Here is a 130,628-nt window from a genome sequence, read left to right on the forward strand (position 1 = left end):
AGTGAAGCACCGATAAAATTACATAAATTAGTGTATGTTAAATATTAATCATATATTCAAGATATATATTTAATTTTTGTTTGTATATATAATTAAAATATTGATTTGAATGTTTTTAATTCATGTCAAATGAGTGAGTGTAAAATAATTTTTTTTATCAGAAGTCATTGCGTTTCAGTCGTTATAGAATTATGGATCTTGATTTTAATCTTTGTAAAATATTTTTCTTTAGTTTTCATTCTTTTAAAATTATAAATTACATACTTGTGTTGCTAATATCCATTGTAGGATAGATAATTAGCATGTATTTTACAAATATTTTAAAAGAAAAATAAAAAAAAATACTTGTTGCAGTGTCACAACACTAATAGATAGGAGTTGAAATGGTAGTCTGATTTAATAAATTTACATAATATTAGCCATATAAAATAATAATTTTAATATATTTTTTTTGTGATTATGAATATCTTTATATCTTAATGGTGGCAGGAAGAACAAAAGTTAAGGGTGGAAGAGAGAGAAAAAGGTGGTAAGTAGTTAATGATGAGAAAAATAGAGAAGAGAAAGAAAAAAAGTGCACTTAAGCCTGAATTTAATGCCGTTTCTATCAACTTAACTGATAGAGTACTAAATTGATACAAATTTGAAAACATAGGGACCAAATGTCTACATTTTTAAAACTGGATACTAAACAGAAATTCACTCCGATAATGAACTAAACATTTAAGCCTAATAATAATGAAGAATTTTCCTTTTAGTTTTAAAAACAGTGAAAAATTTTCTTTTAGTGCTGAAATAATTTTTATCTAATTTTAAAAATAATGAAAACACTCATTTTAAAATTTAAAATTTGTATTGAATTAAATAAAATTAACAAAATTTAAGATTAAATTAACAAAATTAATGAAATTTGGAACTAAGTTGAACAAAAGTAACAAAATTTGGAACTAAATTGAATAAAATTAAAAAAAATTGAAACTAAATTCAATATAAAATATAACTTAACACGTAACATTGACACTGACATGTGATATTGACATTGACTTGATATATGATATTTACATTATCATGTAACACCTTGATTTAACTCGTAAACAACTTTTTTTAAATTAAAAATAAAAGATCACAAAATAAAATAGTTAAAAAAATAAACGTCATTGTAAAAAAGATCAAATTAGTTAAAATTAAAGCCTTATTAAATACTTGAAAAAAATAAGGATCAAATTAAATAAAATAGACAAAAATAAAAATAAAAATTATATTTAAAATAATATAAGAACATCAAAAAAGAAAAGTTTCCTAAAAGTTACTGTATCATATGAAATATTGACCGAACGGTAACTGAAAAGGGTCGATCGGTCTATCCGCTATTGGTCAGCATGGTCAAATGGTTTGGGCCGTAATTGGGCCTATAGTGCTAATAAGCTGCTTCAAATAGTAATTGGGTCAACTTAAGTTGTTACTGGACCAATGATCAAGTAAATAATAAAATAATATCTCGTTAAAGATATATGATAAACCAAATCCAGAAGTATTTGGTTGAAGATATTGATAAACAGGATTTTCAAGTAATCTGCTTATATCTTATTTTGTTTATATTTTATTGGGCTTTTATCAGTTTAGGATCGTAAATTATAAATACAAAGCCAGAGCCACAAGTCAGAGGTACGTTTTTCACTTACGCATTATATACTCTCATCTACTTTCCAAATATTCAAACAGTGTCAACCAAGCACTGATTGTTTCATTAAGAGTAAACACTCTTCAACCACACGCCTAACTTGAGCGTCTCCCTCGTCAAGAAGGAAACCGATCGGTTTGCGTCAGTACCGATCGGTTTGCGTCAGTACCGATCGGCCAACAGTAGAAGTTTGGAAGTGAGCGAGCGGTCCACCACGTCAGCAGATCAGTCTCTCGGTCCCGGAAATATTTACATAAACCGTTACTAAATTCTATAATTATGTTATGGATCATAAGATTAATTGTAGCACGTGTGAAAACATTAGAATTGTATTCTAATAATTTAGAATGATAAAAGGGGATTATTGAATCTGTAGATGCACCTGCCTTCCACGTAACACATTTGTGTTTGGAATAAAATTATGTATGTTATGGTTCACACATGTAATATATTTGTTTAGAATTAAATATATGGTAATTTTGTTACACGTCCCAAAAAGAAAAAAACACTCAAAGAAAAATCTCCTATAAAAAAAACATAAATCTTTCTTTAGTATATACGAAAATTATTACTTTAAAAATATCTTACTTTTATTTTTAATATTATATAATTGATTGAATACAATTAGGCGTCTCTCCACTATTGCCTTTCAACCCACGTTAGTCAAGTCTAATTGACTGATTTCACTGATAAAAAAAAATAGGAAGCATAGGTGGAACAATGACTTTCCCGCTACAAACAAAGACTAATAAAGACTATCTATGTGGTAAAGACTTTCTACGAGTGAAACTCATCATAAATAAAATGTATTTTAGGTAAAAATACGTATTTATTTATTTATTATAATTTTATTTTTAATTTATACGAAATTTTTTTACATTTTCTCATATCAATGATATTATACATTTATGATGAGAAGAATCTAATAGCAGATGACATGATATATCCAAATCTAAATTATAATAGACTTTGATATCATACAGAAAGATTCATATAACTTAATTTTATTAAATCAGTTCAATATCTTAATATTTATTAAAAAGTTTAATGAGGTTGAATTAGACCTAAGTTTTATTATATTAATATGGTATCATAATCATAAAAGTCTAGTTTATATAGTTAAGATTTGAATTATTGTTCCATGTGCGATTGACATTTTTTATTTCCATGTTTGATATTTTTGATGTATAACTAAGGAAGAGGGTGCTCTTCGAAAAAGATTTAAATTTGTTTAACAATGTTTTATTGGGAAAATAATGGAAGCGAGTCTTAGAAAAGGAGACTAGATGGTTATGGAAAGATATTTTAGATTCAAAGTATAGATTCTAGAGAGTCTTAGACGAGAGAAATGATTCAAATTATGAGTCTTGGTAGTAAAGATATATTAGAACTATTTGTGGAGTGGACAAAAACATGATATGTTAGTAATTTGAAATGGAATATAAACGAATTTAATAAAATAAATTTTTAGAAAGATATGTGGATCAGTGGTATGTCATTAAAGGAAAGGTATTTAATGTTATATTTCAAAGGAAGACATATTAGGTGAGTTTGGTTTTTGGAATGAAGATAGTGGTACCTTGGACAAGAGAACGGTTTGATTGAAATCAATGATGATAGAATCGTTTGAAGAATTTGATAGGATTAATTTACACAGAAAAAAGAAAGATGAGTAGATTTGGAGGGATATACACTCGCAAGAATATAATGTCAAATCAACTTATAGAAAACTAAAATTTGATAAAGTGTTAAGGAAAGGTTTAGAAATGATGTATTGTGAAGAACCAAATCAAAATCATCAACTCAATTTTTAGCATGCACAGTGCTAATTAATAAAGTGACCAATATATTTTGAATGAAACTATAAGTCATCTCTTTTTTAAGTTTAAGGTAACAACACACATTTGACAAATTTTTCATTCTTAAATAAAAAAAAATATTTTGATTATCATAGTGCATAAATACATTTTATACAGTTTAAACTAATAGGGTATAATATCAAAGGCTATCATTTCATATATTTAGCCTCATAGAAATAGTTAGAAATTCAATAATAGACATGGAAGAGGGTTTTTTGTTGGTACATATTAATTTTAGAATTTGCTTACATAATATATTTATCTAATTCAACTTTTAGGTTAAGGATAAAAGGCTTCGTAACTAATTTAAAACACCCATCCTATCTACGAGAGACTTCCACATGTAAAATGTGAATTCTAAGTGGAAACATATTTTGTAAAATCTAAAAAAAAAAAACAATTTAGCCTTTTTATCATGTGCTGACTTAGGGGTTCAGGAAACAAAAGATTGAAACTTCACATAGAGAGTAAAACTATACCAGAGATAAAATGAAAAGTAGTGTTATTTGGTTAAAGAAATGCGAACAAAGATACACAAAAAATGCATGAAAAAATAGTGATATCAACTACGCATGAGAGATGGTGGGTTAGGAACTTCAACGACGCCTTCGAGCATTTGCATGACAATCCCCATTGTCGGTCTCATCTGAGGTTCCTCATGAATGCACCATATTGCAATTTTCACCCATTTTTGTAGCCTCACATAGTCAGATAAGGCCTCTTCATCGTTCTCCACAAGAACATCTATTCTTCCTTCCACAAAGCAATCACAAGCCCAATCTGAAAGCACTGCTTTCTCTTCTTCCCCAGGCTCCATCATTAACACACTTCTTCTGCTGCAAATTATTTCCAACAGCATTACCCCAAAGCTGTAAACATCCACTTTAACCGTCACAGCAACATTCTTAAACCATTCAGGAGCCACGTATCCTCGTGTTCCTCGGATCATTGTCGTCGTTCTACTTTGCTCAGACAGCAACAACTTGGCCAACCCAAAGTCTGATATCTTTGGATTGAAATACTCGTCTATCAGTATATTTTGAGGTTTTATATCACAATGAATAATGGGAGCCTCACACTCTTCGTGCAAGTATACCAACCCTCTTGCAATCCCCAAAGCAAATCCAACTCTTACATTCCATCTGGGTTTGGATTTCCCAAACAGGATGTCTGCAAGACTGCCGTTGCTCATGAACTCGTACACCAGTATTCTATTGATTCCCTCGTCACAAAATCCGATTAACCTGACCAGATTTTTGTGGCAGGTTCTACCGATGGAACTCAATTCAGTCCTAAATTCTTTCTCTCGTTCGTCTACCAATCTGTCCAATCTCTTCACAGCAATCACATGACAAGAACCTGCTTCTAGTTGTCCTTTGTAAACAATGCCATAAGAACCTCTGCCTATTTCCTCCTGAAAATTCTCTGTGGCCTTTTTCAAATTTTCATAAGTAAACGAATGCAAATTCGTTTCCAAAGGACTACGGGCGGCTTTGGAAATCTTATTAGCTTTCTGCTTCTTGAGAATAAACAACGCAACTGTAGCAAAGAGAATACTGTTTAGGACAAGAGAACCAATTAGCGGTCCCAAAAGAAACAGCTTAGCTTTATGTTCTATCTTTAAATCCGGAGGAGGAGAAGGTTCCCCGTTTGCACCTGTATAAAAGTCGCGAATAACTCTTGTTTTAATATAGACAACATGATTATCTGTGACGGCTACTTGTCTACCGTTACCAAGGGGAAATCTCTTCAGCCAACATGTATCGCCTCCTAAAATGGCCATAGCACACGTGCAATCCTGCAGGCAAAATTGCTGGCATTCCTGCCTAGAATAAGGTTGTATCCTTTCATAATCCCCCTGAGGAAAATTAAAATCTTGAGATGCATGCATTTCATATAGTTCTTCTGGCGGTGTTTGAACATCAGCTCCACAAGCAAGGGTGAAATTGGGTTGGCATCCACCAAATTGATTACCTGGATCCAGCAGCGAATACCCATAAGGGCATTTGCAGGTAGGCCTCTGATTTTCCATGGAGCAGTAGCTATTGTAGCCACAGGAACCGCTACCATACTGATAACCTATTGCATTGCAAACGTTGTCAGGAACATACCTCATGATTCTCCACCCTGACTGAGCAGTGTTGTTCCGTGGATGATAATACTGGGTGAAAACTCCAGTGAAGTCAAGCGTTGCTCTGTAGTAATTCACCTCAGGATCGAGATCCGAGATATTCCATTGGGAACCTTGAGGTTGGATTATAGTCCCATTTGTGGTGTTTACGTAGATATTCCCCGACTCATTGAACAGTAATGTTGAAGCAGCACCAGAGGCATCCAACATATAGTAAGGGTCGTAAGGCAGTAGAGAAGGCCATGCAAGAGGACTCAGTAAGACATTACCATCCTTAAAATAAAGTTGAAACCTTCCAGTCGTGTAATTAGTGTCTGTTAATCGAGATATTAGCGTGCCTTCAGGTTGGAGAGATTGAGTAGGCAACAAAGTGTCGGTGGGGTGCTCAAAACTTTGCCACACCTTTTCAGAGCTCTCGGTCAGTAGAATAAAGTTGCCAGTATCAAGCATAGAACCTACGGAGACAACACTTGACAGGTTTAATGTCCACATGGAATCTCCTTTGGGACCGGTCAGTGTTAGCCCCGCCGAAGTAATCCCAAACTGTGATCCCGCTGGTGCTGTTGCAAGTTTGTTGTCTGTTTTTAAACTCCAAACAACGGTCTTGTCGGGTATCATGTCGTACCAGATGGCAACCATGAACAGCTTTGTATTGGGATCCGTGTTATTATTCAATGGGCGAAACCCAAATGCAAAATGACCAGAAGGTGAACGCCACACTCCATTGTTGTCGGTGGAAATCGTGGAACCGACATCAACTTCTGCAAAAGCGAATGAAAGAAAATGAAATTGAAGACAGATAAGTGTTGGTATAAGGAGGGTTAAGGAAGCCATGGTTTGAATTACAACAAAGCTAGAACAATAGAGATGTTGATGAGTAGTTATTTTGTGATGTCTTATAAAAACCCATGCTTGACAAAGTCTTCGTTCTGGAAAATACTTGGAAAATGAGGAGAAGGTGACAGTTGAGCTTCATTAATATTGAAATCAATGAAATCCTCTTCTAATATTCAAAATTATTTAGAACCAATTCAACTGCCTGTAGGAAATTGCTCTGACATTTCTATGAAAAACACATTCAACAACTCTCTTTAATTATATTAATGGCAACACATACAATTAAAAAATAAATATAAATAAATTTATATTTTTTGTAAGTAAATTTTATTTATTTTACATATTTTTTTTATAGATAGTTATTTCAGTTTAAAAAGTATTTAAATTTTAAATATTGTATCAATTAAAGAGTAAAATAGTATAATAATTAATTTAATTTTAAAAAATTATTATATAAAGATAAAATTGAAAACAACAAAAAGAAAGAATCCCTCGGGATAGAAGTATAGTATAATATATATTAAAATTTAAATTAAAAACAGGTTAAATCAATCTCGAAATTCGTATTTTTTCGAAGTTTTAAATTAGTTCTTTTATATTTGTTTTTAATTGAATCTCTATTTGTCAAAAATTGATATAATTGGATTTTTGCAGTTAAATTGAGTTGATGTTACGTTGATATGAAATTTTAAATGATATGACACAAGTGACTGGAATTTCATATGTTTAAAAAAAGAAAATTAAGAAAGAACATTTGAAAACGATGTCATTATGGTTCATCTTCTTCTACTACTACCTTCCTTCAACCAAGTCTTGGATATGGTAAACATTAATTTCTTCCTTCTTCAAATTTTTTAGAGATATGGTGAACATTAATATATTTGGCCTCATAGAAATAGTTAGAAATTCAATAATAGACATGCAAGAGGTTTGTTTGTTGGCACATATTAAAACATAAACATAAAATTACAAATAAGTATCTAAAAACAACTTTTCTTGTATTTATGTCCCATTTCATGTTTATTTTCCGTTTAAATCTTTCAAAACACAATTTTCATTGCTGAATCAATTTTAAATTGTCTTTACAGCCATGAACGAGGCCCTTACCATTTTTCTCTGTGCTTCGACTAACTCTCAACTAATGTTACAAAACAACACCTCTATGAGGCTACTTGCTGTGGGTTATTGGTGAAGGTGGAGTAACCTATGATGATGATGATATTATAAAATTTTATAACATATATTAAAATATACATTTCTAGTTGTTAACCTATCTTTTTAATATGATACATTTCATATACTAAAATAACATTATAAAACTTTATAACATATATTATTTGTTAAAGGACACAATGTTAACCAATATCAGTATCGTAATTTAAATATACATCTTTGTAATTTTACCTTTTTTATTGCAAATAATAATAATAATTGAGTATCTTCTTCTTTTTTATTAAGGTGAGCATCTCTTGAAGTTGACATCGAACAACTTTCCACAATAATACTAACAACAACTATTACGGACTTTAAACAAAACTTATGAAATTTAAAATATAATCCTTAAATTGAAGTACAAAAAGAAGAACAATGCTAACAAAAAGAAGAACAAAAATGTTGAATAAAATAGATTAAAGAAAATTAAAATGAAATTGATAAATTAAATATCAACTAAAAAAAATACTTTTATCATGTTACAGATTATATCTTTTTGATAACTGAAGAAAAAAATTAAGCATAAGGGATTGATCATAGATTTCATGTATTCATTTCTCGTTCAAATAAAAACAAAATATATCCCATGTTTCCAACTAATTTTATCTGATTTAGTATACATTTGGGGCTAAATTTATGAAAGCCAAAAATACTTTTATTTTATAAGAATTAACCTTTTATTTCTTCATTTAGTGCATGAGCATTTGTTATACTATATTAAATTCATAAAAATATATTCTAATTAGTTTCTTTAACTATGCTTTTGTTAAATAAAAGAAAGACAGAGAGAGAGAAGGGAGTGAAAATGATTTGATAAAAGAATTTGACTAAAAGTGTTAACAAAACAGGTGAGACTCAGTCTTCTAACACAAATTTTATTATGGACAGAGCAATCAAAGAAGATTAATTTTCAGCACCCCCAGAGCCTAAACTGATAAAAAAGATTACTTTTCATGTCAATTTAAAGAATTTTACATTATCAACTAATAAATAATCATACAAGATAAAACTTCCAAACTATATTATTAAACTCAACAAATTTTATCGTATATCACAACCTGTGCTTTCCTAATGTTATATAGAATAAACATTATAAATAAATTGTAATAGATAGGTTATGCGGACTAAACAAACTTTCAACTCCCTTATTAATAATTCTATGAAATAACATTAACATTCATCGATAAAATAAATAAATTAAAGAAGATATACTACTATGCGTATTTTATATAAAGATGACAACGTGTCGTTATTCATCTAAAATAACACTAGTAAGTATTTTAAATCTGTCATATTCACAAATACTCAAAAATATATATTTTATAAATTTTTTAAATAAAATTACAAAAAAATATATAATATAATATAAAACAAATTAAATATCAATTTAAAATAAATTGATCCTAATAAAATACAAATTATATTTTAATTTTAATTTTAATTTTTTTAGCGATAATAAATACTCACAAATTTAAATAAAATAAAGTCAGGTCAGCGGGGATCATCTTGGCTTAACGTGGTCTTGTTGCAGAACAGGCTTCAAACATTTGAGAGGCCAACATACTCTTAAAATTAGCATATAATTGAATACAATCATTACATTTGGAATCAGACTCAATTTGCTAAAATGATTTCCATTCCAGGCCTCCACAGGCAGAGGTTCTTGTGCACTCGTAGGTTGCTTGCTATAAGTCGGGGCGTGCGTTACATTTTACGCTCAATTTTTTTTATGTAATTACGAATAGTAATCTCGCTAGCTTGGCAATATGTGATGTATCTCTTTTCAATTTGTTCACCAAACAGTTTATATTTATGACTTCTGCATAATGATGTTCCTTTACTAAAAAAATTTAAACTCTAAAATCCAAACCCGACTTTATGATTCCTATGTTTGATTCGATTCTCAACTTTATGTTGTCTAATTTAGAAGCATATTTACTTAGCAGAACAAATGTTAAAAAACTCGCAGTTCTATTGTATGTCATACAGATTCACAGAACAATCAAATGCACTAGAAGTAATTTGGTTCTATGGACTACCATGACATCCCTAGGACCTTGTAGCGATCTTTATAGAAGCAATCCAGAAATGAGTATTGCTTCTAATGATGGATTGCTTTTTAAAATTTTATTTACATTGGTTCACTTTCAAAAAAAACTCGCTTTCTATTGATCTGGAGTGTAAGGTAAAATCTGAACATACTCACTAACGCCACCTAAATCAATAGCCTTAAAATATCTACCTGGATTTCTTATATAAGGCGATGACATTGAAGTTGAGGGACTCCGGATTTTTCTGGATCATGCTCTGTATCACCTTAGCTGCATCCTGTCGTAATTTCAATATATTAGCAGAAAGATGAGATGGCCTTAAAAACAACAAAGTACTCGGTGAACAAGGTCAGCAAATCAACGTGGGTTTACCCAAGGATTTACGATTTGAAAATGGAAAGATGTTATTTACCCTCAACAAAGTACTCGGTGAACATGGACCATGAGATATTGGCCACGATTTTCTTCCATCAAGCTCATAAAGTTCATCTGCATGTGAATTATTACAGCATCATGCAAAATTCAATCCCTGATAAAATACAAAACTAAATGCACAAGAAAGGAGAATGTAGAGGGGAAAAAAACGACTGTGATACACACAATCAATTTTATAGAAAATTTACCATCAACACAGACAAAGCATATGAAATGTGCATCAGCATTGTCAGATGCCTGCATTACAAATATTTGAAACAAAGAAATCAGTGGTAAGATGAGAAGCTGAATAAGATATATCCTAGCAATTATTGAGTCATATTAAATATATTAATCCCTTCTTCCCATTTCCAAAGGAACTTCTTCCACCCTATTTTCCCAGTAAATCCTCGTGAACATTGCATGCAAGTCATACATAAATTGGAGCAAGAAATAGGGTTTGACTTAAATATGTTGAAATATACTCTCAAATTAATATTCCTGTGAAGTTGAGTTGAGAGGCCATCAGAATGCTTTATGTTTGCAAAACATTTATCATTGCATAAAACAAATACACGGTTATATAATGACAACAATAACGACACGATTTAAGATAAACGTTATCTAAAGCCACTAAGAATGTATCATGTATCACACCCAAAGATTAAAGATGCTAACAAGAGGAAAACTAATCCAAATTGATAGGATTAGCTTTACAATACATGATGACTGAACCATGGTACCATACCAGTTCCACGAATATATCACATGATTCCCAATGCATTGTTGCAGCAATCAATAAATTACCTCTGTATCACCAGCAGTCGCAGCCACTGAATGAGCAACTTCCATTTCTCTGTCATTCTCCAGAAATTTAGCACGCTGTATGAGACAAGTTACAAAATGTAAGATGGGTATTCCTTATAAGTTTTAGCTGATCAACAGTGTCTAGTGCGAACACAATAAGAGGGCAAAAAGGTAAGGTAAGAAGGAATAACCTGCAGTGGATCCATACTTGCAGTGGATTTAAAGAAGTTATTAAAGAAAGACCCCTCAACTGGCAAAAGCAACACTGATTGGTAAATATGATCCAGTACATTAAAAACCTCAACGGAGAGAATTAACCTGTGGCAAGTAAGCAACTCACCCAACTTGACTTCTGAAGTCAAGTTGCCAAGAGCATGAAGCAGTCCAATTGTTCCACAGGCATTACCCACAGTTTGCTTCATAAAATACACTCTACTGCTATATTCCTGCACCAGAACACAACGGTAAGCAGTTCATTGACTAATGTTCAATGGCATTATGACATATGCTAGCGAAAATAAAACTTTACTATGGTATTGTTCACTGAGTAATGAGACCTAAAAACACATGTTGTCCAAGAAAACAGGCAATTCAGAGAAGCGGGAAAATGCAGAAAAGATTGTAACAGTATAAAATCAACTCACCTTTTTTTCCTTTTCTTGCTGCAACCTTTCTTCTTCACTCTAATGATTTGACAAAATCCGTAGAAAATAAGAAGTGACCCAGACATGGAAAATGACGAGTTGAAATAGAAGAAAAAGGATAAAAACCTGGGTGGTTATGGGATAAAGAAAAAGCACAGCAAGAACGGGGTTTGGAACCATTTGCAGAAGCTCTTCATCTAAGCCATAAACGTCACAGCATTCTGCCTCGTCCTCTCCAAGCCCAAGTCCCCAAAGGAACTGCAAATCACCCATATAATTATACGCTAAACTATGAATATCATTAATTCGAAGAAGAGTGAGAAGACAAAAGTATTCAACTTCAAAATCTGAAGAAGATTCTCGATTAAAATTAAAAGTTGTTACTATTCAAATCGCATTAAAGAAAAACAAAGAAGAACAATGGCACAAATAATAATACGCAAGGGAGTATCCACGGAGAGAACCTGATTCATGACTTCAGGGTTTGCTTCGAGCGGAAGCCACCTTTTAGCAGAAGAAGCCATTGTTTTCTCTCCTTCTTCTCCCTGCTCCGCCTACGCTACCTTCACATCCGTGATTGCTCTGCCTTTATACGCCTCTTATGGGCCCACAATGCCCACCTCTTTCTCAAAATAATCTAAGCCCATTCTTTAGCATGTCCTATTTATGGATTGGATTATTGTACAAATTGATCAGGGGCAGCTATATAGTAATTATTAGAAAACGTTCAGTAACAATTTATCATGCTATGAAAAAGTTCTTTTTTTATTTTAAGGAAAAAATATTATTGACGCCCATGTTATAGCGTATACAACACGTTAATTGTGAGTGAACTTTGATTCCTTATTCTTAAATATACATTCTTCCTATCCTATTGTTTCACATACAATACTTTCTTTCATACCGAACACAAGTGATGGGATTTTTCTTATAAAGGTTTATGGGGAGGATATTATATATATCATAAGTTTCACTTAAGAAATTGCTATTATTCTTAACTCAAAAATTTAAAGTAATAGATTTACGATTTATTTTTCTCTTATACGATATTTAATTTTATTAATTTTACTCTGAGACTTTCAGTCACACTTAAATATTAAGTATAATAATAACAGAATGGAAATCATACATAATGCAATCAAATCAAATGTTTTTATCTGGTATTTGATCGATCTACCTTCGAACACTAACCATGAAAAAGTTGTTTCATGGAATAATGTTTCTCTCAGGTCTCATAATCTACGAACCCAGCGCTCGAGCCTAAGTTGTTTCATAGCTGGCCCAACATCAGGTTTACGTTTCTGTGGGCATTGCCATTTCCCTGTTATCCCTATGTCATCATATAGTTGAACATTTGTTGATTCTGTTAATGCCTTTCTCTTTGTAACACCACATTGCAATGGAATTTTTACTGTACTTACTGACCGCTCTAACAATATCTTTTCAGGTTTCTTCCCACAATTTTCATCGTTTCCTCCTGTGAAAATTTTCTTCCTTGTTGTCACAAAGCCGTCATTTTCTTTATTGTTTGTACAGGCTGCAGTTCTTGTTGAGAAGGTTTTAGTTGCAGTTACACTCAAGTCAAGCCTGTTATCAGGTTGGATATCAGTTGTGTTTGATATTTGGGAATCGTTCTTATGCAGCAGCTTTGGAGGTTTCGTAGCACTTTTATCGGTATCCAGTGACATTGGATGTCCTTCTCGATCGTAATGAGGCCTTGTGTGATTCAGATCTAACGTCTCCTTGTAATTAGTTGGACCATGTTTATGCTGCAGCGTTGTTCTAACTTGCCTGCATGGCTGCAAAATCTTTTTCTGATAAGTGTCAACTGTAGTTGAATTTTTCTTCACTTCAGCACAATCATCACCCTATGATTTCAACCGCAAAGAAAACCAGTGAGGACAGATGACTTGGAGGATAATACAGTACAATTCATGTATTCAGTGCAATATATTAACCAAACTTCCTTTCACTACCAAAATATATCCATATATTTACAGTCGTAGTTAAAAGTCTACTAATTAATATAGACTTCGTCCATAAGAGTGGAATGATTAGTATTAAGATTTATAAGTTATGATGCTTCGTAACATGTATACCATTGATGAAATTATATAAGTTAAATATTCACATTATCAGCAGACTGATAGATTTATGTTTCTATCTCCACTTTTTATATTACAGTACCAAAAAAAGATAAAATGATATAAAAATTGAGAATACTAAAACATTAACTAAGGCTTGGAGCCTTTACACATTAGTATAGATATTTTCATAATGTATATACTGTAAACCAACAGTCCAATTTTCAAGTATATTCAGTTCACATTGGCAAGCTACTATACTCTAAACTTGGGGGCATACAGTGACTCCGATTGGGTATTGTGTCTAGTAATGTCTGGCAACTAAGTTATCCATTATTAGATACCTTGAAGCTAGGTCCAGTTCCTATCTCATGGAAACTGAAACAAATAGAGAATGTATATATGCCCAGATGTATGGCTTGTGATGTGATAGTGCAGATAGAAATTCACTTTCTAATTTCAGGTTTTCATCTGCGATTTTGTTAGTATAATATTGAAAACATACCTCACATATTATGCTAATGGCTAAATTTTCGTTGCACAGTCCATTTCCATAGGCACGAGGTAAAAATCTACATATTAGAATGTATTTTTCTGAATTGCTTAAACTGCCTCTAAACAAACAGTATCTATTCATTGAAAGACCGTAAGTCTAATTGAGCATAAATATTTATTAGCTTACTTTCACTCAGTCTCATCAGAAACCACAACCATATGTAATTTCATTGAGTAAATATGTGACATTTAAAGAGGTAATTAGAAAAAGGAAAGGTTTGGATAGAATAAAAAAAGAGTACTGAGCACCCTATTAAGGCTGCTTTTTTGCTTTTACCTTTGTTTTATTATTAGAGGAGTCATTGTGCTCAACACACCCTTTCAAGTAGCCATTGGCAGGCTTGCTTCCGTCTGCTTTCACGACTTCAAAATCAAACTTCTCACAGTGGTTCTCTTCAGAAACTTCATCTCTTAAAATACTACATGTATCAAACTCAGGTGACTCGTAAACATAGCTGGAAAACCAGTTTCTGATGTCAGGAGGCTCTGAATCAGAAAAAGGAAAACGGCGCACACAAAAAAGCTGAGATAATTGATTATGCAGGACTGAAAACACAACCATAGCTCAATTTTGAAAAAGAAATCCTACAAGAAGCAAGACAAAGTACAAACCAGAAAGGAGTGAACATGAACTGAAAGGTCCAAGATTCTGCAAGAAAAAAAAACAGATAAAGTTCTAAAATCTCCATCTTAACATATGAGTGTCTAACTTCAAAAGCCATAAATTAAAACTCAACCCATAAATACAAATAAGGGAGATTCAAAAATAAATAAATAATGAGAAGAAGATTCACCTTGTTCATGCCCTGTTCTTCGTTATGATTATCCTCTTCTTCATGACCTACATTGTCCCTATCAGGCCGTAGACCTCGAATCCTAACCTTTTCTTCTACAACTTCTTCACCATCTCCCTGAGATTCGTTTTCCGTGAAAGCAGAATCTTTAACTCTAAAATTCGAATCCGGGTCGGGAGACTGATACTCATAGCTAGAGAACCAATTCCCAACATCAGGGGGCTCTAACATGCATACCCACAAGACACGGAAATCAAAAGGAGATAACTTTCAACATTAACAGGAAATTGATAAGTTTTGAGAAGTAATTGATTCGAACCAGAAGGGAATGAAAAAGAAGACCGCAAATTGGGAACCTGAAAAGAAAAAAGAAAATGAAGAAACAGTTGGTGATGGAGGAAAATGGGAAAATTAGTTGATACCTGAGAATTCAGGCCTTCAAAGCTTGGGATCGAATCCATCAAAATGCGTTCATCAAGCTACGATCTTCCACGACAAGAAAGTAAAGCTGGTAATGCCAATTTTTCGTTCCAAAATTTTTACAGTATTTATTACCATTTTTAAATTTTGGCGCCGAGTATTGGCGCCACTTTTCCTAAGGCGTTTGAAAACAATAAAGTTTTCTCACGACCGACTAATTGAATTTAAGTATATTTTTTTATTTGAAAGTAAAAGGTTGTTTTAAAATTCTTATCAACTTCCAAACTTTTATTTTTACACATTTAACTTACTTGTATATAACTTAAAATTAGTTCAAGTCAAAAATATCGATAAAAGAAATGTTAAATTCATCATCAATTTTTTTCATTAATTTATAGGAAATTTAAAAGTGTTAAAATAAATTTAAAAACTATAAAACTAAATATGGTTTTTTGAGACCCTTGATAATTAGCAATGATAATTTCTGTCACATCACCATTAATGCACGCCACTTCAATGCTCAGCCATTAAAACCCATTCCCTAATTTGAAACTCCACTGCCAAGTGTCACAAATAGGGGAATTCTGAAAATGCTAGTGGAAGGCAGGTGTCCGTGTATCAGAGGACGTCCGCTTGACTTGGGAAGAAAACCAATTTCTGAAAAATCTTCTTCCCACTCTCTGCATGCACGAACGCCACCTGTCACGTTAGAAGTTTCTGAAATCAGAAGTGGGAGTGCAGGTGTCAGCTTGGGAGACGCTCGTCCGTTTTGACGTGGAATCAACAAAACTGAGTTTTGAAAAACTCTCTCTCACCTGCACGCACATTTCATCTCCCTCTGAACCTAACCCTTCATTTTCTCCACCTTCTCTCTAAAACTCCCAACTTCTCTCTACTGTAAATCTCACGCCTCTCCTCCGATCACATTTCAGAACCGTAGGAACATTCTCGGAGACGCGGACGTTATTTTGGACCGAACAGAATTAGGATCTAAGCTGGTAAGTCCTCTCCTCCAGTCGTTGTCCATTAGGTTTCATGCGAAACCATGTTTTGGGTTCATGCATGGGTGAAATCTGAGTTATGTTTGATTCTGGTGTATAGATTAAGTGAAAGTTAGTAAGTGGACCTTGGAGTAGAACGCTGTTAAAGGACGCACCATACCCCTGCTTTAGGACATTTCACATATTGATCCGGGTAAGGGAAGCTTATATGTTTAATTTATACTTGTATGTTGTATGATCTGGTTTGCATGTATGAAAAGTATGATGAGTGAGCTGTTATGAACGATCACTGTTATGGAATATGATTTTGATTTGGTAGAACTGCATGTTGTTTTGATACGTATGAAAAATGGATTATTACTGTAATGAATGAGTTATTAATGTGATGAATTCCATAAAGTTTGTAAAGTAATATTGGATGTGAAGTTATAAAGTATGAATCATATGAAAAATGTTAAAGTTAAGATAGTTGAAAAATCTGGATATGATAATTCTCCCTATGATAAATTACGCTCGTCACCGTACGGTCTTATACCGTTCGTGTTTCCTGGAAATAACTTAGAATGAAATTCTTTCATTTGGAAAGAATTCTATTCGAGAACGAGCGTCCCCATTTTAAATGTCTGAGCGTTCGGTTCAGCTCAGCTGTATATAAATACCTTAACTTTAAAATACGTAACGTTTGGTCTTATACCGAACGTTCGTTCTAAATAGCGCTCGGTTTTAAACCAAGCGTTCGTCTTAAATAGCGCTCGGTCTTATACCAAGCGTTCGTCCTAAAGAGCGCTCAGTCTTATACTAAGCGTTCGTCATGATTGGTTTTCGGTTATTTACCTAGCGTTCGCTTTAATGTAGTGTTCGGTCTTAAACCGAACGCTCGTCCTTATCTTTGATTCCTTAACGCAAGTAAATAGCGTTCGTCCAAAATACTTAGTAAATGAATATTGGCGCGTTCGGTCATTGACTGGCAGTCGACCCCTTTTAAACAAAAGGTTCTCAATGTAGTTAAGTATTTTTCTTGAGGTATCTTCGTCCAAGTTGAGTCAACCTGACCTCTTGGTACTTAAATTATTATGAAAATGGTCTTATTACTCTGGAGTCTTCCTGATTGTTATTGAGTTCTTCTAAATCTGGCTTTTTACGTTCGTCCTCTTCCTTCAGAAAGTTGAACGTTCGTCCTTTTAAGAAAGTGGAACATAGAATGAAAATGTTATGAATATGAAATATTAAGACGTGTGAACACTATATTACATGATTATACGATTATGGAATTTGAACGAGCGTTCCAGGGAAGAACGTCTCATATATGTTGGATATTAAATTGGTAAAGTATGACTGTGGCTATTGCTAATGCTGGCTTGGTCCATCCTGATATTCCGTGATACTCATATTCAAGTAGAGGAGAGTAGTCATGTGTGGGAATGGCAGGAGGTTCTATTCCTTAGGGGTACTTTGGATAGAGCTAACCTCGAGTGGCAGCTGTTGAGTGTATCCCAGTTACTACATCACTCGGGTGCAAGGACGCCTGTAGCTACACGGTTCATACAGTTCGGACGGTCGTCATATATATATATATATATATATATATATATATATATATATATATATATATATATATAGATGCTACATGATGTTATATGTTAAACTATGTGTTTGTGTGGAATGAAATGTTTTATTGTATGTGTTGATGTATAACTTAAACTATATAAGCTTACCCTTTCGTTTTCCTTGTGTTGTCCTGCTGTCTATGTACGTTCGTCCTGTCTTGCAATGATCATCCGTGTGGATGTGAGCAGAAGGCGAGGCCACCCTAGAGGATGGATCGAAGAAGAAAACTTGGTTGAAGTGGAAGTGAAAGCGGAGCACTAGGACGTCCGTCTTTCGTTTTGATTAGAGCGCTCGTAGATGTTGGGTTGTAAATGTTAGCTTATTTGGACGTTCGGTTAATTCTTTTGTAAAACCGTTCTTTCTAGTTTACTTTCCTGATTCTGTGTTACGCTCGTTATTTTTGTATCCAAGTCGTTCGGCTTTTGAACCTTGAAATCTGTAAATTGTAAAGACTGCATATTTTACTGGTAATGGTAATTAATTCTGATCTATGGTAATTACTATATTTTGAGATGTTACAGTTTTCATTCGAAATCTATTATCAAAAACTATATTCCATCTCTAAACTAAACTTCACTTGTCATTTGTTGAAAAAATATTTTGTATAAGTTTAATAAAATTTAAAGATAGAATGTCTATAATTTAATTTAAAAATAAGATATAAATTTTTATAATAGTTTATGATGAAAAACAGATTTTGGGTTAATAAAATAAATAATCACCAAAAGATAATTAATAAATAAATAAATAATGAGGATAATGGGTTAATAAAAAACCTTACTGATAATCTTATGACTTTACTTATTGCATTCTCATAATTTCTTAGTTCATTATTTTAAATTTTCAAAATGATCATTTTTTTTTCGGAAAAGTAATTTTCAGATTATATATTTTTCAAACTTTTGGGCTTTCTAAAATTTTCAAAACAAAATTTCTAAAACAATTTTTGGAATGAAATTTCTTAAATGTGATTTTTGGAATAGAATTTTCAATACATATGAAATGTATTTTGGAAAATGAATTTTGGGTTGGATTTCTAGAATAAACTTTTCGGAATCCTAATAATGTCTTTTAAAATAGTTTTTCTAAAACACTTCTACACCAAATGTATTCTTAAAATAACATAACTTTTTCGGAACATCTGAAATACTTTCGAAATGGTTCTTTTTATACATTGTCGCTCTCCTCACGGGTATCAAGAAGGGATAATAAGTTTCATTATTTAATTTAAGTAAAAGTTTGAAACCATTTCTATCTACATATTCAATGAATATAATTTATTTTTTCTCATTTCATCCTCACTTTGTACATGTTCCCATATTTACTTTATTATTATTTTAATATTAGTTAATTAATTTTTATAAAATTAATACAAATTAGAAAAAATATATAATATTATTAAATATTTATGGTCAAATAAACGTAAATAATGCCAAATATTTAAAAATAAATAATAATTTTATGAATTTCAAATTAAAATAACAAATAATAATTAGATAAAAGTAGAATAATTATACAAAAACTTACACAATTACACCTAAATAAAATTTCATAGTAACGAAAAACATTCGTTATTTTTGAAAATGTTAATGAAATAAAAAAATTTAAGTTAAAAAATATTCTTAAAAATTATAAAAAGCAAGCAAATATTTAAATTTATAAACATTTTAAATGTTTCTTTACTTTCTTTCTCTAAATTATAATAAAATTTATTTTCTTTTATACATTAATAAAAATTATAATATACTACTCAAATGAAATCACATACAAACAAATGTTTAAACTATTAATAATTTGAATTTAAACATAAATATTTTATCTTTTGAAATTTTTAACAATAATATTAAATTATTATATTATAACAAATAAATTTGTTTATAAAACACATGTTGTTAAAAGTACATAATGAAAATGAATTAAAAAATAAAAGTAATTATATAAAAAGTTATTAAAATAATATTTTACATGATATAAAGTAATAAATAAAAATATTAAAGTAAAAAAAAATTAAATGTGTGCCTACAAAATATAATAAGTTAAAAATACATTGAAGATTTAAAAAGACATTCTGAAAAATGAACTAGTAGAACTGTTGAAAGAATAACTTTTTAACTTTTTATGTTTATGTAATGAAATAAAAATTAAGAATCAAAAGAATAATAATAAAGATAATTTTTTTCGTATTACGGTAATAAATTACGAATTTATGTTATTGAATATTTAAAATTAAAAATCATACATTTTCATGTTAGAAAAATAAACCACAAAAAGAAATATTAAAATACATAAATATAATCAAACAGAAGACTTAAAAACTATTTAATTCACAAAAAGATAGATAATACATCATTTGAAGAAAAAAAAAACGGGTAATGACAAGATAATATAAAATAAGCCAACCAATTAGATGAAAGAAGAAAATGTGTAAAGAAAAAAAAATTATAAAAATTAATATATATATATATATATATATATATATATATATATATATATATATATATATATATATATATATATATATATATATATATATATATATATATACACACACACACACACATAAGTTGTAAAATAAACTGAGCATTTTATTAATTACAATAAACATAGAAACAGGACAAGACAAATATAACATAGTCATCCTCCATCCCTATACTCCAATTAAAAAATAAAATGTTATCCATAACCACACCCATTTAATGCAGAGACTAACCAATCTTTATTAGTTTAGTCAAATAAATTCCATTCCATACCTCTAACGAAATAAATCATTAATATTTTTGTCACTCCCTTGACTCTCCTATGAATCTTTGGAGTTGTCTTGATTGCAGCTATCATTTTATCTTAGAGTTTATAATTTGTAGAAAAGGAGAAGATTTAATCTAGCATTCAAATTACAAAAGTCAATTTTCATGCATTTTGTATGAATATGAAAGCAATTAAAGACTTGTTTTTGTCTCTTTTGAAGTAGTCTAAGACCAATGTGTTTAATTTAAGCCACCACACGCATTGGATATTGTAAAATTTTTCATAAACTGTCATTGATTAGGCGTCTTGTGAAGAGTTGTTTGGTTCTATTTTAACTGGCAATGAACCCCAGAAAAAAAAAGAGGATCATATCCTTATCAAACAAATGGGTCATTTTAACTTGAACCCTAACTGCTCAAACAGATTGACACAACATAATCCTCCGATTTCACAGGCAACTAGTTGTATCGACCTGTGCAGCGTGGCACGAATATTAAGTACGTACGCTCGCCATTTTTAACAACAGTGTGTATCATGATACTTTCTATTACTTTGATATTTTGTAATTGCTAAAATTGATTAAAAGTGTTATTTACATATTTCCTGCAAGGGGGAACTTCTCTTGGCAATTCAAGAAAAAAAGGAAAAAAATAAAAAGAACCTGTGAAGTTATCAACTTTTCATCTTGTAGGCAGTGAAAATGGGTTAAGAACAATTTGTTTTTCTAATAACCAACATATCCAGAAAAATCAGCTAATGGTCGGAGTGGGAGCCATTCAGCATTTTAAAATATTAAATGCCATTAAAGTTAATATGGTGGCAAAGAAAAAAATTAAATACCCAGCAAAAATTTAACATGGAAGTAATAAAACTTTGGTACTTTATACATTGTTATGATTATAATAAAATTTATATTTCTAGGACAAGATACGATTCAGAAATGTAATTTCTGTGAGAATAAACTAAATTTCATTTCAATCTCAATACAATGGGAATATTGATACGATGTACAGGCCAAAACTAGCCAAAAAAAATCATAATAAATTATGCAAATACGAAAATGGGAACCTGCTGTCAAGCAAAATATAAGGCAGGGAAGACTGTATATTCTTTATAGTTGAGTCAGTTTCCTTTCGTTCTTTTCGTTCTTTATTTGCTAGTACCCAATCCCTCGTTTCTGTAACTATCTAATGTTCTGTTACAGTTGTTCATTGTGCAGGCATCAAGAAGACCATGATTCCAAAGTTTAATCATGAACAACCTCCAACACCTGCTGCATCAAAGCATATTTTCTAAAAACAGAACTCAAAAATAAACAAAATAAGTTGAAGTTTGAAGAAAAAATTTATAAATCAAAGTATGGTTGATCTGATGTCCCTAAAGTACTACTAGAAGTAATGAATTCAGTCAAAAACTCGTCATTCCATGCTATGAGGGACGTTAATCATTCAGCATTATTCCTTTTAGTTGGAAAACTCCATGAAATTAGAGAAATATTAATGGAAGATAGGAGTACCAGAATAAAGTTGGAGATGTGACCAGCTTTTTTCCATGAAGCTTGGAAAATGCCTCACAGGCCCACGGCACATGACCATCCGCCAGCACCCTGCAACGGTAAAAACATGAGTAACCAACAAGAATCATAAACACAATACAGAATGATGGTTTTTTTCTCATGCAAAAACCTAACAAGCAAACTAGTGTTATTAATGAGGGGGAAAGAAAACTAAAGAAAGTTTAATATATAGCTGTCATCATTAAATACCTTTGCTTCCTCATAAAGGAGTTCCAGAGATGCATGAGTTGTTTTTCATCTTTGGAAACATCCACAAAATCATCAAGCATCTGCAACATTGCAATTCAACAATAAATTATCATGATTAATATCAGTTTGTTGCCCCGTAAATATTCAATGGGAAATGCACAAAGATTTAGAGAAGCAACTAGGGTAGGGAGGACCAAACTGAACAAGGAATTCTTTACAACATGAAAAGAGCATAATTTCAGTCAAATTTGACACGGCAATTAGGCTCTATACTAAATTTAATAATGTTCCTGTGTTTACAAAAGGCCCAGAAATAATAAATTCAAATGCACCATTTGGACATAGACAAAAGTGGGAAAAATTAGAGACATAATAAATTGAAAGGTTTCAAGATTACCCTTCTATCTTCAAGATCTGCAATGTCATCGTCAACTTCATCTTCACTATCACGGTCTGACAACACTTGTTCTGGTGCCATAGGCTTCATTTAACGCACACAAAAGTTAGGCAGTGCTTACGAAAATCAAATATTGATAAGCATTAAAAAAAATCCACAACCAAGGTAAATTTCATTTATTATAATATAATGTTACACTTTATTAAGCTAGATGAAGGGTTCAAATATAGAGAGAAAGAGTCAGGGCACCCAAGCCAGAGAACTAGCTAACCCTAGGTTCCAACAATTCATAACAAACAAGTCTCATACCCTCTTTCCTTCTCTTCTCTACGCATAACTACCACCACCTTCAATAAGCAACCGTATAAAAAATCCCTCAAACAACTCCTGCTTCGCAGTTATAAAAAATGAATTAATTCATGAATATCCAGTTTTATTGTATATTATGATCTTTTACGAGTATTTTCCATATTTTATCACTTATTTCTCAATAATAAGGGCAGATACTATATATTTAGGATACATCAAAACATCAATTTCTGATTATTCACTAGCCTGTTTTCCTTTCCTCCTTCCCTACCTAAAAATCTCCACAATTTCAAGAACAGAAGATTCCATCATTTCTAGAATATGAGAAAATGAGCTCTCATAATTAGGAGATTAGGAAATACAATATTAATAAATATTGATCCCCATATACTCGGGTTTATTCAAAATCAAATTTACAACATCAAGCAATAAATAAAATGAAGATTAGAAGACTAGTAGTAAAGTTATGCATGAAAGCGAAAGCTGTTTAAATAAAAACAAAAGGTTTCTACAGTTAAAAAATCACATAAGCCTGTAATTCACTTCTAGCAATTAAGTTATACATAAAAATTCCATGCATCAAAGAGATTATTCAGCACATGCAAATAATAAATTTGAGAGATCAAAGATAACTAATCACCTGGACTCTGTGTGAGTGAAAGAACACTCTCTTCTGCAGAAGCATTCGGCTGGATAAACAATTTTGAATTAAAAAACAGAATTTAAATGCCCAAATCAGGATATTCATGACAAATATAGGGAAAAAAGGCTATGGGTATCACAATCCTCTCAATTAATCAAATATCAAGGCTATGCAAAGTTTTAAAAAAAAAATTACTAAACAATAAAGCCATATCACAGATGCCAATGGTATTAGTAATGATGTGTCTGCATACGCTAAAGAATTTGAATCATGGGTAACAGAAATACAATACAAATATTCTACAGCTTAAACATCTACGAATGTAGTTGACTTTGCATTGTTTTAAATCAATCAATTAAATTGTTCTTAGACTTCAAAAAATACAACTAAAGGTTTAAAAAAATACCACTTTACCAGAAACTACAATTATGATACCAGACTTGACATAATAAACTGTTTATTAATAGCGACAACATCTAAGAAAGAACAATAGAAATAACTACAAAACAATAAGAATGAAATAAAAAATAGTGAAGCCTTCATTTACAACTGAATCTTGTATTCTTAAAATTAAAAAAATAGAAAAAGAGAAAGGCTTTATTTACATACTTTCTCGAGTCTGATCGATCCATGCTTAGTTTCTTTGATTTAGCAGGCAGAGCAGGATCACTTTTACATATTGATTTACTACATTCAGGGTCTCCAGAAGATTGAGGCATGGCAATCGAAACACCAGAAATGTTGAAACTGGATTCAACATGCTCAAGGTCGTCCATGGTGCCAGGATGATCAGGACCAAATTTCCCTCCATCATTTCTTCCACTAAGCAGTATCTTCTCATTACGAGATGTTCTAGACACATTCTCCCCTTTGCAGCGTAGGATATCTACAACTTTAGAATTTCAGTCCATCCCACAGAATTGTATAGACATTACTTGTAAGTATCAAATATTTCATATATACTGCAGTAAAAGTAATCCAACAAACTGCAATCTTTTATTTTGAAAGGGAGATCTAAGGAGTTTTTCATTGTTTTGAAGCACTTTGTGCGTCGAAAATAAATGTTATAAGGCAACAACTTAGTCATCCCTTCCAAGAGTGTTTGTGGTGTGTGTCTTCGACAAATGAGAACATAGCAAAAGAGCAGAAACAAACACAAGAATGAAGAGTCATCCTAACACCTCCCCTAAAACCTTTTTAATTTTTCTCTTACACATTTGTTTTCTTTGGTAAAATTCCACCAACAGTGCACGATACCTCTCTATTTTACAGTTTAGCACCAGTATTTATTGCATCCTCCAATTTTCTTTTCGTTTTACAATATACCAATAGTGCAGGATACCTCTCTGTTTTACAGTTTAGCACCAATATTTATTGCATCCTCCAATTTTCTTTTCGTTTTACAATTTTTCAGAGAAAATAAGAAGTTTACTCTTCTAGCATGTTTTAAGGAAAAATCTCAAGGCATCTTAGTCGTTTTTGCGCTCTGTACACATACAAAAAATAAATCCTACCATGCATATAAAAAATATTGTTTCTAAATATAGACACATCAGGTATCAAAGTACATTTCCTACCATCATCCTTTAGTATAAATCCGTTCTGTATGTCTTCAGGTGAATCCAACTCCATGAATTTTACATTGCTGCGCTTTTCATTTTGAACAGAGTCCTTTCTTCTACGCTTTCGAGGCCTTGAACTGTACAATTTTTTTTCATTGAATAATTTAAATTTCGTAATCTTGCTGAAATTATATGAATTGATTAATAAATATCCACAACCAACCAGAAGAAGAAGGTTTGCAATTGTGGAATTATTCCATCAGCAACATTCTGCATGCAGATACATATATGTTAAGAAACTAAATAATACATTTCAAATGAAGGGAATTCAATCAAATATTAAAAAATTCATCTCATTCTAATTAAACTAATGACACCCAAGGAAAATGTTCTATTGAATATGACCCGGCAATCAGATTATTGCTAGCCCACTTGGTCACTGAGCAATTGGCACCATTTGCAAAGGGAAAAAAGTTAACAAGACAGACATGATCGGCATTTGATCCAAGCATAAGATGTAGATCCTTAATTAATGTCAGATTATTAGTCACTTCAATATGGCAGCACAAAAGCATACTGCGCATAAATGTTACTCAAATACTTAACCAATTTTACATACACCACAAGTAGTACAGAATATGACAAAGATAATCTCCACAGCTGCAAAATGAAGCTAAGCAATCCAAAAATCACTTTTCTGGGCTATCACCAGAGAGACCGCATTCAATAAGACAATCATTTTATGAAGACATCAGTCAAGTTTACTCCACTTAAGACACTACTGTATCATTGGGCTAGATCAACGAGCATTTTTTTTGTTGCTAACAGTACCATGAGACGCTTTTGATAATTAAAACCGCAAAATATTTAGTGAACAATTGACAATCACTAAGAAAAAATAAACCATTTACTACAAATCAAATTTGAACAAGGTTCTGACCTCTGATCTCGATATATCCACTTTTACTGACACGTTCACTGCTTGGTAATCTTCAGTAACCTACAATATTATAAAAAGAATAAACTCGAAGCCATTAAGAAGAATCAGTGTGTTAAAGATAACTTTTAGTTACAACTGCTAACCCAGAACTCAAAGTTGAATAGATCATGTGATGAACATAGATGAAGTCGCAAACCCTGCACAGATAAAATGAGATTGATAAAATTGCCAAGGAGAATACTATTAATAAATACTGAGCAATAACTAAGAAAATGGAAAATTATATTAGCTATGAATATATATATATATATATATATATATATATATATATATATAAACTTTTCAACAGCAAGTTCATGTGATTCCATAGTAAAACTTTGCACATGATATATAGCCAAAAGAAGGGTGGAAAACAACGCATCATTAAGTAGCCATCTAAGCTTACAACTCAAATTGGAAAAATATCTTCCAGAAAAAATAGCACATTGAGATATGCAAGACATATTAAAGACCCCAAGTATATATAATCAATATTTACCACCTCAAAGCAATATTACATTTAGCATTCGAAAGAAGAGAATCATTATATCAAATAAATTCAATATATTTTTCAAGAATGAAGGTTTTCAGAGTTTTCACCTACTTTTAAAACAGTGAAGAGGGATAATAATTCTCCTAATTATTAAATTATAAATGGGAAAAGCACAATAAAAGTACAACTCACGGTTCATACCTTAAAGCCTCCACACTGCATCAAGCAAAACGGGCAAGAAAAGTCTTCAGTCACTGTATTCATAAAGAGATCAGAAATGCCTCATTGGTGTCTTTTAAGAAAAAAATATATTATCAAAGAAAGGAGGATGACAAAAATAAAGAAAAATGAAAAAAAAAACAGCCATCTTAGCATTGTCAAAAATTCTTATTCATCCAAATAGTAAATATATGCAAGTCTGCAGTCAAAAGCTTTCAACCATAAACAAATGATAACACGTTGACAGCTAGTTTGATTGCTCTTCTTAAACCATGCAAGCATATGACAGCAAGAGTAATATGCAATGTTGAACCTAGTGTTGTATAATATGTTGTACCTTCTGTCTTTCGAAGCATGTTGTAGTGATCCCTATAATTGAAAATCACTATTCCTGCTCTCAACCTATAAAACATAAAGCACATCAAGTATTTTAGTTACACCCAATGCAACAGAACTAAGAAATAAAGATTAATTTATATGAACTCCTTATTACAATAATTGTTATTCAGTAAGATTTCTACAATTAACTAGTTGTTAAATGTAAATTTAACAAAGATCCAACTGTATATTGCTAAAATTAAACTAGAAACCAATCCACCAGCCAGAAACAATGAAAACACAGCCACTACCTTTAGAAGTTTAGATCCCTACACTTTTGAAGTTGGCTTATACAGAAAAGAAAAAAAAATCTAATACAATTAAAAGGCTAACTTTTGTCAGAAATAGAGTAATGATCATTTACTGGTCAAGGTGCTGACCCTTCAAGGAAGTGCTTACCCTTAGAGTACCACATTCTCGTTTACTTCAGGCATTGCATTCCTTTAGTGTAGGTTAATAATTGTAAATTTTCCAAAAAAAAATAATCAAGCTTTCTAACTGTGATTAAGATGGTGCAAAATAGTCAGAATGTTGAAAACAAATTGCTGGTAGGATTACATTTGGGACTTGGGACAATACGCAGAAAGTAGCTCTGGATTTTGTAAATTGACCTGCTTAATATTTTATTGTAACCATGGATGTAATGCTAGCCTAGGTAATTTATATAGAAACATAGCGCAAAATAGTCAAATACTTTATTCTATCCCTTTCTTGACCTTCAAGCCTCTGTTCAGTGATGTATATGTTTCTCAGCACTTATCACCTCAAGACGTAAGCAGCTTCCTTAGGTGAGTAATGAAGACAAATTTTAACTTTTCTCCCTTAAATATATATATATATATATATATATATATATATATATTGCAGGAGAAATTCAGATTCTCCAAAATTTAGATTTCTTTTATTGAATATTATCACTTAATTATCCTTTTACAAAATAGGAAAAACATAGATGTGAAATGATGTATTAAATTAATCAGTCAATAATTATAATCCAGCTGCACAAGAAAATAGTATGAACAGTAGTGTAAATGGAGTCATGAAACTAAGTACTCCTGCGATTCTTAATTGATGTTCTTTTATAAGGCATTTTATAGTTTCTATGAAGCATTATTGATTTTCCTTCTTTGCACGTATTAAATATTACAAATATGTGTTTTTATTAATAAATAATGAGAAAATAATTTTAAAAGTCACTAATAATGATGATAAATTTGTCTCATTTGTAGTTCCACAAAATCAACTGAATTAGTCACTTTTGTCCCTGTGATTATGTTTAAAGTGACTTGTACTAAGGACTGGTGCCAGTATTAATGAAAAGGTATTATCTTTTTGGCTCCCAAACTTTGGTTTTAGTTACTACACCATTTTTTAGTGTTTTTGGTTCGTATACTTTTCTCTAGTAAGAGTGCTAGTCTCCTGTCATCAATTAATAGAGTTAGCAGATGATGTGATCAACTGGTTTGTATACCATTTTTTTCTTCTGCCCCATCCTCATTGGGAGGCACTACACACACACACATATGCCTAAGCCTTGGCGATCATATTGGAGAAAGGTACTGAGTGCTCCAGATAGTTCATAATTGGCGAGGACTAAGGGATCCTCCTAATAAATTGTGAACTCAAAGAAGCCAAATTTAGGTGTAATTTGGTATGGTTATTAATGATTGGTTTGTGGTCGTTCAGGTCCGATTTTGGCCAATCCAAACCCAGAGGTGACATGGCCAAGAGCCTCAAACTCAGCGAGTGATAGGCTAAGAAAACTATTCCAACTAAGATAATACACGGTCTCGGAACCTAAGTCAGAGAGAAATGAGGCTCATAAGGTCAATCCAACCTGGAGAAAATACAGCCCCAGAGCCTCAAGCTTGAAAAGCAATGAGGTTCAGAAGGACCGATCCATCCCAGAGGGTACGCAGCCCTGAAGCCTCAAGCTTGAGGGGGATGCGGCTTGGTTTTGCCAAATGGCTCACATTCAGTTGTAATAGCTACTTTACAGCATTTCATACAGCGTTGTCAACATGGTCTTCGCCCAAATTGTTCCATCTAGTTTGACGTTGTCAACTAATTTGGACGTGTAAAGATTAAAAAAAAAACACAATTACGGAAAAAAATAGAGATGGCTATCTCATCAGACTCTTTAAAGATGTGACAAGTCACTACACTGCCATCATAGTTGTTAAGTCACTTGACAGTGGTAACTAAAACTATTAACAGATGAAAAGTATAGGGACCAAACTAAAAAATTAGTTTAAGTACTGAAAAAATTCCGAAAAGTTTAGTAGCCGAAAATATGTTAAACCCTTAATAAAATAATACATATATACAGTGTTTGGAAGGAATAATTACCTCCTTTTCTGCCTTGCTGTAATTTTATAGCGCAAACATCTGCTAAGAAAGGAAGGCTGCAAGAGAAATCACATATGAAGACTCAATCAATCAAACTTTGAATTTTTATTTTTTTTTCTGAAAACAAATGTTGGAACCTAAGTTAATCCAACAACAAATATAAGACCCATTATGTACTGAAGTTTCATACAAATTGTACATCGGTTTCTCCTTAGGATATTCAATTGGATTCGAGCCATATCAGCTCATAACATTTTTTAAAAACTTCTAACCAGAGGCTGAAAAATGCAGTTTCCAACGAACCAGAAATAAAAGAAGAAAACATAGACACACAAGCATTCACAAGGTAGTAAACGGCGTTAGTCTCAATGGACCATTCTAATAAGGAAACAGCGAAGAGCAAATTAAAGATTGGCAAAATCAAAACACGGCACAAATTCAATACAGCAAGACAAATGCATTCATTGTTTTACATTTTGAAGACCACGGCGGTAGAGAATATTGTACAGTTCAACAGGCTTGCAATAAACCAAAAGGCTCTCGTCAGCCGCAATTTCTTCTTCACCAGAATGGTGCGCCAGAGAATTCTGCCGGCACATGTTGACCGTCCTTATCAAGCTTCAACCTGCACAACGGGAGATCCACTTTATTCGTACATTAGTTATACATAAAACCCATTGCAATCTCAAACACATAGGTCAAACGAACCAATACACCAAAACTCATAACAAATGTTACTGCAACTATAGTTCAAAAGTGAAATGAAGAGAGAGAGAGATAGGGAGAGATTACGAGAATGAGAGACGGAGACAGAATGCTGAGGAGAAGTTCAGCGGCGGAGATGCTGAGATCTGGCGGAGGAGCTTATCACGGTCTACTCGGTCCACGGCGTAAGGTGATAGTAGGGAGGATAGACATCTTCCTAAGACAGGAAAAAACGGCCCATCCGAATTCCTAGCCCAACTTGCTGTATACAGTAAAAAAAAATCCAGGGTATTTCACCCTACACCTCTAAGGATTTCATTTGCACCTCCAAGTTTCAGATTTGCCCGTTAATGAAGTTTGGTGAAAACTAAATGAAGTAGTTGACCAAATTGTTTATTGGTAAGTATATTTAAAATTAATATAAAATATTTAAAATATTTTTTAGATACTCTTAATTATTATTATTTTGGTATTTTTTAAGTATATTAAATTATTTATAAATATTTAATTTATTGTATTAGTTTATGGTTTTATAACTTATTTATAAATAATTTATTTATTTTATTAGTTTTTTTATTTTTTAATTTTTTTATAAAATAAATTGTATGATGTTTTTTAATTTATTTAAAATAAATTGGTATATAAAATTGATATGAAAAAAAAGGTTAAATAAAATTTTAGTAATTTCAAATTTATTAAAAAGTTATAAAAAATTAAACTATAAAACAAAAGATTTATAAACTAAGCATCGGATGTCATAATCCGATGCTTCTCTTTCGGATATCCGATATTTTTTACACCGTTTCTTTTTTTATTTTTTTATAAAATAAATTATATGACATATTTTAATTTATTAAGAATAAATAATTTAAAATTGATGTGAAAAAATTAGATAATATTTTAAGTAGTTTTAAATTCATTAAAAAAATATAAAAAATTAAATTATAAAACAAAATATTTACAAACTAAGCATCGGATTACGATGCTTTTTTTTTTCATATAGATATCTGATACATGTTTTTTACAGTTTTTTTTAATTTTTAATTATATTATTCATAAATATTTATTTGATTATTTTAAAATATTTTATTATATTATTTCTAAATGTTTATTTAAATTATCTATATGAATTTATTTAATTTATTAAAAATTGATAAATTTATTTAAAATTGATATAAAAAATGTAAAATATTTTTTAGTTAGTCTTAAGTATTATTATTTTGGTGTTTTTTTTAACTATATTTGATTATTTATAAATGTTTAATTTATTGTATATGTTTATGATTTTATAATTTAATTATCAATTATTAAATTATTCTATTACTTTTTAATTTTTAATTTTTTTTAAAAAAATTATAAAATAAATTGTATGACGTTTTTTAATTTATTAAAAATAAATTGACATTTAAAATCGATATGAAAAATTTAAATAATATTTTAGGTAGTTTTAAGTTTATTAAAAAACTATAAAACAAGAAGCTGATTTATGAATTTATCTGGAAAAAGATGGACAAAGTGAAAAAGAGAAGAGAAAATGGAAAAAAACAAAAAGAGGTTTCCAAACTTGAAATCCAAAACGGAAAGAGAAATGCAATAAATATTTTCGAAAAAGGAAAAAACTGGATCAAAGAATCTGGATAAAAAATTAATGACATCTTAACTAGAGACATTATGGGTATTTAAAAAAGGGAAATGATACTTCGACAACCAATTTTGACAACATTTTGACACGGGCCACGTGTCAAAATGCCATTGGTTCAGGTGGAAAATGATTTCAGAATTTTATTTGACGTGGAAATGCAGTCAAGTGGCAGAGAGGTTTGAAATTGGAGGGTTTCATTTTCAGTTTTGGCAATTTGAATTTGGGGCATTGGGAGAGAGAGAAGAGAAGGTTGAGAGAGAGCGGGAACCCTAGAGCGAGAGTGTCGTCGGAGTCCGTCTTCCTCGGACCAGTTCCTCCGACCACCCACGAGTTCCGCCGGAGTCCGTCTTCCTCGGACCATCTAGGTGTGCCACCGGAGTCCGTCATCGTCCGACCAGGCACGAGTTCCGCCGGAGTCCGTGTTGGGGCATTGTGAGAGAGAGAAGAGAAGGTTGAGAGAGAGCGGGAACCCTAGAGCGAGAGTGCCGTCGGAGTCCGTCTTCCTCCGACCAGTTCCTCCGCCACCCACGAGTTCCGCCGGAGTCCGTCTTCGTCCGACCTATAGCGTTCCCATTGAGGGTCGCCGCAGCTCCGTCTTCGTCTTCCGTTCGACCCAGCCACGACTGCCGTCGGAGCTCGTCTTCTTCGACGTATACCGTTCCGATTGAGGGTCGCCGCAGCTCCGTCTTCGTCTTCCGTTCGACCCAGCCAACCAAGCGCGCGTTTTTAGCGTCCGTTCCTCCCACCCTCTTCGTTCGACCTATAGCGTTCCCATTGAGGGTCGCCGCACCTCCTTCCGTTCGACCCAGCCAACCAAGCGCCCGTTTTCAGCGTCCGTTCCTCCCACCCGCTTCGTTCGACCTATACCGTTCCCATTGACGATCGCCGCACCTCCTTCCGTTCGACCCAGCCAACCAAGCTCCCGTTTTCAGCGTCTGTTCCTCTCACCCTCTTCGTTACCTGTGTCGGACCCACTGGCAATCGTGTTCATTAAAGGTTGGTTTATTTGTATTGAGTGGAATGAATTTGTAATAGATGTATGATGTTGTTTATGTACGATGTTGCTTATGTATGATATGGTGTTTGTAAGGTGTACAAATATGACATGTTGGATGGCGGTGGAATGTGATTTATGTATGATGTTGGTGGTTTGTTAATACCCTTTGTTGAATAAATAAATTGTGTGGTGATTGATACTATGGACATGAGAACATAAACATTATTGGTACGACGATACTGAAAATGTTTGTCCCAAGTGCCAAAATTTATGGAATAGAGGACCTCCAAAAATAATGTAATGTACTTTTTTTGCCTTTGTTGTAATATAGATATTTGATAAGTTAATAGATGAAAGAAATCTGGTTGGATGACTTTGATTTATTAGAAGGTCCTTTGATATAAATAATGATATTGTGTGGTTGTCCATTTCTTGTTAATCCTTTCCAATTTCACGTATAATTGAACTGTATTGCATTTTGTAGTGTTATTGTTTTTGTATAGATGTTGTTTGGTTATTCTTACATTGTTTTTGTAATTTTGTTGGATTGGTAGTCATGGATTGCACAAAAGAAGAAGGTTACAAGAATGTAAGTAGATTTAATATTATTAACACTTATAACTTTGTTTGAAAAGAGGTTATGATGGTTTTATTGTTTGAAAATGAATTGTAGTTGCGGTTGCGGGCATGGAGTGACACAAAACCAATAGTGGACATTAATTGTATACTACGCTAAAGTGATAGGAAACCGATCTTCACTAGCAGAGCAATTAGCATGTCTGACGTGTGAAAATGCTATATTGGTATATCATTTCTTCTTTATTTTTAGTGAATCACTTTTGTAGCTTTGTCACCAGTTACATACTCTCTACTGCTCTTTAGTGATCAATTGTTCATGTAGGAACCATTACATGCTTCCCTAGTTGTATCAATAATTATAATTGGAGAGAATCATTGACAGGGCCTTTATCGAAAAGTGATGGATATTGAAACCAAACTTTTTTTTGTGTAAGTGCTACCCTATTTATAGATAGAAGTGATATAATTGCTCTTATAACGAGACTTGGTACTTAATATTTGTTTATTCCCTTCTCTTATATTTGTCTCCCATCACTTTATTATTAACTTGGAGAGTTTGAAACAGTAATGCCACCTTGGTGACTGAGTTTTTCTTCATTGATGCAATTTTCCAGCAAACACCATGTGCTTTTGATTGGAACTCCTCTCTAGGTATATTTAAATTCATGCCATTGTGCCTACAATGATTTACTTATGATGTCTTGAACTGTTTTAACAACATGGGTTCATTTGAAATTGTTTGGTTTGTTTTTTTGCTTCTTACTGGGGTTTTGTTTAATGTCTAGAAAGCATGTGAGTCTTGTGATAAGAGTGAAGAATTTTATTTTCTTAAAGTCATTCATGCCGTAGTGGATGGAATACACAACATATTTATTATAAAGATATTAAAATATTTTGTTTCTAATAATGTTTTATTTACAACTTTAAATTATTAACCAGTTTCATTGATGTGATTTTTTAGCCTTTGGGTATAAGGAAGATAAGGTGCATCATGTTAAATTTTAAAGAAGATTTCTTAGGCATAGAAAAATGACTTACGAAGACTTAGTTATAACACTATACATTTGCCTCTCCCCTCCCCTCTTTGAAATAGTAAGCAAATGTTTATAAAATGTAATGTAGAGTGTCTTATAACCTCACATCTCTTAAGACTATTGCAACCATATGCACAAAAATAAAAAATTGTACTAGTTTTTTAAGACACCGTAGGATGTTATGAATAATGTATGCATTGGTCTGATCAATATTTATATGTGCAGGATTACGACACAATAGTAGTGGAAAGAAAGATTGAACTATCTAGAGGGCAGAAACAATGGGTGGAAATTGCACGAGAATAGTGAAGAATACAAAAAATATTACTACTATATGAGGCCATTAGTGCATTTGATGCATCTGAAAAAGTGGTTCAAGATGCACTAGAGCGTGTTATGGTGAATCGAACCATAATAGTAGTGGCTCACAGGTTATCCACTACAAAGGATGTTGGTTTAATTGTAGTAGTAAAAAGTTGTGTGATAGCATAGAAGGGAACACATGAAGCATTAGTGAGCAATGATTATGCTTCCTTAGTAGCATTGCACGCAAGTGTTTCTACATTCTAGTTTGCTTTCACCTTTTGATTTTATCCGAGAAATACCGCTCTGAAATATTTTCATACCAATAATTTTGCAACTTTAAATGTCACTCTTTGTCTTCATTCTGCATGGATGTTCACACACACACTATATATATATATATATATATATATATATATATATATATATATATATATATATATATATATATATATATATATATATTTCATTTTTGTTAACATATATCATTAATGATTTTATTAAATTTTTTGTTATTCCATTGACTATCCAAAATTTATATAAATGTCTCAATTTGTAGTTTGAAGCACGATAGCGTTAACTTGATAATAATATAAAATTCTTTTCTAGACTTTTTCACATTTTTAATATCACGTCATTTTATTTTCTACACTAGAATTTTATTTTACTGTAATGCACTTTAATTATTTTTTTATTGATAAATAAATAAATTTTTATTTGTAAAAAATATAAAACACCACTTAAAATCATTAAAAATTATATTTAAAACATAGAAAATTAAAAATATAACAAAATGTCAAATTTTTAATTGAAATTTATAAGAGTTTTAAAATAGAAAGTAAAAAATTAAAAAAATAGTAAAAATATAGAATTTTTAATTGAAATTCATAAAATTTTAAAAATAAAAAATATATATACAAATTTATTTAAGAAGAACTATAAAAATAGAAATTTAAAAATATAACCATTTAAGATATTTGAAATAAATTTCACTATTTTTATTTTATTAATTATCCACTTCAAAATCAATGTCATTTTCATAGTTGGCTTTTCTGTGCAAAACTTTTGCCTCAAGTATCCACTTATTTTGTCTTTGCTACCACTACTGTTTCTACACCATGAGTTTTACTAAATATGGTTCCTTGGTCATGAACTTCTATATAAATACATAATAATTGGTTTCACATGACTTTTAAATTGAAGAAATGATGAGAAATAAATTAGACAGTCCAAAATGAGTGTAATCTTCGTCGTTGACCTGCCTATGCAAAACTTTTGCCTAAAGTATCCACTTATTTTGCCTTTACTACCACTGTTGTTTCTGCACCATGAGTTTTACTAAATATGGTTCCTTTGCCATGGAATTCTATATAAATGACATAATAATTGATTTCACATCACTTATAAGTTTAAAAAATGATGAGAAATAAATTAGGTAGTCCAAAATGAGTGTCATCTTCGTCGTTGACCTGCCTGTGCAAGACCTTTGCCTTAAGTACCCGCTTATTTTGCTTTTGGTACCAATGTTGTTTGTGCAACATGAGTTTTACTAAATATGGTTCCTTGGCCATGAACTTCTATATAAATGGCATACTATGTGGTTTCACATCACTTTTAAGTTGAAGAAATGATGAGAAATAAATTAGGTAGTCCAAAATGAGTGTCATCTTCGTCGTTGACCTACATGTGCAAGACTTTTGCCTTAAGTACCCGCTTATTTTGCTTTTGGTACCAGTGTTGTTTGTGCAACATGAGTTTTACTAAATATGGTTCCTTGGTCATGAACTTCTATATAAATGGCATACTATGTGGTTTCACATCACTTTTAAGTTGAAGAAATGATGAGAAATAAATTAGGCAGTCCAAAATGAGTGTCATCTTCGTAGTTGACCTGTCTATACAAAACTTTTTCCTGAAGTACCCAGTTATTCAAATTAAAGGTGTTTGGACATGATACTCAATATTTAAAGTTGGAAACATTTATGTTCAAGTCAGTGTTGATACTCAATATTTAACGTAACTCTCCACTTATTTGAACTATGCTCCCACACCTATATTGAAGGTATATTTCTTTATTTTTAACATCATTTGGTTACTTAGGCAGTATGTTTTGATCATGATGGGGTGTCCTTGTTCAAACTAAAGGTGTTTGTACATGATACTCAATATTTGAAGTTGGAAACATTTATGTTGAAGTGAGTCTACCCTGGTGTGCATAACTACTAACGTAACTCTCCACTTATTTGAACTATGCTCCCATAACTTCATAATCTCGATTTTCTATTTCTTTTAACTCTATCTAAGCATATCAAAATCGCTAATATGTGATGGTATTATTAAAAAATAAAACTTAAACAAACAGTCCTATTATTAAACAAATTAATAAAAAAATTCACAATTTCGTCACATTTTCATTATGCTTAATTTGAAAGTCATCATCATAATGATTGAACAGTTTAGGCAATTTGGATATTAAATTTTCTCTATAAAAAAGTCATTCATTACAAAAAGGAATGCTTAGGGAACAAAGTCGTCACATGGCTAGCTAGCTACTTGTAGAATACTCGACTTAGGTGACTTTTCTAGCCTTTTTAATTTCTACACACACGTGAAGAAAAAAATACTTCCATAATCTAAGGTCTGAAGAATGATTTTGAAATCATATTACAAACAGAAAATACATCAGAAATAATTTTGTAATTTCATTGTAGTTGAATGTAGATATTCTAACCATATCTCGATTATTTTATTTCTTTTTCCAATTTTAATAACAACATATAACTCACCCTTTATAATCAGAAAAAATTATCAAATCAAACACATTAACTTACTGTTTGATAAACTGGAGGTATAATCCTTAAACATATGTATATATATACACCTACGAAAGAACAATGTTTGAAAAAGGTTTTGTTCTATGTACAAATCTAAAAGAAAATCCAAGGGAATGGGTAATTTTTCAAAAAGGTACACAATTGGCACCCATTCCCATGTTCTGTCGTAAGCTTTAAATTCACTCGACCTCCTCATCTATGATGATGCTGTGGATTTCAGAATTAGGTGATAGTTTGAACTTGAGAATCTTGTGAAGCTGACAAAAAGGTTTCACTTGCTTTGTTGAAGTTTGACTTGAATCAACTAGTCTTGTTATAGAGAAAAGGTTCACTTCAAATGATCCTGTCTCTTCATGAACCATAAGGGCATCTGCATGTTATCAAATAACTTAATTTAAAGGGGGAAGTAAATCAAATTAAAACTTAGTTCCATAAAATCATGTCTTCCATAAAACATGAGCATCTTAACAATTTGAAAGGCATCGTTACTGAGTGAATAAAGGATTATTATTATTCTGAAAACATATATAATTCAACAATTGATTGACAGATAGAAATCAATTAGAATAAATATAGAAATAAAGATATTCTTCATTGCTAAATCTTCTACAAGTTCATTTTAAAGTTTACTCGAGACTATAGCTGCACCATAGGTGGAGAAGCAATAATACCAACTTCCAAATATAGATTACATATACATGATCTATTACTGCTATATAAAATAGTACATAGGATAACATGATGGATGGGGAGTTAATTAACGGATGCTACTAAACATGTCGACAGATAGAGCAACTGAGAGAAATTTGGGAAAAAATATAAATAACAACATTGTAGGAAAATGCCCATGATTTTCAATCTCAATGAAGACAGGAACTAAGACATTATAAATCTTTTACTTACACAGGAAATGCGGAAGAATCAGATTAGCAACCTAGACAACACAAAACTATAAAAACAAAACATTGATGGGAATATCTTTCAAGGGAGGAACTACAGACTTTTAGGTGCTTATAGAACTATACAATAGAACCATACAACAAAACATAGATGGAAGGGGACATATTCTCCCATCTTAGAGTTCCAACATTATCAATCCCTTACATTACCCAACATATTCTCACAAGAATAACAACCAAAATTAACATGGGAAGATCTTTTGAAGACTAGAGATTTTCTAATTACTATATAACCATAAAACAAAAATGTGAACGAGCAATATGGTATTCTGCTAGAAAGTTCAACTGACCTCGCTCGGTAGCGTGAGACCCTTGACAAGATGAATCCAGCCAATAGCCACATAGACCAGGGTTTCCAATGAAACTGCAAATAAAATGTGACGTCAAAAAAAGCCAATAGCCACAACTCCATAAATCTCAAAACAATAACTCCACAATCATACTTACATCAAACAAAGTCCAAAATACAAATAATGTTATTTAACATATCAATGAAACAATAATTTTTTTGCAGAAATAAGCATTAAAAACTTACAAGTTTGGTTGGCTTGGAGTGTGCAAGTGTTGTACCTGCAACGTAGTTGACTTGGTTGTGCAAAACATTTGCCTGCAGTCCTCACTTATTTTGTCTTTGCTACCACTGCAGTTTCTGCACCATGAGTTTTACAAAAAAATGGTTCATTGGACATGGAATTGTATATAAATGGCATAATGATTGTGTCAAAAGAACTAAACCAGTAAATGGTCAAAAAAATTAGAAAAAAACTTCATACTTTCCACCCAAAAACGCCATCAACCACTAAATCTTCTACACAACTTCAACCCACACTTAACCATACCTTGAAAGGGTCCGGCGGCACTCCGGCGATGCTCCGGCAGCCACCGCAAGGGTCCTCTATTCCATAAATTTTGGCACTTGGGACAAACATTTTCAGTATCATCAAACCAATAATGTTTATGTTCTCATGTCCATAGTATTAATCACCACACAATTTATTTATTCAACAAAGGGTATTAACAAACCACCAACATCATACATAAATCACATTCCACCGCCATCCAACATGTCATATTTGTACACCTTACAAACACCATATCATACATAAGCAACATCGTACATAAACAACATCATACATCTATTACAAATTCATTCCACTCAATACAAATAAACCAACCTTTAATGAACATGATTGCCAGTGTGTCCGACACAGGGAACGAAGAGGGTGGGAGGAACGGACGCTGAAAACGGGCGCTTGGTTGGCTGGGTCGAACGGAAGGAGGTGCGGCGACCGTCAATGGGAACGGTATAGGTCGAACGAAGCGGGTGGGAGGAACGGACGCTGAAAACGGGCGCTTGGTTGGCTGGGTCGAACGGAAGGAGGTGCGACGACCCTCAATGGGAACGCTATAGGTCGAACGAAGAGGGTTGGAGGAATGGACGCTGAAAACGCGCGCTTGGTTGGCTGGGTCGAACGGAAGACGAAGACGGAGCTGCGGCGACCCTCAATCGGAACGGTATACGTCGAAGAAGACGAGCTCCGACGGCAGTCGTGGCTGGGTCGAACGGAAGACGAAGACGGAGCTGCGGCAACCCTCAATGAGAACGCTATAGGTTGGACGAAGACGGACTCCGGCGGAACTCGTGGGTGGTCGGAGGAACTGGTCGGAGGAAGACGGACTCCGACGGCACTCTCGCTCTAGGGTTCCCGCTCTCTCTCAACCTTCTCTTCTCTCTCTCCCAATGCCCCAACACGGACTCCAGCGGAACTCGTGCCTGGTCGGACGATGACGGACTCCGGCGGCACACCTGGATGGTCCGAGGAAGACGGACTCCGGCAGAACTCGTGGGTGGTCGGAGGAACTGGTCCGAGGAAGACGGACTCCGACGACACTCTCGCTCTAGGGTTCCCGCTCTCTCTCAACCTTATCTTCTCTTCTCTCTCTCCCAATGCCCCAAATTCAAATTGCCAAAACTGAAAATGAAACCCTCCAATTTCAAACCTCTCTGCCACTTGAGTGCATTTCCACGTCATATAAAATTCTGAAATCATTTTCCACCTGGACCAATGGCATTTTGACACGTGGCCCGTGTCAAAATGTTGTCAAAACTGGTTGTCGAAGTATCATTTCCCTTTAAAAAAATTTTGGAGATGCAGATGAAATCCTTGGAAGTGTAGATGAAACACTCAAAAATCCATTCATCAAACCCTCTAATTAAGCCCAAAACGACAAATTTATATATTTTTTTAAAATATAAGAAGCTTATTTTGAGGTCCAACACATTCATGACTCAATCTTTGCAAAAGAATTTCCATGAATAAAACACATATATTAAGATTTGATAAATGATTCATGCAGTTAGACAAATTATAATTATACCATTTTAGTACTATTTTCATGTTTGGGAATTTGGATGTTGATTATCATTTTTTTTGGAGTTTAAATACAAAACAATAGAAATTTTTTAAATGTTATTTACTAAACAAAAAAATAAATATATATATATATATATATATATATATATATATATAGGTATTATACACTTGTAATTGATAATTATTTGATACACAAAAAAATTAATAATAAAATAATTTTGATGTTATTATATCATTTCACATTCTTTTTAATAATTTATATTTCCTTTTAATCTTGCTAAACATTAAAATATAATTAAACATAAAAAAATTAAATTAAAAAAGACAAAAAAAGATATTTTAAAAAACGTTATTGTTTTTGTGTTTAAAAAAGGATTGTAGATATAAAAGAAAAAAATAATGTTTTTGTCTTTAGAAAATTTATCATACAAATTTATATTATTTTACTTAATAAAATTAATTATTCTATATTTATATATATAATGAAATCAATTTTAATTAATAAAATTAATTATTTATATTTTAATGTAAATGTAGTGAAATCAATAATAAAAGAGTACCCTAAATAAGTAGTTAGCATTATCAAACTTTATACATCCTCATTATCATATTGTCTTTAACAATAGAATGATGGTGTTATTTAATACACGCAGGTTAAATTGTCTTTTGTTAAACCAAAAATATGAGCTTGTTAATTTTGAAATAAATTATTTTGAAGTTCTTTATATTTTTTGTCTAAAGTAATTATATTTTGTCTTTAAACAATAGTTATAAATTGTTTCAGTAATAGTTTTACGACTATAAATAAAATTAAATGCAATTTATAATAAATATAACTATAATTAATTTTAAATATCTCATATATCACTCTATTACTATTTTTAACAAAAAAAAAATGGATATATCAAACTAATCTTTTTGTCTAAAATTCTTCTTCACACAATAAGTTATAATTAGAAGGCATATAAATACTACATCAAATTAATCTCGTATCTAAAATAATTTCTCTTATATGTTATCATTCACTTGTTTATTCACTTTAGCATGCTCACTTTAGTTACACACAGTACTTACCACTAATGTTTCCTTTATTTATAAAGTAATCTTTGTGTGTATTTATGTTTTTATCTTCCAACTATGCATCATTATTAGAGATTTGATTTTTCATGTGAAATAAACTTTATGTCATTCTTGTCTTTTTTATAAGGCACTCATGTTTTGTTTAAAGGATAATGATACTTTTAAAACATTTTTTAGATAACATTTTAATATCATTTACGTGTTATTGTGTGATTGGTCCAAAATTACTCTACAATCAATAATAATAATCATAAACACTAACATGGACATTCACAGAATGACACATAGATGATGTTAAAATGTTACAAAAAAAATGTTATCAAAGTATCATTATCCTTGTTTAAAAAGTGAACTTTATAACATTCTTTTCTCGCTCTTATTATAACAATGTTGAATAGTCCTTGTCTTAATAGACTTTTTTGATCAATATTTACTTTATATGATCACTTTTAATATTTTATACATGACATGTAATCAAATTATAAAAATTATAAATCATTATTTATATTACTAGTTTCGTAACTTTAAGTTTTAAACTATAAAATAATTTTTGTAGATAAATATTACACAATATATATATATATATATATATATATATATATATATATATATATATATATATATATATATATATATATATATATATATATATATATATTAACATTTTGATCATTAACGAGGTGATCAATGTTTCCATCTCATTTAACAAATAATACAACAATATCAAAATTAGTGATATTCATATAATCATAATAAAATCACCATCTTCGTAAGCAAATTGTATTTCTTTTAAAATGCTTTGATGTATTACAAGTATGACTCCAATGAACTTTGCTACCATAATAATAACATATATTTTCATATTATTTGTCATTATTTTCACTTTTTTTTTCTTTTTCAAATTATTGTTCCACTTCTAACAATAAAATGTCTCTTTGGAATTTCTTTATGACTATGTTATAATCATGATCATTAGCATGACCATGTCCAAGGCCATAACCATGTAGTATGAAAAAATGAGTCAGAATTGTTGCATTAAGTTTTGGGAATTGAGCATAGATAGTTGGACGATTTCATAATTTTTCATCAAAACTCACTGCTTTGTTCAACCATGAGAAGATATGAAATAAATTCAAAATATTTGTAAAATCATTTTTCATGATATTATTGTTGTAAAAGTAAATTAGTTCCTATACGCTTTATTTATTTCTTTAATGACATCACTAAAACTAATTGCCTTGTATTTCAACATCTAACCCTTGATGTAAGACATTCTTTATTAGAATATTAAGGACCACAAATTTAAAATTTTCAAAGTTTAACATTTTTAAAACTAACACATAAAATATTACTAATAATAATATTTGGTTAAAACATATTGTTGATAAGATGTTATGAATTAAAGTTGATAATAAACATTGATAATAAACATAAGAAGAGAGAGAAAGAAAAAGTATAAAAGAGAATGAGACTAATTTAATAGGAAAAGTTTTATTTAAACAAAATTTAACCATAAAAACATACAAATCAAATATAAAATCTGATCAAGAAGAATCGACGGACAACCAATAAGACAGATAAGTATATCAAATCAATAAACAACCAATAATTTATAACATATTTACAAATATAATATATTTAAATTTAATAAGAAACATGAAGTGATTTCAAGATTGTATTTGAATATTTAACTTTTACGTTTGTTTATGGAGATGGATTTAAATTAAACAATGTTATCTATAAAAAATTATAACATATTAAAAATGGAATTGAAGCTCGCTTTAGTAATTTAGCATGGCCGTATTCTTTATGTAAAATACTTAAATACAAATGTCACTGATTTATTTTAAAATTCACAAAAGGAAAATAATTTATTCTCTTAATTAACTAATACAAAAACGAGCATTTTATTCATTATTTTAATATAAAAAAAATCTATTTAACTTTTTAAAATTTTGCTTTAATTTATTTATGAAAGTAAAAAATCCTCCTTGAACCACTGGTCTTCATGAGTGTGAGTGACAATGAAGGGTCTTAAACAGTCTTTGAATAGATCATATAATATGTTGTGACCTTAATTTAGTTAGTGTGGTCCACTGTTTGTATGTTTGCACTGGTACTGTGGGACCCGATTATGGGTGCCAAAATGGGGCAGAGAAGCACAACATTAAAAGTTTCGACAAAAGAAAAAAAAGAGTCATGGGACCTTAGCTTTTCAGACATATGAAAATTGTTTTTCAAAAAGAAAAACTGATTTACTTTAAGAATACTTTTGTAAAAGCCTGTTTTTCTTTTTTAAAATAACATATCTACTTTACCAGCTATTTTCGTAGAAGACTATTCACGCTGCAGTCTTTTTTTTTACCAATAACACATGCAGTGTCATAGATCGGATAATCCAAACAAAATTTGGTTTATGTAAACAGTGTCATCAATAAAAATCCGATCGAAGATCAGGAAGCAGGAGAAAGGAGTGGTTGTACTTTTTGAGAAGATTCACGTCAACACAACTATAGAACAGAATGAGCAAAACCTTTCGGAAGTTTTCGGTACGATTAGGTCAAATTGGGGTCTGAATCTCACTTGAATGGTAGCAAAACAATTATGGACTCGGCCATCGATATAGAAAACCAAGCAAGGATTTTCTCTTCCAGTGAAATTGAGAAAAATCGACACCACATGATGTCATTTGTAATGTACAATGTCATTTGATTCATCAAGATTTTGATGTATTTGTTATATATATATATATATATATTGAACACTTACATTTTCTAGTTATTTGACAAATGGATCTCTATATGATCTATGTGACGAACGACAACAAATTAGCCGTGTTACAGATTGTAGTTTTTGTTCACCATAAAACTACTTACCTGGACTGTTTGGTCTGGTGTATCCCGGGGTTGCTTAATTGGTTCTTGAAGAGTTGGGATGGATGACACAAGATCTTTATCACCCTTCTCTTCCTGAATAATCTGATAATGTTTTTATCTCATCTCATACTTCCTCTGCATTCATCCATTTGTCTCTGCATTTTTCTTAACATCTCCATCAGATCCAACCAATCATTGATAGTTTCCTAATGCTTGGTTGTTTATCATATTTCTTGTGCTCACCAGTAGGCTTTAGAAGTTTTTGCTTGGTCTCACGATAGGCTCCGAAATGTTTTGGGTGACGTCGAATTTTCATTTAAAACATTTTTCTTACCACTTACTTTTTAGTTGTCTCCTCCTATTTGGATAGTTGTTCTCCAATCGAGTATACATTATGAAGATATTCCAATACTTAAGTCAATTCAAATTTGATCAATTAAACAATAAAAATTATAATGAATATGTCATAAAACTCTCAATAATTATTCCTTTTACCTGAATTTATAGTTTTATTCATGAAATTCTGATTATAGTTAATTTAATCACGACTCAATTTTGTTTAAATCTAATTATACTAACTAGTTTATATTAGCTAAATTATTAATTATTTTCCATTGTAATCTATCTAATCGGTCATGATATTTTGCTCTATATGTAACAATAATCGGCACAGTACAAATCCTTTACCAATATATTCACATATTTATTAAACGTATTTATTAAACGTTGAGTGTGAATATTTGTAAAGAAAAATGAAATATTGCTTTCCATAAAAACTAATCATGAAGATATGAAGATATTGGGAACTTTTTTATTCAAAACTTTATTAACAAAACTTTTTCATTATGTTTTACTTTATGTTATAGTGCACTTTGCATATTGAGAGGACAACATTACTCCGAATGCAACTACACTTTATTCACTAAAATTTGGTGAGTGGGTTACATAGTTATCAACTTTCAACCGTTAGATGGTGCATTGAAGACATGCATGTGAAAGAATAAGATAAGAGTTGTTTGCATTAACAATTTTTTTTTTTTTAGAGTTTTCATCTTATTATTTAGTAATTTAGGGTGCCACATTGTGATAACATCAATTTAACATCATACATTCATTTAAAAGTGTTCGGGTTTTTGACATTTGCACATGGAGGCAAAGAATGAGGGTAAAATCTACGTGCAATAATGACGTTACATATCTTCATCTTAGAAGTAAATATATGATTACTAAGATGCAATTAAATGGTAATATTAATGGGAGGTATGAATTTCCATCATATTTTTAATTATAAAATTGATTACTTTGTCATTAAACTTATTTACGTGACAATTCCATTTTCTCAACATCATATTTATTTAGACTATTTATACTATACAGATAACATTTGAGAATCTTTTCACATTAAAAATATTTATATATAACTAAACATATGTGTATCAACTAATTATAGACAATTGAATTTTAAAAATAATTATAAAATAAAAATATTATAGTAATAATAACAAAGTTAGTAAGAAAATGTAAGAAGACATGATTTGACAGTTATAAAACCAATCTTCGTAATAGGTATATATGTATTTCATGGAAGTTGCTATATGTTGTAACATTCTTATTAGACAAAATTTAGACCATTTCTCTATATTATACTATTCTGGTCAATGTATAATGTCCCTTCAATATATTCATTAACGATAACGAGTAAACAATATAATACATTTCAAACAAACACTATAATACATTTCAAACCAAAAGAGAAAACAAAAATATCAATTTATAAAGTAAAATATTACCAAACTATTTATTACAGCAAAAAAATTCTTCTTTTAAATTGTAAAAAAAAAAACTTTCCCTTTCAAAAATCCTCACCGAAGAAGATATGTCAAAAAGGAAATAACATGGTTAGTAAGATGTTAAATTAGCGAAATCGAAGTAGTATTTTTTTTTAAATAATAATGATGATACGTTAACACAAATTTTTTACAATATTTTGATATTGAAGATATATTATTTTTTTATTAAATTTAAAATATCAATATAATAATAAATAATAAATTAATAAAAAAATAATATATATACTGTATCCAAATATTGCTAAGAAATATGTGTTAAAACATTTTCTTTTTCAAAATTTTCAAATATAATATATTCTGTCTCTGTGTGTTGTGCGCACATGTAGGAATGTCAAAAAAATATAATATAACATTGATCAATTCAACCACTCTCTCCAAAGTACAGCCATAAACACATTTACTTTGCTGACATTTTAATTTGATTCTCTAATCAACTCTCATAATCAATCGTTTTTTCATTTGTCTTTCTCACTACTCCAGTTAAACCATAATTAAATAAAACCAAGTGTCATAAACACACGAACTGTTGCTACTATTATATAGTTTATCTTCTTGTGTGAACATTTTAGTACTCAACCGAAAATGGAATACACGGTGTTTGACATCAACTATAATATTCTCTTCCGTGGAATATCTATCACATTGGACCACAAAACTATGATAACTTGTGTCATGCTTATATTAAATTCTGATTAACATTAGCTTTTTTATACTTAAGCAAGATCACGTGCATATAAACAACTTGCTTCGGGTTTTATATATTATATCATCTATGCAAATTCTTAAACAAATTTTTTACTATTATTTTAGTTAATATTTCGGGGTATAGGGTGAAAAATCATAATCAAAACATTTATTTATCTTTCTTTTTCAATCCTGTAATGTTGTTTTAGGTATTTGTTATAAAGTTATCCTTAATTCTCAATATTAAAATTCTAAACCATACATGTAGGTATTTACTAAAGACATTTTAATGTTCATAGTAAGATTTTAAATTTATAATAAATGTTATCAGATATCTTCTTATTTTATATTTATATTTATAAGTATTAAAATAAATTTTTAATTATGATTAACTTAATTACAATTCAAAAATTCAAAAGTTGATAAATACTTTTTATATGTAAATATGTTCGATTTATGGTGTAAGTGCCTAATAAATATACGACTGACTGATTTGTTGAATAATAGTCCAATTTGTAAAATTTTAATATTAAAATTGACCATTATACAATGTTCTTCTAAAAACGTGAATTAATGAGAGATGGGTAAATTATACAGTACAGTGAAAATTCTGTCATTACCCATTTGCTTCTTAAATGAAATAAAAGTAATAATTTGAATTTTTACTGTATACATAAAAGATCACCCATTTTCTCCGAGATGGTGTTAAGGTAAATGATTAATCAAAAGCAATAAAGTTCCACTAAAATTAAAGGATAATGATATTTTGATATTTTTTTTTATTTTTATAATATTTTAACATCATTTACGTATCATTTTGTAATTGGTCTATATTAATGTTTATGATTATTATTATTGATTGTAAAGTAATTTTGGACTAATTATATAATGATACGTAAATAATGTTAAAATGTTGTAAAAAAAAATGTCGCCAATCTAAAATTAAATTGTATATGCCAACAAAAATAATGTATTACACGTTTAAAAGGTTTGAAAAGAAGGATATGATGTAAAGTGAGTTTTGCTTTCACTCTTCTGCCTTTGTATATGTGGTACACAACCCAGCCACTGCATCAAACAACAATTATGTAACAATTTTACTCTAATGTTTTTTGTTTTATTTTTTAATAATACATAAAATGTCACCTTAAAAATGCCAATATATAAAAGTCATGCATGTGATGGGACAGAGATTAGGGACAGTGTGCCCGAAAAAGGGCGAATAAAAACAGAACCTAAAATGATATAAAGACAGCAACTAAAGTGATGAAAACTTATCAGTTCGACAAATCGTGTCAAATAAAATCCACTTTTCAATAAATAAATATTTATTATATTGATTCCATTCTAAAATTATTAGGTGTCTGTGAATATTATATTGGCTCGTTTTTTCTCACCAAATTATAAAAGTGTCTGTAAGAGTTGCATAAAACCATGAAGAATGTTATTTGTTTTTTCTAAACTTAAACAATATCGATCACATGCATATTCATCTTGCATGTGTTTGTGGATCTACTATTATCGATGCGTAAAAAATACTTTTTTAACTAAATTATAAAAAAAATTAATCAATAACTTCATTTATAAACAAACCAAGCATTTTTTGAACTTTACAAGAGTATGAAGATTTATTTTCACATTTAAAATAGCATAATGTATTAAATTATTTAAAAATAACATTCATAATGATACTACAAAGGTTTTCGAATCAAACATATACCCCAGGAGGGATTACGTTGATAATATTATATAGAAAATGAAAAAAACCGTGAATTTTCTAGTAGGGATAAAAAAAATAAGATTCTTTAATAATTTAAATTTTTTGTAAACTTCGTATATAAACAACTTACAGATAATGTGTGTGGTACTTATATGTACTTAAGATTAAGATAGGTGATAAAGATTAAAACTTCCACGTACAAAATTATAAAAAGATGAAGAAAGCATTCTATCTATTATCTTCCCTGTGGTAAGCCGGAAAATGACTAGTAAAAAGCAACAAAAACATGAAATGAAAAATATTAACACAAGAATAAAATAATATAATTATCATATATTTTAAGTGTTTGACAATATTTCCATATGTCAATAATTTGAATATATTATTATAAAAATGATTACCATAGCTTTTTGCAGTATGATTATAGTGGAGCTTTTTGAGTGGTTCCTCCACTTCCTATAAAAGTGATGGAGGGTGGGGTATACATATATTTTCAAACACACATGTTATTGAAGAAAAATCTGTTGCTGCTTTATACTTTCATATTTTTCTGTCGTAAGGTTTTTATTTGCAGAGTAGTGTTTTGTGTGTCATGATTATCTTCATTGTGCAGTGCCATGCCTCAGTGTGAAAAGAAAAAAAAAAGAGAAAAAGACAGTATGTGTTACGTGAATAAATCACGTGTATAGCTTTTTCAAAACTTCATTTATACGGATTGAATTATATTTAAATTTCACTATTATAATTTACTAAGAAACATTATAAATTTTTACAATTTTTTATTCACGTGTTTTAAAAATAAATAAATTAAAAATATTAGTATTTTATATTTTAGTTATGCCAAGTTGATATATTTAAATTTGAAATAAGTGTATAAATTATGTTAAGAAAATTGAAGGAATATTATTTCGACCAAAATTGAATCTTCATTTTAATAAAATCATATTTTGGTCATGTAATAGTTTTATACTAATACAAATTAGATCGATTATGAAACACATATTATTGATCTAATATACATCGATGTAATTAGATTGTTTATTGAACAACACACTCTAATTATATAAAAAAAAAGCATTTTTAAAGTAATGGTAATTATCAATCTTGGTTTTCAAATCTTCATCGTTTTCGTCTTTGATTTTGGATCTCAAACACACCTTAGAATCCTCAAAATAAAAAATGTGTAAAAAAATAATAATGGCATAGTTGGGAAGAAAACTTTATAGATCTAATAAAAGAGAAAAATGAAAACAAAACAAACTCACGTATAGAAAGTGAAAGAGATCAAACAATTTTTTATTATGATTGTATAAAAGAGTGAAGTGAAAGAAGAAGAGATGAAAACAGTAATAAAATGCAACGATGCCAATTAAAAGATTTATATCCAAAACTCCAATGACAACCGGTGACAACAATGATAAAAACCATGATTTATAAGAAAAAAGAAAGAAGAAGACAGGACAATGCGATAAGAGAAAAAAAAAACATTAAAGGATGCAAAGAAAAAAGAACACAAAATAAAAAGGTTTTTACATAATAATATTAAATCATTACTTAATTAATTAATTTTATATTTATATGTTAAATTAGTTTTTTTTATTATCGATCTTTGTTAGTATTATATTGATTCCCTATAATTAATCTAATATATATATATATATATATATATATATAATTATTTTTATATTAGGTTAATTAATACTCTATTCTAATATATTTTACACTACTATTATCAACTTACTTTATTTATAATGGACGTAGCATCTTCAACAATAGTTTTAATATTTTTAACTCATACGTATGCAGTAGGATACATGCATATGGTGGTATAAGGGCAATTAATATGTTTGCATGAGGATGGAGATAATTGAAAAATAAGGCTAAAGTAAGAAAGGAGAATAAATTTGGTAAAAGAAAGAATAAAAGCAAGGTGTCTGACATAAGACCATGAATTCAACCCAGCATCCGGCGGCATTTTCATAAGGTCCAAGCATTGCTCACGGGACACTTAAATGCTGCTACCTTTGGTATGCCGAACAATTCACTAATTTACTACGCTAACATTAGACTCTGTTCTCAGAATTGAACTGGTAAAGACAGACACCTATGCGTATCCAAAGCCAACGAGGTTTTCTATGTTCTGTTCCCAGTTCGTCTTTTTGAAACAAGTTTTTGACTTGACCTGACTCGTTCTCTTCTGTTGCTTATTCAATGTTCAAACTCCTTTAGTGCCAGATTGCGGGATCAGAATGCCTTCCCAAACCTCCAACATTGGAATATCTATGTCTCTAACGTATATGTTTTGCATGTTTCCACTTTTCAAAATACGTTACTGCATCAAACAGTGCTGAGCCAAAATCCAAATTGCATTAATGACTTGTTCTTCTTAGTCCCACCAAAGTAACATTTTTTGACTATTGGCAGACATCAGAAAGGTTTTTCAATATTTTAGGTATGTCAGATTGCTTATCAAATAAATGAAACTGACCATATGTTGGTCACGCACATGACAACATTAACATTTTATATACTTAATTGTTGTTTGGAGACGTTCTTCAAATTTTATAATTTACTAATAATTATTTGATTTTTTTTTCCAAATCTTATTCGTTATTATAAGTTTTTTTAACCAAAAGGAAAAAAAAAGTTGTCTCCCACTAAATTATATTTGAACTATCATTACGTATGTCACACGAAGAGTTATATTAAAACGAGATGAAATAATAATAATAATAATAATAATAATAATAATAATAATAATAATAATAATAATAGTAAATAAATGAATGAATAAATAATAGTTTTGACCTTGGCTAGTTGACAAGATTTACATTTCTTAATAATAGTAGGATGGATGTTTTTACGAGTCAAACAGGCTATAATTCCATGATGAGATAATGCTATTATAATAATTATATTTTGATATCCAGGGACAAATGGGTCATTTCAAGACAAAGCGAGTGACACCGTTACGCCGTGCCCCGCAGACTTTTATGGAATGTGACTAAACTACTGCGTTCTCAGCTTCCCTTGCCAAAATATTGAATGCAGTATTCACACTCAAATTCACCCCGTACGCGCTTCGTTATAAACCTTTAACAACCTTTTTTTTTTTTTTTCTCTCCGCGTATTTATTAGTAAGAAATAATGGAATACAGATAATTTATTTTATTGAAAATTGCAACTTTGTATATCTGATAGCTTATGTTTCGGTATACGAGGCCGAAATGTATACTTTCATAATTTTAAATTACTTTTCTACCTCTTTCATTTTTTTCAAGTTTCCTTTATTTATAATTGTTTTTTTTTATTTTTTTAAGTAGAGTAAAATGTCTCGATCGAATGGTTAAGAAGTTCATATAGACCATAACACTCATTAATCCGTTTAGACCATAACACTCATTAATCCGTTCAGTATATAAAATTATAGTTTTACTTACGGTAAACTTATATAATAAACCTGTATTTATTATCATTTATTTTGCATCTTTTTACATTTTTATGCAATTAATTATACTGCAAGTAGATTTTTTGGATAAATTTTTATAAATACTAGTCAGAAAAAAATAAAAGAAGAAAGAATTTTTTTCTTATAAATTAAAAAGAATACAAATGGTCACAGGAATTTTTATTTTATTTTATTTTCTTCTGGCATAGTCATTTGCTTTTGTTTAAAAGGAATTGAGTGTAGAATAAAAGGGAGGAAAATAATAAGGGAATTGGTATATCCCGTAATTATAAGATGTTATAATGGCAAATTTGCAACTCCCAACTACCATCTCTTTAAATACACCCTCCTATGACTTGTTCCATTCAATTTGCAGCATCTCCTCCTTGAAGCTGTCTTCATCGATCTGCTGAACCATCTTTCATTCATTTTCACATCAAAACCACCAATTTTCCTTTCGAATCAATTCACCATGATGCAGTTCAGCTCCACCGTACCAGCCCACAACCTTCACAAGTTCCAGGCAATAAGGTGCCCCAGCTTCAGCTTCAGATGCCAAGCCTCCTCTTCCTCAACCTTTCAGAAGCCCTTTGTCTCCACCGAGTCAACTCGCCTGCACCTCGCCAACCTCGATAAGCTCCTCGAGACCCAGAAGCCCGTGGACCCACCCTCCCAACTCCACCACCACCAACAGCACCCACACCAACCCATCATCAACCACCCTAAGGAAAAGAAAGGAAGAAGCTTTCTCGAAGGCCTCAACTTGGCAAGGCTCTGGCCGGAGATGAAGGCGAACGAGGAAATGTCCCCGCGCCACCTCAATCGCCTCCAGCGGCTGCTCTCCATGACGGCGGAGTATTCCCCGAGGAACATCCTCGGCGGGCGGTGGAGAGAGTACCACGGCAGCAACGACTGGAAAGGGATGCTGGATCCTCTGGACGAGAATCTCCGGCGAGAAGTCGTCCGCTACGGAGAATTCGTCCAAGCCGCGTATCAGGCTTTTCACTCAGACCCTGCCATGTCAACTGAGGAGCCGCCACACCCCCGCCACGTGTCGCTTCCCGATAGATCGTATAGAGTGACGAAAAGCCTCTACGCCACGTCAGCGATCGGGTTACCGAAATGGGTGGATGACGTGGCTCCGGATCTTGGATGGATGACCCAGCGGTCGAGCTGGGTCGGGTACGTAGCCGTTTGCGAAGACAGAAGGGAGATCGCAAGGATGGGAAGGAGAGACATTGTTATCTCACTCCGCGGAACCTCGACGTGTCTGGAATGGGCCGAGAATATGAGGGCCCAATTGGTTGACCTCGAGGATGTTCCGGAAGGGCAAGGAAAGCCCAAGGTGGAGTGTGGGTTCATGAGTCTGTACAAGACGAAAGGCGCACACGTGGCGAGTCTGTCAGAGTCCGTTGTGGAGGAAGTGAAGAGACTCGTCAATCTGTACAGAGGCGAAGAGTTAAGCATTACCGTGACAGGACACAGTCTGGGAGCGACGCTGGCGCTATTGGTGGCCGATGAAATAAGCACGTGTTGCGCCGGAGTTCCACCGGTGGCTGTTTTTTCGTTCGGTGGGCCGCGAGTGGGGAACAAGGCCTTCGGCGATCGCGTGACGGCAAAGAACGTGAAAGTTTTGCGAATAGTGAATTCGCAGGACGTGATTACGCGCGTGCCTGGGATCTTCGTGAGCGAGGAGCTTGAAGAGAAAATACGGAGAGTGGGAGGGGGAGTGTTGGAAGAGACGACGCCGTTGGCTTACTCGCACGTGGGAAGTGAGCTGCGCGTGCAGACGAAGATGTCGCCGTACCTTAAGCCGGACGCGGACATGGCGTGCTGCCATGATTTGGAGGCTTATTTGCATTTGGTGGATGGGTTCCTGGCGTCGAATTGTCCGTTCAGAGCGAATGCAAAGAGAAGCTTGGCGAGGTTGATGCAAGATCAAAGCGCCAATGTAAAAAAATTGTACACTAGCAGGGCTAAAGCCTTAACTGTTAATCTCAATAGACAGGGATCCATCTCCATGTCTAATTGTTTACCAAGTCCATCTTAATCCCAATCAATCTGTTACATATATATCCTCTTCCTTTTCTTATGCTTCCCTTCTACATCTATGTAAGCACAACATCGACATGCATTAATCACTACTACAACAATGCTACTATCCTACTACTCCTAAGTCATGGAGTAGAAAACAATCATTTCTGTATCATCACTGGAGAAGAGAGTTATTGAATGTTTCTCCACTGAATCTCTTTTAACATTTAACAAGAAAAGTGTATATAAATAAATGTTATTAAGAAATTGTTGTTGATAACTTGTTCAATTTTCTTACACATGCTCAGGTACCTATGATCTATAATGAGGAAAATCCTAAATACAATAAATAAATTTCAATATGATTTTCATGCTAATTTATGTGAACCAATATTTGTTTATAACTATTAATATTTATTCAGTTTGATTTGGATTAATCGTTATTTTTATTATTAATAATGAAAATAAATAAATTATGTAGTTTTTGGCATATGAACATAAATAAAGGTTTTAAAAGTTGGAAAAACTATTTTTAAGAATTTTATATTATAAATTTACTATTTAATTTATGTAGTAAAACCCACTCATAGGAATCTTGTTTTGCATTTGTTTGGAAATTTGAATAATTAAAAAAAAAACATATATTATGTTTTTGGATCGTTGTCCCATAGGAAGCTCCAATAATTAATGGTAAATAAATATCCATTTCACGGTTAAATTCTGGACATTTATACGGCCCAATTACAAGACCCAATTCTTACTAACAGAAAAATAAGATGACGCGTTGATTATGGTAAAACAAATACAGGTAGAATATTAATATATTCACACAAAAAATGATTTTATAACTGCAGTTTTTTAATTAAAAAATATTATGATATTTCTCTCCACTTATAACCTAATACTTGGCATGTTCTACTTATTGTTTCGTATTTACATTAAAATTATATTAATAAAGTAACGTACAAGGCATTATAAAAAATCCGTTGTAGTCTAGTTGGTCAGGATATTCGGCTCTCACCCGAAAGACCCGGGTTCAAGTCCCGGCAACGGAATCTTTTTGAGGTTGTCTTTTTTCATTTTGCAATGTGTAGTTCTCTTCATTTATCATTTTGGTTTAAAAGCATTTTCATGAAAAAGGTGTGGCTGAGTGGGATTGCCACCAAACGCAGGTGGTGAACTTGACACTGTTCATTGTCGTGGATTGTTCTGCAAAAAGGCACCACCCCCACACGTATCTGTTTCTCAGTTGCTTTCACACGTTGTTATGGTTTATGTATATTGCTATCATTCACCTCGACGCGCCCACGTAAAGCAGATATTTCACTCTCACCTATAAGCTTTTCTTCTCACTCCTTCTGCATCCATATCTTCAACACTAGATAATGCCGTCTTTCAATCTAAAATCTCTTTTTTTGTCTCTGCAAATTTTCCAACTTTCAGATCATCTTCTTTACAATCATCTCCTCATTCTAAATTTTATGCTTATTTTACACGTGTTTCTTATTCTTTCCGTACCTAATACTCCTATACTACTCAGAAAGTAGCGTCATCTATGAGAAAGAGAGAACTCTCTTAATCGAATTGTCAAACAATACATAAACATTCGATATTTTTAACTCAGGCCTTTCTTCGTAGTCTAAAATAAAAGGAGTAGAAGTGTTTGAAAACTATAGTTCCCTAGTTAATATTGTGCATTTTCTCAAATAATATTTTCAACTTAAATTTATTTTCATACGTTGAAAAATTAAGTATAAAAATAAGTTTAATTAATAAAAAGCACAAATTTATTAATTAAGTCTTTTATTTGATTGATATTTAGTGGTATTTTAAATTGTGTTGACTGTAATTAACAAATATTAGGTTTTGTGTAAAGGTCGAGAAGGAAAAGGTCTAGACAGATATATCAATATAAGATGAGATAATTTTGAATGTTCATACTGGTAAATACATTATTCTAATAAATATAATCAAGGATAATTAATGGAGGATTAAGATAATAAATTACATATAAGGAAACTTTTAAACAATCTACACATGCAAATCCTATATCCATGAAGGACACATAAACTCATAAATGTACTATAAATATGCATTATTTACTATGTGCATGACATTAGATTCAATTATTACATTATTTATTGTCTCATATGATAGTCAAATTAACTTAAGAGACTTTCCAACCAAATACCCATTTCATCAGATATACTAGACATATTCAAACATACACACGAAGATACATTCACTTTTAAAAAATTGATTAGTAAAAAATCAGTAAACACATAAAAAGTACAAGTATATCTCATACTTGTGAAAATAAATTCAATTAAGTAAAAAATAAATAAAAAAATTAAATATAAAAACACAAATTACTGATTAAATCATAAACATATTTTAAATGAAATAAAAGACGTATGGAAATACGGGGATTATACAGGCAATGCAGACCGTATGATATACGCGGGCCAAAAAAAAGAGTAGCATTTGACATTGGAAAAAAAAAGTGAGAAAGGGTATACGCAAGTATGACATAAGGAGAGAGAAAGAAGCCAAAGAGCGAATTGGAGGAGTCATGTGAAAGGATAGCATCCATCCCTCTGCGGCGTCAATCGATTCCAGTTCAAGCAACACAAGGCAAGACAACGTTAACGTATGCAGAGGTCGTGGAGTGGTAGTGGCAGTGTTTGGCGGAAGAAACCATCCTTGGACTTGGACTTGGACATGGACACCGACCAACACCTACCCACATACGATCCCCTCTCCCACGTTGCCCAGAGACACCTCTCTCGTCTCAGATCAGCACAAAACGCTGTCCATCTCATCCCTCTCCTCGTTCTCTTCTGCGCCGTCGTTCTCTGGTTCTTCTCTGCTCCAACCTCTCCGCCATATCATCATTAAAGGTTTCCCTCTCTCCAATCTTACCATTCATCCCTTACCACCAACACTCATTAATTTTTACCCATCCCTTGCAGATTTCTATTTCGGACTATGGTCAACGCCTGCATAAAAATTGCTGCTCTGTCTTTCCTTCACTTTTCACGACGCTCTCAGCAACGACGAACAATACCTGAACTGCTTACGGAATCCTCTGTTTATTAGATTGTCTTTCAATAGATTGCTTGTATGTTTATTCATCCTCAACCCTCTTCAATTTTTACTCTATTACACGACTTTGTTGAATCCTCCTGACTTAAGCGGAGAGCAAATTATAGTGATTATAGACAAATTAATTATGTGATTAGTTTTACAAAAAGAAAAGAATATACCTGCGGGTTAACATGATTGCTATGTCCGAGAAATTTAGGGGTAAAAGTTAATGTTTATTTTGGTTGATTTCAAGTGTTTTGGAATGCAACTATTTTAGTGTTACTGTTTTATGATATCAGAGGAGTTCTTTCCTAATAACAATAAATTTGAGTGATTCCACTGTTAATCTGTATTAATTGGTAAAAATACACTAGATTTTTTTTTTTGGCAAGCCAATCATAAAGGGAGAAGTTCCCAGAAAGCATTTAATGTACTCATTTAAGATTGGATTATGCTGTGATTATAACCTATTGAATGATGAACATAAAGATCTCTCTTTTTATACCCATTGAATGCAGTGTGTACATATATTGCAGATTGAACAGAAATGAAACTATATAGTTTATTCTTCGTCAATACACAATCTTTCAATGTGGTTGCCATTGCTTTGCTTTTCTTCTTTATAGACTCTCACAAGTAAAATTTGTATGCTCCAGTAATGGCTGGAGTCTGACTAGCTTAGGTATGACAATATTGTTCCTGACAGAACACACCACTGGGTTCTCCCACTGCAAAGCGGAACCCACAAGGTTTGCACGTATGGTTAGTGGAAACACACGGGGCCATCTTTCAGCGCCATAGGACCTGAAGGCTTCTTCCACAGAAGGGTCTTCAGACTTGATTGCTCTGGCAAGCTTTTTGGCAAGAACCACTGAGTCTTCCAGTGCACAACAAGCTCCTTGCCCGAGATTTGGGGTCATTGGATGCCACGCATCTCCAACCACCACAACTCTTCCAGCAGAAGCACCTGGGCTTATGGCTGGCCAGAGCCATCTGTCTACCAATGGAGTCTTGATCACAGTATCATCTGGTGTAGAATCCACTATGTTCAATAGCTCTGAAGGCCAATCCTTCACTAGTTCCTTAGCTTGGTTCTTCAGCACCATTGAGTCTGTTATTTTTGGACCTGTCATCGAACATACACAATTTTTTTCCATGAGATGATGGTATATCATACTAGTTGCAATTACAAAGTCAGTGATTTAACCGTGCATTTTGTTCGTATTAACAACCTGGAGAGGGACTATTGAAGCAGATGAACCAGTAAACTTTGGTCGGAGAAACAGGAACAAAGCCCGCGCGCAACCCTCTTCCGTAGATATAATTCACTCTTGGTCCAAAAGGTTGTCCATCAGAATAAGACGCAAGTCCTCGGAAAGCACAGTGACCAACGTACTTGGGCTCAGGAAATCCCATCCATTTGGCTATAGGTGATCGAATTCCATCGCACCCTATCACAGTCTGTTTAGAGATTAAATCGTTTTTCTGTTCATAATCGACCATTCTGTCTTAAGTTCCAACATTTAGTAAATCATAGGACACTGTAACACTAAGATTTTAATTGTGGCCAGTCATTTCATTAACTAAACATGTGATGAATGATGTCCACTGCATGCAGCTAGAAAATTTAGTGCTATGCTAATAGTTACAGCACCTTGACTAACCTTTGCAAGCAGCTTTGACCCATCCACAAGTTCCAACAAGGTATCCCCGTTTGAAGTGGCTTCAATGTTTGCTAATTGTGAAGAAAATTGAATGGTATCCCGTGGTAGCTGACTAGCCAAGGTTTCCAAAAGCACTTTCCTCTCCACTGCACGTACCTCTTGACTGCATTTCATGACTTAATATTGGTCCTCACTTATGCTTACGGCCTTATCATACCAATAACCAGTGCTTGATGACAATTACAAATTGTAAGAGAAAATAATAATACTGTTTTCTTTCTATCATCAGGGTATTTTTATTTATTTTTTTTAAAAATAGCTTATATAAGTTCTGATTTAGATAAAAAGTTTATTTCATCTCCTTTGATTGTACTGTTGAAATAGACTACAATGGCCTTTTCTGACAAATGCTGCTTCAAAACACACTTATAACCATCAATTATATGTGTACATATCATGATTATCTGCTAATCATCCCAAACCATGCGGGTGAACCATAATTCATTATCCTATCCACACACCATTAACATACCTTTCATCCTCTTGCTTGAAATTGAAGGCTCGTAGTTCCCTCCCATCCTCGGACTTCACCACCATCCTGTACAGCTGATAATGTGAACCAGATCAAGCTCAGCCGGTATACAGATTAAAAATGATGAAATTTTTCAAAAGGGTGTTCATGTATGCATCCACGTACCCTTGAATTTCTAAGAACTGAGTTCTGAGATCATCAGCTACTCCAATTGCATCGAGTACCCTCCATCCATTTTTGAAAAGGGTCAGTGAGGTTCCACCGGTTCGAAGTGACTCTGCCTGCTCCAGAACCAGGGACTGAACTCCAAGCCTGATGCATAAATCAAACATTAGCCCAGCACAGTGAATAAACAAGATGGTGGCTATGAAGAGAGCTGGAATTGTAACCTGTGAAGGGAGAGAGCAGTTGCAAGGCCTGCGATCCCAGCACCCACGATCACAACTTGTTCCTTTGGTACACCAGACTGAGATTGAGCCTTGATGACCCTGTAACTTCTGCGGGTTCCAATTCCATGTCCAAACCCATCAATGTTCCTGAAGACAAAGGACGAGGTTGTTGTAGCCATAGATGTTGTGATATGCTGTGATATGTTGAGAGAGGTACGCCATATTCATCACGGTCGTGGGCGGAGATAGGGGTGTGTAGTGTTCAGCCCTGGACCATACAAACTAGTGGTGGAAAACATCTCTTATAAAATGTACACTACCAGTCACAATATAGATGTTTCTTAAATTTCCAAAACTGCTACACAAATGATAATATTATGTTTGACATCTGCTACAATATATTTTTGGAATTACCAATAATTATATACTTTTTCGTTCAAAACAGTTGTTGTAATTTTATAGTCTTGAAAAAAAAATAGGGGATATACACATATATCACGTATTTCCCTCACACACATCAACACGACAAAATATTATCATATATTTATTAAGTAAATACACGTGTGTAATGATTTACATAAATATTTAGTTGAAATTGTTGAGTGATGTTATAAATTTAAATTGCTGTTTAATTTTCGTAAATAAAAAAGATGTCAGGTATCTTTCTAACTGACATGTAATAAATAGGAGTGAAGTACTCTAAATAAAATATCAGTTACTGCTGGGTGTTCGTTCAATTTGAAAAGTCCTCAACTAATTAACCTTTCCTTAAAAAGACCAAATAAAAATTCATAACTAATATGCAATAATTTGGTCGTCTATTTATACAGCTGGTGGTTGCTGTTCATCTTTTAATCTCCCAAATCTTTTGGAGTACATACACAAAAAATGCATGCTTACAAATTTAGCAGTTGGAGACGTTATTAAATGGATAGACAAAACGTTAGTTGGGATGGATGGCAAAGACAAGGCGACGTGAGTTAGAATAATTTATTGTCATTTATTGTTGCATTTATTGCTGTTTTCTCCAAACTTGCATGAAAACAAAAATTAATGAAGATAATGGTTAATTAGTATGTTGCTTATATACACAGATTGCAGACGAGATATCAACATCAATTATTAAGCATTAATTAACAAAGAATTGGTTTGATCTTAAAACGATATCAGATATGATAATATCTCAGTTAAATTCTACCACATTATTCATGCTACTGTTGGCGAGACTCCTTTTCTCCATCACAGCCGCACATTCTGGTTTTCGCTCTGCAACATCAATATAAATGCACCACCAACGCTCCAAAATTTGTGGTGACTCTAGCAACAGATTTAACAAACAGAACAAAACAATGGAGGTGCATGAGAAGGGTGACGCCCCAAGGAAGAGTCTCTCAGAGTTGCAGATTGTGACTGCAATGAGCGTGCCACCGCTCAAGGTGACGGAGCCACGGCGAGTTCGCAAAGTTTTGGTCAGTGACGAGCACACAAACGCCATCCACGGATGCTACCAGATGGTTCTGTGCTACGAGAATTTGAAGGACGATGGTCATGGTTGGTACATGGCTGGTTGGATGGTGGAGTCACTGGCCAGGGTTCTGTTGAATCATCCTCTTCTCGCAGGTCGCCTTCAAAGAAAAGATGGCACAGGGTTCGAAATCGTGGCCAATGATTCCGGTATCAGACTTTTAGAGGCATGTTACCCGACAAGCTTGTCACACTTTCTTGAGCTGAACGAAAGAAACCAACATCTCAAGACCGAGCTTGTGTTCTGGAAGGAAATCGATGCTGAGTGTCCTCAGTTCTCTCCCCTTTGTTATGTTCAGGCAAATGTTACATTGCATATTACATTACATGCATGCAGTATTTGTTTTTGTCTCGTTTTGGTTGGTTTTCGATGGATTGAAACTGTTTGTGTGTTTACTTTTAGGTGACAAATTTTGAATGTGGAGGGTACAGTATTGGCATAAGTTGCAGCCTGCTACTGGCAGATGTTTTTGTGGTGGACAATTTTCTCGGGAAATGGGCTGAAATACACAAGAACATGTCAGACCAAATTGGAGAAATTAAGACACCCGTATTTTACCACCCACCCACGAAAAAGTCGGAGTCTTTTCCATTAATTAACCGTTCCGAGAGTGAAAGTAAAAGTGGGGTTGAGAGATTGGTGTTCAAAATCATTACAGAGGATATGAACTCAATGGAGGAGATGTGGAGGAAAATGGCGATGGAAGCAGAAGGGAAGGTAGAGAGTGAACTGGGTTCAGAATTTTGTTCAGAGGTGATGAAAGTTGAAAGTTGGTCGATGAATGAGAGAATGAGATTGAATGAGATGAGAGAGTTTGGAGTGCAGGAAGTGAGATTTAATGAGGAAAACAAACCTATTCATGTTTGTTGTTGGATTGATTATGTGAGGGATGAACATGTTATGACAGTGGCACTCCCCAACCTCAAGAACAATTCATGTGCTGTCATTCTAGTTTCACTGTGTTAGGATTCATTAAACTTTAATCTATTTTATGTTTTCTGTCATTTTACAATTATATGTAACGTTTCTTGTTTCTATTAACGTTTCTTCTTACAATTAACTGAACTCTGTGATTAATGATTGGTTATTTGATATTCATTTTATTGTATGTCTGTTTATAATATTGTTATTATCAATTCTGACTAAAACATTATATTACTTCGCTTTTAGAAAAAATAATTCTAGTAGTAAAACAAAACAACCTGTAATAACTATAGTGGTGAAAATTCATTTAGTGACTAAATTTAAATAATAAGTGATTTAAAAGAATAAAATGATGGAATAATTATTTTAATTTTAAAAAATAAATAAATTTAAATTAACTGTAATTTAAACAATAAAAATAAAAATATAAGTTTAAAATAAAGTTTACTTAAACAGTAAAATACGAAAAAAAAAGTATAATTATTAAACCTTCATATGTATTATTAATAAATTTTTTAATTAAATTTCTTTTTTTTAATTACATTTTTTATTAAATTTCTTTTTTTTTATATTTTTTAATTTAATGTGTCTTTTAATTTTTCTCATTAATGAAATAACAGAATATAAATCGATAAATGGCTTATATTATTTTACATTGGTCATAAAATTGAAAAAAAATTAAGATAATGAAATAATTTCATTAATGAAAAAATGAAAAAAAACAATAATTTAATTGAAAAATATAAAAATATTAAGTAGCACTGTGATTTTATATATTTAAGAAAAAAAATACTAAAATAATTATTACATAAAAATGTCTAGTTAATTTTAGTATTTGAATATATATATATTTTTTTTACTTTTAAGTATATAATTAAAAGTAAAGTATAAATGAAAAATGTGTACAATGAAGGAAATTTTCTTATATAACTATTTACATCAAATTCCCCTGTACTAAAAATAATAAGTATTATTTCTCTTATGATGTTGATGGACATTTATATAACTATCTACTTCAAATTTAGCATAAAAAAAATGTATTACTGTATTTTTAAAGTTGAATAAATTACAAAATTATATTATTACGTTGTTTAAATGGAGGTATCTAATTAAATATTTTATTGGTGAAAAATTAAATTGAATAAAATAATATAAATAAATAATGGAATATATAGATATGATCGAAAAAACGTGTTCAAGAAACGTGTCATACGAGTGCAAGCTTAACTAAGGTTATTACTTTTACAGAAACATTTTACGAAGAAACAAGGGCATTTGGTTTAGGGTTGGAGAGGAAGTGGTGAACAGGTGACAGGGGAATGGAAATTGGGAGAGTTAATGGCGAGAAAAATGCGATTCGATTCGAGAATCCATTTACTTTGAAGGTGGGTCAAGTGTTTACAGGTTTTGGGATCGGTTGTGGAGTCGGCATCGGCGTTGGGCGCCCTTTAAATTTGGGTATTCGATTCTCTTTCAGGAAGGTGATTATTATTATATATTTGTGAATTTCAGTGAATATTATTTTACCAATTCTTGTTCATTATTCCATTTAGGGGCAATTCCTATGTTGAATCAAGTAATGAGTGCCACCAGGGGTGCGACCGATGCGTTTTCTGGTGTTAGTAGGCATGTTAATACTTCTGTAAGACAACATTGACCATTTTCTTATTTACATAAATGCTGTTACAACTTACTAACCTCATTAACCTTTTTCTTTTATACTTTTAATGAACTATTGATTTGTGGAATTTTATGCAGCTGAGGAAGTTGGGAGCTAAGAATATTGAAGTAGGTGTTGGATGTGGAGTTGGTTTTGGTCACGGTTTTGGAGTTGGTATGCCATATCTGTTCATTATATATATAAATTCTTTGCCAAATGTTTCACCCTTTTGTGATTTTTATGTCACCACATTTTAGTTATGCTTGTTCATTGCATGAATTCCCTTGTTTAGCCTTTACATTAGATACTCATGTCATCTGCTCCATTTTTTTGTTTGAGTCATTCTGTTCTATTCTGAATTATTATTCTGTCTGCTATGCTACTATTGGCAATGTGTTTAGCTTTTATATTTTCCAAAAATTTTACTACATTTTTATTAAGTAGATTTCAGAATGTTCTGTATGTGGAACCGGAAGTTTTGGTGTTTCAACATTTTATATGCTTAGAAAATCTCAAAATCTTTTCCTAGGAGGCAACTTTGGAGCGTTTGCCTTATGAAATTGATTTTAAAACTATGACGAACTATGGGTCACTGAATGCTGCTTCTCAGTTTTGATGATATATTGTGCAATGCACAGGAGAATGATTTATATTAAAGAAACTGCAGTGTAATGTTATACAATGGCATGCATTTTACACTAAAGAAAAAGAAAGTGGAAGCAGCCAATGCTCTCTAGAAATTGCTGCAATGTTCGTAAATATCAGGACACTATAGACTCAAATACTGGTCGTGCTTGAAATTTAGTTGCCACCTATATATCCTTGGCCATATTATGATTGTCACTTGAAATGGTCATTTCTGTTTAATCACTTCAGTTGACAAAGGCTCCATATTTTGCATGCCTGCTTTGGTTGGTAGCTAAATTATTATGTTTTTATTATGTCAGGTCTTGCTGTGAAACCAGGGGTTTTGAATCAAATTCAATCTTGTCTTGTAGTATGTGAATTTTTCTCTTATAACAAAAGTATTGACATCTGCATCTCCCTTTTCTGTATCTCATGGCTAAAATCTTGAATTTTGTAGGATGTAATGACGAAGATGGCGACAAAGTTGGGACTTAGTCCCAGTTTAGCCTTTAATCAGGCTGCATTTCCACCATCGCAAAATGCTGTAAGTACAGTCAATACAAACCAAAGTTTTGCTGGAAGCATGATGCAGTTGGCAACTAAATCAACTGATCAAGCATCTCAAGGTCTGGCAGGATCCCTGCCTGTGCAAATTGGTTCAGATTTTGAAAATACTCCATTAAGAAGCACTGCAGTTGACTCTGCATTTGGCAGCCGAACCGAGAAGGTTATTAGCAGCTTTCTGCAGAATCCCCTATTGAAGGGGGAAGGAGAAGGACTTGATGAAGCAGTAAGCACTCATTTTCATAAATGGCGATTAAATGCTATGCTTTCTATCATTCTAGCCATTGATTTGATTTTTAATTGCTTCTACTTACATGTGGATGAAGCGAAAGAATTTGCATTCTGTATTGGTAGTGTTGAAAGATGAAACGTAAGCTAAAGGAACAATTTGCTTCTTGGAACAGTTATATCCCTTGAATGTGTTTCTTCTTTTTATGTGGGAATACTAGGAAAGTTCTAGACATAGTATGGAGATAGGGGAAGGAGGGCTATAATTGAGTTGAATCAGCCTCAGTGGAATCTAGTAATCTCTCCAAGCTACTTTAGTTATGGCACTTGGGCTGAATGTGATTCTTGAATATGTTGCCAAAAGTGCTTAGTTTCCTGAAATATTAAAAACTATTTTTGTTAAATTCCCTAAAAAATTCGTAGTTATTCATGGTCGGATGGTGGCAATAGAGGTAATGGTTATTGCAGTGGCAGCAATGTTGGTGTTAACAAGTGTGGAGGGATATAACTAAAAGTGAGGAGGGTTCGGTCATTATGTCTATTTTCACATGCTGGGTATCAAAGAAAAACTCTTGTGTCTTCCTATCTAATTGTTGGGCCATAACAGGGAATGTTACGTCATTGACTAGTTTTTTATAAATTACATTTGACACGACACCCTGATATCCTGAAACTCACATGCGAACTTCCTGCGCTGATAATGTCCCTTATCATTTTTGTGTTTTAAATATCAAAATTGTTGATAACCTTGTTTTTGCATCCTCTCGTCCTATAAAAAATCATTGTCATTATTAATTATTAGACTTGTTTTGAGCCTGCAAAAATACGTTCGGTAATTGTATTGTAGGTACGAGAGTATAAACTTGTTCAATTTTTTTACCTCTTCGTATGTGCATCGTTTTTTAGTTAAACTACTGAGTGTTGTTATTGCTAAATTCTGTTTGTTTCTTTTTACACCCTTTTGTGATTGATTATGGTATTTTAATTTTAGTTTTATTACACAACTTCCTTGCAATTAGATTATTACTATGAAATGTTTTTCTAAACTATAATGTGTACGATGGACACAATTATCTTGGTTTTCCCAATCAATATTGTGCATGATAGAATGAATGTTCATTTGTGTATTTTATTGCTTTTTCCGCAGTTAATAAAATATTATATGAAATTCTAATTCTAAGATACATTGTAGATTGGACGTCTGCAGTCAGAAAGGATAATACTTCAAATGGTAACTTTTATGTACGCTTAGATTCTCAATCATTATTTTGTCTTCTGACCAAAAACTCACGATTTTCTTTTGTGGATTTAGGTTTTGAAACACCAGAAAATCATTGACGAACTTGTGGAAGAAAATGAGAGACTGAGGCGTATACTAATAGAGGACCTGAAAGTACCATCTAGCAAACTTGAAGCAAGTTCTTCAGGTAGAAATAGAAATACGGTGCCGTGTAGTGAATGCTTTGAGTGCCGAAGAAAACAAAGAAAAAAGTAGGTTAGTAATCATAATAGTAAAATCATAAATTCTTGCAAGTGCCTCACCTGCATTTTTGGGTTTTCTTGGGTTACGAATTTTTGGAGATCTCAATTTAACGAGTTAGGATGGAATGGAACTTACAAAATTAAATCCTTATTATTATTTAAATATTTAATGATAAAATAGAATTTGAAAAATAGTTTTGTTGCTTGTAACCTAATTCTCAAAAAGTAAAAGATTTTTTATGGAATAGAGGCTGTCTTTTGTATTATTTTTAAGATTTATTTTTGTTCTTAGTTTAAAAAATATTTTGCTTTTTATCTTTTAATTTTGGATCAATTTGATTGTCCTGAAATAATTATCGTTTTCATGAGAATTCTGATGTGTGATTTTGAACTTTTTTTCTAAGTTCAAGACGTGAAACTTGTTTCATTAAATTAGATTTATCTACAAAGCCCTAGGCGTCTTTTAAAAAATATTATTAACATGTTAAAAGTTGCATGAAAATTGAGCTTAGTAAGTAATTAGAAAATTGACATATCAAATGTTTGATATTTTACACTACATTTGTTACGTTCGAGATTTTTTTTTACATCTTAAGCTGTATAATCGTCATATAGATAAACGTATTAAAATAAGTTTGCACATTAAATTGGTAAAAAAATAAAAAATTATCTTGAAATGAAAAAATAACACTTATATGGATGAACCAGGCTTGAAAAATAAAAGAAGTATAGGATTAATCTATTGAATTATAAGATAAATTGACAAAAGTATAATCTAGTTAGTTAAATAGATTGTATTTACAAATGACAAAACGGGCTGCTTTTGGTTTGTTCTATATTTGGTCTACAGAAAACAGGTTGGTTTAAACTGTTTTACGCAAGAATGGGTTAATTGTTAGTTTGTCATGTATAATGATTAGTATGTTGAAATAAAATTGTGAAGAAAATTATACATGTTGAAATAATAATTTTATTTTAGTATTATATATCTTTATTGTATTTTATTGGTTTCCCATTGATAATGAAATTAAAATAAATTAATGAATATAAGATTAAGTTTCAAATAAATATGTGAAAATCTGAAAGTTAAATATTTGAATAAAAAAGTATAAAAATATTTTTTGTTTATAAAAAAATTATAATAATTAATAAAAATATGAGAAGATTCAAGTATAGAATAAAAAAATAACAAAATAAAATAAAAGAGTTTCCTGACTTAAAAATTAAAATAATGTAAATAAAAATGTCCAAGCCAATGTAGTTACTTTGTGAATGAGTATTAGTTGACATTTAATTTGACTATCCAAAAGATATTCTTGTAAAATCGTAGCGTTATCTAATATTATTCTATATTAAGTACATATCCTGCAACTCCATCACATCGTATTCAATTAGCTAAATCAGGTTTCAAAATAAGAATAGAAAATTCAAACATTGTCGCCTGATATTGGATTATTTATTTATTTACTTATTTCTGAATTATTACACCAATCAATTATTTGTAACAGACTCTTTAAATTATTCAATGTGTTGGTTGCAACGATATTTTAAATATAGCACTTTTATTAGGGTCAGCATTTAATAATTGATGTAATTGCGATTTAAATTTTGTTTTGGATGGTACATCATGAATTGGTCTATTTATAAAATCCAAACTGTTAAATAGACTACACTTATTATTTCTACAGTTATTCCAACATTTATATGTGTGTTGAGAATCAAATTAATCTAAAAATAATAACTAAAGATTGATTATTTTTATTTATTTTTATCTATTTTTATAGCAAAGTATCCTAAATCTTACTAAAACATCATTTTTGTCTTAAAAATAATTTCGTGCTAATAACTAAATAAAAATTATTAAAATATAGATCTTATAAAGTATGTTAATTGGAGTAAAATTTATAAAAATGTCTTAAAAATAATATAACGTAGCAATTCATAAGTAAATTAAGACCTGTAATATAAATATACAGATAAGTTTCAAGGTTTAAATATTTTGTTTTTATCTTATTTGTTCAAAAATTTTAATTAGGTCATCAAGTTTTAATTAGTTTCAATTGAATCTTTATTTTTTAAATTATTTTTTAAATTATGATTCTTTTTATTAGTATAGTATTAACAACGTTAACTCGTACGAAATATATCATTTTGTGAATTTGTTTTTTACATAATTATTATATGTTAAATAAGATTTTACCACACAACAAAACGTGACAGTAATAATGTTACCTGTTATTATTGAAACAAGTGTCATTATTAAAACAAGTGTCATAGTGTCATATGAAAAATATTAACTTAATCTTTTATTTATATTTTGTCTCAATTTTAATAATTTTTTAAACTTGAATAATTTTACGGTAGATAAATTAAGACTTGTACATGACTTTTGAAATAAAATATATAAATAAGTTTTAATATAAAATTGTATAATTTATCTATAAACATTAGAAAAAAAACATAGACATTGTGTCTAAGTGTTTGTATTTTTATATATTTTTAATGAATCTAAATATAACTTTTGTATTAATTTTATTTTTTAAAAGAAAATACTTTACATTTTAAAATTAAAAATAAAAAATAAAAACGCATCACATACCAGTATGACAATATGTCTCATCCTCTGCAAGGCCTTCCCAATACTTTTACACCTAAGCCCTTTCTCTTCCAGTTATGATAAAGAGAAAAATAAAAATATAATCTATGTACAGCCAATAAAAAAATATTTATTATATATTGTTGCAAATGATATAAAGTTGAAATTGAGAACCTTTAAAACAATTATAAAATATTAATAGCATATTATTTTATTTGGAAGGCCAAACCACTTTGTTCTCTGGTCTCATTATTATGAACTCAGCATGTTTATCGGTGGTTGTTCTGATATTAACATGATAAATCCAATTTTTTATAGATGATAATTTTTCAAGAAATTAAGATTTAAGTTTAAGTTTGGTTTTAACTCACAATTTACATTGTTTCTTGCTTGCATGATGTGCTAATGGTGATTAATGGAAGGAGAAATTGAGAATGAACAAAGTGATACTTAGCTTTTGAAGAAAATAAATGTATTTTGAAGTGAGAATCCTTTTACTTTGAAGATGGTTTTGGAATAAGCCCTTTAAATATACTTACTTCCATCGTCTCTAAAACCTTCATTGAACCAGATGGATTGGAAACGCTTCTTCAACGCAAAAACTCCCCAAAATCCCAGTATCACTTTTTCCCATTTCCCTACACTTTCATATATCATATTCATATCTATCTTTTGTTTTCAAGCATATTCATGAATGACTTTCGAGATAGTTTTTAGAAGTGAACAAAATTACAGTATATAGTACTTTTTCATTGGTTGATGAAACAAAAACCAGTTACACGCATGGTTGATTCTTCTGCATGCTTGACATATTGGTTTAAACCTGCGAAATCATACTAAACTATAACTGAGTGGTAATATTTGTAAACCAATGGTTATATTTGCATGTATTATTCGATATGTGTAGATACAATGTCCATGTTGGATCAAGTGATGAGCGTCACCAAGGGTGCAACAGATGGAATTTCTAGTGTTAGCAAGCAAGTCAATACTTCGGTGAGACAAAATTCATCAGCTTCCTCTTTCAAGCATGCTGTCATTACCACGTTGCTCCTTCTTTTCTCTTGTGTTGCTTCTGGAAAAATGTCTCTTTCTCATGTTTTATACAGATTAGGATGTTGGGAACTTCGAGTATTCAGGGCGCGGTTGGATATGGAATTGGTTTTCGCCATGGTTTTGGACTTGGTATATATATATATATATATATATATATATATATATATATATATATATATATATATATATATATATATATATATATATATATATATATATATATATATATATATATATATATATATAATGCATTATATGCATGATTTCTACATTCATATGCATTACACACTAAAGAATGAAACTGTGGAAGCAGAAAACGATGCTAGGATTTGTCACAAATTACGTGTCAAATATCTTACATAGACTAAAACCGAAACAATCTTCATTCGATTGCTGAGTTTTTTCATTTACTCACCTGCAGGTATATCTATGAAATCAGGAGTGGATAAACTTCAATCTAGTGTAATAGTATGTGGAATTTCACTCATCTCAAAAAGTTTTCTTGTATTCTCTGCCTTTTATGGATGATTAAATCTTGAATTTGGCAGGAACCAATGACAAAAATGACTGGACTTGTTCCCGGTTTACCCTTTGGTCAGGGTGCATTGCCGATGCCAGCATCCTCAAAGAATGACCAAGTTTCTTCTGAAAGCATGATGCAATCGGTAACTAAATCAGCAGATCAAATATCTGCAGGAAGAAGCATGATGCAGCAGGCAACTAAATCATTTGACCAAATTTCTCAAGAAAGCTTAATGCAGTTGGCAAATAAATCAGTCCACCAGCTTTCACAAGGTCTTGTAGGGTCTCAAACAGAGAAGGTTATTATTAGTATCTTTCCACAAACTCCATCATTTAACCAAGAACAGGTTTCAAATAAATCAAAACTGTCTCTTATCAGAAGATGTTGTGCCTTTCAAAATGCCTTATAACTTGGGTTTTCACAGACTCATTATGTTCATGCAATTGTATGAAATGATAATTTGAGCTTTTCCTAAGTTTATGAAACATAATTTGAAAATCTGATTCAGAGATACTTTGTAGGGTGGACTCGTGCAGTCAGAAAATGAACTACTTCAGACGGTAATATTTTATTTGAAGCCAGCATGTACCACAGTGGATAGCATATACTTTTTATTGAACTTTTCGAATGGTTGAGTTACTTCAAATATGAAAAATCAGTATTACTATTACTATGGATTTAGGTTATGAAACAGCGACAAATCATTGATGAACTTAGGGAGGAAAATGAGAAGCTTTGCCAGATACTGCAAGTGAAGGACCTGAAAATACCATGCAGCAAGCTTCCGCCAAGTTCTTCAGGTGAATTGGGATGAGGTTGCAAGTACTGATTTTTTAGTGCCCTCAAACACAAATACACAAGTAGATTATGCTGTTGTGTTAGATGTCCCACGTGAATTAGAAATATGGTCGATTTAGAATCAATATATATATATATATATATATATATATATATATATATATATATATATATATATATATATATATATATATATATATATATATATATATATATATATATATATAACTCATCATATAAATTGATTTTAATTTTAATTTTTATTGTTAAAATATTTTTTAACATGAACTGTCTGAAATGATTAAAATTTATTCAACAAATACTAAAATTAAAGAGAGGAAAATGTTTTTTTAATAATTTTTTTGACAATATTTTTATAATAAATGTGGTAGTTTGTTATTTTTCTGTTTTAAATATATGAATCAATAAAATAGTAACTCAAGAAAATTGTTAAGAAAAGTTATTAAGATATGATAGTCAGACAACTTTTAAGCATGTTTAAAACGTAACTTGTTTGTGGTAACAGGTACTTTTCCAATTTGAACAGAAGATAATGGCAGTGAAAAAGTGTAGAGCCAGAAGAACAATCCATGCATAAATTATTACTTCATTAAAAAAAGATTGTGTTTTTAGTACTGTAACAAGTAATTTTTTTAATGAGTAAATTGGAAAATAATTTCTGATAATTAGTTTTTGTTTAGTTCTGATCATAGATCCCTTATGAGTAACATAAAAAGCTAAAGTTTGGTACTCAGAATTTTTAATTCATTGGGGGTGGAATCTAGTGCTTTATTTTCTGTGGTACAAAATTCTCCATATGTAATTTTATCATAAATGAATAAATTCTGTAACTTTATGGCCAACACAAAATACCAGAATTAGCAAAACTTCAAATGCTAGTTCATGACCTCTTCCCTTGGGATTTTATTCCCTTATTGTGTTCGTCTTTACACACAACTATATTAATTATAAAATGCTAGTTTTATAATTAAGTGTGATAGAAATAAAATGGTTTTTATATGCTATCAACCGTATAAAGAAATTTTCTAAACAATTTTCATCATTTTCTTTAGTTTTTTTCATTTACATTTCAATTGTTAAAATCGTTAGTGCTATGGCATTTGTTAGTAATTTCATGGCACATCACTTTCTGCAAAAGTTGTTTTGAGGAAGAGACCAACCAATTCCATGCTCTCAATATTCTTCCATCACATGCACAAGCACAAACACAGCATAATGTCCCTTTTTTTAACTCTTTCTTTCACACACATATTCAGTTCCAGAGTGTCACCTTCAACATGTTCCTCTTTCTTATTAGCTAGTAAAATAGATATATAAAATTGCCTTAGTTATAAAATTAGAAAAGAGAGTGAAAAGGGTTATCAATTCAACTCTCCCTAAGAGTTATGATATTGGTTAAATGAATTTAAAAAAAAAATTAAAAAATTGTAAGTTGAATTCCCTATTGATATACTAATAAAAAAATGAACCTCTTTTTATTTTTACATCTTTACACTTGCCACAGTGCTAAACAATAAACAAACAATGACATTCTTTTAGGTTTTGTTTATTTGAATGGATATGAGGGAAAGTGATTGAGTGGATTTGAGAGGATAAATTTTGTTGTTGTTTATTTGAGTGAATTTGGAGGTAAGTGAGAGTGAATTTGGAAGTAAATTTTTGTAATATGTCAAATCAATCAAATCCTACATCAATTCTCACAAAAGTTACTTCCAAATTCACTCTCACTTACCTCCAAATTTACTCAAATAATCAACAACAAAAATTTATGTTCAAATCCTCTTAAATCCACTTAATCAAATCCATTCAAGTGAAGAAAGAGTTAGTGTTTTCTCCTCTCTAGATTCTAAAATCACAATACCCTCATACATTATTAAAATTACATCTGTTTCTCTTAAGAGATGTATGTGGTATAGTTTAACTACTATTTGACCTATTTTTTTTATTTCAAATTTATTGTTTGATAAACAAGACATTTAAAATAAAGTAAATTTCTTTGATTCTTTTTTTTTTCTTTTAGATTAAAAGAAATTATTTAAGAAAAATGGAGCAAAGAGTGAGCGCATGGTAAACAGAGAGAAGTATTTTTTTTTTCGAAAGTTTCTTCATCAATTTTTTTTTCTTATTTTTTTGAAGAATTTTCTCAATAAATTTTATTCTGGTTCTCTTTCAAGGAGAAGAAAAACTAAAACAATTTGGGCGAAATTGTATATTAATCTATCCTAATGAGAACACGCCTTTTAGAGTTTCTCTTTTCCCATGTAATTAGTATTATTGTCAAGTAATATGAGATTCATACTAATGACTTTAGAAATTAAAAAAGAAGTTGATATTGGGTGAAATTCTAATAGTACCAATACTAAGAACATTATTTAATTAAAAAAATTCAGGATTTGATAGTGTGTGTACAAATTTAATTACTATAATGACTCTCAAAGTTTATTCAAATGGGAAAAATAGGGTTGATTAGTATATTGTAAGGAAAAGGTAGATAATTTTAGATATATATACGAGAAAAATAGTGCAATTTAAATGTGTTTTGAAGAATATAATTTACTCTATTAATTACTGTCAATGTCGATTAGAATTCATCTTAGATTAACTTTAGGCTGCTTCGTATGTATAAAACGTGAATTTGACCTATTTTATCATTAATATTAACAATTAAAAAACACCAAAGAGGTTTTCCAAACCATACTATTAATCTCTTCATGACATGAATATAACATGTAGAGCAAACATAAATACAATTATATTTGTAAAAGTCAGGAATTTGCATTCGTAGGTAAAATCGTAAATTTTGAGTGGCATCATAAATCGTACAATACTCGTACGATATAGTAATTAGCAAATACCAACCAATTATCCAAGAATCATCTACAGAATAAAAAAGCCGAGTAGCTTACAAAGAACAGAACAAAAAACATGTCTCAGTTATTGATTCAAGCCTACACAGAGTTGAGTGAACGAGTATGTGTTAGCTCAGAGAAGAAGCATTGCAGCAGCCGCGAAAATGGGTGAAGGTAGCATGAAGAAGCTGGTTCCACGAAGAAACGCGTTGCTGGGTCTTGCAGGCACATAATCAGCAGATGCTGATGAAGGAGATGGAGTGGGTGAGGGTGAAATAGGAGAGAGAGTAAAAGGTGAAGGCGGCGATGAAGTGGTGGATGGGCCTGGGCTTGGGCTTGGGCTTTGGGAAGGTGTAGGAGTTGGTGAGGTGGTTGGGGACATTTGCGAGGGGAGAGTGAAAGATGTAGGTGCAGGAGAGGGAGCTTGAGACGTCGATATTGCTACCAGAGTGAAGAAAATGGCTAGCACCAAGATGGCACGTGTGAGTGCCATGGTTACACGGAGAAAAGAGAGAACAGAGTTTGCAGAACAATGGCAATGGTTAATGTATTTATAGAAAGAGCAAAGATAATAGAAGTTCTTAACGAAGAATATTTTTTTTTGGTGACAGTGTAATGCCTCAATGCAAGAGAGTTACTTCCAACACCACCCCACTTTATTATATATATCATTACATTTTTTTCAAATTTCAAAATTATCCTTTATATTTTAAAATATCTCACATTCTCACTTCTTTTTTTCAACGGATGTGTCAGATCCTTTAACGGATGTCACACATTCGTTGAGTTCTTTTTTTTTTTAGTTTTTAGTTTTTTTATTTTTTATATTTTAAATTAATATATAAATATTATTTAATTTTTTTAAAATTATTATTTAATTATTTTTAAATTTATTTTATTTTATTTAATAAAATAATTATTATTATTTTAATTTATATATTATTATTTAAATAATAAATAAAATACTTTTTAAAAATCTATTAAACGGATGTTGACCACTGTTGAAGTTTTTTTCTTTTTAAATAAAAACAATAAACTAAAATATAAAATATGTAAACGGATGTCAACAGCGGTTGAAGGTAAAACGGATGTTGACATCCATTTTATAGAAGGACAAATTAGGTATGGATGGTGTACGAAGCGTTGGAGGAACAACTCTCTTCGTGCAATCATGGGTGGGGAAGATCCGGCCCAGAAAGTAATGGACTTTGTTGGGGCCCCTCATTTTTGGACCAGGCCCAGCCCAATAAAAGGAAAAAGGAAAGTGTAGTTGGCACGTGTGGAACGGATAGAAACAGATAAGGTCTTCTCCATTACAGTTTTACAATTCTTCTTACATTTTGAAGTGTTGCCATGTCTCCTACCCACTGAAGCGCAACCCCTATTCCCATCTTCCTAATAATGGCTTCTCAAGTTCTTCTTCAGGTTTTTCTCTCGCCTCTACATTAAACGTGGAAACCTAAACATTTTCATATTCTCTGTCTCCTTACTGATACGGAAATTGTACTGCAGCAGGCACTGTTTGCGCCTAAGCTCACTTTTCCTTCCTCTTCCCCTCGTAACGTTGCGTTAATTTCTAGGGTTTCTTCGACTCCAATTTCATGGCGTTGCACTCCTCTTACTGCTAAGTCTAGTTTCGTCGTGAGAGCTGATTCCAACCTCGAAGGCGGTGGTGAAGCCATCGAAGATGTTCCTTCGGATAATGTTGATGACGTTTCGGAAGGCGAAACAGAACAGCTTTCGGATTCTGAAGCTCCGAAATTGCCCCGAAAAGCCAGAGTCAAGCTTGGAGACGTTATGGGGGTAATTAGAGGCGCCATAAATTAGCCTGTGTGTTTTAATTACCAATTAGTTTTCCACAGTCTGCGCCCTTTCCATGCGCGTATGTGTGTGAGAATGTGTAGGGAAAAGACAGAAGATGGACGAAGTGTAAAATGCATGATGTTGTTGTTGTTGTCGATGCAGATATTAAATCAGAGGGCAATTGAGGCATCGGAGAAGGAAAGACCTACGCCAGACATTAGGACTGGGGATATTGTCGAAATCAAATTGGTATTCTTTTTATTACTTAAGATATATTTTGAGAAGAGTGCTGAAGTGACATGAATTTTATGGTGATTTAATTTCGTTCTTCTTGCAGGAGGTTCCTGAGAACAAGCGTAGGCTGTCCATTTATAAGGGGATTGTCATCTCAAAACAAAATGCTGGTATTCACACAACTATTCGAATCCGAAGAATCATTGCCGGCACTGGGGTTGAGATAGTCTTCCCAATGTGAGTTTCCTCTTTATTAGAATTTTGTATTTAAAGACTATTATTGCCATTCGCTTTTCCACTATTTGGACCATTGCTTCACATCATTGTTTATCCTATTGTTGTGATTAGGGGTATAATTATAGAAACCATGTTCCTACTAAAAACTGGGAATTTGGGATGAATACTTAAGCTATCTTTGTTACTTAAAAGGAACTGTAGTCAATTTGAAGACTTTGGATGACTAAGCTGTGGAAAAAGAAATGGTTAGGAGTTGTCATTTTCAAAGATTTAGATTACATCGTCTATGCCTGCTCAATTTGCTACTGTGCACCTTTTGAAATCACCTAGCTTGGACATTGGTTGTGGGATTCTGATCAATGGTAGCTTAAGGTAACCTTGTCCTACAATAAATTGAAGCATGAGACTATTTTCATCGCAATTTTTTTTTTACAAAATGGGGTTTATTCGGTTTCCATGGGAGGGTTAAAACTTGAAAGAAGACAAATCCTTTTTTGTGTGATCTACCACCCTCCCTGGATATACCAAATTCAGGGAATAAGAACTCTGGTTGTGGTAAATTGGTATTGGAAAACATATCAGCCTGAAGGATGGCGGGTGAGATTCATATCTGTTTCAATATATGACCTACATTTCTGTTGGTTGGTAACGAACATATGCAATGTTTCTATGTTTAATGTTTGTGTTCTGTCTGTGTTGTGTATTAAGGGTTAATGAAATTATCATTGAGAATATCTGAATTTATTTATTCAAGCTAATTGCCCAAACAGTTCTCTGTTTTAAGTTATGTTACAAATGGATGTCTAAAGACCATTGTATATGAATTTTCATATTCGTAGATTGTATTATGAAATCTTAACCGGCTTTTTCTTGTGATATATTGTTTTATATGATGCTTATATTTACTGCGACAGTTACTCACCGAACATAAAAGAAATCAAAGTGGTAAGCCATCGTAAAGTCAGGAGGGCAAGATTGTACTATCTGAGAGACAAGCTTCCGAGATTCTCCACTTTCAAATGATACGTAGATACCCCACTTTTCCCTACGTTAATCTTCGAAGTAATCTACTGATCCATGATAAGTGTTGCGGGGCTTTAATGCTATTATTTCAATTTGTTCTGTTGTAGAATATATCATTTTTCTTCCCCTGACATCCTATCTTCCCTGAAATCGAAACAAGTGTACTGCTGAACCTTGATAGCTCCGAGAAATTTGAAGTGTTTCTTCTGCGTCACTATAATGTATACATACTTTAAGAAAGCGAAGCTGTGAAAAAGAAAACCATTACTTTCATTAAAATGGATACTAGGATTAAAATCTTGAGCCACATGCTGGAATAATTTTGTTATAAATTCTCTAGTTTTATGCTTTTATTTATTACATATCTAAATCTAGACGAAATATGCTAGCATGGGGATGATCTGTATTTTTATGCTTTAATACCCTTCGTCATTGTTTAGTTTAAAATCGTTATTTTCATAATCATCAATATAGTGTGTCCCGGTTTGCAAATATGTTTTCAGTGTTTGATTGCCCTTCTTGCTTAAAAGAAAGAAAATATGAATATATCCATACCTCGATGAATATGTTATGTGTAATAGGAGAACAAGGGTCTCTACATATTTTATATGCAGTAAAAATGAAAGAGAAAAAAGAGAGGAATACATAGCAATTAGAAGTGAGGTAAAACTTAATAGGTAATAGTATTGGAAAAATATAATATTGAGCATTAACTTTATAAAAAAATTAATGACATATTTAGAATAACGTAGTGTTAAAAACTAATCTAAAAAAATTGAACATTTAATTTAAGAAATTAAAATTTGAAAAAGTTGAAAATTGGCTAAAGATCAGAGGAACTATAATCTTGTTTTTATTGGATTGGGCTTCAGATCTAGTTTTGAAAATAGATCCAATTTAAATTGAGCTTATATTTTTTTGTATGTTATTAATTATACAACTACTTATATATTTTTATAACTAACTTTTAAAAATATTTTTATTGTATTTTCTTAAAAAAAATTAAACCCGTTTAAATTAAATTAATTTAAATCTAAAAAATATAAACTAAAGTGCTTAAATAGTGGAATGGGATAAGTTTTCTCATATCATTCCTCTTTCTGGGTCAAAATATAGAAAAAAAAATAAAAAGTGATAAATAAATAAAAACATTTAAAAAGGACACGTGCACAGAGTAGGTTGCAGGTGGCCCCAAAGGATGCGAGAGTGTAGCAGCGTTTCTCTCTCTCTCTCTCTCTCTCTCTCTCTCTCTCTCTCTCTCTCTCTCTCTCTGTATTCAGTGCCTCTGCCAAAACCAGATGGCACAGACAGACAGTGTGGAGGAGTATGAAGGCCCAAAGCGATCTCGGTGGCTAAAATTCTGCATAATTTGGTTTAGGACTTTATAGCCATCGGTGCCCCATACTCCTCGTTCCATCACACATCTCTTCTTCCTCTTCTCCTTCATGCGATGTGATGTCACTCTAATTCATTCCTTCCTCCATTCCCCATTCCCCCTTTCCCCCATTCCCCTTCTTCGCCATGACCGCCTCTCAACTCATCTCCGTTAGTCCCGACGAACTCCGCTTCCATTGTACGTCTTCTCTCTCTCTCTTCTCAATTCCCTTTCGCTCTTTCTTACCAATTGCTGTTTAATTTTTCCTTTCTTTCACAAAAATCACCTCTTTTTTTCTATATTCTTCTTTTTACCATCACTTCCTTCTCATAATATTAATCATTAGACACGTTTATCGCTTTATTTACTCTCCTGATTTTCGTGTAACCAGTTGAGTTGGAGAAGCAAACGTTTTGCGATCTTAAGGTCCTCAATAACACACAGAATCATGTTGCTTTCAAGGTATTTTTTTTAACTTAATGTTCCTCGATATGCTCTTGCTTTCTTTTTAATGCATGTGATTCCAGTGTATTTTTCTTAATTTTCTCCTTGACAGGTCAAAACCACTTCTCCCAAGAAATACTTCGTACGACCTAACACCGGTGTCGTACACCCCTGGGACTCCTGTATCATCAGAGGTGCTGCATGTTAATATTACCGAGTTACTTATAAGGCTAGTTCTTTGATTATGATACGTATTATCTTTATTTGGGTTAGATATATACCTGAAGCGATTTTAAAAAATGGAAACTACTAAATATTTAAATGAAGACAAGTTTCTGATACTGTCTTCTTTAAATAATTACGATAGATTATAGAAAATTGATAGATTTTGCTTTTGATTCCTTAGCCCCTGGAGAGCACACGTTACCAAAACCGTTTTATTTTGCTTTAAGACTTTTATGATATCTTTGATTGGTGGTGTGATCAGATAAAATGAAAAGCAAAATTCTCACCTTTTAGCCAAATGAAAAGGAAAAATGTTATCAAGACAAATTTTATTTATTTGCTGACATTAATTACAAGTATTTATTAAACTTTCCCCTCATGATTTTTAATTTCTAATTATTTTAAGCAAAGACAAATAAGATATTAGGAAGTGTGTTGCTAGCACTTCTCTAGCATATATGCATGTGAACAGGTTATTGAATGCACATCTAGTGGACGTAAATTTTAGAAATCTGCTGTTTCATACATTACATGTGTAGGAGGAAACGGAGGGTGATGTTTAGGTCTGTGAAAACTGCAAATTTCAACTGATCAATAATGGAAGTTTTTCTTTCCTGCAAAGGACTAGGAATAAGTGATTAAGAGCTTTATTTGAGCTTGTGATGCTCTATGTCAGGTTTTTTTTGTTCCATCTAGATGAACTGTTCTTGTGTTAAATTTATTTGCTTAGGAGCCCAGAACTCCTCCCAGTCTATGGTAGTAGAATTTGTCATATTGTCAATTTTTATTTTGTACAGTCACCCTCCAAGCCCAACGGGAATACCCTCCAGACATGCAATGTAAAGACAAGTTTCTCTTACAGAGTACAATAGTGAGTCCAAATACTGATGTTGACGACCTCCCAGCAGATACTGTAAGAGGGCCAACACTGTCTTTTATACGGGATCAACTATACAGATTGAAAAGCAAAAATTTATCACTGATACTGTTAATTTCACTTGCAGTTTAATAAGGAAAGTGGTAATTCAATAGAGGAGTTGAAATTAAGAGTTGCATATATCTCTACTGCCTCACCCGAAGGAAGCTCTGAAGACGATGCATCAAGGAGCTCACATAAACTCGATTCCTCTTCTGTGAGTCTCTTTTCCTCCCCCATTACCCTTCGTGGAAATCAGTTCCACATTTTTTCTTTATTTTGAATTTCGTAATTTTATGTGTTTACCCATAATGCCATATGTTGTATCTTGGATTTTGTGACAGCATTAATTCCACTTTGTTCATGCACAACCTATTACTCGTGATACTTGCTGCATTTGGTGGAAACAACGTAGGACTTGGTATTTGAGAAAGCTAGAAAACATATTAAGATTGATAAGTAAAGACAAAATAAAAATTGAAATCAGTGAAACATTTGAACTTCCTTCTATAGGTCCCTTCTGATTGAAAATATAAGCATGTGTGACATCAAGCTTCTCTATCTGGTTTATTCTGCTCAGTTTTTACTTTATAATTTTATGGAGGTGTTTCCTCGGCTTTTAAGTGGCATAAAACATCTAGCAGAGTGTGCACTGTACAAATTGACCCATGAAAGGAGTGTGGAATAAAAGTATGCTCAGGTCTTTAGTTAATTTGTCGAGAATATACTTATAACTTTAATTCTTGTGGGACTGTTTATAGATTATATCATTTGTACACGCTGAATTTAAAGTAATTACTACTGTATTTATGATACCAGTTTATTCTTTTAGGTTAAGACAGTTGTATTGACTGCTTTTAATTTCATTCCATTCACATGCATACTGACTCCATCTGTGTATCACCAAAACGAATGGATAGTTGCTTGAGTTGTATTCTGTATTTGAGTTGTTATCTCTAATTGCACGTCAATTGCTCATTGTCAGTCATTTCCTAAATTGTGGCAGTTGATTGCAGACAATTAAACCTTCCCTACTTTTTCAGTTCTATTCTTTATTATATTAGCCAGTCATGCTTAAATTAAATTTCTATTTTTTAAGAGTCAGGTTTTACAGAATCTGAAGGAAGAAAGAGATGCCGCTGTCAGACAAACGAGACAGCTGCAACAGGAACTGGTAATTGTTCTGCGTTTTCCAACATCGCTCTTTTATCATAAGATTTTGGTTAAGATTTTATTTGGAGTTGTTGTTCAAAATATGCACTCATGGTGATTCAGTTGAATGTGAGGAATAAACAAGTATTAGAATTAGAAGCCTAAGTTGGAACCATCAATGATATTGATACGCATGCACATTGTCTCCACCTCTCTTCCACCTTATATTTTCTCTATTAATTTACTTTCGTTTCATATCATATTATCTATTTTCTTTTTTCTGTAAATATCTCTCCTTTTCACTTCCTGGACCCTAGCAGGTGTTTGAATATAATTTTCTTTAGGAATTTAGAGTCTTCTCTTTCCTAAAAAAATCACAATGTACAATAGAAAACATAATAGACCTATGAAATGCAGTGAACATTATTATGATCTGAGCCTGTATACTTGACTATATAATGATAAGTTACATAATTTCTTCACTTTCAAAAAAATACATAAAGTTCTTCTGGCTTCCTTTCCTTTTTGTTAGTCCAATACTTTTTATGAGGGCATTAATACTGACTTGGTCAGTAAAACTAAAGCCTCCCCTTCAACAAAAAGGAGCACATGAGGTATGTAAGAGCTAAAAGTGATTAGGGAAGTCTTGTTTCCTTTTGGGTGCAGTGCGACTGTTGGATCTGTAATAATTGTCTGTTGTATTGATTACTGAGACTTGAGAGGTATTTATAAATATCATTAATGTATCTACTGTGTTAACTGTGTAGGACATGCTGAAAAGACGAAGAAACAGAAAAAGTGATCCTGGCTTTTCCTTCATCTTTGCCATTTTTGTGGGTGTCCTTGGAGTTTTACTTGGCTTTCTTTTTAAACTCTTATTCTCTTCTCCATCTAGAGAATGATTTAGACTATCCCGTAAATTTCCATGCAGACTCTCCGTATTGTTCACTGTATACGTTTAAAGCTTAACATTCTTTTCAATTAGAATTTTTTCCAATACGCCTCGCACTGTTATCTGGATGAGGAATGCATAAATACTTGCAAGAGGAATGGAAATGTTTTCTCAGTAATTTACAGGTTTTCATTATAATACTCCTCTAACACAAATATACACTAAATTCAACAACAACTTCATTTCCTGATAATTTGAGTTTGAATTTACTGGATTGAAAATAAATAAATAAATCAACTTAAATTAATTTAAGTGTTTCGATTCTTAATAATTAAAAAAAAATGTCCTTTTAAGTTGGTTTTTCCTCTTGCATGTAACAAAAATGAAATTAAACTGCATGAAAAATTATAATACCAAAAAAGACTAAAGTTTTTATTGGTTAATACTTTATATTTTATGATCTTTGTTTCTGTCAGAAATACGTAATTGAGTTTTTTATTTCTTAAAAATGACACTAATGACGCATTTGTGCAAATTTTCTTGGTACCAAATAGCAGTTCTGGTTTCAAAATAGTAAATAATGTATGCAATAATAATATAAAAAATCATATCCACTCTGTCAAAAGTATCATATGTGATAAATTTATTTGTTTTTAAATAATTTTATCAAAAAAATAATATCAATAATGTTTTTTTTACTTGATTAAAGTAATATGTCTATCATGTACTTGTTCAAATGTTTACCAAAGATAATTCACGCAATATATTTTATATGAAATTTATCTGTGTCTTTCTGTTCCCACATGATTTAGTATACTTATCGTATTTTTCTGTCCTTTTTTTATTTATCTGTCTTAATTACAAAACTTGTTAAATGATTTTTCTTTTTACTAAATATGTTTTTGTACATTTTGAGGAAAGCTATTTTATTTTCCTTTCAAATAAAATGGAATTTTATGAATGTGTGTATCTTGGTGAAGAGAAAGGGGGAAATATAACTTTTTTTAGAAGAAATAGTTATGGACTTTGTATTAAAATTTATAAACTAATTTATAAAAATTATGTATTTAAACAGTTTGTTAATTAATCTCATTGAAATAATATAAAAGTATCAAAATAATTTGATTCAATTCATCACAAATTAAGTTAAAAAATACTAATTCAAGTTGATTTACTTTTAGTAAGGAAGAAATTTGTAATTTGATTCGATTTAGCATGGTTAATGGGTTAATGAGTTGACTTATTTATGAATGTGTTGTTTTAATAATTTATTTCATATATCTACTGCACTCTAATGAAAATGATTTGATTTGATTTAATTTTTTTACAAAAGTGGAATGAAAATGTTTAGTTAATTTTTCAAATATTATTATAAAGGTACTAATTAAATATTAACTATAATCAACATATATAACTTGATAAACAAATAAATTAAATTTTCAAACATTATTCAACAATATTTTAATATTAGAAAAAATCAAATTATAAACCCGTATATTTAAAAGTAGTAAATGATAATAATAACAATAACAAACTTATAAAAAATGATAAAAAAAGTTAATAAAGTGTTGTTGGTGGATGATAGGTCAACTCACTTTTAATCTTATTCAAATTCATTGTGAAACGAGTTGAGTCACAAATTAAAATTTATTTTGACATCTCTAAAATAATAATTAAGAGTCAATCAATAATTTTTTATTGGAAAGAGTTTTAATTATTTGAATAATTAAACATCATATTTATTCTCTAAACTATTTTTTTTTAATATTTCATTTTGAATATAATAGGTAACAAAACTATTACAAAATCCATATATCTGTGTTATTTTTGTTTAACTATTTTCAGTTTATAATAATATACGTATTTTAGTAAATCTTTTATTATACTATGATACTTTATTTTCTCGAACAACTTTAATTTAATATTTATTATTTGATATGGGTGATGCTTTAAATTGGATTAAAATAAACTTACTTTTTAATCTAATTTTAAATATATTAAATCTAGATTGAATATTTTAAAATTATATTTAAATTTTAATTTGAATCAGTCGCATCTAAGTTTAATTTGATCATATTCAAATTAATGTAAGTTGTCTTAAATTCATTTCACTTAATCCGATCAAGTTTTATTTGAATTAAATTTTATTTAGCTAATCTAATATAAGGTAAACTTAATCTAAGGGTTCGATCTATTCTAACCGATATTTACATGTATTTTATCTTATTTAGTTTTCACTAAAATTAATCTAATTTAATTTTGTTTAGACATGTATGTAACATCCCAAAAATACAGCATAAAATCATATAATAGAATAATCACATATTAACAATATTACAGTTCAATTCTGAAATTAAGAAGTCTGAAATTAAGAAGTACAATTATGGCCGAACAACCTTACCAAAATACTGCAGAATTTAAACTTTACATAAATACTGACTAGACCGAACAGTTTCCAAAACTACCTACACCGAACGGTTCTACAAAACTAGAAGCAGAATAATAATCGAACGGTCCTAAGGTTCGGTCTTCACTTCCACTTCTTCCAGCAACTCTTCTCCTTCTGCTCACATCCACAAGATGATCATTACAACATGGAGGACAACCGAACGGCAATACAGACAAGACAGGAAAATAGAGTAAACTTATGTAATTTAATTAATGAAACAAACATATATATCACTTAAGTCTGATACAAATTAATATATCATACATTATTGCATGCAAATAAACAACCATTTGACTCTGACTGTCCGGACTGTATGAATTCTGTGTAGCTACGACGTTTGTGCACCCGGGTGATGTAGTAACTGGGATACTCTCAATAGCTGTCACCCGAGGTTAATCTGTTCCGTCCAAGTTGGCCTTATGAACTAAGACCTCCTGTCATTCACACGCATGAGTTACTCCTCTCTACGTGAGAATTAGTAATCACGGAATATCAGGATAAACGCCAGCTAAGTTTTGCCCACATTCATACTTTACCATTCAATAACCAATTTCTGAGATATTCCTCCCTGGAATACTCTTTCATATCCAAACTATTTCATTCATATCACATTTCAAAATTCCATCATACTTCATCATCAATATATTCAACTGAAATAAGACCACACTTTCTCATCATAGAACATGTCCGAATGGAATAACACTCCTTAGAAACTAACATGACCGAGCGTTATTTACCAATTGATCCGCTTCAATGAACTGACCCTTAAGAGTTCAAACCGAACACTACAAAGCCTAGGCCGAATACTAAGACTCTAGGCCAAACACCATTTAATGAGACTGAATACTGTTTGACACCGAATACTAATAACAAACTGAATACTATGAAGAAACCGAGAGATAAAAAGATGTTGAATACTGATAATACTTAGTTTTTAGTCTTAAGACAGAACACTGAAGAGACCGAGTACTAGTCTGAGATCGAGCACTGTAGAAACCGAACACTATTGAGTTTGGCCGAACGCTCTTATTTTAAAAATGGTAATGATAGATTACTGAGACGAGACCGAGCACTTGGTTTAAAACCGAGCACTACTTAGACCGAGTGTCGGGTTTAAGACCGAACACTACTTAACTTATAGAATGAAGAATTAAATACCGATACAAATAATGGATTTTTAAGGGAGATAAATATACTAGTATATGTGTAAGTAATATTGAATACCAAATACAAAGAGACAACTACACTTAGACAGACACTTATTTACAAGTATACTAAGATAAAATCGATCGGTCATCAACTAAAATTCTTCCCAAAGGAAGGATCCAGTACAAATCGAATGCTCAAAGGAAAAATTGAACGGTCAATAATGACTTTTGGTGATAAACATATAATTACAAAGGAAGTTACAGACTTAAGATCAAATCTTATATCAATCCAGTTCTTCATCATTTATATTCATACACTCATACAACCAAAAATGCAGTAACAACCATACTTCATTTTCATCCAATAATCAAACAAACATGCAATCAGTCAAAACAATAATCATAATCAAATTATATAAGCTTCCCTTACCTCTAAACGTGACTTGACGCTCACATGTGCAGAATATTGGTTCACCACTACAATTTCTTCTACCCTTAAAATTCATTGATTACAAAACTAGACCAAAATAAAGGACCAAAACACTATCAGAATCACATGTAGAAAAGTGATCAATCCGTGCAACCAGAACTTGGTTTGCATGTGCCAGAAAACCATACGACTGAGGAAGGAATGAACTTACCAGCTTAAACCCAAAACTTGATGTGCAAAGCGTAGCTCTTGGCACCAGGAATACTCAGGCGTGGTTTGAATGATGATCGAAAGAAGAAAAGAGTAAAATTTCTTAGAGAGAAGTAGGAGGTTTGTAGAGAGAAGGAGGAGAGAATGAAAACTCAGAAGGTTGAAGATGAAGGGTGCATGCAGAAAAGTGGCGTGAAATTTGAAAACTTAAGTTTTACTCCTACCGTAAAAACCGATCGGCCACTCCGCTGCTCACGCCTGTCTTCCACTTTCTGATTTTCACTAACACATGGCTTCCAATTACACAGGGTTTTTTTAATGCTTCTGACACCTTGCACCTACACGTGTCTTCCACTATCATGAAATTTTAAGGGTTCTGACAATGTGTCTTGTCTAACTTAATTAAACTTGATATAAAATTGTCTTAACTAAACTTGACATGAACTTTGATTTACTTAATTTAAATTTGAACATGTTTATTTAACTCAATTTAAACAAAACTTTACTTAGAATCACTTAAGATTTAGAATACTCTAATTTAATTTAAGATTATAGCAATATGTAGTTAGACCTAACCTAACTTAAATATAAAAATGGTTTAACCTTACACGTACTGATCATACTTTATCTGAATCTAACATAACTTAACTTTTCATGATTTCGATAAATCAAAAGTTACTCTAATTTTAAATTAAAAAAGTTATCCAATTCAATTTAAATTAAATACATTAATTAGCTAAAAAAATATACAAACTTACATTTGAGATAAATAGAGTAAACTGGAAGTATAAATGTACAGTAACCAATCAAATTTGAAAATTTATGTTTCTTTAAACCCTGTTATTTTAAAATTTAAATTTTTTTTAACTATTTTAAATGTGTTAAAGTAGTCACTCCCCAAAATAATAATAATAATGTGCGTTAAATATTTATGTATTGTTTATTTATCCCGCCCAACTTTATATGATACGGTATTTTTTGTTTTTCAAAACTATATTGACTTCGTTTTAAAATTGGAGATTAATAAAAGGGATAACATTATCAAGTTGGAAAAACTACTAATCCTAGTATTCATATTTATTCGGTCAAATCTATATTATTATATAAATAGAATTATTTTTTAGTTTTATATTTTAATTGAATAAATTTAGCTTTTAATAAATAAAAATTATTAACACGTTTACTAAAAATAATTAAACACATTTTATTTATTTAAAAATAACTAAATAGTTTTAATTTAAAAATAATGATTAGATAACATTTTTAATACTGTTTTTAATTTTATTTTTCAAAATTATATATAATATATTGTATTACTTTATTTTATAATTAATTAGTTATAAAATAATAAAATTATATATTATTCAAATGTAATAAAAATATAGTTATTTATAATGTATCTGGCTGCTGCTTTGTCCATCCATTATGAATGGAAAATGTTCCTGTTAGAAAGCTCAAGCAAAACACTCTCAAACTCTCTCTTTTTTCTCTCCCTATTATATATATATATATACAAAATATATGTAATAGGAAATGACATCAGAAAATACGAAATTTATATAATACAACCACATGCAGAGGATAGAGTAGGAGACTTAAATGAAGAGGAAATAATCTTAATCTTATGTGGAACTTTCCGAGAAATTGCATTCTGTCCTTTCAAATATTAAAATAAATATAAATAGATTGGGAGTGTTGACATTCAAATATATTTTTCTCATTCATCATCCAATTTGTGTTTGCGATCGATCCAAAACAATGGACGCCTTCACTTCCTTCTTCGATTCAAGAAACCGATGGAATTACGATACGCTCAAGAACTTCCGTCTCATCTCTCCCATCGTTCAAAGTCACCTCAAGAAGGTTCCCTTCTAATTTCTACCTTTTTATGATTTTTTTTTTAAATTTTTTCCTTCAATTAGCGAAGAAATGTGGAAGCCATGGATTTCATAAGTTTTCTCTCATAGTTTTTGTTATACCAATGTCTCTTCTTTTGCTTTTATCAATTTCTCTGATCTTAACTAGGGTTTGCAAAAATTAGGATTGTAGGATCTTCGGATGGTGGATGTTTTGGATTTCATCGTAAATTTTTCTTGATTGGTTTCTTAATTTGGTTTTGTGATTGATTGTTGTAGGTTTATTTTACTCTTTGTTTCGCCGTGGTTGCTGCTGCCGTTGGGGCCTACCTTCATGTTCTCCTGAACGTTGGGGGTTTTCTTACTACGGTGGCTTGTGTTGGAAGCAGCGTTTGGTTACTCTCTACATCTCCTTCGGAAGAGGTATCTGTCATTTTAAGCCGCTGTTGTTTTTTTTTCTTCTTTTTTTGTGATCGCTATTCACCCGCGTTTTTTCTTTTCTTGTGATGTGCAGAAGAAGAGGGTGACTTTGTTGATGGCCGCGTCACTGTTTCAAGGTGCCTCCATTGGACCCTTGATTGATTTGGCTATTCAAATAGAACCAAGGTATGTGCTATGTGGTGGTCAATGGATTGTGTGAGGATTCATGTGATACATTCAACGCTCCTGTCTCCTTTGATTGGAATTAAATCATTGACTTTTTGTTTGGATAAACTTTTAACGACTTTGTAAGGGTGAAGAAAGTGAGAAAAAAAAATGAATTTGACTTTTCTCGTATTGATATAAACTTATGAATAAGATAAAACCGGTTTATTGGAAAAGTTAAAATGAGAGTTTCTATAAAAGATTGAGTTTATAAGTTGTAGAAAAAGCTTAATTTGTTCTTTTTTTATCTTCTTTAATTATTTTTTTCTCCGGGATAGTACCTTCAATGATAGTTAGTCTTCGAGATGTTGAATGTTTTATAGTTCTGTGACATTATTCTTTTGTTTCTCCAGCCTTATCTTTAGTGCATTTGTGGCAACATCCTTGGCCTTTGCATGCTTCTCGGGAGCAGCTTTGGTTGCAAGACGTAGGGAGTACCTGTACCTTGGTGGCTTGCTTTCTTCTGGATTGTCCATCCTTCTCTGGTTGCACTTTGCTTCTTCCATTTTTGGAGGCTCAACAGCTCTCTTCAAGTTTGAGGTAAGTGATTGTCATTAATCCCATTTCTGTGAAAATAGCTTGGGGCATTCTGATTCTTGATTATACATATACTGAGAGAAATGCTGGCGATACTCTTTTTAAGACTCTCGTTCTGACATTCTCTCTAATATTGGTAATTTAGTGGAAATTACAAATTTTAGTAGGTTATAATTTGCATTCAAGGATCCTGCCATTTGATTTAGAACTAAGAGGTCTCAAAATTTCTTATTGCTAATTAATATTAACCAATAACCAATAAAATTTTGGGAGTATTAACATCCCTTCTTATAGGAATTAAGTATTTGTTTTTTTTTATCCTTTTAAGTCTCAATTTACACAGTTTATTTCATGTTGTTGCAGCTGTACTTTGGGCTTTTGTTGTTTGTGGGTTACATTATAGTTGACACCCAAGAAATAGTTGAGAGAGCACACTTGGGCGATCTGGACTATGTAAAGCATGCCTTGACCTTGTTTACCGATTTGGTTGCAGTTTTTGTAAGGATTCTTGTCATTATGGTGAGTTTGATTGTTAAAGCATCTTTTTTTTTTTATGGATTCTCCTCTACCTTGCAAATTTGTATTGACGGGACTTTTACTATTATTTTTCAGTTGAAAAATTCAGCTGAGAGGAACGAGAAAAAGAAGAAGAGGAGAGATTAATTTCTTACCAATCTGCTCGGTTTACACCTCTGTTCCCTTGGTCTTCAATACATAGGATACTTGACTATAAAGTGATTTAATCTTCACGAACTTTTTCCTACTTGTTTGCTTCTGAACTTTTTAACAAAGCATGTACTAAAATGAAAAAAGTAAGGTGGTCTTGGACAACCAGTTCAATTATTTTTTCTTTTTCTTTTTGTGTTAATATAAATAACTGGAGTACCTTTAAAAATTAAAAAAAAATTATATATATTCAAGTAAGGTGGTCTTGGACAACCAGTTTCCCACCCAAAATAGGAATAATAACTAGTCAATTTAAAATGTATTTTGAATATTTATATAACCATTTGTAACTTTTAAGAATATGCATTAATCCTTGATAAATCATTATTAAATTACTTATTTGTTTAAGGTTAAGAATGGAATTGGATTAATATGTTCATCAGTTATTGTAATTCTTACTATTTCTCTTTTAATTCTGTGCATATAGTGGAAGTTTAAGTAATTAATCAAACATGATATTTATGAGGGTCAATTGTACTATGTAAGTATGTGATACGTCGTGACAAAAAATAAATCTGTAAATTTAATGTTTAATTGTTTTGAAATATATATATATATATATATATATATATATATATATATATATATATATATATATATATATATATATATATATATATATCAGAAACCATAGTAGGATTTTAGATTTCAGAGAGATAAAAAAAGAGAGAGTATAATATAGTTATTAAGATAAGAATTAATTACGAAAATTTTCCGAATTGGTTGTATTAAGAATCTAACACCGTATTTTAATTTCTTTAAAAGAGTTACCTCTCTTTGGCGAAATGCCTTGTCGCAACAGGCAGGAGAAGTTCTTTTGTCCAAAAGAAATCACTTAAAAATTGTGATTTATGAAAGTGAGTATAACACGGGATTTATAATGCTGTCTTGCAATGAGAAGTACCTTAATCTTATTTACAGCGAAGATCATGCTTTTTATTTTATGATCCTAGAAAATTAAATTAAGACAGGATTTGTTTGTTACCTCAATTTTATCCATTTTCCTTTGTTTTTTTCACGCAAATATATTATGACTTGTTTGGAGCTCTTGACGATTTTATTTAATTGGAAATTAAATTATAAGGTAGCAAAAATGTTATATTCTATCGTTTCTTAAACTTTCATTAAAATTCCATCACGTGATCATGGTACAAGAATGCTGAATCTTCTTTCAAAAGAGTTTGATCCGCGGAATGATAATATTTAAAATGGTTTTAGTGTTTTTTTAGGCTACAAATTATTTTGTGAATTAAGGGCTTACTCCTTACTGCAAATCTGTCTGTGGTGGATGACATTCTTAGAAGTATTTCATAAAATATTTTAAAAGAAAAAAAATAATGCATGGTGGAGAAGAACAAAAACAAATTATGAAACCAGAATGATTATGCATGCCCCAGAAAATGTGTCTGACAGAGCTTTGTTGGAATTCAGTCATATGCTGTAAAGTTTCAGTACTACTTACGTGAATGAATTTTATTTTATAAAAATTAAATATTTAAATAATTATAGAACACCTTATCTCTTGAAGCCTTTATATATTATACTATTTAGATATCTAATTTTCAAAGTTCCAGAACCTTCTACAGGGATGGGGCGGTGGCTAAAGTTTAAATTTTATGTTTAATGAAAGCAAAGACTTTTATTAACCCTAAAAGCATATAATCCAAAACAGTCAAATAAAAAAAAATATTATAACTCCTGATTGATATGATATCATGTCTTTTTACTTTATGCTCGACAAAAACCAAGCTCACGGTATGGGCTTCTCGATTTTTTCGTATTGCCCATTGATGTATTTTGTTTTTTGGAACATTGCCAATTTTTATTTCTATCAATAATATTACAATGATTTCACTTTAATTATGCTTACCCTCTTAAGATTTTAAATTTAAGTATATATATATTATGAAAAATTTTCATTAAAAATAACCAATTAGATCTGTACAATAGAAACAAATATACATGAAGTCAATAAATATTTTTTAACTATAACTTAAACAAGACAAGACAAATCTTTTAGCCTTCATTTTGTTTTGATATTAAAATTTAAAAAAAAACAGTAAAAGCATTTGATGGATTTAGATTATAAGTTTTTCCTTTTAAACTAAGAATATTTTTTATCTAGTTAGTTTAAAATGTTTAGAGAAAGAATATGTGGTATGCAGTGTTTAGCTTTCAAATCATTATATGCTTGAGTAAAAAACTTTTTTTTTCTTGATTCGCAAATAAAGTAGGAATACCCAACTTTTATTCTATTATCAAACAAAAAATCTTCAACTATATTTATTTACAAAAATACTTCGATTGAATTTCCAGTTTCAATTGAATAAAAAGCAAAAATAATAATAACAACAATGACGACTTCTTAAAATAAATTTAATTCGATTTCAATGTAAAAATTAATAAAGTCGTCCTAACTTATTTACAACAGAATGGTCAATTCAATGACAACTCACCTTCTCTTTCTAAAAATCAGTGGTGATAATAAAAGTGAATAGTCTCCCCATATTTTTTTTTTTCGAAGGTAGGCCTAGTGACAAGTGTAACATAAAATTATAATATTTCAATAATGTGACAACCTTTGATCATTCGAATCATCACGCAAAGTCACCAACATGCTCCCTCCCAAAAATATATGCAATGATTATAGGCTGTGGAAACAAGCATTACAAAAGAGTAATACGCACACAATGCTTAACACTACGTGAACCCAATGAACCATAGATCAAACTGCTACACCAATACATAACATTTTTTTATTTATATTCCATGATGTTATAGGTTTTTAAAAGGAAAATATGTGATATGAATTCTCTAATCTGAGAACATTTACATGGGTAGTTGCAAATCCTGATCAGAAGCCACCTTCTCCTTTTGCATCTTTGCACACTTCATTCCATTCCCAATATTAATACCTTATAATATATGTTACTATTATTAATACTCTTTTTGCGTGAAGGGCCTCTATCAATCTGACTCAATCTCACTCAAATGGGCCTAAAACTTCCACTTAATTTATAGGGTGGTTACATTTAACTTGTCGTTTCTAAATGGGAACTATTCCAACCACATTATTGGGTTATTTCACTTTAGCCAATGTGTTTTTCTTACATGGGATGATGAGTTGGAGGGTGAAAGATTCCGAACAAACTTAAGATCAGAAAGCGTGAAAAAGGAAAAGCGAATACAAGCATAAACATGTATTAGGACTTTAAACAAACAGTTGGTGCACGAAATCGTTTCGTGAGTAAATAGTTGAACTAAAGATACGAAGCTGATTCCTAAATAAAGTAACCCCAAAATATACCGTCTGGATAAGAAGCGTGTGAGTGGAAAACCGTATCACCAATTTAATTCTAAAACTAAATAACAAAAATAAATAATTGTTGTTAATTGTATATTTATATTGAGATTTATTAAGTTTAATCATTAATTAAGTGTTGTTTTAGTTTGTATTAATTCACCCTTCGTGTAAAAGGAGAGTCGTAGATGTTAATGTAGATTAGTTCTTTGTGTATATGGCTGGTCAAAAATAGATAACAAGAAGGTACAAAACTTGCAAGTTACGTTTTTTTTATTATTATTATTATTTTTTTTTGTAACTAATGAGTTAACACAGAAGGAATGATCAAACTTCCTAGAGAAAAAAAAATATTTTTTCAACAAAACATAAAATAGTATAATAATAACACAACGTAAATTAATTTCTCCTTTGCTTAAAATATCCAACAAAGTCTCAAAATAAATAATTAAATTATTAAATAAAATAAAAATGTTTATGATTTGAAAAATATATCTAAAATAAACCATGACATTTTACCTTTAAATTGTTTTTACCAATCTTAGTAAACTCCAGTTGTATATGGGTATGTATGTATGTAAATTTATGGGTATTTTTTTCCTCCATTATTTCTCTCAATCATTATCATTATTATGATTTTAGGGTTTCAGTGTTACACATTTTCCTTCTTTCTTTCTCTTTGACTTCTAACCTAAAACTTTTATACTTCATCGCGGCGTGCACTGCAGAGTCACCACCCCACTTAGCTTTCTCACCACACAAACCAAATTTTTATATATTTTTCTTTAAATAAATAAATATAACTATAATTTTTATTCACTAAAATAAAAACAGCCATGTAAAGTGAGAAGATATTGAAGTTAGGTTGGAACTGGAATGAAATATTAGTGAAAATGTTGGAGTTATCTTTTTGGCCATTTCAATTACAAAAATAAAAAATAAAATAAAATAAATGCGATTAGGTTTCTTTATCCATTTATATTTTATTACTTTACTTAATAATAATAAAACGACAACACACTTCTCAACTTTCTGCGTTTCGCCACATTAATACCATTCTTCTCATATGTTAATGTCATAGCTGCCCGGTCCCACCACGATTCTCTATTACTCGTACAAAAATTAATTAATTAAAAAATTAAAACAAAACACTTCTTTTCTAATACTAAATCAGATTTTTTTTTACACTTTTCTTTTATAACTCTGATATTAGAGTGCGAAAACTGATTTTCTAAATAAATTACAACTTTTATTTCAACTGTTTTTTATGTTTGAAAAAACACTTAGTTAAACCGAACACATATGTCAAATGCTTTCAATTCAATGATAATTCACACAAGTAAAATATTATGGATGTAATACATTTTTTAATATTAATTGTGTTCATTCAATTTACTTATTTGGTAAGAAAAAAAAATTGAAACTTCAGTAGTTGAGTGAGGTGGGTAACTTGTTATAAATTTATATATTTCATTTTATTAATAAAAAAATATCATAGACCATAATAATATTTACGGTGAAAACATAAAAACTTACATCGAGTGAAAATTATTCTGAAAAAGAACGAGCATGTTATGATAATAATGAGTATAAAATATTGCAATTATTAAAATAAAAGTAAAAACATCTTTTAAGTATTGCATATTTAAAATGAAAATATTGCATAGTATTTTGGATAGGACAAAATTAGGATTTGAATGTTTTTTTTTTAAGTTTAGTGTAAAAAAATTAGTTTATAAAGATTAAAAGAAAAATCTTAGAATTGAAATTGAATGTTTGTTAAAGTGATTCATTAGGTTTGGAGAAAAACTCATAGTTGAATAAATAAAGAGTGTGTACTTTGTAAAAAAAAGATAAAAACAAAATGTGTGGTAGTTGTGATGTGATAATTTCTCTTGTAGGTTAGATATTAATGTTTATTAAAAATAAACAGATATACTAAATATGTACATTAAATAAATATATATTAATTATATTTTAACTAGTTAAAGTCAATGTTTACATTAACTTTATATTTGATTGGTGAAAGTATACATTCCTTTACAATTTTATAAAAATAATATTAGTTGTTTGTAATTTTAATATTGGAAATGTAGTTGGAATTTGTAAAACAATTATCTGGAAAAGAAACTATTTTTATAAGTTTGAAAACCGTGACTTGCTAATTTTAATAAACTTTTCCCATTCAACTCCATACAATGTTGCTTCTCGTATAAAAATAGTTATTCTTTTAGAACGTAATTAATTGTTTTAAAACTATTATTTAAAAAAATGTTCAAATTATAATATATTATTTTAGTTAATCGTTAAAATAATTTAACTTTAACTATTATACCTTAAAACACCTTTTTTTTTATGAGATTTGGAAACACACGGAAGAACACGTTTGGCTGTGACACATAGTTAAGAGTTTCAGTGGGACCCACCTTGGTTATCAACCCACTCATGTTCTTACACTTATATTCTGTTTTATTAAAACATATCTCATACAATATAATAATACAATATATTAATACAGCTTTTTTATAACACTTTAAAAAAATACATATTATTTCTTTTATTAAGTTTAAAATACGCATAAATAAATAACGAACCAATAAATATATATATATATATATATATATATATATATATGAGTTTGTTAATTTATGTAATTTTTAGTAAATTATGCATAATAGAAATGATTTTACCAACAAAAAATTATGTTTTGTAGAGACGGTTTTCGGGTAAGTATAAAAGTAGTGCAAAAAGTGAATTGAAATCATGTTAAAACAAAATGACTTTCAATATAACTTTTTCAAATTTAAAGTTGTGCGCTAATGAAGGGATAATTGAATTAAAGTTGTAAGAAACGATAATGACTTTCAAATTTTATTTGAAATTAGAAGCCATATATTGCAAATACGAGTTTAGTGAAAATGTGAAAAAGGAAAAGTTGTGCATTCCAATTTGTATATCTAATTAGAAATTATGAGAATTAATTCGATTCGAATATGAAAAAGAAAATTCGTGTTTGGCATTAACGTGTTTTAATTTGATTTTGTGAATAAGAATTCATGCAGTGTGGCGAGGAATTCTAATACATTGAAGCGTGCCTGAGACTAATGAATTTTAATTTGGATTTTATTCTATTTTTTAAAAAAGAAAACATGTAAATTAGTTAAATTTATATTTATATAAATTGGTTAAATTTTTTAATTTTATATTTGCATTATAATCAAGGATATTTCACCTTATTGAGAAATTTTGTAATTAATTCGAGATTTAAAAAAAAAATAGCAGGATTTTTTAATAAAAAGAGAAAATTGTTTGAAGTGTAAAATGTATTTGTTTTAATGTTGAGTTTTGGTCTATCCTAATCCATTTTAGTTGTGATTGGTAGAAAAAGGAAAATAGTAATTTTATAATTTTGATGTGAAAAAAAAAGTAAAATGAAACAATAGTAATAAGTGTAAATTGTCAGAATAATTTTTTATTACATATTAAAATAAGTACATTTATCTATGATAATCAGTGTTATACGGTGATCTTCTTGGTTTTGATATTTTTAACACTTTTGTTAGAAAGAAAAAAAAAACATAAAAAATAATTTACTCATTTATTGAAATTAATGGAAGACATTACTACTTTATATTGGAGTTAATTGTTTTTTCTTTTGTCTTCTATTTAAATTTTTAATTTTATTATTTTTATAATATTATTTTACTCAAATTGTAAATTATATATCAAATATAACAAAGTGATATTACATATTATTTATTTAAACTAGCCAAAACATATTCCTTCTCGCCCTTGTATGTCTGCATTAATGTAATTTAAAAATACGTATGAAAACAAGGATTTAAAAAATAAAAAATGTATATTTATTTTATTTTAAATGGGAAAGTTCGATAATTATATTTGGTGGATTTTTTTTAAATATATGTCACTAGATAATAACATTTTTAAATAAAAATATGATACTAAAATGATTATATCTCTTTTATATAATAACTAACGAGAAAACCGTGTTGATTTTTTTTTCATGATAACAAATAATAAAATTACTATAATTATAATTATAAAAGAAAGTTTAAATAATTTCTAAATTATAGATAATTTTTACTTTTTTAGGTAATTTTTATTATTATAAATAGCCAGTTTAAATTAATAATTAAATTTTAGAAAAAAAATGATAAAATGGAAAAACTGTTAAATTAAAAAAATCACTTAAAATCTAAACCCATATTTGGTAAACATAAAATTATTATCTACTATTATTTATTGTTTACCATAAATCAGTACCATATATATATACTATAAAATTATTATGATATTACATAGATAATTATATACATTTAATTGATTGATTATATAAAAAAAGATATACATTTTGAAAATTTTAATTAAACATTTTTTATTTTCATTTATTGTAAAATTTAGATGATCAGTTAGGACTTTTGTGCTGTCTTTCTGATATGTTTACATTGATATATTAACTTTGAAGACAGAATTAAAAAACATCAATCAAAACCTATAAAAGAAATTGATGTAGTTATTTTCCTTCATTTCCTTTTTCTTAAGCATAAACAAAATACTAATCCCAAGGTTAAACTAAAATTACTTAAGTTAATGCTTGAATTTGACTATGTGATTTGGAATTCAGCAGTAACCCCCCATGGCTAATCCATCGATGATAATTAGGTTTCTGACCACACATGACATAGTCACAGATTTATTGTTCTGTTTTTAAAAAACAAAAACACAATTTTAAAACCTTATCAACATCATGTCATCACACACGAGACAATATAAAATTAAGAATTGGTATTCGCATCTTAAACAAAAAACCATTGCATTTCGTAGCAGCAGGAACAAAATTTCGGAAAGGCCAAAAACATCTCCTTGTTTCTTTCTCCCTTTTCAGTGGGTTTTTTTTTTTTTTTGTAAAATCTCTTCTACTCGATGCACAAAAAATTCAAGAATTGATGGCAAAGATAGAATACTTTTAAATTTTATTATTATTTGTTGAGAATTTAAAAAATGGATGATTAGCAAAGAAGAAAAGTCGATAGTCAACAGGATCTGTGCAATGATATTCCCCTACCCCTTCTGTTCCCTTTATAATAAGATGAGCTCATTATTTTTAATATTACAAAAAGCAAAATTGAAGTGTTTCAAATAAAATCAACAAAAGAGAAAAATAAAAGGAGAAAAAAAAGCATAAAAAGTTGAAACATTTACTTCTTATACAATACAAGAGGTCATATACAGAGACCTTCACTTCTCTCTTTCTCTCTCAACATTCAACCTTCTTTTCTTTCCCCTTTTCACAACCATTTCTGAGATTCCTTCTCTAGTTTTCTCTTATTGTACAATTCCCACTTACATCAATCCTTTCGGTTGTTGCTAGATTGCTTATGTGAAATTTCTTTAAAGGACTGTAAAAAGACAACCTTTCTGGGTTTATTGGTTCCTGCTTTAAATTTTCTTTCTGGGAACTATCATTTCTGGGTTTGCCTATAAAAGAAAGCATTTATACATAACTATTGTATTTTTTCAGAAAAAAAAAAACATTTTTTTTTATTGATTTTGTTGTTCAAAGATTTTTTTTCTCTCATTTTCCTGCAATTATTTCGTCATATCCTTTAATAAATCTGCGGGAAAGATTGATACATGGGTAAACAAGGTCCTTGCTATCACTGTGGAGTTACAAGTGAGTTCTTGTTTTTTCAATATATAATATTTTCTTTTAAGCTACTTACTGTTTTTTTTTCTTTGCAAAGAGTTTATGTATTTGTGAATTGAAATGTGTTGAGGAAAGGGATTATGTTTAATACAAACTATTAAAAAATTATGCGTGCTGTGTGATAGTCTGGATGTATATGAATTAGAAAGAATACAACTGTGCTGTTCTCCATAGTATTTGTAATTGAAAGTTGTGAAAAATCATGTTTGTTTCCTGTTTCTATGTGTTTTTGTATTCTTTTGTTGCTATTTGTTCCCCTATCTATATTCCAAATCCAAGACCATGTAAATGTTGCAAAATTAAGCCTGGAGTGCATTGAATGTGGGTCTCCTTAATTGGAACAACACTCACTGCATTTAAGGTCTTTATCAAAGAGTCAACCCACAGTTCGTGTCTTGCTGTTTGGATGGCAATAAGATAAGGGAATCGTGCGTTTGTAAAATGCCAGAAGTTAATTCATTCATGTATTTGGAAAGACTTTTACAAAATTGTTTTCATTTGCTCTTCAAAGCAGTTTTTCACCGTGCCAGAGGATATTGGAAACATTGCATTCATCTCATCCTTCAGACATGATTTGCTACTCCCTTGCTCTCTGTCTGATGAATAATCGTTACTTGTACCTCTTCATTATTTTCTTTTGAATTATTTTTTAATTGAAACTATTAATTTTGTTTGCAACACTTATTGGTATGACTTGAAGATTTTCATTGCTTTGCTTATAATTCCAATGCACTTTTCAAAATTTTGAAGTTTTTACTACTGGTTTTGTGCTCAGTTTTCTAGCACTGTGTCTTGCACTAACTAAGTACTATGTTTTTAGTCCTTAAAAGAAGGCAATGTGCCATTCAACTTTGTTATATGTATGAGACTTCGCAGTTACTGTCAGCATTTTCAGTTAAATTGCAATAGTTGTTCTCACTATCAGCCTACAAGTGTATTTTTCAGCTAAACTGCAATCATGGACTTCACCATAGTTCTTGAGGTTTTTTAAATCAATGTTGATTTTCCTGCAAAAGGGTATTGACATGTATTACTCTCAGAAATTTAAAACCAGTCGGCTATTAAAAGGAAAATAGTCAACATTTTTTCATTTGATTGATGTTGTTTGTGGTGACAACATAGTTGGAATGACAAACAAAATAGTGATGCCTTAGCACTCTCGTTTCTGTTTGCTTAACTAAAAATCGACAGATGATGATATCTGCACCTTGAAGCTTTTGTTGAATTCAGCTTTCTAGTATATGAAAGATACTAACCAATGTAAAATATTTTAATCCAAGAGGTTTAAGCTATTTCTCAATATCTAACCTGACTTGTATTTTTTGTAATATGAATCATGAATTGGATTGTCAGGAAAATATGATATGTGGTTGTTAGTAGTGTATCCAATCTGAGTTACATCTCTAATTTTGATTACAAGGGCTCTAAATTTTTGTAGGTTTCTGACAATTGAGCATTGCAACAGGCACACCACTCTGGCGCAATGGACCACCCGAGAAGCCGGTACTATGCAATGCATGTGGGTCTCGGTGGAGGACCAAGGGAACTCTTGCAAATTATACCCCTTTACATGCTCGAACAGAAACTGATGCTTGTGGGGATCAAAGGGTTTCCAGGATAAAGAGCATATCAAATAAGAGAGAAATGACATTGCTCAAGCCAAATAATGACCATGATAATGAACTATCTGGAGAGTTTGCACCTGATTACAACCAGGGATGTCAAATCTTTGCAGATGAAGATGCAAGCAACCGATCAAGTTCCGGATCAGCTATTTCTAACTCAGAGAGCTGTGCACAATATGGTGCCATGGATGCTTGTGATCTGACAGGTTGGATTAAGATCTTCATAACTGATTACAGCAGAATTGAGCATTCAACGTTTTGAATAAGTATTGGTTTTATTGCCTGTAGGGATTTATATTACCACAATCAAGTAGTGTACAATGGAGTGTGGAAAAATGAATAAAGAATTAGATTTTGGAAATGGTTTAGTAATTGTTGATTTTTCCTGGAAGAAAAACAATTGAACTTTGCTGGCAAACCAGAAGCTCTAATTATAACATTTGTAATGACAAGTCCTATATTTAAACAGGGCTTATCTTTTTTTCTTTTTGTTTGGTGTATATCAATATGTAACACTTTTTCTCCTAATAATAGAATGCGAGCTCTCACATATATGCTTCATCTGTCTAGTTCATTATTAATTGACTTCAAGCAAGAATTTCTACTTGTGTTATCATGCAAAGCATATGATCTCCGCTTTTTTCTTTTATGAATACGGGTAACTATAATGTAGATATTTTGGTTGATTTAGGTCCTGTTCAGTCAGTGGTTTGGGATGCCATGGTGCCTTCAAAAAAGAGGACATGCGTTGGCCGGCCAAAGGCTTCTTCTGTTGAGAAGCTAACAAAAGATTTATGTACCATTCTTCATGAACAACAGTCTTATTTCTCTGCATCTTCTGAAGAAGATCTTCTTTTTGAAAGTGAAACACCAATGGTCTCTGTTGAGATAGGACATGGAAGCATTCTCATCAGGCATCCTAGCTATATAGTCCGTGATGAAGAGTCCGAGGCTAGTTCTCTTTCAGTTGATAATAAACAATGCCCAACGAGTGAGGCATATTCTTATGTTGGTCCCATTATGATGCATAATGATTCTAGTTACTTGAAGCCATCATCTCTAGAAGTTGAAAAGATCAGGAACTATACTGACCAAGGATGGCAGCCGGAACAACATAAAAGGCACGCTTTCTCAAACTAGTTTTTGGCATACTTTGCAGACAGCTATGATTGTTTATCATTAATTAATGTGAGAAAAAAATCTGTTCTAGTGTTACACTAAGCAGCACATTTTGTTTGTTGCTGTCAAACAAAGTCTTTTGTTTCTGTATGCACGTTATGAATTTTCCTTGCGCATGGCATGAACTTGTAGAAATTGTTTTGAAAAGAGACAAACATACTCTGTCAACATTAATGTTCCTGTTTTTTAAATTTCAGTGATAAGTCTCAACTTGAAAGAGTACAGATCCTTGGCAATCATGAATCACCCCTGTGCTCTATAGATTTAAATGTGAGTTACATAGCCCTTCCCATTGTATTTTGGCTTAAATTGAAAAAAAAAATTGCTCATATTTATGTTTGTGTTAACCAATTGGACATGATTTTACATCAGTGGTAGTGATTCAAATTTTAGCACTATATTTTAATAGTTTTCTTAGATTCCTCATTCATATAACTACACAGCAATCAGGCAGGATAGCACTTCGATTCAAGATTCTTTAGAATGCTCAATATTTCCTCAAAATATTACTTTTTAGTCTAGTGTTTTCTCCTTGTTCAGTATAAATAATGTTATCGGGTAAGGCAGTAGGGCCTCAAATATGTATAATTGTTGAGTACTTAATGTAACCGCTGTTATGTCTTGTTAGGATATAGTAAACTATGAAGAGTTTTTGAGAATCTTGACAAATGAAGAGCAACAACAGTTACTGAAGTTACTTCCTGGGGTTGATACTGCTAAACTTCCTGATAGGTTGGAGGTCTACTCTTTCATTTGCTGTTCATGTTCTTCTTGTAATTGATATAAAAGCTCGCAAATTCCTGTGTTATTTTTATGTAATAGTTTTAAATCTGAATATAATCGCCACCATTGCTTTGATTTCCATCTGAATGTTGTAGCCATTCTGGAATATTTCTGTTTTTCTTAAAGGATATATTATAATTGAAAATGTTCAGACTGAGACAATCAATGTTGACAACTTGTGTGTTGTGTGTGCAGCCTTAAAGTCATGTTCAATAGTTCTCAATTCAAGGAGAACATAACTTGTTTTCAGCAGCTTCTTGCGGAAGGGGTTTTTGATATCTCTTTGTTGGGGGCAAAACCTGAAGACTGCAAGACTTTGAAAAGACTTGCAATATCCAATCTGTCGAAGTCAAAATGGGTTGAACACTATAATTTTCTCAAGGTTTGTACTATGTACTAGTTTTTTATGTCACAAATAGCATCTTGTTTGAGTATGTTGATACCTAAAAGATGTTACTTCTTTCTACGGATGCAGAAATGTAAAAACAAAGGTGGAAAATTTGATTCTTTTGGATCTGCTGTTACAGCAACAACTAATGGTGCAAACAAGAGAACGCGTGACAGCAGAAATCAAAACTTCCCAGGTTAGCTGAAAATCTCGTATATCTAATATTAGGATACAAACAAAGTCTCACATTGGATAAAACAAGAGATGAACATGAGTTTATACACACATAAGATATCTTCCTTGGTAAGAGGTTTTTTAGAGTAGTACCAAAAACAAATCCGTGAGAACTTTTAATAGAGATTGGACAATATCTTATTATTGTGACAATATATGTGTATTGAACCTCCCTATAGCTAAGACCAATAAAAAAACCTTTCGATTATTTTCTCCCTAATGTAGACAATTTTTACATTGCATTTAGAAAATTGTTACTGGTATTAACTGGTTAAACACACTTAGTTATGATCCCTAAAACTGATCTTGCAAATTTCAGAATTGAATACAGAAATGAGGAGCCCAAAAAGAATGATCACAAAGGTTAGCTGTGAGGTGAAAGAGGGTGTAGAAGATGGTGCTTGCTATAGTCCAAAAAGCCTATTTGCTTTGCCTACTGATGCTAGTTCACTCATGCTTGGTTCTTTGAACTTTGTGGAGGAGATCAGTGAGCAGGATCTGCTGCTAGAGGTGCCATCTAACACTTCTTTTCCTCAGGCAGAGCTCTTGCACCCAAGTGCTAGTAGCAGCTCAGTCTACTCACATCTTATTCATCATTAAGCACACACACTCTTTACCAGTTCATTTGGATGCTTAATTATGGACCATGTTTTACATCTTAAACACATGATGGTTGTGCTTTTGTTTACTTGCAAGTTGCAACCTTCCTTAGCTTGGATTGCCAACTATGAAAGTTGGGTGGCTTTTTCACTTCTTTTTTTTTGTTGTTGTATAGGTTGGTATAAGGTTGTAACATAGCATGACATGAAGAGGGATTATGTAATAATATCCAGAGCTTTTGTGAATAATTTTTCCACTTTTTTTAATTTTTTACTCAAAAATAAAATGAGAAGACATCATTATAGGAGGTGTGTGGAGGAACTGGACAATCATAGATCTAAAGTTAAGTTTCAGAGTGTCTGACACCCCATACCCGACATTCTAAAGGTGCATTTGATTTGATGCATTCCTTTGTCGAATGCTTAATTGAGATGTAACATGAGATGAAATTTTATGGGTCTAGAGAGAAGTTTTTGTTAGTGCTACTATGTCGGGTCAGTTCACGTTATTAACGTTGTTTTCTAAAAAATAGTGATAAATTGTAGTTTTTTTGGGACATATACTCTGCTACATAAATTAAATAATTGGCAAAATAGGATTAAATTTATTTGTTCACTTAGTTCAGCAATTAATATAATTTAAAATTATATCTTTTCAAAACTTAATTAAGAAACGAAGAGGAGGCTTGGATGATAGTTTAATAAGAGAAGAATTTGAGTTTTGATTGGTTTTAAGAATAGTTTATAACGTAATATGATTTTTAGCCGTTATTTTACACATTTTATTTTATTAAATTTATAAAATGCACTCTCTAATCACCTTGTCTGCAAAATTTTCTCAATATAAGAAGCGATTTGTTGTAATTATTCAGCTTCGGGATCAGAAATAACTCGTAATTTTCAGGAGAATAAAAGAACACGACTCCTCTAAAATGGAGTGATAAACTTTAGAAGATAATAGTGAAAACATATGGGTGATTAATTTATTTTTATATAATAAAAAATAATAAAATTATAATTTTATTGGAGACAGTTTTATTTATTTTGTAAATAATATTTTAATTATGTTTCAATGTTCACAAAATCTAATTCTATTTACACACCTTTGTAATTACTTTATATACTAGGAATTCTGTTTAATATCTTTTTAAATCCAAAAATTATTCACCAAATCTCCTTGATTCACACTACTTTCCTTCATTAATAAGAATATTCTTTATGTGCACCTACTAGCTCTCAATAAGAAAAAATATTTTTATCACTATACACTCATATTTTTGTCAATCTTTTTCTCAAAACTGCTTAGTTTGATAGTTCAATTATTATCTTATTTCCACTTCACCCACTCAATCACATGACTAGACTGATTATATATATATATATATATATATATATATATATATATATATATATATATATATATATATATATATATATATATATATATATATATATATATATATATATATATATATATATATATTTATCCATCGAGGAAGAAACATGATCTTATACACAATCAGATTAATCCTCTTGAGAATGTGATATGGTCCAATAGATCTTACAAAATCTCTTAAATGAAATAAAATTTAAAAAATATTACTAAACTCTTTTGTTTCTTAGAAAATGTTAAAATAAATTAAAATTTTAAAATAATTACTAAACTTTTTTTTCCTTAATTTTTTAAATAAAATAAATCTTTTATCGTAATCCTTTTAAAATATTTCATTTTAAATTAAAAAAATTTAAAAACTATTTTATTTTTTATTTAAAATATATATTTAACAACATTTATTTATTTTCTTAATTATTATAACATGTAGGTCTCATATTAAACACCTAACAAATTAAGTTAAATCTCAGACAAATAATTAAATTTAAATTCACCTTTGAATAATGATCAAACATTGACATTACAAATTATACAATAGAAAAATTATTTTAAATATCAAACACCATGTTAAAATCATCACTACATTAAAATTAATTATTTTAAAACAATAAAATTGTTTTTTTAAATCCCTAAAGAAAATAAAAATTTTGAATAAGAATTTTAAAGGAAAATGTAAAGTATATTTTTAGTTAAAAAATATTTATTATACTTTTCATTCCTAAAATTCTTTAAACATTGTTACAAAGAGTGAAGTAAAATTGTTTAAATAGCTTTTTTAAATAAACTTATTAAAGATGAAAAATAAAAGCATTAAAAAAAATGAAAAGGGATACCACGTATAACTTTGCTTTTTTTATCATTATCACACTGTTCTATAACTTTCAATTTAATGATAATTTTTTTATAACTCCCAATGAAAACTTATGGAGGACATGTATGTCTGTTTTTAAAAGAAACAAAAAACTCTCAAACTTTTATCTACTTTCCTCATTTCTCTTTATCGTTCTTTTTCATTTTTCTTATCTTACTGTAGTCCTAAGTGAAAGTCAAAAACATTCGTCGTTAAACAATTTGTCTTTGTAAAGAGTTGAGTCATTGACATATTCGTCTTCAAAGTTCATTCAAGATCTCTTCAATTTCATCATCTTCACTAACCTCTCTAATTTCATCATCTCCTATAAATCTCTAAAATAACTCTTTAGGGTCAATTACCAATTCTTTCATATGTCATTATGCTTGTGAAAATTAGATAAGACAAAAAATTATAAAATTAAAACTCATTATAAAATCATTTTTTGTAAGAAATTGTTTAATCGCGAGTGTTTCTGATTTTTGTTCAGTTGGTGCTAACGATAGAAAAAATGTTGGAATGAGAGAGATGAAAAAGAAAGTGTTGAGAGGAATGAGAGAGGTAAATAAGGGTGTGGGATTTATTTTTTTTAGTTTTGAGAATGAAAATTATTAAAATACTCTTAACCAGAATCCATGATATATAAGAGTATTTTTGTCCACTAAAACTTGATACACTTTTTCTACTCTTTTCTAAAATGTACCAACTGAAAAACAGGACGCGTTAGTAAATCCATATATATATATATATATATATATATATATATGATATTTATTAATACTATATTAAATTTTACGTAATATATAATTAAAAAATCGTATTCAAACATATTTTTATTGTTGCTATTCATTATTAATGTTAAAATCTAATATAGTATATTCAAGATATATTAAAATAATATTTGACTAGCAGATTAACCATGTTCATTTTTAATAGGAAAATGTTGACACCGAATCAGTTAATCAAAATTGTAACGTTATAATTTAATCCTTTTGGAAAAGATTAGGAATTATCAAATATTATTAAATATTTAAACATTTTTAAAATAAATAAAAAATACAAACCATATAGAAACACCTCAATATGCCTGTCTACAAATTAATCAGAACAGGTTATGAGACTCTTGCATTCTTCATTCTCTATCTCCCATCCCAATAATTTCGAGGGTTCCTCCATGTAACCACCTTCGTTTCACACCACCCTTGTTTTCGATTTTCTCTCTCTGTTCTTCTGTCGATTTCAATTTTACTCTGTTACAGGACGTCATCAGAAGTAAGAACTGCCGCTTTCTGATTTTCGGTTTTCGTCGCCCACACTCACCGGGGGACCCATCCTTATTTCTCCTCCTCCACCAGGGATTTCATCCAAGGTATCGTCTTCTTATAGCATAGCATTCATCCACTTTGTTTTTACTGTTTTTCTTTTCTACGTTTATCTCGATTTTTTATCTCGATTTTTGATTTTCGTTCTCTGTATCCGCATTAGATTACGGGGATTTACTTTAACCCCTTTAGAAGGTGAAAAAATGTATCCCCGATAATTGAAAATGCAATGCAGTGTTGAATGATGTTCAGCTGCAATTTTATGCCGTTTGTTTTAGATGGCAAGGTTGGGTGCAGGGCTGTATTGTTGTGATAACCTTTCTTGTCTTCCGAATAACCTCTATCTCACACTACTCTTCCACCGCTCCGACTGTGTATATCTGCTGTCAACTTTATCCACCACCACCGTTCTCTCACCCAACACTGCACCGAACGCTCCCACTCACTCACCTACAAAGACCCTTGGCAATCCTTTCACTCACTCGTTTATGGAGTTAAAGATTGAGCAGTTGAGCACGTGGAATCCGATACAATTGCAGAATGTGTACCACTTAAAGGAGATTGTTGATTTAAAGTAGTAATAGGATAATTCCTGGTGGGCGAAGAGAAAGATGATCCATATCTGTCATATCGGACTGTCTTAGGACTGTGAACACGGCCTGCACTTTTTAACTCTATTCTTAATCCAGACAAAAAGAAACTTAGCTAATTCTTTTGAAATGGCCACCCTGATAACAACATATCATACTTTTCCAAATACTCTAATAAGTCTCCTTGCTTTAACCTGCTAAATCAGCAATAGGATTGGCAATCACACCCAGATAAAAAATGATTACTATCATCTTGAATAATTTGCTGCCACGATTTGTATTTGTTAGTGGGACTCTGCATGTAATGTCGTTGCCACACAAAGGCCTTACCATCCATGGATAAAAGCAGCAACCTACTGCCTTGCACCTCCGGTGTCCGCTCCGGATCAAATTGCCTTCCCTTTCCATTTGCGAAAGTTTGAGCATAAAAGTTGGGAAATGGTATTTGGCACGCACCATAGTTGAAGTTCCTACCATCGACATTTTTACCTAGATTTCCTCCTCACAAGATCCGTGTTTGGATGTCTGCAATGCTGTTAGCACTGCTGTAAGTCCATCAATGGACTTCTGCATTTTTTCCAAGGAAAATCGTACCAATTCTTGATGATCATAGAGATTTTTTCACAAGAATCCATGTGGTTTTCCAATTCCTTGACCGTCACCATCATCCCCAAAGCTAATTGATACCAATGTGATAACCTTTCTTTTCTTTTGAACACCCATTATCTCACACTACTTTTCCACCCCTCCAACTCTGTGTATCTGCCCTGCTCTGTCTATCCACCACCACCGTTCTCTCACCCAAAACTGCATTGAACGCTCCCACTCATGGATTTACAATTGGACATGGACATGACATGACCTTGGGAGAAAGGGGTGTTTTTGAAAAGTATCATGGTTGCTCATGGTGCATGGTCTTTATTGTGGGTAATCGATGGTCTTCTAAATCATTGAGGTGAGGTCAGCTCTTGTTTGGCGTGCCTTCTTTGTGCAACTGAGACATGAATCTAGAACCTTTATTCTAGGAAATAGTGCCTTAGTAGTGTCTAGTGTTATTAATGAAATGAAACGGATAATATGGATATCCACATGATGAGATGGCCATATGATTTACTAAGAAGGTTCAAAGAAAGAAGAAGAAATCCTCTACTATCCCCTCTTCTCTGAATATTTTTCATGCCATAATGTTTATTTTCAGTCCCACACAAAATTGTGCAACTTGGAGTTAGTTATTTTTCACCAATACTTTTCGTCCTTTCTGCACAAACATGTCAATTAGGTCATAACAGAATTTCCCTGATCATTATTTCCCACTTTTGCCTTTGCTCCAATTGGCCTCATAGCATTACTCTCTCTCTATAGTTTATATTAAATTTTTACTTGTAACCCTGTTGAGAAGTGTCCAACATATCATGAAGGCATGCTGTGTCCAACAAGTATGTGACTCCTTGATAGACTGTTCTTTAGATGTGTCCGTGCTTCCTAGAGCAACTTGTTTAGTTTTTTCTAAATGGCTATTTTACACTTTAATTCTTCCCATGAAAGTTATGATTGAGTTGTTAATCTATATGGAAACATTCGTTGCTTTCTTTTTTCTAATTTGAACACTTTTTGACAGTGCACGTAAGTTTTTCTATCTCTTGTTGAGGGAATGGGAGCTTGAAATTTTGTTCAATTCAGAGTCATAGAGAGAAATGAAAACACCAGAAAATAATGGTCATTCGAAGGAAGAAAGATATGGCTCTTTGATGAAAGATGGGGCCACTTCCCCCGTTAGGCCAGTGTTTAAGCGACGTAAAGTTTCCGCCATTCGGGATTTCCCTGATGGGTGTGGACCATCTGCTTCAAAGATTGATGAAGTATCAAATATAAATACTGCAGGTTGTGGTTCTGTTAATGGTACAATTGTTGAGGTTAAGAATGGTGAACATTTAGTGGGTGTGAAAACTTCCACATGTGAAAATGATGGTTGGCATTCTGAGGTGAAAGGTTTTCGTTTCACCGAGACTCATGTCCCAACAGCTGACAGTGGTTTGGATAAGGACAACCCCATGGTCTCATCTTATCATGTGGATGGATCTACTGCTGAAGATAAAACGGGAATAGTGACTATTAGCCAAATCAATGATTGTGGATCTACTGCTGAAGATAAACCGGGGGTAGTAGTGACTAATAGCCAAAGCACTGATCTTGGTTTGAACGAGGAAAGCCCTGTAGACACATCTCATAGAGTGGATGAACATAATGCCGAAGATGAAGCTGCAAAAGTGACTCTTGGGCGAACAACTGATTGTGGTGTGAATCAGGAAATCCCTGTGGTCTCATCTCATCAAGTGGACGGGTCTACTCGAGAAGATAACCCTGCAAAAGTGATGCTTGCTCAAACAGAGGACTGCAGTTTGAATCTGGAAAACCATGAGGTCTCATCACATCAAGTGAATGGGCCCATTGCAGAAGATAAACTGGCAAGAGTGACTGGTGAGCGAACAACTGACTGTGGTTTGAATAAGGAAAACCCTGCGGTCTCATCTCATCTAGTGGATGGCCCTGCTGCCGAAGATAAACCTGCAGAAGTGCCCTTAATGGACCAGGAAACTTTGAATACAGAGTTTTCAAGAACTGCAAACACTGGAAAATGTAACTCCTCATATATGTTGGAGTCGTCTTCACCAGTGGGTGAGATGGCTGTGCCGGATGGTTCAAAACACTTATCCATTGATAAAACATCAGCTTCCAGTGCTTGTATGGTGGAGCCTATAACTAGAAGGTACCTTCCGCAAAGAAAAGTTTCAGCTGTTAGAAACTTCCCTCCTTTATGTGGACGTAGTGCTCCACGTCTCGGTAAGGACAAGCATGTGTGTCTAGAGGGGACCTCTTCTTTGAACAACAAGACAAAAGGTCAACAAAACCTGGCTGTAGATGACAATACATTGAAAAAAGTAGCAGCTACTGATGTAAAAGAAGGTAAAAGTAATATTCAGGATGAATATAATAGCAACAGGAAGCTTGTTGACATCGATCAACTTGATTCTGAAAGAAATTCTGCAGAGAGATTGAAAAAGCTGCGTGCATGTGAACCATCGTCTGAGATGAAAAAGTCAACTGAAAATGAGAGAGAAAAGTATGCTACACCCCCTGAAACAAGTAATCACCATCAGATCAAAATAAATTCTAAGGCGGTGGTAAAAGAGAAAAATAGGGATGAGACAAAGCCTTCGTGGATATCTCAATCTAAGCATAAATTGAAAGGGAATTTTAATAGACTGCAGGTCACATCACAGAGGAAAGTAATACTAGGTTTGATGGCTGATTCAGAATGTCCGTGGAGGTCTGATAAAGGTACCTCCAAATTTAAGTTGGTTGCTGGTAATAGTAAAGGCAAGAGAAAGAAAGGTGATTCTTTTGCATTGCCTGATAGGTCTAGAACAGAGTATAGTGGTTTGTTGAATGATTCTGAGAAGAAACCTTTGAAAAAGAAAAAGGGAAATCCTGCTTCTGTAGGTATGGGTGAATTAGTACTTTGGGAAAAGGAGGATTATCTTAACCCTAATGAAAATGATGACACTCTTCAAATTGTTCTGAGATCAAATGAGTTTGATGTAAACCTTACTCCCTCTTCTCATTCGAATTTCACTGGTGATGAGAATGACCCAAATGTGACCCGAAAAAAAGTGAGGGAAACATTACGGTTGTTTCAAGTTATTTGTAGAAAGCTTTTACAGGAAGTAGAATCAAAGTTAAATGAGCGAGCAAATAATAAGAGAGTTGATTTAGTTGCTTCAAAGATCCTTAAGGAGAATGGGAAATATGTCAACACAGGCAAACAAATACTAGGCTGTGTCCCTGGTGTCGAAGTCGGTGATGAATTTCAATATAGAGTGGAGCTTAATATAGTTGGCCTTCATCGTCCAATTCAAGGTGGCATAGATTATGTGCGACACAACGGTAAGATCCTTGCAACCAGTATTGTTGCATCAGGGGGCTATGCTGACGATTTGGATAATTCGGATGTATTGACATATACAGGACAGGGTGGAAATGTGATGAACAGTGATAAGGAACCTGAAGATCAGAAGCTTGAGCGGGGCAATCTTGCTTTGATGAACAGTAGTATTGAAAAGAATCCTGTTAGAGTAATTCGTGGCTCTGAGTCAATGGATGGAAAATGCAGGACTTATGTTTATGATGGGGTGTATGTAGTTGAGGCAGGTTGGGATGAACACGGACCACACGGGAAGAAAATTTTTAAATTTCGACTGCAAAGAGAACCTGGTCAACCAGAGCTTCCTTTGAGAGTAGTGAAGAAATCTAAAAAGTTCAAAACGAGAGAAGGTGTATGTGTTGCTGATATTTCTTTTGGAAAAGAACGAATTCCAATATGCGCTGTGAACACCATAGATGATGAAAAACCTCCTCCATTTAATTACATAACTAGCATGATATACCCCAAATTCCATCTCCTTCCTGCCGAAGGATGTGATTGTATTAGTGGATGCTCAGATTTGGAAAAATGTTCGTGTGTGGTGAAGAATGGGGGAGATATTCCATTCAATCACAATGAGGCTATTGTACAAGCAAAACCTTTAGTCTATGAGTGTGGACCTACTTGTAAGTGTCCTTCAACGTGCTATAATAGAGTCAGCCAACTTGGCATAAAGTTTCCACTTGAAATATTTAAAACCCAGTCAAGGGGATGGGGTGTGAGATCCCTGAGTTCAATCCCTTCAGGAAGTTATATCTGTGAATATATAGGGGAGCTTCTTGAAGAAAAGGAAGCTGAACTAAGGGCAGGTAATGATGAGTATCTTTTTGATATTGGAAATAACTGCAGCAACAGTACTCTCTGGGATGGACTTACGACTCTCATGCCGGATGCACAGACAAGTTCCTGCGATGTTGTGAAGGATGGTGGTTTTACTATTGATGCTGCTGAGTTTGGCAATATAGGGAGATTCATTAACCATAGTTGCTCACCTAATATAATTGCTCAGAACGTCCTTTATGATCATCATGACACCAGAATGCCTCACATAATGTTCTTTGCTGCTGATAACATTCCTCCTTTGCAAGAGCTGACCTACGATTACAACTACGAACTAGATCAAGTCCGCGATTCTGATGGTAATATAAAAAGGAAGTATTGTTACTGCGGTTCTGCTGAATGTACTGGCAGAATGTATTGATCAATGGAATCGTGTTTTTGTAGCTCTAGTGCAAACTTCATCAATATTAAACAAATTCCAACTTGAATTTCAGCAACTACTGTTGATATTGATATCTCTATCCACAACTCAGTTTGAATAAACAAGTATTTACAAGAGAAAATAGTTAAAATTAATATAAAATAAAGTTTTATAAATTAAATTACAATTTTTGCATTTTAACTTCTACAGAAATGCTCATTCAACTTCTGTAAAAATGGAGAGTTGTAGATTGTTTTTAACTTATGAAAAGGTTTGATCTATTGGTGGGTACTTTCTTTTATATATTATGTAACTATTATTTTTACATAATTCAATTCTTAACATCTATGATTGTGAATTTGATGCTTAAAAGATCTGAAGTTCGCACTAAGTTTGTTGAAAGCAAAAGACATTGTTATTTAAACATGTAAAACATGTAAATTTATCGAAAACAAATTGCATATTTATCACATCATTAAAAAGTAATTTTTTAGTAAATATCTAGATTGGTTCATGATATATCATTTAATTAGTTGATTGCTCCTTGAAAAATCTATTTATTTAAGAATATTTAATATTTGATATACATTTATTGAGTAAAACTCAATTAAAATTATCTCTAAAAGACAAATTTAAATAATATTAATTTTTTTATTCAATAGGATTGTTGTTTCAAAGGGTTAATTTAACAGAAATGATATTTTAATCAAACTGTATCAAATAAATATAAATGTGTTACCTATTATTACACTATTAATTTGCTATAAAAATTCATTCTTGTTATAATCTTTTGGAGATGTTATATATTAATTTAAGTGACAAATTGAAGTACCATACCTATGCCAATGCCATCATATGTGCATGGCCTATCAGTTTAATTTCAAGCATAACAATGTCGAAGGAATTCTTATTAACATCAACAGAGCAGCACTTTTTATTTGTTCATATTATGAATTCCCACAGTTCTACAAAGAGCACTAGATCCACTGACCACAAAGGAACATTCTAAGAATTTCAGAATCCATAAACAACAAAACACTAGTAATCTAGTGACCATCTACATTGGTGAAATCAGAAAGTGTTTTTTCCTTTTATCCAAGGTGAATTTCTGAGTCATAAACAGCTCCAGCCTCCCAATCACCAGAAATAACATTCTTGGATTGCACCCAATACTGCTCTGCATTACCACTCAATTGGAACCTCAACTTTATGTCACCCCTTGGCGGGTTCTCAGCATCAAACACTGTCCCAAATGCTCTGCGCATTCGCCTCCACTCTTGGCACTCTTCCTACTCCAACAATATTTCATCAATTCAAGAATAGTTACTGAATACAAACATATCTCATTCTAGCATTAAAAATTTCTATTTATACCTGCCACAACTCAACAGCAGTGACGTCGTAAGTTCCACCAATATAGAGAATGAGAATGGCCAGGTAGTGAGGGTTTCTGCTGTGTTCGTGGACCTTAACCAAGAGGTTGTAGCCACCGTATCTACAGGGGACCCTTCTGTATTCTACGTCCACTACACCGTATTTCAATAGCTCTGCAGATGCATACGTGTTTCTCCCCAATTTTGAGTAGCCACGTGCACTCATTATAAAGTCTGTTCTGTCTCCCTCACCATAATCTGTCACCACCACGTATGCTCCATTCTCATCGCACAATTCTGCTATTTTACACCTAACCTGATTTTTCATCATCACCATAACCCTTCTTTTATATATATATCACAAATGAACCAACTACTTCCAACAGATTATGGAATGTATGATTTGACGGATCCATATAAGAAATTTAGTCTACTTAAAAGAAGCATGTTTTGAGGACGTAATACTTTTAAATGAAAAAGGCTACAAGAAACTAAAGGGGTTCATCGAGTGCAGTAACCTGATAACATGCCCCACAGCCAGATCCATTCTTCCATAGCCAGGACACGCCTGCAACACTTCCATCGTTTACTGTTTTTCCATATTCGCCAAAGCCACAAGCTCCCCCTAAAACATTATTAAATCATTTCTGTTCACAACTAATATATGTAAAAAGAAAAAAGAACAAATTTACAGTCATCTAACAAAGAACATGATTTTTATCCACACTGACAAGTATAAACATGACAAGTATACTCTTTAATGGAAGAAGGTTCAACACACACATAGATCTCCACACTGATAGGATATTGTCTACTTTAAATCAAGCCCTCATCTTTCCCTCAAACAAAGGACTAACCTGCCAAGGCTTCACCTTATCATGGAGGGACATACTTGTCCGAGCCCAGTCACCAGACCTAAATCACCACCGACTCTGATACCACTGTTAGGTCTATCGAGGAGAGGGTTCATCAGGGAAATACAAACACTAATGAGATCTTAGCCCAACTATATAAGAGATTGACACTAATCTCTACCTAAAATCTTAAGGTAACGAGTTAAAGAGTCTTTCATCTTTATATAGTGTTCTACTTTCTCATTTCTATTCAACGTAGGACTTAGATTCACAGTGGGATTCCCAACATTTAGCTATCTAAAATTTTGTATCATGTGTCCATTATATATAAACAAACAATATAAAAATGTGCTTGGTACACACCATACATGTACAAGTGCAAGAATAGATAATAGAAAAGAAGGTTCATACTTGGATTTCCATAACAATCTGGGCTACCATAATAGGTTGCTCTTGAGCAAGTAAAAGAGTCCTGAGAGGAACACAGGGCAGGTAAGAGCAGTGTGAGACAGAGAAGGCCAAGTTGGTGCTTAAAATTGAGTTCCATGTTAAAACAGAAAGAACAGAGGAATGCAACAAGTTTTAGAAGTGATCAATGCTAGAAAATATAGCATATAAGTGAAGCAGGAAGAACTACGAACAAAAGAAAGCTTGATGGAATAGAAAGCAAACGTGTTGAGTGATATATATAGTACTGGTCTCAAGGGTTTGGTGGCAGAAGATTAGAATAATGATGTGTAGCTGTAGACCCTATTGATGACCCCTCACGGGACAGGGTGATCATTTCTTATATTAGAACCAATTTCTTATGAGAAATGGAAAAGGCCTAACTTTGTTGTATTCGAAACTGTTTTTTTGGATGATATCTCTGCACTTGCAGCTTAACTCAAGGTTCAGAGTTCTGATAGGAATTTTAGCCAAACAAAATAATGGAAAGAAGATATTGTTAGATACTCTTCCATGTTGATAGATTTAAAGGATAAACAAGAAAGAGGACTATGTAAACTTAAGCTATGTTCATAATTCACTACAACCTCTCAATTTTTGTAGGAGATTATTCCCACACTGAGTCAAATTTAGACAGTTTTACAAGTTGTTACGATTCTATGTATTAAAATAATATCATTATCCGAAGTATTATCGATTTGAGTATGAAATATTATTATCATGATTTTATTTTTTAAAAATGTTTTGAATAGTTGAACAGAAAATAAATATTTAAATTGTTTTTGTTTCTGATTGAATGTCTTTAATTAGAAGATTTAAGAAATTTGTTTTGGTTTAAGGGGTGGAGGTTAAATTTATTTTTTCACAAATAATTTCTATGTTCTAAGCTTAGGTCTAGGTTTTATCTTTGCATTTTTTCTATATGGTTTGGTTGGATCTAGCGTTACATGTAGAAATCACTCTATGCTAAAGTCAGTGTTTATCTGAATACTCTAACAATAAATACGTAGTAAAAGTAATCAAGTATCTCAATGTCAAACTAGTATTTATAGATTTTAAGATATTAGTACTAGTCTAATTACACCTCAAACAGTAATGATCTGATTTAAGGTTAATATAATTATTCTCATTGTTAATTTTATCTGTAGTTCGACTAAATTGATCTACCGATCATTTTAGAAAAAATTGAAAAGATTGTTGATCGCTTGGTCCATAGTTGACCAAGCAGTCACATTGTACATAACTAAATGTTCGTATTATCTGTTTTAAAATTTATATCTAGTCTTGATTTACTTTTTAAAATATATCTCGAATGATAGAAGGAAAAAATAATATTTAAATTATACTTGATTTTAATATTTAAACTATATAAAATTATTCAACATGTTAGAAACAATTATTAATCTTTATTCTTAATTTTTTGACTTTTTGAAACTATTATTGAAACTATTATGGTGTCTTTAACCGATAGTATTCATTCTATTTCTAACAAAATCTAGAAAAGATAAAATTTTAGCATTACAAAATGAATTAATATGTGAAGGAATGACAGTAATGTGATAAAAAAAAAAATGGATTAGATTGTTGGTTAGAATGAAGTGACTTAAATATGTAGCTGCCAAGTTTGGTTGTAACGCACCAAGTCCACTCAGAAGTGATTCGTTAATTATTTTAGTAAAAGCACAACTTGTAACTGGATTCAACTTTCGACACGCTTGGCCAAATCAAATCTTCATAAATATATATACCAAACAAAAAATAATATTAATCATAGACATAAGTTTTTGTAGTATAATTCGTCTGGTCTCAGGCTGTTTATTAATATATTCTATACAGTGACATTATCAGTATAGTGAAAGAGAGAGTATAATTTTTTATTAATATTTTTTAATACTTTTTCTCTTTCTCTTCTGTCTTTTTTATCATCTCACTTCAATTCGTAATAGTTGCGTAATATTTGACGTAAAAAAAAAAGGAGTATTTTGTTGTGAGAAACAAAACACTGATGATTTATCGTTATAGATAGGGCACAATAATAGTTGTCTTTTCCTTAAAAAAAAAGTAGTCTAATGGTTTGTTAAATAAGTTAGGTTATTACTTTTTTTAAAATACAAAAAATAGCTAAAACTGCATAGTTTGTCAGGAAAAAAATAGAGTAATAGACACGTTTCATTTTTTATTTTAATTATATATACGCCTGTTAAATATTTATAAAAAATTAAAATATTATTTGTTTTTTCTACTTTAAATATTATTGAACTATTAGGCAATTTTTATAATGAAAATATTATTGAAAAATTTTCTATCCAATCACAATAACAAAAATTTATCTGTTTGGTTTAGTTTATAGTAAGAATATTAACAGGGAGAAGTGACATTATGACTAGTTGTTTCCGTGGTTAATTTTTTTAATGACAGTTAAATAAAAAATATCATTACAATTAAATACAAATATAAAAATCTAATTTGGATTAATATAAAATCAGTCAACCTTAATAACTTAAGTAATTAGAAATTTAGAAAATTTTGAGCAGGATATATAGTGTAATTTTAATTTGGTAATTTTATTATTGATGCAACCAGAGAAAGGAGTGAGTGTGCAAGATTATCTATTCTTATTATCAGTGATGAGTTGTGGGCATAGTATTATATATAAATGGAGTAGGTGCTTTTTAATCCAACCCCTACACTTTTTCTTTCTCCCCCAACCTCACTTGCAAACATATATGTAAATATAAATAGGCCAATGAACAGTGCATCTTCCGATGCATACACAATATGTTTCACAGAAGAGTTGTTACTGCTTGTGTTTTAAGAAAAGGCCATTAATGGTAGATTGTTGAAGCAAATATCATTGAAAATTTTAGTCAAGCAAACCGAATATTTTACCAGACCATTCAATAAGTAAAAACAAGACAATATACACAAAGGATAAAAATATAATTGATGACTCACGCTTACTAGAAATTCTTCGTTGAAGACCAACTACAATGATCTATTTCTATTACAATAAAATTTCAAAAATTACCTGAATCTGTTAATCAAGACTATAGACTCGTTGAATATATTAATATAATGTGCGATCTAGAACATTTAAAAATATTATAAACTTATTATTGTCTCAAACTTTCGTCACCTAAATAGTCATAATAATAAGAGATAATGGTAATCTAAAGTATAAAACTAAATATAAATTTTATTTTATAACTGATTTTAGGAGATAAATTATGTTTAAAATTTATTCTTTTTATAAAATTAATTTATAAAATAAAATTTAAATTCATTTATATACTTTAAATTAATTTTTTTTAATTTCCCATCATCATTATAATGTTCCTCCAATCTGTTTTTGCAGAATTTCGACATCTCCGCAAAAGGGTGACAGATAGTGCAAAATACAGAAGATGATCATTATTGTGATCTGTCTAAAGAACCATCCTTGGTGCAAACTTCACAGTGTCAATGTCTCTCTTTTTCTGAAGAACCACCACGTGTTTGAAAACAACAACATACTCTGCTAAATAGAAAAACCAGAAAAACCAGAAAAACAAAGGTGTTATGTGTCCAACACCAACTCTGTCACTCTTGTACGTCTCCCTTTCCCTTTTTCATATTTTTTATTGGGTGAGAACAATAATTGCAATGGTTGTGTAGCCATGAGAAGAAGAAGCACTTGCTATGCTGTTGAAGAAGCTTGTAGTAGTGGAATAGAAAATAATAGAAAACAATAAAAATCTTAGAGTTTGTGGATGTCATTGTCAAATAGAAGATTAGTGTTGCATCACTATTAAAAGTGGTCCTAATAGCTAGAGCATGACGTGTTCCAAAAGTTCAATCACTTAATTTGCTGCATTTGGGTAAAAGCCTTAAATGCCAAGTACCTAAATTCTTAAATTCTAACCCTACACATTGCATTCCACAAATATGGCAATTAACAAAGGTTTTCATTTTTACCATAAAAATAAATAAACAACTTTAAATAACCTCTATCCGAACATGTTACTAGTTTTAAATAAATGATTTTTAGTAGTGCCGTCAAAATGGGTTGAAACCAGTGAGCCAACCCGGCTTACCACGGGTTTGAGCCGGGTTGGGTTGGAAAAAAATACAAAATTTTTTATGCGAGCCAATTTTGACCCAGCTCACTAAGAACCCAGCTCACATGGGTTGAACCCGTGGTGAGTCGGGTTGGCTCACCAACCCACCTATTTTTTTTAATTAAATTAAATTAAATATTTAAATCCTATTTCTTTTTATTGAAATCAAATTAATTAGTTAATTATTCAAAATGCACAACCTTTACTTAGCAATAAAGTCTTTCGCGCTGCTGACTTTCCAAAAGTTTCCATCTGCAAATAAAACCCTAAGATTATAAATTGGATAATATTATAGATGAAGATAAAGAAGAAAATGCTTCAAGAGAGCATAATACTGTGGATTTATCCATTCAGGACTCCAATTTAATAGATGGATAATATTATAGATTGGATAATTCAGGAATATATCATTTGTTTTATCTTGTTTTTAGACCTATCTACAAGCATGACAGTTTTATCTTGTGCTATATATTTTTGTTAACGACTATATGTAGTTTCTTGGTCAAACGGTTATCTATATCTCATTAAACTAAATTTGGCAAAATTTATGCTTGATAGCTTAAAATATATATAACAATACATTTCTTTCGTTTCATTTCCTTTTATATCAATTAGTCCAATTATTACTGTTTCAATTTGATCGATCAAAGTAACATATTATAATTATCTAAGAAGAAGAGGGTGAAAAAAAGTTAACTAAGTGAGCCAATGAGTCCACCCGTTTAACCCACCAACCCGTGGTGGGTCGGGTCGGGTTCGAATTTTTTTGGCTCGCTAATAAATGAACCGGGTTGGGTTGGCTCACTAAGTGGTCAACCCGTGGTGGGTCAGGTCGGGTCGAGCCGAGTTACCCATTTTGACAGCTCTAATTTTTAGTTTCATCCATTTTTTTCAAAAATGTTTAAATTTATCTTTATCTCAGTTTTTTTTATTATAAGTTCAACGAAGGTACACTTAATTTAAGTTTGAATTCAATCTAATCAAAATATAAAATAGGGGAATCGAGAATATACCAATTTAATAATTACATTTCCTTAATTTGTAGAATAAAGTAAATATAAAACTTAAACTAAGCTATATTTTTGTAAATATATTTTAAATATAATAAATTTAATATAAATATAATGCCATACATAAACTTCTTTATTAAATATTTATTTTTATTATTAACATAAAATAGTTAAAAAATATATATATATTTTTAATGGAATACTAAGACAAAATGAGGTTGGGATGAACCCAAACCCAACTTGAACTCTCTTGAAAAATACACAAAATCTCGGATACTGCTTCTTGCACCCTACCAGTTTTCTTTCTCTACCCTATCAAACAGTTTAAATACCACAAAAGTTTAATTCTAATTCTAGTTTAAGTTTATTTTTATTTGGAGTAGATAAAAAGGGGAGTGCAAATAGTTATGCATACAACGTGATGGTTTGGGCTAAGTCTTGTTCCATCTTTCGGTTTCTGGACTGAAAAAACTCACAAGTGTAATAAATTTATTAAGAGTGTTTCATCCTACACCACCAAGATCTCATCCTGCACCTTTAAAAATTCTACTTTTAACCTTCTGGCATCTCATCCTACACCTCCAACTTTTCCAAAATTTTATTTTTAACTTTAATAAATATTTTTTCATTTTCTTTTCTTTTTTACTAAAAACAATCTTCACTATCTTAATAATAATTTAATTTAAAATTTAAATATTATTTAAAATAATTTTGTATTTTAATAATTATTAAAATATAATTTATATTATAATAATAGTTATATTAAAAACATAAAAATAAAATAAAAATAATAATAATAATAATAAATAATAATAATAATAAATTTGATTTAATATATTCAAATATATTAAATTATAATAAAATATAAAAATAAATTAAATAATTATTAAATTTAAAATAAAAATGAAAATTTTAAAAACTTATTTATATATTAAAATCTATAAAATATGTTAATACTTTTGCTTTTTGTTTAAAATTTAATAAATATTAAACTTAAATAAAAATTATAATATTACTTATTATATTTTTATATTTTAATAATTAATAAAATATAACTTATATTTTTAAAATAGTTCTATTAAGAAAATTGAAAAATAATAACTAAAATAAAAATAAAAATGAAAATAAAAATAATACTTAAAATTATATCTAATATATTTAAATATATTAAATTATATTAAAATATTAAATTAAATTTAATAATTATTAAAATTTAAAAAAAACAAAATTTTGAAAAATTTGTTAATCGGATATCCGATAAGTTATGAATCGGATATCCATATCCGATAAAGAATGGTTTTTAAAATTTATTTTATATATAAATTTTAATAATTATTTAATTTAATTTAATATTTTAATATAATTTGGTATATTTAAATATTTTATTTAATATAATTTTATTTAATATAATTTTATTTGTTATTTGATATATAATTATTTTAAAATTTTGTTTATTATTTAAATTTTAATAATTATTTAATTTAATTTAATATATTAATATTAATGTATTTGAATATATTAAATATTTTATTTAATATAATTTTACTTTTTTGTTATTATTTTTATTTTCATTATTTTATTTTTATATTTTTAATATAACTATTATTATAATATAAATTATATTTTAAAATTATTAAAATATAAAATTATATTAAATAATATTAGAATTTTAAATTTAATTATTATTAAGGTGGTGTAGAGTCTTTTTAACAAGAAAAAAAAAAGAAAAAAAAATATATTTATTAAAATTAAAAATAAAATTTTTTATAAAGTTAAAGATGTAGGATAATGATGTGATGTCAGAAGATTAAGGCTGTGTTCTTTTGGGTAGATTTGGGGGAGATGATTTGGGGGAGATGATTTGAATGGATTTGAGGGTAATTTTTTAGTTGTTTTTTTGAGTGGATTTGTGGGTAATTGAGAGTGGATTTGGAAGTAAAGTTTGTGAGAATTAGTGTAGGATTTGATTGATGTGATAGATTTTAAAAATTAATTTAATTGGTAAAAATTAAAGATTACCAAAATGCCCCTAGTTATAAAAGTAATATAAAATGTTATATTTAATTGTAAAAGTGTTTATAAAGAAAAAAAAATTATGAATAGTTTATAAAATTAATGTTTAAAAATTATAAAAATTAAATAATCAACTTATTTTTAATAAATTAGAAAATATAATATACCTAATTTTATTAAAATGTACATCTTTTTAAATTATAATATTAAAATAATTATAAAAAAACTGAAAAATATATATTGCGTAACCGGTTACCGTTTGCCAGCCATCCCTGTGCCAAAGTTAATAACGTGCACTCGCATGGCCTTTGATCGTGTATCTCCCTGGGTATTATAGAAATGGCTCAGGGCAAATGTGTAAATGTGGTAACAATCCGCTCAAATCATCTCAGTAATGCGAAGATCGATCAAACCATGCTATTCCGCAAATCCATCCTTTTCCGTCTTCGACAATCGCTACAAACGAACACGTTCGCTCTTTCCATCATCGCTCGCAAATCACTGTAAACAGTGAATTCTCTTCAACCGAACACACCCTAAAAGTGAAATTTTTGGAGGTGCAGGATGAGATGTTGGAGGTGTAGGATGAAACACTCACTTATTAAATGCTTTTGATATTTTTTTGCTGCGTGGTGTTGGTATTTTTATGCTATAAATAAAGGTAAGAAAGGTTTTCTTTCTCTAATGACCGTGCTATACTTTACCACTTTTTCGTCTGCATTGTTTGGAAAAAAAACTTATCCGTGTAAATTTATTTCTTTAAGAGCATTCTTTAGTTAGTTTATTTTTTTATACTTCCAATCAATCATATTCCTTTTAGTCTCAAATAGTAAATTTGTATATTTAATATATATAAGTGTAAAACCTAGTTTGTATTATCCGACATAAAATTTGGAATAATATTTAGGAAATAATATACATGTACCTTTATTTTATATACATCTTTTTTGAATATTTGTTTTTCTTTTATTATATCATATGTTAAAATTTTAAGTGTGAATCTAAGTTTTTCTGAGAACGTAAAACAACAAGATTCGTTAATTTATTATTTTAAAATTTTAGCGTAATATTAATTTTTTATATGATTTACTTATATTTTGTTTTAATGTATTTATGTATTTATTCATGTTTTGGGTGTTCATGAATATTTTTGCAGTATTTAAAAATTAGGTGCACTTTAATTTTAGGTGACTAAAGATTTGAAGTTATAATAACAAAAAATATATATATATAAAATAGGGGTTTGCTAACACGCATATGCCCTGTTTTTCAGTTGGTACGTTTTAGTAATGTGTACCGGGTTTTAGTAGACAAAAATATCCTTATATATCATGGATTCTAAGTTTTAATTAAGGTTATTTTAATAATTTTCATTCTCAAAAAAAAAAAAAGAAAGCCCCCAAACCCTTACTCACCTCTCTCATTCCTCTCAACCCTTTCTCTTTGATCTTTCTAACTCCAATCTTTTCTCTGTCTCTTTCATTCCTCTCAACCCTTTCTCTTTCATCTTTCTCCCTCCAATCTTTTCTCTGTCATCCTTACTGTAGCCCCAATTGAAAAAATCATAAATTTCTCTCAACCCTTTCTCTTTCATCTTTCTCACTCCAATCTTTTCTCTGTCATCTCTGCTGTAGCCCCAATTGAAAAAATCAAAAACACTTGCCGTTAAACAATCTTACTAAAAAAATGATTTTATAATGAGTTTTCATCTTATAATTTTTGTCTTATCTAATTTTATCCAATTTTCACAAGCATAAAGGAATTGGTAATTGACCTGAAAAAATCAGAAATACTTGTTGTTAAACAATTTCTTACAAAAAATGATTTTATAATGAGTTTTTAATTTATAATTTTTGTCTTATCTAATTTTCACAAGCATAATGACATCAAAGGAATTGGTAATTGGCTTGGAAAAAATCAGAAACACTCATTGTTAAACAATTTCTTACAAAAAATGACTTTATAATGAGTTTTCATTTTATAATTTTTGTAGTATATAATTTTATCTAATTTTCACAAGCATAATGACATCCAAAAGAATTGGTAATTGGCCTGGAGGGTCTTTTTAGAGATGATGATTCAACATATGCATATGATGAGGGTTAGTGAAGATGGTGAAATTGAAGAGATCTTGAATGAACCTTTGCCTGAAGGTGAATATGTCAATGACTCAACTCTTTACAAAGACAAATTGTTTAAAGGCAAATGTTTCTGAGAGAGGTGAGTAAGGGTTTGGGTTTTTTTTTTTTTTTTAAGTTTTGAGAATGAAAATTATTAAAATACCCTTAACCTTAAAACTTAGAATCCATGATATATAAGGGTATTTTTGTCTACTAAAATCTGGTACACATTGCTAAAATGTACCAATTGAAAAACAGGCGTACGCGCGTTAGCAAACCCCTATAAAATATTAAAGAGAGTTTGATATGATGGATTGAACTAGATTGAGAAGTCATGAAAATTATTGAATACTTGGATGATCAGGTCAGCTAGATGTAAGAGGTATAATAAATAGAGTAATAAATTAATAATGTATACCTCATAAATGGTATCTTATTTATAATGTTTCAATAGACTTTTATTTAAATGAATCTAGATTGAATATGTCCAAAACTTTTTAATATTTTGTTTTAATAGAATAATACACCTTAGGTTAATATAATTTTATTGGTTCATATAGTCAATATCGTCTTGATATAAGTGGTTGGGGGTGATAATCGATGTCATCTCAATTTATTCCATAGACAAAACCTTAAAAAAATATTAAAATAGAAAATAACTTAAATGTACTAATTAACTATAACAATTTTATTTGAATAACGAAACATTAATCAAACTCTTTAAAAGTTGAAATAAAAGAAAAATTATATATTTATATTTCTTCTCTAACCAACTTAAATTGGAAATAAATAGTAAAGAAAGGCAATCTAAATAAAATAATGTGCAAGATTCAGCACAATGCAAAAGGCTTTTGAGGTGTCCGCAGAATTATATACTTTTGATCCATTATTCCCTTCCTAGAACTTAGGCTTTTGGTTTAGGCTTTTGGTTAAGTTAATTGCTAATGAAGAAATAATCATTTGCTATGAAATATGCCTCCCTTTTACAATAACTACTTTATTCAACCTTCAACCATCACAATCCTGCCAAGAGCATTCTTATTATTCCAAAGGCATTAATTTAGCACTCCAAACACTATGATACTATCATTTTCTCACATAATAATACATGTTATAGCTTTATGCCCTCAAATATAGGTTTAATTCTTCCTTTGCAGCTCATCACAATTCACAACCCACACATTAGATAGAAACGAGAAAGTAGAACACTGTATAAAGGTGAAAGATCCATAAACTCATTGTCTTAAGGTTTTTGGTAGAGAATGGTATCAATCCTTTATATGGTTGGGCTAAGGTCTCATTGGTGATTGTGTCTCTCAGGTGAACCTCCTCCTTGATAGATTCAATAATGGTATTAGAGTCGATAATTTGTCTTGGTAAGTGGCTCAAACAAATCTGATTGTGTTTCCCGAATGAACCTTCTCCTTGACAGACCCGAAAACATCTAAAATTGGACTCCCTAACCTAACTATGGCCACTACTATTAGGTCCTTTCTCCTAATAAAAACATCTCAAGATTCTTACCACTTTCTTCAATAATCTTTATAATCCTCTATGTGACCCCAAATGCAAAAAAGCACAGTTAGCATCATACAGACTTTTTGTTTTGCATAATGCATGGCTCTAAATGCAATGTTGTTTAAAGCTAATTATCTAATTATTGCATAGATTTTCGGGGAAGAAAAGGACAATCGTGTCCAAGAGATATAGATAACCCAGATTATCACCAAATGACGGCTATCTAGCAAGTAATTATCATGTTTATATTTTTTACATACTTTAATCCTTCACTAGATTTACCATTATATATTATCACACCTTTACATCTGTTCATACCAAAATACTACTTTTATATATATATATATATATATATATATATATATATATATATATATATATATATATATATATATATATATATATATATATTAAAAGGTGAATTTTAATCTAACTTTATAAAATGAAATTTGAATTATATACTGTGAAACTTTCCAATAATATCTATATTATTATTTAAAAGATGACAAAGTATGGACTATTTATCAGTAAAGTATTGGTTTATTTTAAATAAATTTATAGATTCATTTGAACAAGGTGATAACTTTATTTGACACGAAATTCATTAATAGGGTTGTACTTATGGATAACTTGGTTGATCCCATGATCTTTCGGAGGTTGAAATGTGAAAGTTGCATAGTTAGATGTCATGTCATCTTCCAAATTGCGATTGGATTGATCATAGCTAGCAGCGGATTAGATTAATTGGAGTGTTCATAGCATGAGATACTTCTCGTTATCTTGTCCTACAGCATCCAAAACTTGACCTTGTAACATTGGTAATGATGTCAATTTCAGCCAATTTTTTCAATGATTAAATAACCACTGATAAAATGAAGGACACTGAATGATCCAAACGCAATAAGGATTCTGAGGTTTTCCATTGTAACACGTGGAGATATCAGGAGTGATGGACCACCTTAAATATATACACTTTATCTGAGAGTAAGATTCACTGCATACATGAATACTGTGAAATATCTTGCTTGATTTGAAAGTAAGAAAGAAATTATTACACCTCTAACTGCTAACTGCTATAACGGATTTTCATTCCTATTATTTATTTACTGAGGAAGTTATCAAGTGCAGTAAGCTTGGTAGTGCACTTTGGATGTACACACACACATATGCAGCGATTGGTTGAACCAGGCTAACTTCAAGACAACGTCAAAAGCTTTTTGATAAAGTTCCTTAATTAGGTCATCTTCACTAAACTTTTTAACCAGAATCAAGAGTTTCGTACAGCGTAAGTAACAAATAGAAGTGCACATAATAGAATTTCATATGTAATCATCTTCACGAGTGTACTATATATATCTCAGAATTCCGTGTGGGGTAGGTAACTCATATACATTCATGCAGATCATAAATGATCTATGTAATGCAGATCATTCAGATTCTGCATTCTGGGAAGTCAAATGCCAATTACAGACATTCTGATTCGCCAAAAATTTTGAAAATAATATTTTCTTCTTTACAAGAAAGTTGATATCGAATGCCCAATAATGATCGCAAGAAAAATCTTATGACATATTAATCTTTGTCAAGTTACTGAGCTTGTTTAAAATAAGATGAAAAACGAAGCATGAGAATTACGGTTGGAGATCCATATTATATAATCAAGATTAAACTATGTTTAAAATTCTCTTCTTAACCTAGTATCAGAGTAGTGTTTTAGATTCTATTATAGTGAAACTTATTATTTATTTGACCTACTGTATCATTTCTATAGAAATATTTATTATTTTCTCATTTAGACTTAAAGTTTATTTTTTAACCATTAGTCTGGATAAAGAGTAGTAATCTACTTTTTCCCTAACATTATTACTTCTAATACCTATTGTGATGAGTTTTTACCTTTTGATGACCTAACGGCGGTCCAATCACACAGTAATGACTCTTTAAGTCCCTAATGTAGATTAAGGTGTGATTGAGCTGTCATTAGGTCATTGAAAAGTAAAGACACATCACAACTATTATAAATAAAGGTTTCAAATATAGTTTGAGAGAGATCATGCATATTATATGCGTCTTGTGATAACCGTTGGAGTGCGAACAATGTAACTTGGATGATGGAAGACCATTAAAAAGTCCATCC

At 31.1% G+C, this 130,628-nt stretch overlaps 15 protein-coding genes, 3 long non-coding RNA genes and 1 other non-coding gene across 31 annotated transcripts; 13 read left to right on the forward strand and 6 right to left on the reverse strand.

The window, feature by feature from the left end:
* Window positions 1–4,025: 4,025 nt before the first annotated feature.
* LOC108334697 (G-type lectin S-receptor-like serine/threonine-protein kinase LECRK3) lies at window positions 4,026–6,615 on the reverse strand. Its single transcript, XM_052869832.1, has one exon. The coding sequence runs from the start codon at window positions 6,503–6,505 to the stop codon at window positions 4,103–4,105; it is 2,403 nt and encodes an 800-aa protein (XP_052725792.1). The 5' UTR covers window positions 6,506–6,615; the 3' UTR covers window positions 4,026–4,102.
* A 3,044-nt stretch (window positions 6,616–9,659) lies between these two features.
* On the reverse strand, window positions 9,660–12,259 carry LOC108318712 (ubiquitin carboxyl-terminal hydrolase 3). The gene is made up of 9 exons (XM_017556374.2): window positions 12,101–12,259; window positions 11,763–11,894; window positions 11,637–11,675; window positions 11,333–11,438; window positions 11,184–11,242; window positions 10,993–11,067; window positions 10,395–10,443; window positions 10,184–10,260; window positions 9,660–10,048 (listed from the first exon to the last, which is right to left on the reverse strand). The coding sequence occupies exons 1-9, from the start codon at window positions 12,158–12,160 to the stop codon at window positions 9,959–9,961; spliced, it is 687 nt and encodes a 228-aa protein (XP_017411863.1). The 5' UTR covers window positions 12,161–12,259; the 3' UTR covers window positions 9,660–9,958.
* Window positions 12,181–15,575, reverse strand: LOC108318768 (uncharacterized). 2 transcript variants are annotated; one of them, XR_001831714.2, is made up of 7 exons: window positions 15,492–15,575; window positions 15,389–15,425; window positions 15,070–15,293; window positions 14,888–14,924; window positions 14,553–14,761; window positions 12,814–13,504; window positions 12,181–12,296 (listed from the first exon to the last, which is right to left on the reverse strand). XR_001831714.2 is itself a non-coding variant. In XM_017556373.2 (6 exons), exons 1-6 carry the CDS (start codon window positions 15,528–15,530, stop codon window positions 12,869–12,871), a joined length of 1,182 nt encoding a protein of 393 aa, XP_017411862.1. In that variant the 5' UTR covers window positions 15,531–15,575; the 3' UTR covers window positions 12,770–12,868. The 2 variants fall into 2 exon arrangements, 1 of the variants encoding a protein (XP_017411862.1); XM_017556373.2 differs by lacking the exon at window positions 12,181–12,296 and having other exon boundaries at window positions 12,770–13,504.
* A 6,143-nt stretch (window positions 15,576–21,718) lies between these two features.
* On the reverse strand, window positions 21,719–30,906 carry LOC108336117 (polycomb group protein EMBRYONIC FLOWER 2). 6 transcript variants are annotated; one of them, XM_017572457.2, is made up of 15 exons: window positions 30,730–30,906; window positions 30,411–30,562; window positions 29,938–29,993; window positions 27,548–27,612; window positions 27,193–27,245; window positions 26,603–26,656; window positions 26,460–26,519; window positions 25,743–25,789; window positions 25,535–25,656; window positions 24,567–24,849; window positions 23,955–24,003; window positions 23,006–23,089; window positions 22,609–22,688; window positions 22,360–22,449; window positions 21,719–22,116 (listed from the first exon to the last, which is right to left on the reverse strand). In XM_017572457.2, exons 2-15 carry the CDS (start codon window positions 30,534–30,536, stop codon window positions 21,993–21,995), a joined length of 1,293 nt encoding a protein of 430 aa, XP_017427946.1. In that variant the 5' UTR covers window positions 30,537–30,562; window positions 30,730–30,906; the 3' UTR covers window positions 21,719–21,992. The 6 variants fall into 6 exon arrangements, with proteins under 6 accessions (XP_017427946.1, XP_017427950.1, XP_017427948.1 ...); XM_017572461.2 differs by having other exon boundaries at window positions 24,567–24,825; window positions 30,730–30,904; XM_017572459.2 differs by having other exon boundaries at window positions 24,567–24,843; window positions 30,730–30,899.
* A 2,923-nt stretch (window positions 30,907–33,829) lies between these two features.
* On the forward strand, window positions 33,830–34,412 carry LOC128194323 (uncharacterized). The gene is made up of 3 exons (XR_008245744.1): window positions 33,830–33,870; window positions 33,955–34,084; window positions 34,183–34,412. It is a non-coding gene; the product is annotated as an uncharacterized LOC128194323 (long non-coding RNA).
* LOC128194324 (uncharacterized) lies at window positions 34,413–35,294 on the forward strand. The gene is made up of 2 exons (XR_008245745.1): window positions 34,413–34,511; window positions 35,120–35,294. It is a non-coding gene; the product is annotated as an uncharacterized LOC128194324 (long non-coding RNA).
* Window positions 35,295–53,379: 18,085 nt separating this feature from the next.
* On the forward strand, window positions 53,380–55,094 carry LOC108335053 (phospholipase A1-Ibeta2, chloroplastic). Its single transcript, XM_017570973.2, has one exon. The coding sequence runs from the start codon at window positions 53,496–53,498 to the stop codon at window positions 55,071–55,073; it is 1,578 nt and encodes a 525-aa protein (XP_017426462.1). The 5' UTR covers window positions 53,380–53,495; the 3' UTR covers window positions 55,074–55,094.
* Window positions 55,095–56,039: 945 nt separating this feature from the next.
* TRNAE-CUC (transfer RNA glutamic acid (anticodon CUC)) lies at window positions 56,040–56,112 on the forward strand. The gene has a single exon. It is a non-coding gene; the product is annotated as a tRNA-Glu (tRNA).
* A 1,407-nt stretch (window positions 56,113–57,519) lies between these two features.
* On the forward strand, window positions 57,520–61,114 carry LOC128194337 (uncharacterized). The gene is made up of 3 exons (XR_008245760.1): window positions 57,520–57,957; window positions 58,030–60,057; window positions 60,368–61,114. It is a non-coding gene; the product is annotated as an uncharacterized LOC128194337 (long non-coding RNA).
* Window positions 61,115–61,983: 869 nt separating this feature from the next.
* LOC108335442 (acetyl-CoA-benzylalcohol acetyltransferase) lies at window positions 61,984–63,319 on the forward strand. Its single transcript, XM_017571462.2, has 2 exons — window positions 61,984–62,552; window positions 62,657–63,319. Exons 1-2 carry the CDS (start codon window positions 62,013–62,015, stop codon window positions 63,218–63,220), a joined length of 1,104 nt encoding a protein of 367 aa, XP_017426951.1. The 5' UTR covers window positions 61,984–62,012; the 3' UTR covers window positions 63,221–63,319.
* Window positions 63,320–64,385: 1,066 nt separating this feature from the next.
* LOC108335237 (uncharacterized) lies at window positions 64,386–67,933 on the forward strand. 2 transcript variants are annotated; one of them, XM_017571213.2, is made up of 7 exons: window positions 64,386–64,636; window positions 64,732–64,820; window positions 64,937–65,012; window positions 65,786–65,835; window positions 65,923–66,255; window positions 67,450–67,488; window positions 67,570–67,933. In XM_017571213.2, exons 1-7 carry the CDS (start codon window positions 64,498–64,500, stop codon window positions 67,750–67,752), a joined length of 909 nt encoding a protein of 302 aa, XP_017426702.1. In that variant the 5' UTR covers window positions 64,386–64,497; the 3' UTR covers window positions 67,753–67,933. The 2 variants fall into 2 exon arrangements, with proteins under 2 accessions (XP_017426702.1, XP_052725719.1); XM_052869759.1 differs by having other exon boundaries at window positions 64,494–64,659.
* Window positions 67,934–70,916: 2,983 nt separating this feature from the next.
* LOC108335539 (uncharacterized) lies at window positions 70,917–73,551 on the forward strand. Its single transcript, XM_017571576.2, has 8 exons — window positions 70,917–70,952; window positions 71,243–71,331; window positions 71,445–71,520; window positions 71,813–71,859; window positions 71,940–72,212; window positions 72,436–72,474; window positions 72,597–72,714; window positions 73,239–73,551. Exons 2-8 carry the CDS (start codon window positions 71,248–71,250, stop codon window positions 73,253–73,255), a joined length of 654 nt encoding a protein of 217 aa, XP_017427065.1. The 5' UTR covers window positions 70,917–70,952; window positions 71,243–71,247; the 3' UTR covers window positions 73,256–73,551.
* A 2,164-nt stretch (window positions 73,552–75,715) lies between these two features.
* LOC108335520 (classical arabinogalactan protein 10) lies at window positions 75,716–76,138 on the reverse strand. The gene has a single exon (XM_017571549.2). It carries the CDS (start codon window positions 76,073–76,075, stop codon window positions 75,716–75,718), a length of 360 nt encoding a protein of 119 aa, XP_017427038.1. The 5' UTR covers window positions 76,076–76,138.
* Window positions 76,139–76,853: 715 nt separating this feature from the next.
* Window positions 76,854–79,093, forward strand: LOC108336039 (50S ribosomal protein L19, chloroplastic-like). 2 transcript variants are annotated; one of them, XM_017572335.2, is made up of 5 exons: window positions 76,854–77,007; window positions 77,095–77,385; window positions 77,548–77,634; window positions 77,723–77,856; window positions 78,771–79,093. In XM_017572335.2, exons 1-5 carry the CDS (start codon window positions 76,984–76,986, stop codon window positions 78,877–78,879), a joined length of 645 nt encoding a protein of 214 aa, XP_017427824.1. In that variant the 5' UTR covers window positions 76,854–76,983; the 3' UTR covers window positions 78,880–79,093. The 2 variants fall into 2 exon arrangements, with proteins under 2 accessions (XP_017427824.1, XP_017427825.1); XM_017572336.2 differs by having other exon boundaries at window positions 76,872–77,007; window positions 77,098–77,385.
* A 988-nt stretch (window positions 79,094–80,081) lies between these two features.
* On the forward strand, window positions 80,082–84,061 carry LOC108334635 (vesicle-associated protein 2-1). Of its 2 annotated transcripts, none has more exons than XM_017570527.2 (7): window positions 80,082–80,452; window positions 80,646–80,716; window positions 80,811–80,892; window positions 81,721–81,836; window positions 81,928–82,056; window positions 82,945–83,013; window positions 83,759–84,061. In XM_017570527.2, exons 1-7 carry the CDS (start codon window positions 80,401–80,403, stop codon window positions 83,891–83,893), a joined length of 654 nt encoding a protein of 217 aa, XP_017426016.1. In that variant the 5' UTR covers window positions 80,082–80,400; the 3' UTR covers window positions 83,894–84,061. The 2 variants fall into 2 exon arrangements, with proteins under 2 accessions (XP_017426016.1, XP_017426015.1); XM_017570526.2 differs by having other exon boundaries at window positions 80,086–80,452; window positions 82,939–83,013.
* Window positions 84,062–89,778: 5,717 nt separating this feature from the next.
* LOC108335092 (bax inhibitor 1) lies at window positions 89,779–92,001 on the forward strand. The gene is made up of 6 exons (XM_017571028.2): window positions 89,779–89,983; window positions 90,256–90,399; window positions 90,491–90,582; window positions 90,975–91,161; window positions 91,522–91,677; window positions 91,771–92,001. The coding sequence occupies exons 1-6, from the start codon at window positions 89,879–89,881 to the stop codon at window positions 91,819–91,821; spliced, it is 735 nt and encodes a 244-aa protein (XP_017426517.1). The 5' UTR covers window positions 89,779–89,878; the 3' UTR covers window positions 91,822–92,001.
* Window positions 92,002–100,403: 8,402 nt separating this feature from the next.
* Window positions 100,404–105,970, forward strand: LOC108335932 (GATA transcription factor 26). Of its 2 annotated transcripts, XM_017572160.2 has the most exons (8): window positions 100,404–100,880; window positions 102,379–102,744; window positions 103,230–103,659; window positions 103,915–103,987; window positions 104,346–104,449; window positions 104,696–104,882; window positions 104,976–105,084; window positions 105,442–105,970. In XM_017572160.2, exons 1-8 carry the CDS (start codon window positions 100,841–100,843, stop codon window positions 105,720–105,722), a joined length of 1,590 nt encoding a protein of 529 aa, XP_017427649.1. In that variant the 5' UTR covers window positions 100,404–100,840; the 3' UTR covers window positions 105,723–105,970. The 2 variants fall into 2 exon arrangements, with proteins under 2 accessions (XP_017427649.1, XP_052725720.1); XM_052869760.1 differs by lacking the exons at window positions 103,915–103,987; window positions 104,346–104,449.
* Window positions 105,971–109,055: 3,085 nt separating this feature from the next.
* LOC108335858 (histone-lysine N-methyltransferase, H3 lysine-9 specific SUVH6) lies at window positions 109,056–115,159 on the forward strand. Of its 2 annotated transcripts, XM_017572044.2 has the most exons (3): window positions 109,056–109,140; window positions 109,224–109,333; window positions 111,495–115,159. In XM_017572044.2, the coding sequence occupies exon 3, from the start codon at window positions 111,571–111,573 to the stop codon at window positions 115,057–115,059; it is 3,489 nt and encodes a 1,162-aa protein (XP_017427533.1). In that variant the 5' UTR covers window positions 109,056–109,140; window positions 109,224–109,333; window positions 111,495–111,570; the 3' UTR covers window positions 115,060–115,159. The 2 variants fall into 2 exon arrangements, with proteins under 2 accessions (XP_017427533.1, XP_017427532.1); XM_017572043.2 differs by having other exon boundaries at window positions 109,079–109,333.
* Window positions 115,160–115,918: 759 nt separating this feature from the next.
* LOC108335424 (expansin-like B1) lies at window positions 115,919–118,178 on the reverse strand. 2 transcript variants are annotated; one of them, XM_017571441.2, is made up of 4 exons: window positions 117,698–118,084; window positions 116,951–117,057; window positions 116,434–116,748; window positions 115,919–116,348 (listed from the first exon to the last, which is right to left on the reverse strand). In XM_017571441.2, the coding sequence occupies exons 1-4, from the start codon at window positions 117,831–117,833 to the stop codon at window positions 116,151–116,153; spliced, it is 756 nt and encodes a 251-aa protein (XP_017426930.1). In that variant the 5' UTR covers window positions 117,834–118,084; the 3' UTR covers window positions 115,919–116,150. The 2 variants fall into 2 exon arrangements, with proteins under 2 accessions (XP_017426930.1, XP_017426931.1); XM_017571442.2 differs by having other exon boundaries at window positions 116,144–116,344; window positions 117,698–118,178.
* Window positions 118,179–130,628: the final 12,450 nt, after the last annotated feature.

The sequence above is a fragment of the Vigna angularis genome, chromosome 10 (assembly GCF_016808095.1).
Source record: "Vigna angularis cultivar LongXiaoDou No.4 chromosome 10, ASM1680809v1, whole genome shotgun sequence".
Taxonomy (NCBI): domain Eukaryota; kingdom Viridiplantae; phylum Streptophyta; class Magnoliopsida; order Fabales; family Fabaceae; genus Vigna; species Vigna angularis.

Excerpts from the sequence above, each read along its gene's own strand:
- LOC108318768 (XM_017556373.2), bottom strand. The coding sequence starts at position 15,530 with ATGGATTCGATCCCAAGCTTTGAAGGCCTGAATTCTCAG. Across the intron at positions 15,426-15,491 it reads TTGAAGGCCTGAATTCTCAG|GTTCCCAATTTGCGGTCTTC; the intron begins GTATCAACTAAT and ends TTTTCTTTTCAG. Across the intron at positions 13,505-14,552 it reads CCTCTAATAATAAAACAAAG|GGTGATGATTGTGCTGAAGT; the intron begins GTAAAAGCAAAA and ends TTGAAATCATAG.
- LOC108335237 (XM_017571213.2), top strand. The coding sequence starts at position 64,498 with ATGGAAATTGGGAGAGTTAATGGCGAGAAAAATGCGATTCGATTCGAG. Across the intron at positions 64,637-64,731 it reads TGGGCGCCCTTTAAATTTGG|GGGCAATTCCTATGTTGAAT; the intron begins GTATTCGATTCT and ends TATTCCATTTAG. Across the intron at positions 65,836-65,922 it reads AAATTCAATCTTGTCTTGTA|GATGTAATGACGAAGATGGC; the intron begins GTATGTGAATTT and ends TGAATTTTGTAG.
- LOC108335442 (XM_017571462.2), top strand. The coding sequence starts at position 62,013 with ATGCACCACCAACGCTCCAAAATTTGTGGTGACTCTAGCAACAGATTT. Across the intron at positions 62,553-62,656 it reads CTCCCCTTTGTTATGTTCAG|GTGACAAATTTTGAATGTGG; the intron begins GCAAATGTTACA and ends GTTTACTTTTAG.
- LOC108336039 (XM_017572335.2), top strand. The coding sequence starts at position 76,984 with ATGGCTTCTCAAGTTCTTCTTCAG. Across the intron at positions 77,635-77,722 it reads ATATTGTCGAAATCAAATTG|GAGGTTCCTGAGAACAAGCG; the intron begins GTATTCTTTTTA and ends TTCTTCTTGCAG. Across the intron at positions 77,857-78,770 it reads GTTGAGATAGTCTTCCCAAT|TTACTCACCGAACATAAAAG; the intron begins GTGAGTTTCCTC and ends TTACTGCGACAG.
- LOC108335520 (XM_017571549.2), bottom strand. The coding sequence starts at position 76,075 with ATGGCACTCACACGTGCCATCTTGGTGCTAGCCATTTTCTTCACTCTG.
- LOC108318712 (XM_017556374.2), bottom strand. The coding sequence starts at position 12,160 with ATGGCTTCTTCTGCTAAAAGGTGGCTTCCGCTCGAAGCAAACCCTGAA. Across the intron at positions 11,068-11,183 it reads CAAGTATGGATCCACTGCAG|CGTGCTAAATTTCTGGAGAA; the intron begins GTTATTCCTTCT and ends TGTCTCATACAG. Across the intron at positions 10,049-10,183 it reads CACCGAGTACTTTGTTGAGG|GATGCAGCTAAGGTGATACA; the intron begins GTAAATAACATC and ends AAATTACGACAG.
- LOC108335092 (XM_017571028.2), top strand. The coding sequence starts at position 89,879 with ATGGACGCCTTCACTTCCTTCTTCGATTCAAGAAACCGATGGAATTAC. Across the intron at positions 90,583-90,974 it reads GCTATTCAAATAGAACCAAG|CCTTATCTTTAGTGCATTTG; the intron begins GTATGTGCTATG and ends TTGTTTCTCCAG. Across the intron at positions 91,162-91,521 it reads CAGCTCTCTTCAAGTTTGAG|CTGTACTTTGGGCTTTTGTT; the intron begins GTAAGTGATTGT and ends ATGTTGTTGCAG.
- LOC108335858 (XM_017572044.2), top strand. The coding sequence starts at position 111,571 with ATGAAAACACCAGAAAATAATGGTCATTCGAAGGAAGAAAGATATGGC.
- LOC108335424 (XM_017571441.2), bottom strand. The coding sequence starts at position 117,833 with ATGGAACTCAATTTTAAGCACCAACTTGGCCTTCTCTGTCTCACACTG. Across the intron at positions 116,749-116,950 it reads GCTGTGGGGCATGTTATCAG|GTTAGGTGTAAAATAGCAGA; the intron begins GTTACTGCACTC and ends ATGAAAAATCAG. Across the intron at positions 116,349-116,433 it reads CTGCTGTTGAGTTGTGGCAG|GAAGAGTGCCAAGAGTGGAG; the intron begins GTATAAATAGAA and ends TTGTTGGAGTAG.
- LOC108334697 (XM_052869832.1), bottom strand. The coding sequence starts at position 6,505 with ATGGCTTCCTTAACCCTCCTTATACCAACACTTATCTGTCTTCAATTT.
- LOC108335053 (XM_017570973.2), top strand. The coding sequence starts at position 53,496 with ATGATGCAGTTCAGCTCCACCGTACCAGCCCACAACCTTCACAAGTTC.
- LOC108335539 (XM_017571576.2), top strand. The coding sequence starts at position 71,248 with ATGTCCATGTTGGATCAAGTGATGAGCGTCACCAAGGGTGCAACAGAT. Across the intron at positions 72,213-72,435 it reads TAGGGTCTCAAACAGAGAAG|GGTGGACTCGTGCAGTCAGA; the intron begins GTTATTATTAGT and ends GATACTTTGTAG. Across the intron at positions 72,475-72,596 it reads AAAATGAACTACTTCAGACG|GTTATGAAACAGCGACAAAT; the intron begins GTAATATTTTAT and ends CTATGGATTTAG.
- LOC108334635 (XM_017570526.2), top strand. The coding sequence starts at position 80,401 with ATGACCGCCTCTCAACTCATCTCCGTTAGTCCCGACGAACTCCGCTTC. Across the intron at positions 80,453-80,645 it reads CGACGAACTCCGCTTCCATT|TTGAGTTGGAGAAGCAAACG; the intron begins GTACGTCTTCTC and ends TCGTGTAACCAG. Across the intron at positions 80,717-80,810 it reads AGAATCATGTTGCTTTCAAG|GTCAAAACCACTTCTCCCAA; the intron begins GTATTTTTTTTA and ends TCTCCTTGACAG.
- LOC108335932 (XM_017572160.2), top strand. The coding sequence starts at position 100,841 with ATGGGTAAACAAGGTCCTTGCTATCACTGTGGAGTTACAA. Across the intron at positions 103,660-103,914 it reads CAGCCGGAACAACATAAAAG|TGATAAGTCTCAACTTGAAA; the intron begins GCACGCTTTCTC and ends TTTAAATTTCAG. Across the intron at positions 104,450-104,695 it reads ACTGCTAAACTTCCTGATAG|CCTTAAAGTCATGTTCAATA; the intron begins GTTGGAGGTCTA and ends TTGTGTGTGCAG.
- LOC108336117 (XM_017572457.2), bottom strand. The coding sequence starts at position 30,536 with ATGTGCCGGCAGAATTCTCTGGCGCACCATTCTGGTGAAGAAGAAATT. Across the intron at positions 23,090-23,954 it reads TTCACTCACACAGAGTCCAG|CCTATGGCACCAGAACAAGT; the intron begins GTGATTAGTTAT and ends CGTTAAATGAAG. Across the intron at positions 22,689-23,005 it reads CAGATCTTGAAGATAGAAGG|ATGCTTGATGATTTTGTGGA; the intron begins GTAATCTTGAAA and ends GCAATGTTGCAG.